The sequence below is a fragment of the Condylostylus longicornis genome, unplaced genomic scaffold (genome assembly GCF_029603195.1).
Source record: "Condylostylus longicornis isolate FDR11 unplaced genomic scaffold, ASM2960319v2 ptg000030l, whole genome shotgun sequence".
Taxonomy (NCBI): Eukaryota; Metazoa; Arthropoda; class Insecta; order Diptera; family Dolichopodidae; genus Condylostylus; species Condylostylus longicornis.
Genome location: NW_026577999.1, coordinates 8,596,622 through 8,740,800, shown reverse-complemented (window position 1 = coordinate 8,740,800; position 144,179 = coordinate 8,596,622). Strand labels below are relative to the sequence as shown.

General features: G+C 25.1%; 5 protein-coding genes and 1 non-coding gene across 9 annotated transcripts; 5 read left to right on the top strand and 1 right to left on the bottom strand.

Moving 5' to 3' along the window:
• The first annotated feature begins 40,060 nt into the window (after window positions 1-40,060).
• Window positions 40,061-92,769, top strand: LOC129607887 (probable serine/threonine-protein kinase clkA). Of its 2 annotated transcripts, none has more exons than XM_055519124.1 (3): window positions 40,061-40,211; window positions 76,248-76,412; window positions 90,762-92,769. In XM_055519124.1, the coding sequence occupies exons 2-3, from the start codon at window positions 76,280-76,282 to the stop codon at window positions 92,156-92,158; spliced, it is 1,530 nt and encodes a 509-aa protein (XP_055375099.1). In that variant the 5' UTR covers window positions 40,061-40,211; window positions 76,248-76,279; the 3' UTR covers window positions 92,159-92,769. The 2 variants fall into 2 exon arrangements, with proteins under 2 accessions (XP_055375099.1, XP_055375101.1); XM_055519126.1 differs by lacking the exon at window positions 40,061-40,211 and adding an exon at window positions 56,784-56,951.
• An 8,742-nt stretch (window positions 92,770-101,511) lies between these two features.
• Window positions 101,512-101,584, top strand: Trnas-aga (transfer RNA serine (anticodon AGA)). Its single transcript has one exon. It is a non-coding gene; the product is annotated as a tRNA-Ser (tRNA).
• A 1,349-nt stretch (window positions 101,585-102,933) lies between these two features.
• LOC129608137 (glucose dehydrogenase [FAD, quinone]-like) lies at window positions 102,934-104,892 on the top strand. The gene is made up of 4 exons (XM_055519464.1): window positions 102,934-104,056; window positions 104,121-104,254; window positions 104,321-104,473; window positions 104,542-104,892. The coding sequence occupies exons 1-4, from the start codon at window positions 102,934-102,936 to the stop codon at window positions 104,890-104,892; spliced, it is 1,761 nt and encodes a 586-aa protein (XP_055375439.1).
• Window positions 104,893-110,067: 5,175 nt separating this feature from the next.
• Window positions 110,068-116,260, top strand: LOC129607989 (glucose dehydrogenase [FAD, quinone]). The gene is made up of 5 exons (XM_055519281.1): window positions 110,068-110,149; window positions 113,797-115,097; window positions 115,165-115,298; window positions 115,364-115,516; window positions 115,583-116,260. Exons 2-5 carry the CDS (start codon window positions 113,873-113,875, stop codon window positions 115,931-115,933), a joined length of 1,863 nt encoding a protein of 620 aa, XP_055375256.1. The 5' UTR covers window positions 110,068-110,149; window positions 113,797-113,872; the 3' UTR covers window positions 115,934-116,260.
• On the top strand, window positions 110,087-136,455 carry LOC129607990 (uncharacterized). 3 transcript variants are annotated; one of them, XM_055519284.1, is made up of 4 exons: window positions 110,087-110,149; window positions 135,319-135,638; window positions 135,757-135,933; window positions 136,003-136,455. In XM_055519284.1, exons 2-4 carry the CDS (start codon window positions 135,563-135,565, stop codon window positions 136,260-136,262), a joined length of 513 nt encoding a protein of 170 aa, XP_055375259.1. In that variant the 5' UTR covers window positions 110,087-110,149; window positions 135,319-135,562; the 3' UTR covers window positions 136,263-136,455. The 3 variants fall into 3 exon arrangements, with proteins under 3 accessions (XP_055375259.1, XP_055375258.1, XP_055375257.1); XM_055519283.1 differs by lacking the exon at window positions 110,087-110,149 and adding an exon at window positions 116,382-117,852; XM_055519282.1 differs by lacking the exon at window positions 110,087-110,149 and adding an exon at window positions 116,382-117,856.
• Window positions 136,456-137,784: 1,329 nt separating this feature from the next.
• Window positions 137,785-140,526, bottom strand: LOC129607974 (protein HGH1 homolog). Its single transcript, XM_055519256.1, has 6 exons — window positions 140,362-140,526; window positions 140,051-140,238; window positions 139,903-139,984; window positions 139,408-139,829; window positions 139,136-139,353; window positions 137,785-139,066 (listed from the first exon to the last, which is right to left on the bottom strand). Exons 1-6 carry the CDS (start codon window positions 140,444-140,446, stop codon window positions 138,961-138,963), a joined length of 1,101 nt encoding a protein of 366 aa, XP_055375231.1. The 5' UTR covers window positions 140,447-140,526; the 3' UTR covers window positions 137,785-138,960.
• Between the last annotated feature and the right edge of the window lie 3,653 nt (window positions 140,527-144,179).

The window sequence follows — 144,179 nt, the reverse complement described above, 5'->3', positions numbered from 1 at the left end:
TAAATAGATATCTTTACATGGTACAACGGAATTCGGAAAAAATTTATATATTAAAGGTTTTTTTACCTTGCTACTTGGAGACCTGAAAAGAATTTTAATTATCATCGACTCTTGAAAATCTAACATTTTACAGATTAAATAAATTAAAAAAAAATAATAAAAAATTATACATTCCTCTGGATTATGTGATTTTTTGGGTAATAGTTTCCTGGTCCTGGTTCTGTTGAATCACGATAACATAATGTTACATCATTTATCATAAGTCTTGATGTTGGTTTTTGAGTTCGAGCATTAAAACCAAATTTATATTTAAATTCGTTACATTTTTTTCTATTATCAAATAATTCATAGAACCGATCTACAACCATTTTTTTATTGGTACCGAAATCTAGTTTTCTTTCAAGTTTTGAAATATAACCTCCTTTATTTTTTCTAGGTTTAATAAAATCTATTTGAGGATTATATTGATTAGGTGCTATGTTGTCAACAGGTAAATTTTTCTTGTTTCTTTTCAAAAATTGTTGGTGTTCTTTTGAAGTCATCTTATTATTAACATTTAAGTGTTTTTGAGTTTGCGGTTCTAATTTAGGTGCCCATACTTTTAAGATTGGGCTTTTCGCTATATTACGCTCAAATTTACTGTTTTTCAGCTTACATTCAAATTCTGCAATATATGTAAAATAATATTGTTATTGGAATTATTTTTTGAAATAGTATAACAATAAAAAATTATCACTTTTGGTTGGATATGGTGGTAAATTATATTTCGCGAGAATCGCATTCATCTTGCTCTTTAAAAATTTTTTTCATGCATGATCTTTAAGTAATATGTACATATATGTATGTATGTGTATAAATATTTTTTTAAATTTTAGTAAATTGAAAAATTATTTGACATATATTCGGATAAACATATTATGACATTACTAAGGAAGCAATATGACGTTACACAGGAAAAAAATTTAAATAAATTGAATCAAAATTTGGGGCTAAAAATTTTAATATTAAAATTTTTCTAATACATTTTAAGGACTTTTAAAATTTAAAGAACAAAAATGCTATTTTTCTACTAGGTACCTATATTGATACATATTTTATTGTACATGAACATTACTTGCGACTAGGAACTCTTGTACACTTGAAATCGAAATCGTTATAGGAGTATTTAGGACTTTCGAAGTAATTGTTGGAATATTTGTGTCCTTCCACCGCTTTATTGCTGAATTCTTCTGCAACTCAATATATTGAGAACTGTCCCGAATGGTATAAAAATTTTAAAATTCGCCAGGGTTACGTTTTTTATATTGGGTTTCTCCGAAAATAGAAATGTCAAAATTCAAATAACTATTGTGAAAAAAATTGCCAAATTTTGGTTAATTTTGTAGTTTAAATTCATTTTTTATTTAAATTTAAATAATGTGTTACATTCCTTATGAAATATCTTTTAAACTACAGAAATATAAAAGTGTGTGTTTTAGAAGACTGTCAAATGTCAGAAGAGTATGTCAACGGTTTAAAACTAAGCTTGCCAGTTGCGTTTATATTGCCTTATTTTATAACGCGTCTCATTATCGCGTTGTATCTGTAGGCAGAGTTTATTCAACTAAAATGCTCCAATACACAATAATTTTTTTTGACGTACTGAAAAATAATTTATTTTCAAACTTACATACCTACATTTCGCTTTCTAAAAATAATTCTTATATAAATACAAATACACATGTTCATACTTATATAACGATAAAAAATATAGGCTTTGTTTTTATTTCTATTATTTTGCTTTTAGCATGTTATTTTACTTAAATGTAAAGTAAAGTTAAAAAAAACGTCAAAATAACACATGCCATTTGAAAATAAATATGATGCTGTGTAAATTTCACAAAAGAAATAACAACAAAACAAAAATCAATTCAAAATAATTATTTTTTTTTTCGCTTATGATTGATAACATAAACGCTTTCATTAATATTCACTTTGATAACGTCATATACACTGGTAAAGATCGTCTCTTTAAATAAATATTATTGGGATTAGAAGTAAAAAAAAAAATTGTATGTATAGTAGTATTTACAAAAATTTCATTGTGTATTGTTTTTTTTTGTGTTTGTTCCTTTGAATATGAGCTATACAAATATTAGCTTTTTAGATTTTTAATTAAATATCATTTGCTTACTTTGACAATTCATATTAATTACGAACACGTGTGTAATTTATCAACAATATACCTATGTATAAGATGTTGATTTATTCATTTACATATTATATACATTAACATGTGTATGTTATTCCGATCTTCATATAATATACAGAATAATTGAATAATTTAAAAGTTAAAATATCATCAAGTGTAATGACTGTTAGCAAGACAAGGGGAGCCCAGAAAAGTGGAATACTTTAAAAATCATTCCAACTTTCCGAAAAGATTGAACTAACAAACGAGGTCGGAAGGCTTAAGTTTTTCCTTTGGGTCATTTGAGAGTCTACATTTGTACAGAAACAACGAAGAGATCTTATTAAATTATACAAAAAAAATACATTGTTTTTTATTTTACACAAATTTTAACGTTAATTTAATAATTTGTAAAGGATTCATTTTTATTTATTTTGCAAACTATAACAATATGCGATATTCGATATATGCCTGTTAAACAGCTTATTCCCTATTGTAGCAACTCTCTGGCGTACGTCTAAATTTATAGCGCAGTTTTGCTAAAATCAGTTATTTTTTTGTCTTAAACCTCTAAATACTAAGCCATTTGTGAAAGAAATCTATATTATGGAACAATTTTATTTCCTACTAACAATTTTTATTTCCTACTTATAACGAAGCCGATATAATTCAATTAACTATACTATCGCGTACACCCTGTAAACATACAGACGGCATTTTAATAGCTTTAGTACTTCAAAATATAATTGTGTACTTTAAAAGTCGAAGTTTTTCATATTTCAAAAAAGAACTTTAAAACCTCAAATATTTATACTCGGAATTCTAGATTATGTTTATTTAAAAAATGGGATTACATTTAATAATTTAATATTTAATCAAAAATTTTTATTTTCAAATATCGAATTTTTTTTTGTTTTTCGATAAAAATTTCGGTTTCTTATTAAAGGAGTTGATAAACTTGAATAAATATTTTGTTATTAAATAATATCTGTGCAATTTAAATGTTAAATATGAGTGGAATTTTTTTGATAGTTCTCATAAATAAATATTAATTTAATAAAAAATCTAAATGTGTATTAAGTGTGTATGTGAAATAATTCAAAGAATAATTTGTTCACTAAATTTTTCTATTTATTCTACCATATGGTTGAGTTGTAGCTCTAGATTTTCTTATTAGCATAATGACATATTTTTATATTCTAACAATTTTAAAAATATGGTATATAAAGAGTAATTATTTTCAAATTATTTTTATAGAGGTGTTTGTAAATTGTGTTGGATCATCGAATATATATGTGTACTAACTATTATTTAACCAATTTCCTATATATTCAATATTATTTACAAAAAAGTATTTTTTTGCATCGGATTAATAAGTTGTAGTCAATAACAAGAATAATAAGAATATCAATAAGAACACTTAAAATGCTTTAATGCTTACATATATATTTTGTAATATTTTATTAATATTATTTTTTAATTAATTATTCCACATATTACTTATAATTATTATTAAAAGAATCCCACAATATGCTCATGCATGATTACTTTCGTATATAAACTCATATTATGTTCGTATATACGAGTACATATACATATGTATGTAATTATAATTCATTAATCGTCGACTACGAGTCGACGATTAATCTACATATGCATGTATATTCGTGAAATATATACTGTAAAATAAAAATAATTAATAAGAGGCAAAGTAAATTGATTTCATAATTGAAATAACAACTAACTGTTTCGTTAAGTTCAGACAACTACAAACAATAACAAAATTTTCTTAAACATTTTAATATAGCCCCTTAATGTATGCAATTTTTTCGTATTGTGCTATATATAATTAATTTATTTTAATATTCCATCAAACTAAAGTTTAAACTTTTAAAGTTTATTAATAAGTTGAAATATATTTCTTTTCATAATATTGTTCTTCACCTAAACTACTCATATTAAGTATATTATACTTATATATTATACTTAATCTCTATTATTTATTTTACATTAATACAATTTAATACAAATTGTAATTGTATTCCAAATATTCAATCTAAAAGGGTTTGCAGCGATTTAAACAAAATGTTTAAAATTCTTTTCTTTTTAAATCACACTTGGTATTTAGGAAAAAAATACAAAGTTATTACAAACTTGAAAATTGAAAGTACAGTAGCAAAATATGTATATAAAAGTTTTGTTTTATTTTAAATTATACTGTAAAGAAAAAAGCAATTAAAATTCAGAGAAATTATATTTTCCTTTTTATTAATCGAAATGGGAATTACTTTGTATATAGCTATTTCAAATATAATTTTCTCTTATATTATTATTTGAGGTGCTGATTTCATTGCTTATACCATATAAAATGTCCATTTATAATTATGTATTTTAAAAGTGTTTCCAGTTTAGGTATGGTATTAGAATTTAACAGAACACACACACATTCAGTTATACATTAATATATGTAAATAAAGTGTGTACTAATTATATAACACTATACATGTAGATTTACATATATATATATATATATATATATATATATATATATATGTAACACATAAACATATGCGTATAAGAATTTTATTTCTATTATAACACTTTTAATTATTCACACGTGTCATTTAAATTTCAATAGAGAGGATAATTAATATTTTTTTTTTCTACATATATATACCAACATGTACGTATGTGTATAGAATTAATAAAAATGTAAATATCATTTATTTTTGTTAACAAATGTGGGTATGTGTGTGTAAGGGGTTTAAATTGCTTTTCTTGTAAATCATTGAATTTATTTTATTATACGTATAATAGAAAAGGATATTTTTATTTAATGTTGAAATTTTTTTTTAGAATAAAATTTTAATTAATTTTTCATTTATATATATCACTATTATTATATATACATATTTTAAATTTTAATTACTATTAGTTCTCTTAAAAATTATGAAGTATCTGGAATTTTTTTTTTTACATCATTTTCATCATAATTATTATACTTAAATTTATTTAAGTGTATAATATGTTAAAAAGAATGTATGTATGTACATTTATCTACAGTATATAAGACCAAATCACAGAGAGTGAACGTATAAAAGAAGAATAAAAATATATTTATACATGATAAACCATAAGAGAAACATGGGATTAAAAGCAATCTGGCTCAGAACAACTGCTGAACATCATTGTTATATCATGTAAAAAATAATTATCTTCGAAGCGTTATAAAAAACTTAACTGTTATACAATACTTAACTGTTATACAACATTTAACTGTTATACAATATTTAACTGTTATACAATATTTAACTGTTATACAATATTTTGATATTCTCTTTGTTAAAATATTATATTAAATATATTTGTCAAAAAAATATTTTAAACTCAAAAATGTTTTTTTTTCATTTGCTATTAAAAACTTTATTTGTTACTATTGTAAAACTCAATTTACTGCATTATACATGATTTTCTGCTAAATTAATTTTTTTAGTAAAATAATAAACAATTTGTTCTTTAGTAATGTTCAATCAAAAGTTTAATCTAAGCTCATAGTTTACAAATTTATAAGAGTCATAGTTATATCTGTATAATACCGATATATAGTTGTAAGATATGTTGGTATATTAAAATTCACATTAAAAAAATATTTTATTTAACTTTGAACTTATTCTATAAATTTATGATTTATCTTATGTACTTTTTTACACAATTTATTTAAAATTTTTTCATATTAGAAAAGTTTAAAATATTATACAACGAGAGGATTAAATAATTACACGCTTTTGTTTGTATATAAACAAATTATATAGATATAATAGATATTTATTATACAAAAAGTAAGTGTTACAATAATTTATTTAAAATAGAATTAAAATTTGGCCAATGTACATAGCATACTATATATGTATGTTATACGAGTATATGTATAATGGTAGTCTATATTATAAACAAAGTGTGCTTTCACGTAGATTTCTTTATTTCTCTATTATTGTAGTAATTTTAAAAAACAAGAAAAATAATCATATACCAATATTTTTATGTGTTTATAAAAGTATAATGGAACTCGTGGAAGGCCTATGGCACGTGTAAATAACAAAATGGTTGTAAAACCCATTTAAAAAGGATTTTTTTTGTATTCTTTATCCTTAAAAAAAGAAGAGGAAAGAAATTTTATTTTTTTTTTTTATATATATACATTTATTTAACAGTGCCTTTATTGTTTCTTGTATATTATTGTTATAATGGTATATGTTATATGCTTATATAAAATATTTATGAATTTCTGTTATACGCTTCATAAAAATATTTTTATACTATTATGCCTAAATATTTAGATAAAACATCTATATAAGTAATATGTATGTATATAGATATATATATATATAATACAGTAAATATACGCTATACGTAAAAAGATTTTCTATTTTCTTTTTCAAATTTTCATTATTATATTAGATATGGTTATAATAGAATTTTTAAGGAAGACGAATTAATTCTTTTTAAATAATTTATAAGGGCTAAAAATTTTTTTTAATATTTTTGTATACCTTGCATTTTTTTCATACATTCGAAATATACATATAGTATATGTATAATAAATAAGGAAGAAAATATTATTATTCTGATAAAAATTGTTATGAAAAAATTTTCCAAATAAAATTTTCCTTAAGATGCTGAAAATTTATCATCCGTAGATATATATATATATATATATATATATATATGGGTAAAAACATTTTAATGCTGATGATTTTCTTAGAAATCTTATTTATTCAGATTTCTTTGATTTTTTTTTATTTTTTGTCTTTGTTGAGGTTAGATACATTTTTGCAGGGGGGAAATCACTTCATTTGAAAAACCAAATATTATGAGAATTCAATATAACTACGTTATATATACTATGAGAAGCATATTTTGAAGGTTATTTGTTGATTTTTCTCTCCGGGAAATCAAATTAAAAGAAGAAGAAAGAAACTATATAAAGATATTTTTGGAAATATTAAAGATTTATGTCACGGTCAAGGTTATTTTTGCATATTTATTTTTATAAATTGTTCATTTCATGCCTGTGATATATTTTTCATCAATATATCATGTATATAAGAGATGTTCAAATTTCGAAGAAAATTAGAATCTGGAAGTAATTCTTTTTCTTGTTTCTCTTGTAAAACTTATAAATTCTATATTAAATTCTAAGAAAACCAATAAAAATTTCGTGAATTTTGCAAAAATATAAGACGTGTATAGGTGAGAATGATATAAGTCCATCTATGTTTTATGTTTAGAATTATTATACCGCATATATCTATATTATTGATAAAATTATGTTGAAGGATTATAATTAACACATCGCTCAATAAATTCGTAGGACGACATATAGATGGCGATACAATTACCGAATCTGTATGGTTTTTAGAAAGTACCAACCTTCAAACGATATCTGTCATCCACCATTCTCGCCTGGTTTAGCCCCAGCAATTATTGCCTATTCTCGGATTTCAAAAGAATACTCCAAGTTAAGATATTTGTATTAAATAAGGAGGTTATCGCCGAAACTGAAGCATATTTTGAAGGAAAAAATAAATCGTTCTACAAACATGGTATATTAAAAAGTTAGAGAAGCGCTGGAGTGACTGTATCGCCTTAAAAGGAAACTATATTGATGAATAAAATCAAATTATGTCAAAATAATATTGTTGTTTTTTTAGCCATCCTACCGACTTATTGAGTGATGCGTTAACTTATTGTGAAAAATATTATTTTTATTGAGGTGAGGTAAATTCTTTTCAACATGGAAAAGAAAATTTACCTGTGAATCATACATAATTCTGACTAATAAAATCTAGAATTGTTCCGGCTCATGAACTTTGAAAACAGTATATATTATATTGGATTTACTTGGAACATCTTCCAAGTTATCAGTAAAAATGTAAAATTTAAACAATTTTTAGAAATTCCAATTTCGAAACCTTATAATTGGAGGAAGAGAGTTCAAAATACCAGTCCAAAATAAAATATGTCAATAGGTCTTGGAAATAATTGTAGCTGTGATTTGCCAGTAGGATTAATTTTGGAAAAATCAAATAATTTATTAAAAATAAATTAATATCAACTCAATAAAAGTGTATTATAAGTGTATTTATAACGGTATATAAAGCAGTTAACAAATTTCTCAAATACAAATGAAATTTTTTTTTTTTAAAAAAGGTTTTTATTTTGTACATATTTAAATGAGATATTTTGAGTTCCTTATATTTATTAGATGGTTATCAAAAAATCTGTTCAAGATTTCAATGGAGCATTCGTAGCCCATCATTCTATTATTTTAAGTGTTTATATCCGTACGAACGTATGTTCGAAGGGTATACTAAATTTGTCTTACCGTTTATAACGCTGAGAAATAACGGTCTTAGATATAGACTCAAGTGTATGTTTTTGATCAGCGTCAAATTCTGAGTTGAATTAGCTTTGTCTGTCCGTCCGTCCGTCCCAACGATAACTCAAAAACTAATTGAGCTAAGCTCACCAAATTTTTCCAAATATTTATTGTAGTAAATGCCAGAACCTTTTTAAATTGGACATGATCGGGGTACCGGTTCGGGTAGCTGCCGTACAACTTCAAAATTTATTTGGCTATATCTCAGAAACTATAAAAGTTGTGGTATTAAAATATCACACAAACGAGTATACTAGTAGGGCCAATGTGTTTGATAAAATTCGATAAAATTTCTTGGCTCTTTCTGGTAGCTGCCATACAACTTAAATAGTAGTTTGGCACACACGGTATTTTGAAAAATACACAGTACTGAAATTTTGCATAAATTAATATGATAATACGGCAACTTAAAGTCATTTGGCTTTATGTAACATTTGGCTTTATGTTATGTCAAGTTATGGCATCTTTATTTGCACATAGGATAACAAATTCGTACGGGTATCACAGAGTTGACAAGGTCAACTCTATTTTTTTTTTGTAAATGAACTAAGAGAGGATACTTTTTATGAATAAATTTTATTAAAAAAAAAAAATAAACAGAAAACCTTTAATCTTATATACATTTTTGAAAATCCTTTTAAAGATTCACAATTCTCTTTATTTTTCCTTATTATTTTTATTTCTGGTATATCATTTTGTGCTTTTAATTTTATTGATTTTGATCTGTCAACCTTAATCACCATATTTGGTATCTAATCTTTTTTCTATAAAATGAAAAGGGTTACAAAATATTTTATTATATAAGAATTTTAACTAACACCTACAAAATATTTAATATATTATTTAGGTGTACTCGTAAATAAAAAAATATATATAAAAATTTTTTAGTAAATAAAAATTACAAGTGTATTTAAAAAACAATGAAATTAATATTGACTAAATTTAAAGTCAGTATGCTTCAAATCAATAAAACTTGTTCAGAGATATTTTGTAAGACTTGTACAAATAGCTTACTTCCTTTCCTGTGCAAGTAAATTTTTCCATAAAAGGATAAAAGGCTGGTATTTGTAAATTTTGAAATTTTAATTATAGTTTCGATAAATTGGATATTGAACAATTGTTCTTCTTGTAATTCAATAATGCGTTTTAACTGAATTAAATTTCAAGAATTCATCTGCAGAATTTTAATAAAAATATGTTGTCGGATAAAAAAGTTGTTCGTGATTTTAATATTATAATGCAGTAAAACAATTATAATAATATTAACATTAATAGGAACAATATCTCACGGTCATTCACTCCTCTCATGTACGCCACGCGAGGAGTTCACAATTATATTTCAAAATATTATAAATATTTAAAAATAAATGTATATAATCATTATTAGAATTTTCAATATAAATATTATATTATCATTATTTAGCAAGGTTACCATAATAACATGAAACTTAAAACTAATTAAAAACAAATTGGGTGAAACAAAGCAAGTGTGAAAAAATAGAAACGCAAGCCTTATGATAATCCAAAATAAGGTATTTGTGCATGATAATATAGATAATTAGTTTAGAAATCAACGGCATACATAATAGTTCAAAATTACCAATAAGTTAGAACGGATTTAAAAATATCAAAATTTACTAAAATCAATAAATTTTCAAGAGTATTGTTTCTTGTACAAAAGTCAAGTAGTTAATTCACAAAAGTACATAATAGGCATAATTGAAAATCACAAGTGTCTAGCCGCCGTGAAAAAAATATCACGCCAGCAGAAAGACTTGCTAATTCGCAAATTGAGTAGTGTTGCATTTAAGTTTTTTTGTGTGAAGCATATCTAGTCTAAAACATTATAAAACAAAATTAATATTTTCTTAATATTTGTAAAATGTATTTATAATGCCTTGTAATTGGTCTATGTAAATCACATTTTTTTGATCCAATTTTAAACCCTTAAAATATACTAATTATAGGCAATCATTCATTCCTTAATTTTTCAATTTATTATTTTTTTTCGTTAATTAATGATAATCTGAAGGCAAAAGAGCCATATTATCCGGGATCTTGTAATCAAATTTATTAATGTATTAAAATTTTTTGCTGTATTAAAATAATTGTTGCTTAATATGCTAATTAAGCAATAAAATATCAATTATTTATTTTTGGATTTTTGAGATAATTTAATTTTTTATAATTTTTTATAGAATTATAAAATTCTTTCTTGATAACTGAACTTATTAACAATAAAATAGTAAAATAATAAGAAATTCATAAATGACAAATAATTTTCTAAAATATGATCTCTCACAAAAATATTTGTGCTTCTTTTTTTTTTTCATAAATTCCATCTTCATATTACATTGAAAGCTTTTCTAATTTGTTTCATAAAAAAAGAAATTTACACAAGCGTAAATAAGTTTTAAGTTGTCATATCTTTGTTCTGTGGTCTATTTCTATTTACTATGTTATAGTTTACAGGGTGAATACTAAATTTTATAAATGAAAATTTGTCTGATATTGTATTACTATTGGGGTTTTTTTATACTAATTTTCAGTTATTGGCCTAATTGTCAGTTATAAGTCTAATATAAGTTATAAGGCTTGAAGAAGTTCTTCTCATTCTCGCGATTAATATTATTGTGTGTCAAAGTATTTTGAAGGGCGAAACTCTTAAATTTTTAATTTAATATAGTGTTATAAAAGTTGAATAGTCTTGTAACTTACAAGTATACATAAAATCTGTTCTTAGACTTTAATTTTTTTTGATTCTAAGAAATTTATAGTTATTAATAATTATACTTTCATATTTGTAAAAAAACTTCCTTTCGAATGGTACTGTTGACCTTACTCACAAAAATAAGTATTTTAATCAAAAATCTTAATTTTTTTACAGAATTTTACTGCAAAAATATTAAACATTAAAAATACCAAAATTCTATTCTAATAGTCCAAATTGTTTTGTAATATCAAATTTTTTTTCTCGCATTAAGTTATCTAAGACCCTTTCCTTATGAAAAATGAGAATTTATGAGAATTCTATTTTATGTGAAAATTTATTTTTTAGCATATTTTCAAAAAAAAATTAAAAGAAAATTAATATTTCTCTGTCTGTCTGTCATAACTGAGCCCTTGTTTATATTTTCGTCTGTTTAATTAAAGAATAAAGAGATATAGAAAACTAAATCCTTAACCTTTTGAGTGCACACTTATTTTTTAGGGACGTTGAGTGCACAAATGTTCCACTTATGTCTCTTGTCCTTAAATTTGTAAAAAAATAGAACTTAAATTTTTTATTTTTTAATATCTTTGTGTGATAAAAACCCCTTACAGCTTCTTATATTTTCAAATTTTTTGCATTCTTTATGTTGCAAGCAAACTTTTGAGAGTTGAAAGCAAACTAATTAGATAATTTACAAATGATCTCATTTTTAAAATACTGCTTGACAAAAGTGGAACATGTGTGCACTCATAGGGTTAAAAGTGACGATAATTTTAAGTAGATTTAAGAAGACGATAACTGCCTACTCGGTAGTTTGGATAAACCTTAAATGCTTGTTAATTACGATCATTAGTAAGTATTTTATATTACTAGAGTCAAAATTTCTTTACATACCTTCTTCTCTTCTTAAGTTATATTACAGCTAAAAATTTTGAATAATGTCGTAGAGTACACTATTCTAGTTCCTTGACATTATTAGACTCAATTAACACTGTTCGTGACCTTATCCATAAAGAAATTACTATTTTAAAAATATATTCCTCCTAAACATATGCAATAATACATGAAACACTAACAAGAAAACTATTTCATTAGAAAACCGTTTTTATTTGAATAAAATTAAATTCTTAAGAGGTTAAAAATGTGCTCCTTTAAAAGCCACTATTTGAATGATTGCATTTTTTAATAGTCCTTTTGAGTTGTGCTCAGATTATACAAAACTCATTTAAAGAATGAACCAAGTTTGAAAACATAAAAATAGTATTGTGGGTTTTTTTTTGTATTTTCATTTTAATTCTGAAACATTTTTTTTTTCTTCGTAAATAAGGATGATGTCAAGTGTTATATTCCATTGTTGTAATGAAAATTTGTATTGTTATAAAAGAAAAATTATAGAATAATAATAAAGAATTTACAAAAATTTTCCAAAGAATTTTTATTTGTTAAAAATAATTGAAAATTATTGAGAAAAGACCTTTGAAAAATTTCCCATTTTGAATTTTGAATCAGAAATTTTATTTCATTTAATTCTAAGTAAATAAACAAATCTAATTAAAAATTTATTACCAAAAAAATTCGTAGGTTCTTTTGTAGCACGTGTTTTAATTTTTCTTTTTTTTTCTTTGGTGATTTTATTATTTTGAGAAGTAGAGTATTAATTAATAATAAAAATAATTTATTTAAATTTTAAAAAATTTCTTTGGAATTTTTACAGTTTTTAATTTTAAAAATAAAATCATTGCTAATAAATATTATACATGTTTGTGTGTATCTAATTTTATATTTACGCTATAATAATTCTATAAGGATTTATTACATTAACAAATAACTTAACGAAAGGAGACATGCTGTGGCTGATTCGACAGATTCAGGCATCTAACTTTATTAATACACATCCTTACTTTTGTACTCGCATCCTATAAGTATGCAAAAATGACTACGTATTACAATATTAAAAGATAATGTGAAATTCATAAGTACATATTTGTAGTAGAAGGACCGGATGTTGGAAGGGTATAATAAATTCTCTAGTCAGTTTGTAATGCCGACGAATATCCGAGAAAAGAACTATAAGTTGGGCTCAGTCAAAGCAGTAGAATAGTGGCCGTCAGAACTCTGAAAATAAATTCGGCCATATTTCGGGAACGGTAAATCTGGCAGTGTTCAAAATTTCAGTGTTAAATTTAGTAATAGGGTAGCTATTCTTTTACCATTTGATTTCGGGAACGGCAGATCTAGCAGTGTTTAAAATTTCAACGTTAAATTTAGTAATAGGGTAACTATTCTTTTACAATTTGAATTTGCTTGTATAAGTTGTTGCAATAACTGCCACAGAACTTAATAAATAATTTGGTCATATCTTAGAATAAATTAAGCGTAAAAGAGATTTTTAATTATAAAAGCGTAATTTTATTATAAGCGGAAATCATAAGAGTGTGTGGATCAATATACGACTTCTGTGTTGCTACATATGAAATAATATTAACGATTACTATAATGATATGTGTTTGTATTGTACATTATATGTATGTAAATATAATAGCCTATAAAAAGTGTGAAAATATAACTGATATATTATTATTTATTTGAAATAAACCATATTGTTATACACACTTTTGTAATATTATTTAAGCACATGTAAAGAAAAATAAATAAAATTTCTTGTTTACTTTTGAATTGCATCAATTTAACAAAATGATTAATCGATTTCGATTTATTGGAAATTTTTATATAAAAAACTCAAAGTTTATTCATATGGTTTTTTTTTAATCTTTTATATAAAATTGTGCTGGTTGCTTAAAAAATATTTACTTTCCTTAAAATATATAGGTACAAAATTTTTCGATTTTTCAGTTAATTGGAATTGAAATTGAAATGAAATTCTTTTGGGATTAAGTAAATAAAAGAAACAGAGCATAGCTGCCTAAAGAAAAAGCACGAATATTTATTTAAAAAATGTGTTTATTTTAATTGTTTTTTTTTCGATATAATTTAAAAACACAAAAAGAAATAATTGATTAGAGTCAACAAATATAATATTATATATAATTAATTTATGTTAAACTCATGGATGCAAAGTAGCACATTTCCCAGGAACAAATGAAAAAAAAAATTTTTCTAAAAAAAAATCTTTGCCCAAAATTATTTTCACTAAAATACACTAATAATCTAACACACGCAAAACATACATTTCAGAATGAGACCACCACAGTAGCTGGCTATTTCGAGAGACAGTGACTAGGAAGAGAAGGGACATGATCAAATTACGAGAAAAAACCATCTCAGAAATTTTGAAAAAAAAAAATGGGTTTGCGATAACACATAATTTCAACAGCCATTTTGTGACTATGGTACTTGCCTGTATGGTTTTTTGGTGACAAAATAAGTCACGTTTTTTTGACGTTGGCGTAATTTGAAAATCAAAATTGAAATATTTATGTGTTTACAAATATGTTAGGAGCAATAAGTGTGAGAACGGACGGGGTAGATAAAACCTTTTTTATAAAAACAGTTTTCTATTTTTGTATTTCTATCTCGATAAAGTTTTAAAACTCTTATAAATAGGCGCTCTGCGGTATGAAAGGAACGGACAAATTTTAATTTTCTTTTGACCCTTTGCGCTCCCTGCATTTTTTGCGTTTTTTGGTAGTCATAATTACAAAATAAAATGTTGCCAGTAGAACTGGTAGTTGGAGTAGATTGTCATATGAGTATGAGATGTGTATAAACTATAATTCTATCTATTATCTATATGTATAATTTAATATTTTGAAGCTTTCAACTAAACAAAAGAAACACACTTCAAATTTCAACTTATAAATCAAAATCTCAACTTTAAACATGTCAGAAATTTAAATTAAAAATATTATATTAAATTGTAAAATTAAAAATTGATTGCAATACGTAATGAAACTTATATTTCCATATATACATACTTTATTTTATTGTTTTATATAGATTAGTCGTTTAATGTTTTTAAAAATTCTTTCGAATTTTGTGCACATGGCAGATAAGATAATTAATTCCCACACTTAAAGTGAACAGGTTTTGTCTGACTTTATACGGAACGAAAATATTTTAAAACAATCTCATAATTAATTTTTGAAATAGGTAATAAAACTAAAACAGGTAGCTAAATTTTAATTAAAACATTTTTTTGTATTTTATTTTAATTATTTTTTTTTTATATTAAAATTATAAATGATTATACTTGTATGTATAAATAATAAAAAGTAAAACTTTCAAGTCCAAATATATTATGGAATTTTTTTTAATTCTGCCTAATATATTCCACCTCCAATAGTAGGGGTTAAAAAACTGTTCAAGATTTATTTATTTGTAGTTTCTTTAACTTAATAGTGATTTGTTATTCTATGAAAAATTCAAAAAATTTTGTAAAAATATTAATTTTGTTTAAAGAGCTCAAAAGTGGGAAATTAATTTTAGAGTATTTAATTTTAGAGTATATTTAGGGTAGCATGCACAATATGCATATTAAATTACTACAGCAAGAACAAAATTGTTTCTCTTAAAAATTCGAAATTCGTTTTAGATGAACTCGTGACGGCAGTATACTATGCGCTTTCACAGAACTACATATTTTGTGAGTACAGACTTGGAGATTCTTGAATACTAGTCAATTAAACCTTATTAATATTAAACACTGTGGCTTGAATTGAAGCTAGTTTTATAAAAGATTACAATATTCTTTTTTGGTAATTTAATTCGGAAAACATATAGGTAGGAGAACTTGTTCAAAAAATTTATAAAAGAACTTAGAAGAAAGAAAGAGTAAATGAGAAAGAAAGTAAGTAAATGAGAAATTTTAAAAATTGTATTGATTTTTAAATTAAGTATACTTTTAATTTTATAAACTTTTTCAATATTATAAAATTCATAGCTTCCAAAAATATATTTAAGGCGGGAAAACACCATTTTAGTAATATTTATTTATATACACATACTATCATAACATGTTAATAGTTTGGATTCGTAATTTTTTGTAGAAGGCGTGGAGAGCAAATAAATATTGTTTTTTGAAAGACATCTTAGATTTCGTGTTGTGTTTGTAATGCTGAAATGTAACCCATTTTTGAAAAAGCCATACATATAATATGTATATTATTTTGAAAACGAAATGCAACCTGGCTAAACGAATATGGTGTCGAGGGTCGGACCCCCGACAATATATTCGTAATATATTCGAAAATATATAGGTGCCAGCCTACTGTGTGCATTTGGATGCTTAACTTTCTTTCAGTTTGCCGGATCATTGCACTGTCTTTCTGGCAGAGGTGATTGTAATTGGGAAGGTTTTGCTCTAATTTGGAAATAATGTGATGTCTGCGGGCAGTGTTAGCATTTTCACAGACAGCTAGGCCGCAATACGGGTGCTGAAGTGTGAGACCCCTGCGCACAGAATGATTCTTGATTGCTAGTTGTCTCTTAACGAGATAACGAGGCAGTTCGAATTAGATTTTCTTTAGTTTCCCGGACATAGCGGAGTTCTTGGAAGCTCTAAGACTGCTGAGTTTGTAAGACATGAAACAACCCTTTGCATGATTCCTTATAAATAGAACCCCAGCATGCCTCAAAGTACCCACGGATCTTGCTATCCACAGTAGAGCGAGCCAACTTCGAATGGGCAATTTAAACAACATGCAAGGATGTTGTTTCCAAAGCTAGACTTGTGTCGAACAAGTCATCTAATATGATTTCGAAAGGGAAATATCGGTGCGGTAATGGGAGTTCTAACAATTTTTGTTAGAAAACTGTCATGAAAATATGTTGCAAAATAAATTAAAAAGAAGACGGTACAAGAAATTTATAGTAAAGAACTATACAATCAATTTACTATTAAGAAAATAAATTTTCAAGCTGCATCTGTACCCCAAAAGTAAAGTAAACTAATTCAATATATCCGTTTCATTTATTTATTATTTTCTCAACAAATTATTGATTACTCACTAACTGTATGAGGCTCGTCTATTTCAAATTTGGCAAAAAAAAATACATTTTGTTTTTATTTCAACACCCAGAATTTGTACAAGAAATATGAAACGATATCATATGAAATAGGGTCAAATTAAAAAAAAATTTTACTACATTTTTGGGAAGATTCATAATGCGGCCGTACAAATTAAATATGGTCCTGATAATAATTTGTTAAAGTTCATAGTCTTAAATTTTTTTGTAAAAAAAAATAGAGAAAAAATGTGTAAAGCTTACAATTATTGTAGAAAGAAATTCTTCTTATAAATTGCAAATCATCAGTTCCTCGAGATTTTATGACTTTATGTAAGACTGCATACCTTAAGTGGAAAAAAATCATGAAAAGATCGCATGGAAATGACATCAATTTTATAGAAGGGAAAATTCTTGTGTTTCTTTCTTTCAGTCTCTTGCAAATGACCGTCTTATGTCTGTGTAATTAAACTGTTTAAGTTGAAAATTTCAATGTAAAAATAAAAAACAGATCCACTACCAAAAAATGGTTATTCAAATTGTATTTTTGACCCAAATCTTTGTTTCAATATTATGTTTACTGTCATCTTTTTTATATTATAAAACTTGATGCATTTTTTGCCAATAATGATCTATTAATCATCTCAGTTTTGCTTGATTTTTGTTTCCATTGGATTTTTTTAAAATACCCCCACCAATATTTGTATACATAAATACAACAATATTTTTCTTTTTTCTTTTAATCCGAAAAACGTGTCAGTCATAATAATGAATTCTTAAAAATTGAAGGTCAAGTTATTAATATGTTAAGTATGTACATACACGTTTTCATACATCTACATATTGTACATATGTAGATAATATTTATGTTATTTATGCGTTCGTTGTATTTTCCTTTAGAATTTTTGAATTTCTTTTTGTATAATTAATGGTATCTATGTTATCTTGAAAAATAAGTACATACATATATAAAAAAAAAATGTATTTATTTATGTATATTATGTTTGGAAGTTACAGACTATTACAATTAAAAATTAATCTAGAATCCTGGGTGAATTGTATACCGATATTTTTGTATAATTAAAATTTTAATAATCAATTTGCAATTTAATAATATTGTAATAATTTGGTAATTAGTAATTTTTAATATTTTGAATTATTAATAAACAATTTAATTTCAATATTTTAGCAAATATACGTGCATTATAATCAGCGGTTTGTAGAAAGGCAATTAATGTAAAATTCTTTTTTTTTCTAATAGAGGTTATGGAGAGACAAAGACAGACGGAATCCGATTAGTCATTAGAGGTCATGGAGAGACAAAGATAGGCGGATCCGTTCAGTCGTTAGATCTATCGCTATTGGAGAGAATTTTAACCCACCCTAAAACGCACGTGGATGGTTATAAGTTCCTAAAACTTTATAAAATTAATTAACTATCAGTTTTGCTTTATCTTGACTTAGTGCCGTCTCCTCGCACTTTAGTCTAATTCAAAAAACCTTGTTGGTTTCAGACTTTCTGTTCTAACTCTATCCTCTGTTAGTCAATCCAATGTAATTTGGAAGCTGTGTTTTTAGCACAATTCAAGTTTATTTAACTTTGCAATTTATTTTTTAGTAATTTCGTTATCTATACAAATGCCCAACTCTATACGTGAAAATAGAATGGTATGGCACCGGAGCAGTATGAAGTAGCTAATAAGACCCGTTTTAAATTGAATTACACAGGTGTATTGGAAAATTAAAGTTTTCCGATTGTTTTGAATTGAACCAATAAGTTTGAAATTAAATTTTATGAATGCATGTAATCTTTTCTGAAGACAAAATAAAAATTAAATGCGATAGAATTGATAGAACTAATCAAATCAAATTCTTTTTAAAAATCTAATGTAAATATTTTTTTCTTGATTAAAAATATTATTGAACCTTGACCTCCACGTTCTATAAAACAAAATTTTCTAATTTTGTATAACATAAATTTCCCACCAAAACGTTTATTTACGAGTATTTTGAAGGTAAAACGAAAAAGGGGTATTTTTGGAGAATGTTTTTGTTTATGTATTAATTTTTTTTTACTCCTATCTGTGTTGTATATAATAAATGCCATGAGTATTATTTTTATAGATGTGTGTATGTACATTTTTATGTTAATACATAGTATATCTTAATATATCGTACAAACATAATATATAAACTATTTAATATGTTTTTTTTTTTAGCGTAAGATAAATAAAAATTTATTTTACAGAAAAAATGAAGAAAAATTTTTTATAGTGCTTTTATTGCACGCAATAAAAAAATCAACATCTATGCAACACGTGCCACAATATATAAACTGATAAATTTAACCCCAAATTAAAGTAAAAGGTACAAAGAAATAGAAATTATAAGGTGAAAAAGAAAATAACAAAAAAAAAAGTCGTCGAAACAGAAAATTGGTAAAGGATATTATAAAATAAAACTAGTGTTGAATTTATTTGTTTAGTACTAGAATATTTGAGAGGTGTGAAACAATTAAAATTTCATTACATTTAAATTTTTAATATAGCAACTAATATTTATGTTAGATATTGAGTAATTAAACAGAATGAAAGGTTGAGCTTAGTACATTATTACTATTTATGCACTACCAGGTATAACAATCTTAATTGGTGCTACGAGCATATGTAAGTAATATACAGATTTAATCTAGCTATATCCGCATACGTACTAGATTGAACTCTATTTATTTTAAGTTGCTTCCGAACGCTTATGGCAAATGTAAAGTTGCGTAAAGCTTGGCTGTCGCCTTGTTGAAGAGGTATATAATTTTATTTTTCACAATCTTAGGCATTTAGTTTTGTTGGTGTTGATCTTAAAACCGCCTCCTGCAGTTTGTCTTTCTTGGATGTTTGTTTTGATCTGAATATCGGCAAATGTATGAACTAAGAGGCCTACATACTCAAGATCCTCCCGCCTGCTTGTCAACCTCTATTAGATATCCGTCGTATTAATTTTTTTAATTACCCCATCCAGCACCACTGTAAAGAGGAACGGTGGTAGCGGACTCCTCTGCCTGATACTCGAAGTTAAATGAATGAGCGCTCCTAATTGGCTATCGTATAAAGAAATAGAATTTATATTCTCATTCATGGTCTTAATGATGCTTACAATTTTTCTTGCTGAATGCTAGCGGGAAATCAACGAAAGTGCAGTATATTCCACCAACTAGATTGTTATATGATAATTCTGAGTGGTCTATACAGCACCTATTCTTACGAAATCCGGTCTGTTCTCCTTTAAGTACCTTGTCTATTTTTGGTTCGATTCCTTTCAGTGTCAACACTTTTTGTGTCGTATTGAGAAGATCGATACCCCTCCAATTTGTGCGTTCTTGAAGGTTGTTTTTTTCGGTAACTTTTCTTGCCAAATCTTTTTTATTATGGACCTAAGAAGTGTAGCTGCCAACAGTTAAATGTAAGTTAGAACATATAAGTGAGCTAAATACATAGATTCTAAGATTTACCACAAACATAGGCGCGATTCAAGCTATGCTTTGTAAATATACTTCAAATTAAAAATTTTTTCCAAATATTTGAAATATGGTTAAATTATGGTAACATTTGTTTCAATAGTTTTCGAAATCTTAAAATACAAATACAAATGTGCCTACTATTTGATTGTATTAAGATAATGTTTATTCGTCACTCCATAGAATATAAGAATAATAAAATTTTTGCTTAAAATCATCTTAATTATTTTGACTATGTTCCAAAACTTAAAAGATTTTAAATTAATCAAAATCACATTGGTTTCCAAAAATCTTAAATATTCATATAAAAATTTTTTATTGAATTTTCAGTTCATTCAAATCATAACGAATACTTCCGGTAAATTTGTCTTTGTATACCTAGTAGTAATAAAATATTTTTACCGGCCGCATTGCATACAATAAGGGCGGTTATGTGATGGTATAAAATTACACATGGGGTGTAGTCGGAGGAAATGTGTTTCTCCATACTAAAGAAGCGTAAAAAACTATTTTAAGAGAGATGCCTGTATTTCTGTCAGTCTGTTTGTGCGGATCAGTGTCTCAAATTCGTCTGAACCGATCTGATTTTTTATTGTGGATGAGGTGGTTTGATAAACTTGTGGGATATCTTAGAACTGGATTTTTACTACGTGTCGATTTTATTTTTTTGACTATATCTAAGAAAATAATCGGCGTGATTAAGTGATTAGAGTCCTTAAAATTTTAAAGAAATATTTAAAGGGTTCTTTGGTAATTTTCTGCAACACTTTCGCTATAAACTAGACAATACACATTGCAATCGATTAGGTATTGATCACATCAGATTTTTTTTTTGTATTCTTCGTAAAATGTAGATTAAAATTTTAAACTTAATTTTTTTTAATAGAAATTTATGCATAAATATTGTTGACAAAAGAGTAACCCATCTAACTCTTATACACAATTAATTTTTAAATAATGAGTTTTAAGCTTATTATGATATTTTAAACCAAATTTCATTGTTATATTAACAAATTCTGTATGTCTAAATTTTCTTGTGTTTATTGTGAATCATCTGCAATACATTCGTACATACATATATATGTATGTGTTTACATACATAATATTGTTTTTTTTTTGTAATTTTTTTTGTTTTTTACACGTGGAGTTTAATTTTATTTTTGTTTTCCTTTTTAGTAAACAATTTAGAATTTTCACGGTCACGCATTTGTTATTTCAATACCATACCAAAAAAAAAAAAAATAAAAAAAAAATGTAAGTATAATGTGTTAGCTATTATGATTTTGAATTTGTTATGCTTATTTGTAATGAGAATAACCTGCAAGCTTTCATTTCTAGGTATTTCAATCAATTTAATTCTTATGAAGGAAATAAAATTATAAATTTTAAACAATTCACGAGAAAGCTTCATTATCCAAAATAAAAGTGTGTTTACAAATTTGTAAAATTTCGAATGGAACAGGGCTTATAAAATTTTAATTGTAAACTAAATTCTTTGTAGGTTGTAACCGCATTCATCAATAAATAGTAAATTGTGAAAATATGTCTTCCATAGTTCTGCCATAAGAAACCAACTTGTCAATTTTCATAAATCGCAAAAGTTATTATGATTAAACCAAGTTTCACAAGCAGAGTTTCGAAAAGAAATGCGTTTCTACATTCTATTAAAACGTAAATGTGTGGATCGTAAATTTGATAGATGTCAGTCTGTTGGTTTACCGGTTTGTCTGTATTCACTTTTGAATCGTGTATTACAAATTTTCGCTGAACTGGGTCGATTGTTCAAATTTTGATCAAATTTTCGGCAAGATCTTGTATATGTCGCAAATTTTATTATTTTAGTTTGCTTTCAACAAAACAGCTGAAAAACTTTTCAAGGAAATTGAGTTCAAGAAACCGAACTAAATTACATACCGATTTGTTCAATTTTATATAGTTAAGAAAATGCTCAGGTAGGTTGGTTATGCACTGATCACATAAGTTTCTTTCTCTTTAAAATATATTATAAGAGAATGCAAACAAAAATTTTCTAATTTTTTAAGATTTCTCTAGACAGACTACCGAGTTTCTCTATACCTCATGTTCTCTTATAAAATATGTAAATAAAATTAATTTAACAGTTTTGTATGAAATCAAAATTCAAAAATATTCATAATTACATTCTTTCTCATTGTATTGCAATATTTCAGGTTATACATACGTTCATATACATAGAAAATTATTATAAAATTAACTTTTGATACATCCCACTGTTTTTGGAATATAATTGTGAAGATTTTACATTTTTCATTATCTGAAAATATATTTTATAATATGTTTATAATTTATTGTTTTGACAGCTTCTCTAAAGGTCAAGAAATATAATGGGAAAAAATGAGATAGTAAGGTATTTAATCTTAAAATATAAATTATAAGTACAATATACAAAAAATAACAAATGATTGTTAAAAATTAAAGTATTGTTTATGTAGAAATAATTGTCTAAAGGTGTGGAATGCTGATAAATACGTAAAGATTTCCTCAATTAAGTATATACAATTAAATGTACTAATATATGAACTATTCTATATAGTTGTGTACTTACTATATATTATATTTATTTATATACATATATTGATAGTTATTTTATTTATAAGTTTTTTTAAGTACATAATACCATATGTATACATATTATGTATATAATATTTAGCTTGTTGCCTATGGCAGTTAATTTCTATATTTACATGAAATTATTCAATTTGTTTGATGTATGTAACAAACTATTTAGAACAACATTGTATTTTTGAACCCACAAATTATTTACATATTTGCCCTCTATGAGTCCATTTTGCTGTCTCTCTGCAAGTTATTTAAACACTTATTTGAGCTTGAAAAGAACAGCGATCTAAAATTTTGCAATGAATTAGTATTTATTTAGCAAAATTGATGTTATGTATAAATTTAACAATTTTAATCTATGAAAAAACCCCGGTATACAAACGTTTATAAACGTCTCGGAAATATAATTAAAAATTGGCGATTATGACATTGCGATTAACCGTTAAAACTGTTCCCAGAAGCTTTAAATGTTTTTTCCTGGAGACGTTTTTGTTTGGTTGAATTCTTAAGTACCGGAAAAGTTCTTCATTTAAAAATGTTAAGTTCATATATGCTCAGACGATATTTTTTATTGTATTCAATGATTAATATAATTTTGGCAACAATTTATGTAAAGTTATGTATAACTCCATTACATACATATAATAATAAATCAACGAGATTGTTTAACGAAAGCATTTAGTGTTATGTCTAAAGAGCGTGTTACAATGTCTTAGAGGTGCCTGTTAGGTTTTCATCTGAAACTGATGATAATCTGATAAGTGACCGAAGTCTAATCATCAAATAAAATCAGATGAAAAAAAATAGAAACATATCAGATCACTATTACAGATTTTCTGTTTTATTTTCAGATTTTTAAAAATAACATGGCAGAAAATAAATTTTTTAAAAAAAAATTTGCTACTATCAGATTTGATCAGATTTTATCGTAATAAATCATAAATTTAATCTGATTTTAAACTGGCACCTAAAGATAACTGCTGATAACGGTAAAACATAGAGAATTTATTTTAAATTTTAAGATTTTAGATATTTTGTGGCATAAATATCAAATATTTTTAATATGTACTTACATACATAATATATACGTACATATTTATGTTTATTAAATTTTGAAAATAATTCAGGTTTATTTTTAACATTTTTCATCTTTACAAAATTTATATTTAAAATTTTTTTAATGAATGTATAAGATAACAATTGCACGTACTTAATATTTTAATATTGTAATATATACATACATACATACATACATATTAATTCATAATTGTGAAGAAATAGACCTACGTCTTATATAAATATACAATATAACTAAAACACAAGTATTCTCCCTGATTTCATTTATATTACTTGAACATGAAACGCATGCAAAAAAATATAAAAGAAAAAGTAGACATCCTGTTTATGTTTTTATGACTTTGCATAACAAATTAGCATAAAATTGGCTTTTTCCTTTGTTATTTCATTTTGAATTTTTGCGGAACATAAAACGAAATTTGAAAGGACATGAAAACTCTCGACACGAGTTTTCAATTTTATTTTTATTTTATTTGCTTTTATTTCTTTTTCTTTTTGTTTATCCTTCTATTGTTAAATCATTTTTTTTTGCTTTAACTTAGAGTCGACGCTTTTTATTATTTAAATTTTTTTTTCTTGTTATACGCGGATATCTTTTATGATTCGTAGAGTATAATTCGAATTTTAAATCTAGATTTATAATATTAAATAGAAATGAATGCAGAGTATGGGGGTATACAATGTATATTTCATTTTTCTGTCTAATTTTAATAATATTAGTTGATGTACGTAGGAAGTAAGGGAATTCTTACTTAAAATTTATAATTTTATAATGGTGCGTTTTATTTATTAAATCCGGATTAAGTATTGCTTCAGATACCATTTAGTATATGTCGAAATTTCAATGAGTGCACCTGAAATAGTAACATGATTCTATAAAATAGAAAATAATATTGAATACAATAAATTTTTATTGGATCCTATAGTTCGGTAAGACAACTAACAAAATTATTTTGTTCTATTTTATATTCACAAAAAATATAAAAAAATTCTTTTGAATAATTTATTTGCATAAAGGCAAGGTTTAAATTTTATTTTAAAACTTTGAAACTTTAGCAAAAAAAAAAAAATATTTATTTTAGTCCAATTATACGCTATGTGGGTTTATAAATACACACAATTCGCTTGTATATATTTTTTACATAAAATTTTAATTTTTGATAAATTTAACATGGAACAAGAACCTACACAACTTTAATGTCAACAAGTGAAATGCTTTAAAAAAGAAAATGACCTACTTTTTAACATTGAGGAAAAAAAACATGAAATATTTTCTAATGTCGATTTTGAATTTTAAACAAAAATCGATTATTATAAGTAGACATTCAAGAGTGCAAATGATTAGTCCTGAATTGATTAAAACAAAATTTTATAATTTAATCAGGTTATTGAATTAACAAGATTTAATAATTTTTAAATTTCATTTAAAAATTAATAAATCATTTCTTGTGCTTAATTGACCTTTTGTATGATCTCTTTTCGAATTATTTATGAAATTTATATTAAATATTCTATCATTGCCTCAAATTTGTGTTGGTATTGAAACACATTAAATTACAATGTGAGCTTTAGAATTTACGTTTATTTTACATGCATAAATAATTAAATTGGAATAATAAAAGGAAAATGAATTGAAAATTATAGTTTTAACATAATGTCACATTTTTCGTCTTATAAAGGAAAATAAAAGTTCATCGACACAAAATCACGTTTGATTCATCATGGATTTTCTAAATAGAAAATTTATTATATAAAATTCAAATTATTCAAGAGACAACCAAAAGTATGATGAAGATAAAATGTATACATATAAGAAATAATCAAATTATAAAGTAAAAGCGAAAAGCAAAAATTAAAATTTTTAAATATACCACGCGGTTGAACACGGATCATACAAATGGGTAGGAAAACAAACGATGGAAGCATAAGTGGTGATAAAAATAGTTAAAAGATTTAAAAGAAAATATGGTGAAAATGTTTTTTTTATACGTATGTACACGACTTGTTGAAGTTAAAAAATAGACACATAAATGAATGCAGTTCCTTATTAGAGTGATATTCCTCTTTCCATTATAAAGCATTGGGAGTTTACGCGTTCACTCTTTATGTTATGTCTATTTTGTGTCAATCAAATAGAACTATTACGGCGAATTTGTAATAATTGTTTTTAAATATGAGCAACAGATACCATGCAACATTTGTAATGATGTGTAAGAGCCGAGATATTCATAATATTCATTAATATTCATTCACATGTACATATTTACATTTAAGAACTCTTAGCTCTAATGAAATCACTTTGTGGCAAATACGTCAAGTAATTTAGTGAATATGAAATTTTGCTATTATGGCGAATTGAACAAACTTTTATGCTAATTTGAAAAAAAAAATCTGGTGATTGAAATGTAATGTGACAAGTTCGGAAATTTGTCAAGAGTATAAAACAATTTTGTTGTGGTTGTTTATTTTAATGTATTGTCAAACAAAATTTCATATCTAGTACAGAATAAATTCGCTATGCAGAGTACAAAATGTTAGCGAATTCGCCAACTCAGGAGAATTCAACAAGTTAGCAAATTCTATATATGTAACAAGCCTATATAAATTTTCAAAGTCTGCTTTCATCAAATATAAGAAATAAAGAAATTCGGATTAAAAGAATTAAAAATTGAAATTTATTCTGTATTATAAGAAAGCTCGTATATACTATAGTATGATCGTATAACACTTAAAATTAAAAAAATTGTAATTTTTAATTCCCTTTGCTTTCTTAAATTCTCTATGGGGATTGTAAAATGTCGCAACGTGATTCAATTTTATAGATACTGTTGATTAATACCAGTGTTTAAAAATGTGAGAAAATATTTTTCATATTATCTTTATTTTAAAATTGTTAAAAATTTCTTGTAAGTTCTTCTTTTATTTTATACGTTTTTTATTATTTTTTTCTTATACTTTAATTAATTAAATTGAATAATTGGATCTGATGCAAAACGTAATCAAATTCGTATAGTTAAATTAGTACAAGATTTTAAAGGTGAAAAACTAAAATATGGCGATGGTATTATTTAAAAATTTTCTTTTTATAGTAATCGCAATTTTAACTGAAAGTGATTATTAATTATTGAACTTTATTAATTAACAAAAGGTACAGTGAAAATATACAATTGTTCTATGGCCCAAACAGGCATTAGTATAGGAACAAATAAGTTAATGAAATGAGTAAAAACAAGTATAATGAAATGATGAAAATAATAATTGTACGCCATATCAAATATGTGATATTTGATTCCTAGCTTCTTTGGCGAAGTCGTGAAGATACTATATGTGTGCGGACACTTATGGTATGCAGTGCCATATTGCGCAGAACATGACCCTGCTCCATGTCAATCATGTGGCGGACATATACCATGGTGGTGGTACCCCTCCTTACATATAGAGCAGTAATATGGGAGAGGAATTTGGCTCTTAGAATGCCTAAGAAGAACCTGAAACTATTGCAGAGACTCGCGTGCATCTGCATCATGGGGGCTATTAGAACGTGCCCAACCCTAGCAATGGGGGTGATTTTGGGACTAACTCCCCTGCACCTTCTTGTTAGAATGGCAGCGAAGACCATATTCTGAGGTTGGGAAAAAATGGAGCTGATATGAGAGGGGCTGGGGAGCGCGATTGCCTTCTCAGAGAGATTCTGCTCCTGGCGCTGCCTAGGGACGACATGGTAAGAAGGTGCAGCGTCGAGAAAAGGTTTACCTCGTTGCTTGGTAAGAGGAGAAGTTGGAATCCCGAACCATCAGCTCGTACAATGACGGATCAAAGATCTGCATGCGGGCGGGAGCGCGAGTTTGAGAGGTGCACACCATTGAATTGTGCGTGCAATTCAGCTTTGAGAGGGGGTTTCGACGTAATGATTGTGTCGGATAGCCAGGCTGCCATCGGAGTGCTGAATTGGTTTTCAGTATCCTTCGCGGCAATATGGGCTGCCTTGAGAAACTGAATGAATTGGGTAGGCACATTTGGATCACATTGTGCTAAAAAACTCAAACAATATAAGCAACCTATGCTCCATATAAGATTTGACAACATCATCACTATCTCTCTATAAAACAGGCTAATATCTTCAGCAAACAAGAATGACCAAGAAGTCATAATTTATGTAATACATCATTGGAATCCTCCCGGACACCAACGTTCAACTCCATATTAGAACTCTTTATGTTATCAAGACTAACAAATTACGTTTTACCAGCCAAATAACTTTTTGTTAATCTTAGAGAATCATGAGCAAAGCCAGAGAACATACCAAAGAAAAAAAAGAAATAAAAGAAATAGGACCAAAGAGATGGAAATTCGCTAGCAAATGTCATACTTAAAATAATTTTTAAAAATTTTTCATTTAAATTTCAATGAAAACTACAATTCTATTTTTTTATTTTTTAAAATAGTGATGAATAAGCAGATAGCAACTTCGTACTTACTACACCATCAAAAAAAGAAAAAGTGAAAAATTAATTTATTACCTTTAAGCATTTTTTTTTTTTTGGAACAAAAAGTACATGTGGACTAATATTATATTGACACGAGTGTCTGCATGAAACCTTAAAATCTTCATAAAATAAATAGCATATACAATCATTTTTGGATGAACCTACGCATTTCAATAATTATTTTATGTATACGTGTGTGTACATAATTCCATTCTATTTTCGTTAATAAATTATGATAATTTTTTTATGCATTAATTTTGTTGGTCGCGTGAATTCCAATTTGAATAAAAATTCAAAATTCAATGTTGAAAAAATTGAATTTTTAACAAAATAGTAAACAAGCGTGGCAAGTATTAAAATAATTCAATAATTCAAAAACATAAATAAAAGGAATGTTTTCTTTTTGGTAGATTTGCACGAAAAAAATTTTTTTTTGAAAAAAAAATGCTTCTATTAGCTTAATTCTGTCTGTCCCTCGTTTTGTGTCTGCGTCTGCCAGCTAATACATTTTTCAGTCTGTTTGACTGAAAACTTGTTTTCCGCTTTAATTTTTGGAATAATTTTTTTACTACACGGCAACTCGGATTAGTCATAAATTATTCTGCAATTTATAAATATTTCACTGTACTTGGGAAAGTCCCTTGTAATGTGCTAATTTACCTGCCAAGGGTGTTAAATTAACTACATTTTTTTTCCTAATTTCGAATGCTATTAATAATTAAAATTTTTTTTCTTATTTTTCAATCGTGAATGTCTTTTGCCTTATTTATTTTTACGTTTTGTTATTCATTCAAAAATTAGTTTTGTATTATTCGTAATTTATATTTGATTTGTTTATTTTTCTTTTTATTCGCACATGTTTTAAATTTGATGTTCAATCATTATTTTAATCATTATTTTTTTTTTTTTTTTGGCACATACTGTTTAAAAAAATAAATAAAATACCAACTATGTATTTATATTTAAAGGTAAATCAACAATCGCCGGCCGAACTTGTTGTTACTAAGAATAACTTTGGTATTAGAGAGTGAAACTATAAATTATATTGACTTCTGATTTTGGAATTACTATTAAATGCACGAGAATCATATAGTCGTTAAATGTTGAATGATACAACTATTTAAACCAATTTTTCCAAAATTTTTATAATTAACATTAAATTTAGTACATTGCAGACTGCCAAGAAGCGGCAACAATGCACCGCGACCAGAAAAATTAAATTTAGTAACTATGTCGTGGGAATGTATGGTTAAGTAGTATCTCTTTCTTCATACCATTTAACTGTGGTGAAATTTTGTATCTACTTGTGTATGTATGTGCATATATACAATAATAAGAGAAAAATAGAGCAACAGAGATCAGATAGCTTTTGTATTTTACACAGAAATTGTAAATATTGAATAATATTTCAAACAACTATAAAAATATTTATTGCTGCCAAAATTCTTTTTCCTTTACAATATCCTTTCTATTATAAATTAAAATTTTAAATTTTAAATTCGTGTAGGTGAAGAATATGAATTGTGCGAAAATATAAACACCTTTCAGGAGAAAATTTACCAAAATACTTTTATTTTTATTGCAAAATATTAAATTGAAATTTTACTGCCATAGCAGTAAAATTATTATGTGAAAATATTAAATTATATGTAAGTATATATAAGAAAAACGAGCACGTCTTAAATTATCTTAATTGGGTGCGGGTTTTTAGCGTACAAAACATATTCACATATACATCATAATTTGCTTATGCGTTTGAATTTCCATAAATATATTAAAAAATTTAAATTGCTTTAAAAATTTTCATGAAAATTAGAGGGAAATGTGTATGCATTTCATATTTCTTTTATTTTCCATAAAATTACACATAAATTTAAGAAAAATTATTCAATAAAAAAAAGAAAACACAAAAGTAACTCGAAATGCAATTTTACTGAAAGGGTTATAAAAAGGACTACAAAAAATTTATTTAGTGAATGTGTTGTGTAAGGTTTTTTTTATAAAAACAATTAATATTCATCTTTTTATTTCCTTACGGCCATCATGAAAATTTATTTAATTTTTTTATTTTTTTTACTTTTTTTTTTATTATCAAACACGTGTAAGCTTTTTAATTAGCGAAATGAATTAAAAATAGAACATTTAATTTCTTTTTTAATACACATGCAATATCGTAATCTATAACGTAAAGTGAACAAAATAAGCGCGTTCTCAGAAATTATGTCCCATATGAAATGGAAATGAATACCATATGCATATTCTTATACGTATTTAACCTTTAAATATCCACATATCAACATGTGTTTATGTAGGTATGTAGGCTAAATTTTTATATAAACAATTGAAAAAATTTGAACATATTTTTAAATACATACATATATGTAGCTTTATATGTATGTATTAATTTATATCAGATTTATATTTTGTAATTTCACAACAAAACACGATTAAAGCTTTAAATTTCAACAATTCTGTATGTACATACATATATATACACATATTGTGTGTATATAATGATATTTACGTAAATATTATTATCTTTTATAATACGTAAGTGAATTTCATAATTACATATTTTATATATATGCAAGAAATAATATGCATATATTCATATAAATATATTCACTTATATAAAAATTATTATTATTACTGGAGATTTGATGGCATGGTTTTACATTTTTCTTAAAATACTATTAAATTTTCATGTGAACACACATATGTATGTATATAGGGAAAGTGGTGTTTCATACATTAAGTACTTAAATAGAATTTTCCATAATGATTTTTTTAAAAGCATAATGTATTTATATAAGTAGAGCATTTTTACGACTATAATAACGTAATAACGTAAAAAATTCTTTATGATCAACTATATGTGACATGTGGCATTTTCTATTGATTTTTGATGTTTGAATAATAATAAAAAAAATATAAACCATGTATAGCTATTCAAATCAAAATGGTTTATAAAGCTATTATACATTATTATGTAGCATAATGATTTAAATTTGAAATATTATATTAAAAAAAAAAGTATAGCACTCCCCTTTTAATTAAAAATATTATTGGAATATTTGCACATTAAATGCAGTATAACAGTATTATAAGGAAATAATATTATATTATGACTTAAATATCTTATATTATATAAATTGTAGTAGAATATTTTCAATTTAATTAATTCAATTACAATATATAAGAATCATACAATAAAATATGAAATTTAAATATTAAAATTTCCATTAGAATATGCCAGGGTTTTTGTTTATTAAATAAAATTTTAATACAATTTCAGTTTGAAAATAACAAAAAAACTTTACATATTTAATTTAAAACAACATATACAGTAAAATTACATACGACATGTATGTATATATAAATAAATAAATACGTATGATATATATATATCCACATATCGTATAACTTTTTCTGATCTAAATGACCCTGACGAGTGAGAAATTAATTTAAAAAGTAAAACACGTGTACATATGTTTGTATTAAATGAGGAAATCTCTATTTAATTGCTTATTCAATTTCATATTCATATATAGTTAATTCAATTTAATCAATTTATTATATAAAAATTTAGTTTTGTTTCTTAACAATTTCCATTCAACTTCAATATATGAAAATTGCGTTAAAATTTTAATATAAAATTTAAATTTTAAAATAAAATTTATTATAGCATGTGTAAATTATAAAAATGTAATTTTTCTCTATCCAAAAACCATGAAAAATTTCAAAAATTATAATTCAGTATAATTATACAAATATATATACATAATATGGTTGAAATTATTGCACTTATACTTTGTTATATCCCTTAATTAATTTCCCTTATTATTTTTAATGTTGTTTTCTCTTGTGTTTTGAATAAAAAAGAACAAAATAAACCAAAATATTAAGGGAATAAAAACACTAAAGGTGAAGTTCAATAAATTTGTAAAAGAATTCAGGTAATTTTCTTACATCAATCATGTTTCAAGAATATTGATGGCATGGTTTGTAAGTTGTAATACACATGCTATATATTATATATTTATATTTATTAAGAAATAAGGTTATGTATAAGAGTAAGTACATATTGCGTGTTGTACCAACTATATATATGCGTGTGTGTTCTGTTTTTTCTTTTTAGTATAAGAGATTGTAATAAATTATTCTGTGTATGTACTAAATATAGGGTCTTTTCTTTTTTTTCATAAACACTTGAATTAATTTTGATAGATTACAAAATATTGTTTTAAATTTTGATTTTATAATTAAGTTATTTTTGACTTAATATTCATTATTTTTGGAAATATCAAAAATATTTACTCGAAATTAATTAAATAAGAACTTAATTTCAAAAATTTTTTATTCAAAAAATAATTTTGTTGCTAATGGAAATATTGTATTATAAAACAGCTCTGCATATTGTCGATCAAAATTATAACTACTATATACAGCAGGAGCCATTGTGCTAAATTCCATGTTAAACAAATTGATATTGTCATGAATAGAAGATTAAAAACAATATATACCATCGATTCTAGGACGGGCACTGACAAATTATACATCAAAACGAGTGAACTAGATATAAATCAGCTCATATATTTCGAGAAGTGCAAATATGTTTTCAAAATAACAAACAAAAAGTTAAAATCATCGTTATGAAATCCAACAAGTGATGCAATAATTATAATACTAGGTAGGAGAGGAAATCTAATGCTATCTAAGGCAAGTACATTTACGAAATTGAAAGCCTTAAAGTGCAGTATAATAATGATATTTAGCACATTATCGGATGACATCCGAAATTGTAAAAAATTAAATAAATTCAAAAATAGTTTGAAAAATTTGTTTGTAAGATTAGTTTTAGTTTAAATTTCTTATATACAGAAATTTCTTATAAAGTAAATAGTAAATAGAATAAAAATTAATTTTAGAGAAAAAAATTTCTTCTATATATGTATATATATATTTCGACTCGATTTCTCATTTCATATTCTAATATTCATACTAAAAAAAACTTAATTATTTTGTTAGTTTTTCTTTTCACACATGTGTGATTATATCGATTAACATTAATTGTTCAACTTAATTTATCGATATATATTGATGCATTGTTGATATATTTAAATGTGTGTATTGAAAATTTATGTTGTAAAAAATTTTAAACACACCTTTAAGTTTATAATCCTAGTATATTGAATACAAAAATTTGTAACAAAATATTTAATAATAGAGAAGAATAGTTTAGACCCTATATATATACTTGTATTTTATTATCTTCTTGTTTTTGTGCATACATACATACGTATATACATATATTTTTATTAAACAAAAGAAAAGAAATTTTTTCTGTTTAATGAGCCACAAACAGAATTTATTTCTTTAAATCAAAAGTAATTCAGGTTAAATTTGAAGTATTATTATACTATATTATAAGTTTATAAGTACTGGGTATTAAAGATACATTTTTTTTTCGGTTTTTGATGAGAAAATGTTGCATATAAAAGATAACAGGCAAAAGAATATACATTTATATAATATGTATCTATATATGAACAGCATAACATTGTGAGCATATAAGTCCGTACTTAAATTTTTATATATATACATCTCATATATACAGGTACTCTTATATTTTGTAATATTAAATTTCTTTTATTTCACGTGCGAACATTTTTTTTTTTGAAGTTTAAATTCATGTGTTGTATACGTGTATTTGTATTTTTTTTATAAGTTTCTCTACTTACATTTTACTATAGGCATTATTATTATATTTAATATTTAAAATATGAATGTTTATGGCAATATTATTCTATAAAAACAAGTACAATTTAAAAACAAATAGCTTCAAGTTTAAAAAGAGTATAAAATAGGAAATTTAAAAAAAAAAAATTGTTGCATACTTTAAGGATTATGGAAAAAAATGTCATGTTTTAAGTTCATTTTGATTAGAAGAGAACGCGTTTTGAACAGTAATGAGAAATATTTAAAGCAATCAGTGCTAAACATGAGTAATTCAGTGGGCAGGCAGACATACAACTTTATTTATGAATTTTATTAATATAATTTGTTTATTAATGTTTGATTAAAGTTTGAAATTTAAATAAAAATATTTGTGATTTTTGTCCGGCGGATATGAATAATACACTATTAAAATGTCATTAAATAAAATCAATGAATATGTAATCATTTCTTAATACCTGTATATACAATACAGGGATTGTAACCAAGATGGTATGTTAACATAACTTTCCTTCATCTTATGCATTACATATTTTACTGTTATACACGTAAGCTCGTGGCATATTTTTTTTGCATATCCCTGTAATGAATTTGTAATTGTAACCAAGATGTTATGTCAACATAAGTTTCCTTCCTCTTATGCATTACATATTTTACTGTCATACATATAAGCTTGTGGTATATTTTTTGTGCATAAAAAAATATATGCATTATATTTTTTACTGTTATACACATAAGCTCGTGGTATATTTTTTTTACAAAATATCATGAGCTTACATATGCATAAAAACATTATACATACATTAAATTTAATGATTATCCTTGTCTTCGAATCCTTCAAGTTATAAATTATTATATGTATATGTTATAAAAAAAGTATTTTTCGCATACATGTGTGTATAAGAGCCTTAAGCACATGTATATAATGAATATTTAAGAGATTATTTTAAATTAATCATAATCGTGCGTTTTTCTGAATGAATGGAAAAAATTTTATAATTTTTTTTAAAGAAGACCAAGGTTTTATTTTACAAATTATTAAAAAACGTAAAGCTCATAAGTTAATTAATAAATTTTGAGTTTATTATAGAACGGGTAATGACCGTTCAGAAACCGTGTTATCATTTTAATTTCAATTTTGTTTTTGTTTTTTTAATTTTTCTAACCTTTTTCTACTTCTTCTCCATTGTATATGAATGTGTGTATATAATGCATGCATGTATGTATATATTGTGAGGTTAATATTCTTCCGAATTAAAATGTGATTTTTTGCTACACAAATGTGTATAAATTATATTCAGTTTTATATTAAAGAGTAATAATAAAACAAATTAAATATATTATGTAAATTTGTATAAAATACCAAATATAGGATAAATAATCAAAAAAAAACACAACACGTGCAAGTAAAATCAATTCACAATTTGGAATTCACAACTCTTTTATAACTAAATCTCACGATATTAATAAATTTATAAGTAAAATTATCACAAAAAAAAAATAGCTACAGCTAGATTTCTTTTTTGTTTTAGCTTTACTATTAAATAAAAATATATACCAAAAAAAAATCTATTTTGGTATATGGTGCACAAACATAATTACTCATATATACTCGTATATACAGATGATACTCGCATGTTTTATTCACATGTTAATAACAAAGTCACATATGAAACATAACAAAACAAAAAATTAAGTCGCATGCGCTTGAACTAATTTTCATTATTAAATAGTCAAATAGTATACAAAAAAAAGAAAGGTATTTTTATATGTATCTATATATAGAGTTGTTGATAAACATCCACAGAGTATTTCGTTTTAATTTTAATTATTCATCGAGTTTGTTAGTTCTATAATAATTGACAAAAAATATAGTTTTAATTGCTACCACTGGAATGGTGGAGTGGACGTGACTGTCATCGTTGCTAGAACAGTAGCTCTTGCGGCTCTCTGATTCTATTGGGTTGAATTAAAATTACGGTGTGCTTTAAGCGATGTCCAAGCTGATAGTTTGAGAATATAACAAGAAAATTAAGAGAAGAGACTACATTCTATCTAGATGGATACTCAAAGGGCATACCCATTATTAAGCTTACTTGCCTAAGTTTATAGAGAACTTTGAGTGTTGTGTGGCGACCTCGCCAGTAGCCTTTTTTTTTCTAACTAATATTGAGTTTAAAATTTTAATTTGATTGATTTCTTTGTATTAATTATTTCGAAAATATTTCTCGTCTTTGCCCAACACGTTGCCAAATTTTGAAAAAATGCTACCACATATGGTATACCTTGTATTTGAGTGCTTTAACTATTACTGTTATGTTTTTTGCCAATAGTATTTTGGTATAATAACATGAGTAACACAAAAGTAAATGAACAAAAAAAAAATAAAATTATGAGTAAACTCAATGTTTGGTTGTAGACAGATTTTACGTATAATTTAAAAAGAAAAAAAAATTTACCTAGTCATTCTTCGTATAACTACATTGTAGTAGGTAAAATAAAAAAAAACAAATGATTAAAAAGTGTTACAATAGAAATAATGTGTCGATGTGTGTTTGATTATAGCGCGTGTAGCAAGAAATGATTGTCGTTTTTGACTGACAATAATAATTTAGAAAGCTTTATGATATATGAGATACACCCCAGTTATATCCACTGTGTACCTTCATGAATGTTAATAAAATATATATTTAAACGTGTTGAATAATACTGTTAGTTTAGTTTGCAATATGGAAATGTATAAAAATATTAGGCTTTTGTAAAACAATAACCTGATATTTTAGTTTACAAAACATATATCAATCAGTTGAGTTTATGATTTGATCCTAATGTTGTCTATTAGGCCAATTAGTTGGGTAGATTTTCGAACTCACGATTAAAACAATCCTTATTGCTTTAATTTTCAAATTCTTCTCTGAATATTTTCATGGAATTGAATTTTTAAACTGTGTAATTTGTCGGAATCTCTCTAGCGGATGATTCTCGTTTAAAAAGAAACAGAAAGCTTTTCATTGATTGCAGTTTATCTTCTTAGGTTTGTTTTGTTTTATTTTTACTATAAAAACCAAAATACCAATTCCGTTCACATTTATATTATGGAGTGAATGCCTTCTAAGTTATTATAAAACTTTGTTTATTATAAACATTTAAATTCTACACAGTTACTAAAATTACATTATATTGAGAAAAATGTATATGGAGAGAGAATAGAATAAAATGAGCGTGTAAAAATTTTTTAAGTTTAGAGAAACAATGCTTTTCCTAAAAAAAAAAACAAAAAAAAATTAGGATTTAGAGTGTGTTGCCGTTTTAGATTCTTTGAAGGTTTAATTTTTTTTCTCTATTCTCCAATACTTAAAAGTAGCGTAATGAAATTATAAGATAGTCTACAACTTTTAAATGTGTTATTTAAATACCACAATTAAAGTAGATTATGCCAACTGTTAATTGTTAAATTTTATAAAATTTTCATATTTGGAAAAATTTAATTTTACATACTATAGTATAGAATAAAGAATATAGTAAGAAATTTTCATATGGTTTTCATATACTATAGTATAGAATAAAGAATATAATAAGAAATTTTCATATGGTTATTAGTTTCAAAATATTTTTCTATATACTACAATAAAATATAAGTTAAAACGGTGACACTAAATCGAGAAGGAAATGAGAAAAAAAATTGATAGAAGCTTTTTATTAATATTTTCTCATTCATTCTCTTTTAGAGAAATTACAAAAAAAAAATATAAAAAGAATTTTCATTGTAAAGCTTTTTCTGTTGATATTGTCTGTAAGTAAAAGTAATGAGACGCCTGTTGGTATAATTTCTCTTTTAAATTATTTTAAATACGTGCATATATATGAATGTATGTATTTATTTTTTAAATATCGTAATTTTCATATTGTTAAAAAATTAAGAAAAGGGGGTTCAAAAGAAAAAATGCTATTGTATTTGTTGTACATAAGCATAATATATAAAAAATTATTTATGTGTGCAATTTCATCGAACTCAATTTTTATTATAGTATATAAGAAAATGAAAAATTTTGAATGTGTGCATTTGTTACAAAAAAATGTGCACGCTAATTATGTACACACATATAGAATGTATACATTTTATATAAAGTAAATCGAAGTAACTTTTCAAAATTTAATAATAAGAAGAAAAGAAAAGAGGAAAATCTATTGTTATTTTGTTTTTTTTTTTTTACTCTTCATCTCGCTCTCTCGTGGTGTTGTTTTCTTTTTTTTTTTTTGTTTCTCATTTATTTTTCTTTCTTTCCTTCTATTTATATTTGTATCTATTAAGTATTTTAACTGTACCTCGTGTATCTTTCAGTGCAAGAATGCATATAGAAAAAGCTTGACATAAAATAATATGTGTTTATATTGTATGTATATATGTATTATAAATATAAATTTTACATAAACGCTTCTCTGTTGAATTAAAATTTAACAACAAAACAAAAAAAACGAAAGAAAAAGAAAACAACAAACTCTCAATCTAAAACGATAACAAGAAAAAAAAAATTTTTTTTTTGTTTTTTATAAAAAGGTTTTCGTAAAACGATTGAACCACAGTATTTATAGTGTATTCATAGCCGTCGTTTGAATATAGCTTGTACTTGATCTAATAAAAAATAAAATATTCATTTATTATTTGGCTGTTTGTTGCGTGTGTCAGTCGTTATATTTTTGTTTTATTTTTACGGGAAAAAATATTAAGTTTAAAATTGCAGTTAAAATAAAAATTAAAATTTTATTAAATAGTCATTTTTACAATATTTTTTGAATTGAATTAAAAAAGACTCTTTCTAAACTGTAAAAAATTTTTCTTTGCTTGAAAAATATTAATGTTAAAATTAAAATTACTGTAAAGTGAAAAAATTTAACATAGAAAAAATTTTAATTATCTTATGGAGATGCTTAGCAAAAACTGAAAATATTAAATTTACTATTGAATTAATATACTAAATGATTTACAGGATAACAATACAATTTTTGAAGAAAAAAAAGAGAAAAGGATTTACTATAGTAAAAAAATAACTGTATTTCAAAATTAATTCTTTTAAAAATTAAATAATTTTTTACAATCAAAAAGATGTGAAGTGCATTCTTTATTTAAAAATTTGTACCTATTTTTCATATAATTAAATTAATAGTTCAAGTAATAGATGCTTGTTGCTGATAATGATTAAAAACAATATTCATATTATATTTTTATATAATAAAAATAAATTGGTGATTATAAATAATTAAATTATTTTTTCAAAGGATTATTATTGGTATAAATTTAATCAAAATTATTGACACCAATTTTTGGAATTAAAAAAAAAATTTTAAATAATAAAAATACATATATTCTTGATTTATATTTCATTCTGGGACATTTTAGTATTTAAATAATAAAATTAAAATACACACATACAAGAATATTTAAAAATTTTCAAGTGAAATTTTGTGCTTCAATAAAAATTTTGGGATAATATTCCAAGAAATATTAAAAGGAAAAGGTAAGAAGAATTAAAATATTTGCATATATACATGATTTTATTCAGGTATACATATACATATATACAAATATTAATAAATTTAAAAAATATATTTAAAATCTTTTTCACCATTTGAATTTGAAAATCTCAATATTAACATAAATATAAATTGTAAGATTTTAGTTGTGTTTAGAAAAGAAGATTTATTATTCGATTATTTTAAAATTTTTAAATGTTATCATGTTTAATCTACACAACATCTTTAATATACATATATGTATATATATATATGTATACTATTAAATGTAAATAATATTATTCAAAAAATTGTATAGTTTAGATTTTTGTTAAACAATTTTACATTAATGTAATTAAATTTGCAATTATAGGTTTTTTTATTATGAAAGTGAATATTCGTACCTAGATAATGTGTGTTAGGAATTGGGATAGCTAATAATTCTAAATAAATAATAAAAACATTTTTAGATAATTTCAGATCTGAATATAAAATTAATAAATTAATTTATATAATTTTAATACGTTTATAAATATTATACAAATAATTTTCTTATATTCATAATTAATTCGATATTAAAAACTAAGAAAAATAAACAGTAAATATTAATAAACTTAAATGCACTAGGTAGCCTAGTCATCCACAAAGTTAAACCTCTATGAGTAAAAAGTAAAAACGCTAAGAAACTAGTGCATGATATCATGCACTAGCTCTATACTCTTCCTGAGAGTATACAAAGGAAAAAAAAATATATAATTAGATAATTGAGTTATTTTAAATAATTTTAAATAATTCTAAATAAGTAAGTAATTCATTGCAGTTTCAAAAAATTTAATTTGGTTTTTATTTTCAAATGTGTACATACAAAAAGACTGTGTTATTTTACTAATTCAATTCCAGTTGTAAATTAGGGTTCAGGTAAACATATATTTTTTAGTTTTGCAGCTCTTTGATCGCTTATTTACATTGCATAGGTTTATATTCAAGCGCGCACAAATGCAATTGAATTAACAGCGCATGTAATTTTTTACAAAATCTGATTAAAATTTTAATATAACGCATTCGATTTGAATTGACGCAAAAGTCAATTTAGTTGGTTTAGATGTGCACGCAATAATTTTACAATGACGTATTAATTGCAGAACTAAAAATTGCATGTCCTGTATGAGCCCTAAATAATATATCTTTAATATAAAAATTCGTTTAGAATAATTAAAATAGAAATTCCAATAAATGATATTTAAAATTTACCAATTATAAAACTGCATGTTTTCTAATTTAATATTAAATTTCTCGCTTTTATCTAAAAAAAAAATGATTTATGATTTCGTTTCTTGCATAATATTTTAAAGTCATAGAGTTTATAATTTAGCATTTATTTAATAATATCAGAAATAAAATGAATAAATCAATTTTCCTTTTTACCTTTAAGCACAATTTCGATCTTTTTATTTTTTTTTATTGCATAAATTTAATATTCAATTAAAATTCATTGCCTTTTCAACTATAATTTATTATTTGGTCGTACATAATATTCATAAGGTATAAATTTGAAATATATACATAATTTCTTAGAATTCTAAAATTCTTAGAATTTAATAAAACGATTCAAAGGAAATTTGGTTTTCATAGAACTAAAAAAACAGAAAACTTGAGAATGTTCAGTAGGTAATATGTATACAGTAGGTACAGGATTTATTAATATATGAGTATGTACATACATATATGTTAAGTGACAAATTAGCAATTACAATGTTCTTTAAGATAAAACTTACAAAAACATTAATTTCTTACTAATTTTATAAAAATAGTAACACTTTCATTCTAATTACATAATTATATTTGCTATAATTGCTCCCTTATATAAAAAGAAGCCTTTGTTTAATATATGTACATAATTCACTTAATAAAATTAAGGAATTCTTTAAATTAAAAAACATAATAGAATTCTTTAAATTATAAGTGTTATGATGAAATCCTTAAGAAATTTGAAGAATTTTTTTCTTCCTTACAAACAGTGTATTAGGCATGACTACAGTTTCATGACACATATTCCTTGTTTTCAATATATATAATTTCGAGATATAAAATAAGTTAAAATTTTACTATAAATTATTTACGTTTATGTATGATGTCATGTTATGTAAACTGTAAGGATAATATCGTGATAGTTATTACATATAAGTATATCTATATATTGCTGTCGTATTAAAATTCTTATTTAATATTATTGTGAATCACAAGTTTTTACATCAAATAATCTCAATTGAAAGCATTTAAATATTCAAATATAACATTCTCATTATGTAAAGTCTATACTGATATAGACTTATATATTAAAATAACTACATTTAAATATTCTTGGAAATTATTGTTTATTTTTCAATTGTATATGGATTTTTAAAAAATATTAAGATTTAACAGATTTGTATTACAAAACTTGTGTATTACAAAACTAAATTAGAAAGAGGGTGATTTTTTTTGTAATTTCTTTTTTTTTGTGCTCTATGTTGTGACTCGTTACAGTTTTTTCGAGAAACTGGCGCCCGAACAGAACCTCTAAATTGTTAATTTTTTTATTTTTCAAAAAAAATTTTTTTTTTTGTTAAAATATGCCCGTGAGATCATGCGATTGAATCCGTCAAGATTTTTTTTTTTCAAATGTATTGCATGTTTCAATCATTCGACATCGATCACAGCTTTAGGAAATAAAATTGTAATTGCCAATATTCCAGCCAAAAAAGGTAGGTTTAAAATGCTTAATATTGAATTGTTCGTATAAACCACCTCATATGTAGTTGTGGTCAATGTTTACATTAAATTATATTTTAAAAGTAAATTATAGTCTCCGATTACAAATACATACATCCAAAATTACATCCAAATTTTCCATCCTCCTATAACAGGTTTTTCTTTAAATTTAAGAACCAAATGCTAAAAAAATCACATGAATAAATGGAAATGTTTGCATTATTTACTTAAATACACACTTTATATAATAAAAAAATCATTATTATTTACATGCATATGGTATACGTTATGTTCTTTTATATTCTGAGTCAAAAGTATTATTTATACATTTAATTGAAATACACTAGTGTTTATTTTACAAAATAATTATTGCTTTTGATTTACTTAATATGAATTTTGAACTGAAAATATAAATAAGTTATTCGTTGTTGCATGTGAGGCTATAAATAATGAGGGATTTAAGTTGTTTAATTTGATTTGTCAATTATTGCTTTAATAATAATTTTATAATTAAAGGTGTTAAAAGTATTGAAAAATTTCTTGTTGAAAACTCTTGCCCAATTAAATATTTAAAAAGAAGAGTTATACTTCTTTGTAGACAGAACGAGTGCTGTAGGGCAGCGCCTCGCACTCAGGGGAGGGGGGCACAATAGATCCTTTACGTGGTCGCACTAGCATTGTTACCCCGCGTTACAATCTAATATCTATCCCCTTTAATTAAATTAATTGAAAATTCAGAAATTCTGGCTCAAATATTGAGCTTTTGAATACTCTCTCAAATTGTGTTTGCGATATATATCTCACCATATTCTCGAAAATTTCGGTTACGTGTTTGTAGTGTAAATTGTTACCAGTATAAGTATTAAATTTTTTTCCCTTTCCACTCCCTTTTTTTCTTTTTCTACTGATCTGCACCATGTTTCTTTGGGTCTGCCTACTCTCCTTTTACTCTGCGGATTTCATTCAAGGGCCCTTTGTGGAATGCTATTTACTGGCCTCCGAAATGTGTGGCCTATCCAGCCCCACTTCCTTCTTCTGATCTGGACGTGTACTGGTTCCTGCCCTGTTAGTTCCTAGAGATCTTTATTGCTTATAGTTCTCGGCCAGAATATTCCGCATATTATTTGTAGGTATCTATTTATGAAGGTCTGCACCTTATCTATATAGCTCTTCCTCACTAACCATGTTTCGCTGCCGTACAGGAGCACCGGTTTGACGGAGGGATCAGAAGAGGGATCGTTGTTCCTTCATTAATTCTTAGGCATTTTGTCTTGCTTGTGTATAAATGAAATAGAGTAATAAAATTAAGCAATTAAACAAACTGTAGCAGCTAATTGTTGCGAATTCTGTTAAAAATTTTAATTAGAACTGAATTGTAATTAAAATAGTGCCATTTAGAAATTTTTTCATATTTCGTGAATTCCAAATCAAAACACTCAGTGTTTTGATTTGGAATTCTTTTCAACTTAAATTCTTTTGCAATTACGAGTACTTATATTGCAAATTTGTATTACTAAAGTTATTTATTCATATCGTCATACAGATTACGTATTTGTGAATAAAGTTAATGTTCAACGTGAAATTTATCAAATGTAAATGAACGTGAGCGGAAATATTTAAATGAAGTGTTTAATATTAAAAATCCAATTTATTGAATTTAATTTTCTCTTTTAAGTTAAAATCATAATGCATAAACGAATTAATTTTTTAATATTTAATTTATGTATATACTTAATTCAAAATTATAATTTATATGATATACAACAACAATAATTTTCTTAAGCACACAAACTTAGTATGATTGATTGGATTTTCAGTGTTATTGTCATTATCGAATAGATTTTGTGTGATTGACTTGTATGATGGTGTGATTGATTTGTTAAGTATAATTTGATATTTATCATGTGGGTACATATAAAAATATTTTCTAAATAATAATGACTTATCTCATGGTGCCTCATTATACCTAAATTTTTAATGCAAGAGCAAATCATCTGATATATAAGAAATTAAATTGCGTGTAGATTTGCTTATTATGAATTTATTAGTGTGTGTGATAATGTAGTGTAGCTTGGTAAAGCCTACAATTAATTTTAAAGTACTGCAGTACAGAATTAGAATTTTTCTAATTTTTTGTTACATGCAGTTTATATATAATCGATTTAGGAATTTTATTTTTGAAATTTAATTAGGTAAGTGTAACTTATGTCCGTATTCAAATATGTGTAATCAAATAATTAAATAAACCTTACAATATTATTATTAATTTGTTTATTCAATATTTTATAATATGAATGCATAATGTACTAATGAATACATCATATAAGCACACATATGCTAATGAAAACATGGAAAATATCATAGCTTTAACAGATTTTATATAAGTACATAAATCTAAATTCTTTTTTAAAATTCTTTTAATTTTAAAATTTGCATTGCATTTTCAAGACTAGAATAGCATACGATAAAAAATAGGAAAAAAAAACGTTATACATATGTAAAGTTTACCAAATTGGTCATCGTGACTAAATCACATTGATCAGTCTGAATATTAGTGCAATTTGAAACTACAAAACATGAGTACATATGTACGTACACATGTAGGCATAAAATGTATATATATAGTGTGTTGTAACAGTAAGTATTGTATCTTATTTGCCGTTTTTTTCCTTTTGTTTATTTATTTGTTATTAAATCACGTGTACGTGCATTCTTTTCTTTACTGGTATCAAAAGAGTTAAAATTCTGAATGAAATTACACGCATGTAAAAGCACGTGCTTTACTAATATTGTAAATTTATTTGTTTTTAATGGTTTTTTGTTTTAAATGTTTAACACCTGCTTACTATACTTAATTTCTTTTAGAAATATTTGGAACGATATAAGAATGCAAACAAAGAAATTCATGAGTTAAAGAAAAAAAATTCGAAACGACTATAGGAAGATTATGAAATGGAAATGGAAAAGAAAAATGTCTCTAGTAATCGTTTTAAATGTTTAGTTTTAGGCCTGTAATATTTATAAAGAGCATATAACACTCACACTATTGTAAAATATATTCAGAAAATTATTGAATATGGTGGTTTCTTGCTGTATATTCGAAATTGTTTTTTATTGGCAGTTTCTTACATTTAAGACCCGGTTTCATAATTTTACTCATTTTACTAGGGACTGAAGGTAGAATAATGCATCTCATATATGTATCTCTCTAATATTTATTGAATAATTAATTAATAAATTACATTCGGCGAGGTAAATTACTTCATGTTTTCGTTTTCGTGCCCGTCTCCGCATATTATTTTCTTTGGCAGCACTTCAAAGTACATATTTATATATTATAATCATTCGGCATTGATTGAAATTTTTGAAAACTAAATTGGACGTATAATTGTTCGGTACTGTAGCCGGAATGTATAAATAAGCTGCACCCAATTATTAATTAATCAATTTTTCAAAAAATTAAAGCCTTATGGGAACGAAAGAAAATAAAATTATTTTTGAAAAATTATAAATCCTCTAATTTTCTTAACTAAAATGTTGAAATGTAATAAGTAAAATTTAAAACAACTGTTTAAATTTTTATTACTCATAGCTATATGCAAGAAAACTGTCAACAGCATGTCAAAATCATAAATCTTTATTTCATACAACGTAAACCCGATAAAAATTGTTTTTTAAATTGAAAAATGAGTTTTTTTCTTTTCTCGCGTCACAGGTGGTTGATTTCTTACAAATTGTGTTTCTGATACAAAATAGCTGAAAAACATCAACTTTATTCAGATATCTATAATAGCTATATTTTAAAATCTTTAGAAAAAGGAAAATATTTTTCGAATGAGTGCGTGTATGTTTACACTTATACCTAAGACTAAATCACGGAATATTTTTCAAGACATTTTATTAAATTATTTCTATAATTTTTTGATTTATGCTTGTGTATCGTATTTTCTACACCATATGATTTATTTTTTTTTTGAATATGAATGAATAATTTTTAAGATTAAAATGATATTGCTAAAGTACAAGGTAGCAAGCGGTTCATATTTTATGTCGAAAACATAAGAAAATAAAAAATTAACAATGAAATTAAAAGTGAAAAATTTTACCTTCATTAAAATTACGTTAAAATTTAAAGTGACAATAATATTTTAGAAATATTTCTGATCTCGAGAAACTATGTACATATATATTATATAAAATGACAGCATAATGTCATGTAAATTAATTTATAGAAGGTTTTTTTTGTTTATTAAAATGAGCATAAAATAAGAACATAAAATGAAATCGAAACCTTTTTTTTTTGTTCTGTACCGAAACAAAAATGACAAAAGAATATAAAAACAAAAAAAAATGTATAACACAATCATCTTTTATGGCCAATGACCATGAATTCTTTAATAAATAATTTTAATCGAAACAATTTGATTAACACGCGCGTTTGCCAAAATTTTATATTGTTTAAATTTTTTGTTTTAAGTGGAGTGTGGAAACAATATCAAAAGCAATAAAATCAAATATTAAATTTTTTTCAACTTTTAATTTATTTTCTATTTTAAATTGCCTCTAGAGAGAGTTGTGCATTCTACAAATTCAATATTTTCATTATGGAGACTGAAATGTAAAGTGCGATCGGGGGTTATTCGCAAATGACGAAAATAAGGTATTATACGTTTACGTATGTTTTTAGTCACATATTTGGTTAAAACCCCAAATGTTTAACGCAAAATTTATCTTATTTCATTAGAAATTCTTTTCCCATATCTCCACTTACATATTATTATATTTGCTGATTGTTTCTTTAAATTTATTCTATGATTGAAATTTAAAATTCAATTCAGTTAAGTATAGGAAATTTTTTTTATTTTAAATTTATTCATTAAAATTTTATTATACACGTGTAACGCATATAGCTCATTAAGTGTATTATGCTGCATTTGAAAATAGAAATAGAAAAATATTAAAATGACATTAATGATTTTATTATCAGTCTTTGAAAAAAATATTTTACAATTAATAATAAATTGCAAAGACGTTCAAATAATATTTTCGACGGAAGAAAGATTTGTGTCGTTTAAGACCAGTTGAAAATTCCAAAAATATTAAAGTCTCGTATGTTTTAATGTTATTTCTTTATATGTAAAATTAGAGAGTTAATTGTTTTATGAACTGGATTAGAAACATATATTTATTAAACCTGTGATTCTTGGGGTTTTATGTAAATTATTTGCAGAACATCTAATATGTTTAGACTCCGTAGTATGAATTATAAATTATAATAAGTACATGCTAATATATTTGAAATTTACTTTGATAATTATAATTTTTTTAAAATAAGCAATTTAATATTAATTAATTTAATAATTATTTAAAAACTAATATAAAGTTTTAGTTATTTTTCATCTACTATTTTAATGCAGTTGTAAAGAAATAATTTAATAAAATAAAAAACCTGTTATTCAATTATAAGATTCATACGTCATGAATTTTTAAAATTAATAAACACTCTAATTATATATGTAATGAAGTGTATACTTATGTTTTATTTTTAATAAATTTTAAATTAAATTCTGAAGCGTGTTAGCTATTAGTTGTTATCGGATGTCGAACTTTTTAAAATATTTTTAATTGATTTTAATTTACAACAAAATATCATTCAATATCTGATGTCGAACTTTCGAACAGGGTTTATGTAACGTACTTAAAAAAAAAAATTATAACAAATTATTAATTATTATAAGTACTTTTTGTTGGATTAGAAAAAAATCAGAAGTGGTCAGTTCATGATCGACCGTAAAGCGTATTTTCTAGTTTGGTGGAAGTGTTGGACAAGATTACAAAAATCTTTTTAAAAACTTCTTTCAAATTTTAAAAAGGCTAGTAAACACTCCGACGACATTCCGATTCCCGTAAAAAGTTTGTCAGTTTGTTAAGGCAGCAGACTAAACTCGAATGTTTAAATTTCAAGTTATTCCGGCAACGAGTCAACTCCTTTAATATGGTAAGAAATACGAAATTGTCCTCGAGTGAAAAAATTTTAGTAGTCCATTGTTTTTAAAACCCTGAATTAAAATGTCAAATATCGCGGAAATTGGTCAATTAATTTTTTCTGTTATACGAAAAACTTTAGATTCGGCTCGCAAATACAGCCTGACATACACCAAAAGTTGATTAATTTTGTTACATAGCAAATAAAAAGTACACTCAGATTTACATCGAAAGAAAGATACGCGGTGAATATGCACACCGACATCTTATTAAAAATCGTTTATTTTTTCTCGTACCATGGAGAAGTACATTTCCATAAAAACTCAGCATACCTCCCTTATTGTGTGCAATACAGTCGGTAAATAGTATTTGAACAGAAATCTTTATATACGATATGAAAATGAAAGTGTGTTGTTTACAGATCATTGATCTCAAAATAATTTGTTACACGTGAAATTTATTTATTTCACAAAGCATTGTGGGGAACAAATGTTTGCTTTAAATAAATTTAAAGCAATTTCGAATTAATTTAAAATGTATTTTGAAGTACAATATACTTTCTTTCAAAAAAAAAATTATTGATTATTAAAAATGAAAATAGGGTAAAGCTAATATGAACAAAGAAGCATTGCTTCTTAATGTAAGATTAAATTGTAGATTTTTAGATTTGTACAACAGGGGAAACAGTGCACAGCGACCACGTATAAGGATCTATTGTGCACCCCCCTCCGAATGCGGGGCATGCCCTACAACACACGCTCGAGACCTATACTCCTGATGAACTCAAGCAACTTGTGAGGACCGGTAGACCGTTACTCCGCCGCCGTTAGAGCAAAGCTCTCCAGCACCTCCCTCCTCCTATAAGCAAAAGCATTACACTCCTCCAAGAGATGCACCGAGGTTTCCCCATACTCCCCACAAAATCTGCAAGTATCCTCATTTTCCAGGCCCAGCCGACTGAGGTGTCCCCTAAGCCTGCAGTGACCCGTCAAAATGCCGGTGAGGACTCTCACCTGATTCTTGCGAATCCCTATAGGTTTCTTAAATCGCTTCTGGTCATAATCTCCCAAGGCTCCTTGGCTTGCCGCAGCCCCGGAAGACTTCTCCTTCCTTAATAATCAAAACGTATGAGGTTAAAAATGTTTTTTTTTGACTTAATTTTATAGAAATTTATTTTTAACTTAAAATTAACAAAATATTTTCGACCTTGATTTAAAAAAAAAAAATTGGATTTTTGAGATTTTTTCTTCAGAAAAAAAATTACGCGGCCATTTGTTGAATTTTTTTTTTAAATATTAATTGTGTTATGCATGTTATGATTTCCAATTTTATTTATAAGTTGAATAAGAAGTTTAATTGATTTGAAGTATACTTCTACATAGAAATTTATTTTGAAAGGGAAACTTTATTATATATGACTTTTTTTTAATTCATGATAGCAAAGAGAAACAACAAATGAAATGATCGCGCTGATTCGCGAGGAAATTTTATACAAAAAAAAACATGGAAAAAAGGTTCAAAATGATCAAAAAATGATTCATTACTTATTTGTCAGTGAGAGGCCGTCACCGCGTTCAACATGATAAAATTCAAGGTTAACTCAATAAATTGAAGAACGCGATGATTATGAAAAATTTTTAGTGCACGTGTTTCGCGAAATTAAATTGCTCCAAATTTAATATTAATATTTTAAGTTGATTTTTTTTATTTAAATTTAAAAATTAGGAAAATAGAAGATTTTATTGAATAATTTTTAGTAAAATGTTCAAATTGAAACTGAGAATTAATGTAAAAAATCCACTGAAAACTTGACATGCGAAATTGATGCCATCACATAACCTCCCACATTATATGCTATGCCGCCGGTAAATACAGGCAGGTGCAAAGTTGTATGGAGATTTTACGATATGTATTTATCTCGAACTTACTAAGATGTTTGATTAAAATTAATTTTACGGAACTACTTAAAATAGTTTTTGAAATATTTAAAATATTCTTTTTAAGTTGCAATCAACCACAGAATCCGTTATTCGAATCGGTTTAATTACTGGGGCAGTCACGTTTGGCAAAAAAAGAAGCAATTTGTGAAAGTTTTGTATTGTTAGCTTTTCACAAGCTCTATACGAAAGCTAATATATCCCGTCAACAAAGTTAAGGGTATAAAGAAGGGCGAAAAATTATCTAAATTAATTTTGAAATTAAAATATCGAAACTATTTTCGTTTTTTCGTTATAATTGATTTAACATAAGCTCATTAAATGTGTAGTACACGTAAGTATAAATTCAAATACGTAGCGTATAATAAGAGTTGTATTTTGCTTGTAGAACGCAATTGAAATTAAATTATTTGGGTTAGATACGGTTATCTTCAAAGTTATTAAAGCGTGTGTGTAAAATACGATTCCTTTTTTTTTGTCATAATAGTATGTATAAAATATACTTATGATAACATACGATGTGTGAACAATCAAATTATAATTGTTGCTTTTAGAAATTGTACGCATTTGTTTAACTACAATTATTTGTGTGCGAGAGAAATTTCACATAGTTTTAAGTGTGTAGTTTTTATTTTTAATTTCGCACATATTTTATGATTATTATGTTGCCATACACATAATATAACAGTAACATGTAAACATAATTGTGCAAATACGTATGAACTAATTATTTATTGGTACATTAACCCTACTGTTATACTGTATTATAATTTTCTTTTATTACTCTTTTATTTGAGTTTTTTCTTCAACTGAAATAAAATTGTTTTGCCTTATAACAGAAACTTATGCTTGAAACAATGAACGGTTTATGTAGCAAATTTAACAAAAAATAAAGTTGGGTCAAACCAGTGGTTTGTATTGTAGCACTTTTCCCTTCAGCAAGTGAAAATTCTGCTTTTAAATACAGTCTATGTATACCTATCACACGTTCTAAAAATTATTTTCATTCATATACAAAACTCTTTCTAGGATTGCATATATTTAGGTTAACTAAATATATGCAATCGTTAACATAATGCTCGATTTTAAGGTTTAATTATGTGAGTTAAGAAAAATAATTATATTTTTTAATGTCATGGAATTTACCGTTAGCTTTTTGTGTTTATAGAAATTTGAAAAAGCTCGCGGTTTCGGAAATATAAAGTGTCAAAAATTCAAATTTTACAAATTTCAAGAGGCAATTACTTGAGAGGGGAAGGAGATGGAAAAAAATTTTCTTCCAACGAAATGAACTATTTATTAATGTCTAAAAAGTCCATAGAATTTCAAGCATCTACAGGTTGGGGTCTAGAAAATAAACGACATCAAAAATTTGAAAAAAACGGACTTTAGATAACAGTAAATTTGACCAGCCATTTTTCTAAAGTTAACCTTTAGTATACCCCGCTAGGGGAAGCAAGCCACTCCTTTCTGCGTTTGCAAAATTTGAAAAATCCTTATGGTTTCATTGCACTAAATAGTTAAAGAATGGCATTTTTAGGGTTTTGGGGGGGTATAAATTCTAAAGGGGGGGGAGATAGATAAAAATTTTGTTCTACGAAAATAAGTTTCTAGTAAAAATCTATGTACGTACAAAATTTCAGCTTTCTATCTTCAAGGGTGTAGAAGTTTTGTAAACAGACACACGGACAGACGGACGGACGGACGGACGGACGGTCAGAGTGAAACTAATAAGCACTTTTTTTCAAAAGATTTTTTGGAAAAGTGCTAAAAAGGAAATTATAAGTAATAAAAAATTTAGTTTTAAACTTTTCTAATTATTTTTTTTATTGTAAGTAACATAAAAAAATTTCATTGTTTATTATATAACACTTTTTTTATTTTTGAAAATTTTTCCCAACAAAATTTAAGTTTATAAAATGGCCAAGAAAAACAAGTTTTCAATAAAAATTTATGAAATTTCAAAATTTATGTCACAACGTCTATTACCATAAATCATTTCTTTATTTTTAATTCAATTGGCAATTTGTCAATATTAGAAGAGAAAAGGCATAACAAATTTTTTTTTATTGGTATTGGCCAAAAAGTCTTAAAAGAAAAAACATTTTTGTATATGTAGATATTTTAATAATTCAATGTAATTTGAAGTGTTGATAAGATTGTAATATGAACGCGTGCCAGACAAATTGTTTGAGTTTCTCCTACTTCTACATGTACGAATATATTTATATTTTTGGTTTCATTGTCAAATATCTGTTATACATAAATATTGTGTCAGAAATAATAAAATATTTATATAATTAGATTTGTACATGATGCTATAATTTTGTGTACAAAATAAGTGATGTAGTTCACAACAAATTTTCAATAGTCGCCTTGTATATATAAGTTCGCTATTGATTACACAATATCGTACGTGTCGCTAATTTTCATACAAAATAAAATTAAGAAGCCTACAAAAAATACAGACTATAATATATTGTAGCATGAATAATTACAAGGTACACATTTATTTTTTGTAATGTTAATGTATTTCAAAATGATAAAAATAGAATGGGCATTTGGTTAGCAAACCGATTTGGGTGATTTAAGTGAAAGTGTCTACTCTCATATATTTTTTCCCTCCAATTAAATTAATTAAGGAAATTGAATACCGTAAAAAATTATTCAAATATAAATCGGTCTATTCAATAATTTACGGCAATTTATAAAACATTTTTTATATATTCATGGTTTATCATTGAAAGCCTTTTTTACTAAAAATAATTTCTATTTAAATAAATTAAAATTAAGTGCTTTTAATTTTAGAATTTCTAAAAATAAATTTAATTTTTACGTTTAGTTCAAAATAAGTCAGACATTTATTTAATCGATATTATTGATTAAATAAATGTTTCGTAGTTTTTGAGATTTTGAAGTTAGAAGAAACAAAATTTTACGAGCTTCATATGTCAAAAAGCTGTCAACTATTAAAAAATGTTGTCTAACACAATGACATTAATTGCTTTTATAATAACACGGCAATACTGACTAATTTTTCGAAAAACAGTTTTTAAGTCAGCGAATACTTACGATAATATTATAAGTCAGCGAATATTACGATATTAGATTATTAGCAAACAAATACAAAATTTGTAGGAAAGAACTTGCACAGTTGATACGAAATTTTTACTGCTAAAGGCGTCAACATAGAAATATTGAAAGTTGTGGAAAAAAATTGAAGTAGTCTCTTCATAATTACATTTAAAATTAAATAGCAAGCACTTATAACACCTACAGACATATGAATAAAGTATAAGTAATAAGAATAAACAATTACTTTGCTCTTTTTCAATAAAAAAAACCCGTGTTGACAAAAAAATACTTTAATTTTAAAATGTTTGTAGTGTCTAACAAATTATTTTAAAATAAACAATAGAATAAACACATTCTACAAACATTTAAAACAAAAAAAAAATTTATTTTATTTGTCAATATTTACAAAATCAATACGAAGAGTCAACATTAGAAATCAAATATTTATAGATAATTTTATTCATTCAAATAAAACCAGTTACTAAAAATAACTCGGTTTGTTATACAAATATGTACACATATGTACTTATTATACACACAATAATGCATATGACGTGTACATGCGCCTTTATTTAATTTTCAATAATTTTTTTCGAAATTTTTCTAACCCGAATGAAGTTTTCGTCAAAAATTTAAAGAAAATATAAATTTTAATGAAATCTATGTATATAGGAAACCGGTCTCAAAATAAACACAACAAAAACCAAGCTCATGAGAATTAATGGCACGAGTCAAGCCCTTATCTATATATGGGGTACCCCAATTGAAGAGGTATTCGAGTTTGAGTACCTGGGCAGCACAAAAACAACGGATGGGGGAACAAATAAGGACATAGAGCATAGAATTACTAAAGCAAGATGCGCATTCGGCAGGTTATGGGCAACCTGGAAGTCAACTCAAATAGCACGCGGAACCAAGAAAAGAATATTCAACGCGTGCGTTAAATTAGTGATGCTTTACAGAAGTGAGACATGGTTGATGTCCAAGCTAATATACAGAAGATAGAGGTCTTTGTAAACAAATGAGCTGTGGGTAATGACGAAACAAGAACCAATAGACATACAAATAAGAAGAAGGAAAAAGAAGTGGATTGGCCACATTCTAAGGTGCCCAATAACATCGATTGCGCGTCAGGCTCTTGAGTGGAGTCCCCAAGGAAGAAGAAATATGGGGAACCTGGAGAAGAAGTGTGAAGAAAGAGCTAGAACAATCAGGCAGAATGTGGGCAGAAATAAAGAGTCTGGCATAAAACAGAGAGAATTGGAGAGCCTATGTTGAAATCCTATGTTCCCAAGGTGAATAACAAGGAAAAAAAAAATATAGGAAAGATAAACCCTAAATATTTTTAAATTAATGAAATTTTATTTTTAATTGAGAGCTATATATGTAAAGTGGGTACGATTTCAACAGAATTATGCAATAAATATTTTATTTGAAGTACGCAATCATGTTACTTGGAACTCAAACGATGCAATATTTCATTTTTATTTGAAATGGAGTCGGGTCACTTTCAAAATAAACCATTCAAGCATTATTTAAAAAATGCAGCACATTGTAAATAAAGGAGTCATGTTTTAAACTTGTATTTAACAAATACTCGCTTAAGTACCACAAATTTCAAACTCTCATATTCTATAAAATGATCTTGGCATACAATTTTCATAGAAAATTACATAGTAAAATTTTTTATTTATTTTTAATAAGAAAAAAAAAAATTAAAATTAAAATTTCTCAGAAAATCCAATAACATGTGATTCTTTTTAATCAAAAATATACTAGAATGTTATACTACATGTGTTAAAAATAAAATTTAAATTATCTTATTTAATCCTGTATTATAGAAAACTCAATTTCAAAAAATAAATTGCAATTTTTATTTTCTCCTCCTCTACTACTTTATTCATTTAAATTCATCTAAAAATACTCATGTAAGTACATATATGTGTGTAATCTGACTTATATGTAGTGTATTTATCCTATATACACAAAAGAATATAAATAACCCTGTAGGAACTAAATAACTACTACGTAAACTTCAATTACTTTAAAAATATATTCGGGTTATACGAGCATATGCAACTAAAAATAATCTATCGTATACATACGATGAATAAAAAAATGTTATCCTTTAATAAAGAATATTTCTTGCAAAATATACAAAATGTAAATAACAGTATAGTTATGTAATTTATACAAATATAAACACACACACACACTCTTACACTATATATATTGTTAATGCATGAAATGCAATAATATTTTTTGTGCAATATGCAAAAAGTAAATGAGTAAAAATGAAAATGCAATATTCTTGAACTTTAAACTTGACCTTGAAATGAAATCGACTACAATTAACTTTTATATACGAAGAGTATTATATACTTATAGTTTATGTAAAATACGTAAATAATTATGAATGTACGTAAGTATATTTTCATAAATTCAGAAGAATAAAAAATAATATACAAAAAGAGAATAAAAAAAAAATTGCAGTTTTATTTTTGATTCAGAAAAAGCTTCAAAGTTAATTTGAATGCAGTAAATTTGAAAAAAAAAAAACATATGATGCAGTAATGGAAAATTGCAAAATACAAAAAAAAAACTTTATTGTAGCGCATATGCATATTGCATATTATATACTAATACCACATTTCACATACATATTTTTATATATATACTTAAGAATACATGCACATTTTTTTTTATATATAAATATTAATTTTTGCATTTACTTACAAGTGTGTATAGCTTTTATTACTTTCATAATATAAGAATGAATTTATTTCAATTTACTGTCATAACGCATTGTGGTTTCTTCTGCTGCGATAATAAAGGATGTGTGACTATTTTAAGTGTTGTGATTAAAAAAAAAAATTGTTAAAATTTTTCCAATTTCAATTGTATTAAATAATGCATGCCGTATCTCGGAGACTTGGTGTAAATATGAATAATTAAATGAGTTTTGTTTGTGTTATTGTATTTTTTTAACAAATTCATGTAAGTTTTTAAAGTTTTAAGTAAGAATTTTTGTTATATTTGATAATTATATTTGTGCACATAAAATTGAAATATTTGTATAATTAATGAATTTTATTTAATGAAATTAAATAAGTAATCCTAGCTCCAGAAATGTTGTATTGGGTTTTCAATTTCTAATTTAAAAAAATTCTTAAACATAAAATTCTTTTTATTGCAATTTAAATGTTAATTTTAATTAAAAATTTTATTTGGAATTGAATTATATGAAATTTAATTATAAATTTTGTAAATTTCAATACCTTATGTCGAATAAATTTCGGAAACAGAAATTAAATAATTAAATGGGAAAATGTGGGTGCTTTCATCCTTTAAATTTCGTTTTGTTAATTTGTTTTATAAATGTTCAAAATTATTTATTTTAATTAATTTGTTTTAGATAATTTAACATTTAACCTTTTATTTCTCTATTTTATATATGTATGTCATGTACAAGATATGTATGTACGCATGCATATAATAAATTAAAATATATGATGATATTTTTGTTCAAAATTATTAAGTGATTTTGAATAATAATATTATTGTTGAATAGAAATTTATTTTCTTTGTAATATTTTTATTGAATTTTATTTAAATTTAATTTCAAATTGTTATACAAATAATTATAAATGAAAAATAATAAGAATTTTAACATTTTTTAATTTAATTATTTATTGCTTTATCATTATTTATTTTAAATGTATGATTATTTGTCAAAATATTATTTGTATTTCTGTGGTTAGAAGGAAAACCTAAATAAATTAAGTTTGATTATTTTTGATTTTATACTAAATTAAAATTTATAGTTTATCAATTAATTTCAAAGTAATTCTTTAAGACGTGTGAAAGATATTTAAAAAATTTTCGAAAAATCACTTACTAATCCGAAATCGGAATTTGGTTTTGAACAAACTCTGTATTTAGTTTATTTAATAGCGAAGCAATAAGCACCTCAAAGCCCAATGTTCCAATTATTAGTTAGGAATTATTCAAATTATTACTAATTATTAGTTGTTCCAATTATCAATAATTTCAAATATCTAGATATTAAAAAAACCTGTAACAAATGCTGTAATAGTACCTTGTTTAGAGTTTTTTTGATCTACAGAAGCAAAAATATTAATACCTACTACATAAAATGAAAATTTTATTTATAAACATTTTTCTTTTAAAATAAAAAATTCTATTTTAATAACAACCACATACTATAATTACATATTTTAAGAGTTGCATTGTTAACAACAATTTTCTTTGATGTAAAAAATTTTCTTTTTTGTAAATGTCAAAATAATTCAACGGTACTTGTACTTTTAATCTAAAAATAAAATTATTATATGTTTTATAAAACAATTGGGGAAAACAAAAAAAAAAATTAATTTTTATCTATCAAGAAATTAAATGCGAATATGTAAACACATGTATGTACCTATACATATACATGTATGTAACCAAATTTCGAATTAATATTAGCGACAGGTGCTAGAAGACATTATAAGATTGTCTTGTAAATAAATATTTTCATTTTCACCCACCACCATCTTTTTTTTAATATTTTCATGTTTATATATTTTATATTAATATCTACATATATACATATATATCTATAAATGTATATATGTAAATGAAAATTTTCTATTTGAATTTTTTTATTTTTCAAAAAAATACAAAAAAAGAAAAAAATATTTTCGGCACGTGCCAAATCTAATAATATTAATGTATAAAGAATGAAAGAATAAGTAAGAGTATACAATGTAATATTTTTAGATAAAATTATAAATTTACTCTTGTTTGTACATTCATACATGTGTGATATATATATATATATATATGTGTAGATATATACTAATACATAATATTGTTAAGAATCATATATACAGCATGTTCATGTATGTATATGAAAACTTATGCGCAAACTTATAGCTATTAATTGAAATATTCTTAATATACTAAGAATTTTTTATATGTTTTAATTTTAAATACCCCTATACATAAGTTCATATGTAAAAATTTTATGAATTAAAATTTTGTTTTATTTTTAAATTATTTTTAATTTTTAGTTTATTTAGGGAAAATATTTGTTTAATATATTAATTTTAAATATAATATATACTTTATTAAAAAAATTTATTTACGCCATATTTAATTACGTTGATTAGAATCAATTGGATTTACGTCATTTTGACAAGCAAACGTGTCATAATTTTTGTGTGTATTAGTTGTAATGTTGTTTTTTTAAATAACAAAAAGATGGGCGGTTTGATTTGCGTTTTATTAAAATTTATGCGTTCCTAATTTGATTTCGAGATTAAAATAAGCATAAGAAAATTTTAATAATCAAATAAGGGTTGAATTTTGAACGGAGAAGGTCGAGTCCATTGACATTTTACGAAACCAAAAATTGTACCTTTATTAGCAATTTAGTCTATACTTCATAAGTTAATAATATTTTGAAATTTATTATTTTAAAAGTTATCCCCTAAATATATGCAAAATCATATTGTAATGGGAAAATTATTTTGATTGTTTTCATTATTTAGACTATTATATAAAGCATGCATATGAATAATGTAAAATGTACTGATTTACAAATCATTACAATTCCAAATCGAGTACAATTTCTTATTTTAGACACGAACCATTTCGTTTCGATTTGTTTTCCAAACGTCAATTTTTGATCAAAATTTGAATAATACAGATTTTTAAGAGCTGACTTTGTTGAACAAGAGTTGGCCATCTTTTTTAACTTTATATAATAATATAATATTGTTTATGGTTATGGAAAATTTCAAGAAATGGATTTGATAATGTTTACAATTTTAATGGACTAACTTGAATGTGCAAATTAAATAAATGTGTAATAATAAAGTGTGTTTACATATTTTACTAATATTTTAGTTGAACCAATATTATTGTTGGGTTGAGCACTATACTTTATTTAATGCCAATATTTATTTCATTAACATTTCTTGATCCATGCTATTATTGTACTAGGGTATTTTATATACTATTATATAAATAGTCGGTTTTACCGTTGTAATTTGCAAAAATATGGATAAATCCAGAATTTTATAGATTTATATACACAAGTCCCTATATACATTATGTATATACTTCAATATATGTACATTGGAATGTATATAAGAATTTTAATCCATATTTTTTTTCTTTGTAATATGCAGTAACCTACTACCATAATTTTTTAGTAATTTTTATCTCTTCTTTTTCTCTTTTAAACAGAAAACAAAAATAAAAATAAAAAAATTTTTTTTTATGTATATACTTATATAAGAAATAAATGAAATTCTATTTTATGCGATTCGTGTGATTGTATACAGAGGAAAAAGTGGCACGTGAACCAATATTCCATGGTGTTGGTAATTTTCAATTTATTTTTTTTTTTTGATTCTTTTATTTTTCTTCTATAATAATTTACTTTTTTCGTATTTTGTTTGTGTATAAGTTTTACATGTAAAGTTCAAAGTAAATATATAATGTAGATGGATGAAAAAGTAGGTCAAATATACTTGAACACTGCTGCGATGGGCTCTTTATTATTATTGTAAGCATATGCATGTAAATATTTTTTATACTTTACTAGTGTAGCTAGTATTTTATTCAATGTAAAATATAAAATTTTTTCTTTTATTATTTTGTAAAATTGAAGTAATTTTTTACATATATAGGGAAAAGCCATTTTGCAGTATGTAGTAATTTTCTTTTTTTTTTTGGTAATGTTGTAAAATTAAGGTAGAAAAAAAAGGGTTATGATGTAACTATTATGTAATTTTTTAACATAAGCAATAAAAATTTATGAAAATGTTTTTACTTTTCGTTTTTTTTATAAAGCATAAGGTCTTTTCTTGTTTTTATGCTCTTAGGTTGGGTTTTTTATTACGGAAATGAATGTTAAAACCTGGAAAAAAAAATTTGTAACACTATGCAAATTTTATGTATAGTAGAAAAAAAAATAATAAAACAAAATTCTTTTCATCTTAGCATTTTTTTTTTAGTTTTGGTTTGTTGGGATTTGATGATATTGTTGCGGAAGAATTTATGCTATGCTTAACATTTTATATAACATTTTTAGGTTATACCTAACTTCAATATCATGTTATAAAAGAAAAGAACAAGAAAATTCTTTTAAAACAAAAGTTTAAAATTTCAAAAGAAAATTATGCAATTACACCAAAAACATTTTCATATTCGAATTTTTTTTATATATACAAGGGTAATCCATTTAAAATATGAAGATCCTTTCGAAGAGATTTTAGGAATATTTTATAATATTCGTTTGTTGAAGGAACAAGGTTAATTATGAGGTTGACGGTAGTAATAGTCCGGATAAAATTTTAGATGCTGCACAAAAGGGAAACGTTACTTTAGTTATTTGTTGAGGAGTGTAGAAGGAGGGGTAATAGGGACAAATAGTCTGATTTTACATTGTATAATATAAATAAATCAATTCAAGGTATATACGTATATGAATTTCGGGAGTAGAGTTTGAAAATTTTTTATTTAGGTATATAGAGATTAAAAAATTTTTTCTAATTTCAGAAATTATTAACGAATTCAAATGAAAAATATTTATAATAAGAAAATTGAAATATTATGAGATTGAATAATTAATAGACTTCGTGAGTCTTCGAATATGTTAGCGTGTTAAAATAATGTTACAAAATATAATATACAATTTGAATATATTACATGTTGGAATGTATAAAAGATATATTTATATGTGATGTTCCTAATTATGTTCGCAAACTGCTCCCTATCTGATGCGGCATACACCAAATCACCAACTGTTCCAATTCCCGTCCAATTGAGGATGTTTCTAAGCCAAGACATTTGTTTTCTACCGACACTATGTCTCCTCTTAAATTTTCTCCTGAATAATTAGCTGCAAAAGTTCATACCTTTCACCTTTTCATTATGTGGCAAAAATAGGATATTTTGATAGGCGTTTTATAGTTCGAAGCAGTTCCAAATCTGTTTGCATTCGGTTTAAAACTCTTGAGTTGGTAATGTGATAATTATACTCAACATATTTTTAACATACACCTCTAGCAATACATCTATTCAGGGGTTTTGTCTTCACGGTCTAAACTTCTGCACCGTACAAGAGAACGGGCCGGGAATAACATGAAACGTAAGAGTAAACTCAAATGGAATTCCCTATTTTCTTGAATTTTATAAAGGCTGCCCTAGCCGACTCGATGCGACAATTAATATTCATGTCTGCATTCGATTTATCTTGCAATCAACATCTAAGACATTTGAATTTAAACACTCATTTTTTATTCAAAACAATTTTTGCTTTATACAAACACATTAAAATGACAAAAATTATCAAGAATGTGTCAACACTTAAAGAAATTACAATTCTGTTGCACTTAAAATTGTTGTGTCTATAACCTTAACGAATATTTAATGAAAATCTATTATTATTATTTAAATTTAGTGTAAATTTAAAAATCATTTTTAATTGTTGAACAAAATAAATTTATCACGCAAAATAAATATTTTTTAACAATTTGCGGTAAAAATCTTATGACTTTCATAAATTTTATTAAACACCCTCCCTTAATTCACTTTAATGTGTTTTTATTTTAGATACACGCGATCAAAAATAAAAAAAGAAAGAAAGAAAAATTTTTTATGTCATTTAGACACTATGCCTAAAGTTATAAAATGGTGTTAGAATAATCATAAATCAAATTTTTCTTCAAAAATAAAAAAAAAAAACCAAAAATACTTTAGTATAAAAAAACGGATCATAAAGAGATCATAGTGAAAAGAAGCCCCAATGTCATACTTTTTATTATTATTAAAATAGTTTTTTTCCTAAATATTTTATAGTATTTTCAAATATTCAAATTGAATTGTGTGTGTAATAAATGGCATGTGCCATTATGTGAGATTTTTATATAAATTTTTGCTTTTTTTTTTTTATATTTTAAAGATCTATATTTATAAAATAGAATTTTTGGGAAAGTTTTCGAGAGCGAGAGGAATGGGCCTAGAAAAACTAGACATGATTCGAATAATTAAATTGTGTGAGTAATATTAAAATTATGAGAAAATTTCTTGAAATTTGTATAAAGAAAATAGCGTTCATAGCGTTTTATAAAGAAAAATTTTAATTTTTAAATAGAGCCCTATCAATGAATATCAAAAATCAGAAATTTGTAAAATTCAAAAGAAAATTCATATAAGGGTGTTAAATTTAACACACTATACATAAAATTTTAATTAGATTTAATTAGATTTAATGAGAAATATAAGTGAATTTTAGTTTGAACTCATTATTTATAAATTTTAATTTTAAACCTTACAAATTCCTTTAACATTGCTCTGATATTTTTAAAGGAAAATTTTTATATATTTCATAATATTTTCATAATTCTCTAATATAATATGAGAATAGTGTGATCATTATGTACACTATTTAATAGTACAATAATAACTAAAATCAGTTCTTTAAGCCAAGGTAATTTAAAAATAGTCAAATATGAAATTTTTTTCACTAAAAATATTAAAATGTACTAATTGATGTTGGTGAAACCGTGTAAACTAAAAAAATTCCATGATTTCAAATTAAAATCAGCTATATGTATTATTCTTTGTAGTATAATATATGTATAGACGTTAAAAATTTAGATCGAGGTTACAACAAAAGGTAAAAAATATATAAAAAAACAACAACAAACATATCTAATTTCTGCTGTTTACATTGAAAATTACCTCGAAATGTGTAAATTTTCTTGGTAATGGAAAAATCAACAATAATAAAGGCAAATTTTTTTTTCCATGAAAATATTTTTTTTTTTTTCTTTATAATTATATTGTGTATTTATGCTGTGTAACACTGAACTATATTATATACTCGTAGTATATAAGTAAATATTTTTGTGTATATTGTGTACAACACAATAATTTTTTATTAAATATGAATGAATTTTCTGTTTTTGTGTTTTTTGTTTTTTCAATATGAAAATTTAATTAAAAATTAATTTTTCTATAAATATTTTTTTTTTTTTGCCTATGTCTCAATGGGAAAATAATTAAGTATAGAATTGAGTTAGAAAAAAAAAATAAGATTCTAAGTAATTGGAAATTTTTGATTGTAGAAAAAAAAAAAACACTCATTTATAGAGATATTGGAAATGAAATTAATTTTAAATTTAATTAAGTAAGAAAATTTCAATTCTTTTATTATGTTTCAAGAATAATTTGTATAATATTTTTTTAATGGTAGCATAATATGATTAATTTTTAAAATTGGTTTGAATTTTTTTTGTAAATTTCACTCAATTTTATTCTAATTTATTCATTTTATGAATAATAATAAAATCGAACTTGATAATTAAATAATTAACCATTAAGTTCCAAAACTGAATATAAAAGTCTAAATTAGAATATTGAAAATTGCATATTTTTAGGGGTATCACTATTTGTTTACTTTCTCTAACAGATGACAGTCAAAAATCTTTGGATAATTCATTGGATTTTATCTTAAAGAATTGATTTTTACAAAAAAGCAATTCATTAATAATTTTTTGTGTGTAAAACATTTGCTTATAGAGTAAAAACTACAAAATTACGATATAATCGCTCTTTAAATCTAAACATTTCCAAGAAGTTATGTAATACATTTAAAAGTTTTCATTTCATTTTATCTCTTAAGTAATATTTCTTGTTTTCAATATTATTTTATGAAGCATACACACCCTATATTACATTTTGTTACCTTTATTTACTTTCTTATTGTTCATTATTTAGATGTTAAGTATATGTAAAGTTTGAAAAACGTGCGCAATATACGGTATATTTTTGCATTTATAATTATATAAAGTTGGAATATACATATGTATGTATATAATATTTTCTAAGTTACATATTTTTCAATTAAATTTTACTTTGAAATTTAAAATTAAATGTTGAATTTAAATTTGACATTTATATACAATATTTATTTTGATATACGTAAGAAATTCCAAAATGATAGGAAGAAAAAATATTTAGAACGGATTTTTACCATATGACAAGTTCAAATTTTGACCACTTGTACCGTTTTCGTATGTGAGGAAATTAGATTTTTTAGGGGATTAACAAAAGATTATTGTACGGACCAAAGACGCTCGAAATTTTCAATTTATTAATTGAACGTCAAGTTTTGTTCAAATAGCGAAGGGTTACAAATTTCAAAATTCATTAAAAATTTGTTAAAGAATTTGTGATAAACAAAAATTTCTTGTAAAATCAAAAGATTATGGTAGACTGTTATTAGCTATACAAAATTATTTTTCGATTCGTTTAAATATTTTTGTCTTTCCCTAAATACGCCTTTGTCTATTTTTATATTAATAATCAAAGAACACATACATACATACATATTATTTACATTGAATCAGTTAATTAATGTTTTTATATTATCAACGTATCTAAATATATGTACATATATGTATATTAATATTGTATGTATTGATTTAAAAGGTGGGTGACACAATAAACGGAACAGATATACCTAAAAATAATATTTAGAGCTTAAAAGATGTGAGTTAATTTTTTTTTTTAATATTCGTTTTAATTTTAATGTCAACTTATTTCCTTGTTCATATATTTCGTAAATATGTATATGTTGTGTGTACATTTATGTACATTTATAAATAGAATATAATACAAAGTTAATTAATTGTATAGTTACTGTAACTTACATACATACATACATACATGTTACTTTTATTATTATTTTGATTCGAATCCAATCCGGAAATTCTTTAATGCATACAATATATTAATGCATATTATATACAATGTGTAAATATTCAAATATACACATAGATTTATATTTAAAATATCAAAAAACAAAAACATCATAAACGAAGAAGAAGATTACGAAAGCTTTTTAAAATTTTTTTTTTTAATTTTTCTGTTTTGTTTTACAAAAAGCTTCTCTCTCTCCCGCTTTTCGTTTCATTCTATTTATGTTTTTAACTTTTGAATTCTTATTTATATTAATGTATGTATGTACATACATATATGTATTTGTGCATATGATTGCATATGTGTATGTATTGATAATTTTAATTTTTTATTTTTTTGTTTTTGTTCAATAGATATGAATCTATCACTTGCATGTTTGACGACACGTGCCGTTGATTTTTATTTTTGTTTGCCTTTTTTTTTTTTTTTATTGACATTGTTTTTGAAATCAAACACATTGAAGGGAAATTATGAAAAAATAAAAACAGAAAAGAACAAAAATTAAAAAAAAAAGGGAACAAAAGCTGTTGTGGGCAGCGATATGGTGATTTTAAAATTATTAAAAAAAATTTAAAAATACTTTGTAAATTTATTAAGAAGTATTTATAATATTAAATAGTATAGTGTTGCCATATGTATTATATTTTGCCAGTTTTGTTTTTTTTGCTCTGAGAATCGTGCATTTAAATGGTTGAATACAAAGTGGTAAACTCATAATATATTAAAGAGTTAAACGAAAGTAACGGTTAACTTTTTTCGGAATGTAGACTACTTTTTTTGGAACAGAATAATTGTAGGGAAGTGTAGTGAAGGCAATACAAAATTCATATATAAAAAAAAAAGTTAACCACGCAAAACATGTGGCAAAAAATTTTCATTATGATTGCACACGCGTAATATATAATATGTTTATTACGTAACGATAATTAAAGTGAGACGTAAGTATAAAAACATACGTTTACAGTTGCAAAATTTTAATTATGCAACACTTGTGTATTTATATGTTTACACAACAAGTCTTGACGTTTAATATATTTACATAATTTTCAAAAAAAAAAAAAAAAAACTTGTTCTAAATTATAATTTCTTATTGAAATTTCAGAAAATTAAAATATGAGCTAATAATTTTGCATATTTTTTAATTAAAGCGGACATTTTAAAGTAGAAAATCCTCAATTTTTAGTTTTTGAACTGCAGTATCTAAATTGATCTTCTTCTTCTTCTTCCTACCCCTTTCCCTATCAGGGGTCAGCTTTCGTTGTAGATGAGTGCCACGAAATTCTGACTTAGGTTGTGTGCTCCTACACATCTAAATTGCGCATATCCTTAATTATTGTAGTTTTCCAGGCTTTCGGTGGTATACCTGGCCGTTTTCTTACTGGATCTTTAGACATAATACTTTTCACTATGTCATATTACCGGGCTTTCGCATGATATGACCATACAATTTTAATTTATTTTCTTGCATCTTTGCGTCTATAGGTGTTACTTTAAGGCTACCCCGTATAAATACGTTTTTAATTTTGTCCATTTCTGTAACACCTTTGGCGCACCATAACATTCCCACTTCAATTACATGCATTTTCGGTGCAGCACTCCAATCTTAATTGATGTAATTTTAAAATATTTCGGCGTCCGTTTAGCATTTACATATGCAAAATGAAATATGAAATTAAAAAATTCTTATTCAAAATGTAAATTAAATTATTTATTATAAATTTCTTTTATTTTATTTAGGAAAAACACTGCAATGTCACATAATTTATATCATGCAATGAGCTACATGTACTGCATGTAATTCACATGGCGGCGCCTCAAAAAGGCGGCGGATAACTCAATTTCATAAACAAATATTTAGAGTACCTATAGTGTAATAATATATTAATTTTTTTATAATTATTATTAATATACAATATGTATATAGATAATCGGTAATTTAATAATATATATATTATATAAATCATTTTGTAGTTATTAATTAATTGTGTTAAATTACATGAAAGAGTTAGTCATGAAAAATTATAAAATTTTAATCTTCATTATTATTATATTTCATATTTTTATTTTTTAATATACGTTGGAAACAAGAAATTTTATGAAATATTCATTTTTATGATAATTTAATTTGCACAAATAGAATGTGAACTAATTATATAAACTTAATCCAATAAATTTAATCCAATAAATTCAAAAAATAAAAATAAATATTCACAACGCTGACAAAATTCTTTATCAACCACATTATAAATATGTTAATTTATCTATATGTACAAGAAGAATAAAAAAAATAACCAATTGATAAGATTATGTTATATAAGTATAAAAGGTATGTCAGAATAAAATTAATTTTAAAATATTAAAATTAATTCACGTTTATTAATGTACAAATTCGCTTTTATGTTCTATAAATTTGATAAAAAAAAAATTTTATGATTTGAATTGATAAAATTCATAAAATTTAATAAATTTTTTCGTTTAATTAGCGAAAGTATACGCGAATTCTTGGTAATAAATTTTTTTAATTCCAGTTACGTGCGGAATTTCATTTACTTGACTTTTTTTTTTAAATTTTATTGATTATAATTTTTTCCATCTGTTCTTATAATATGTATATGACGTGTTGCCCTTTTATTAATATAAAAAGTATGAAAAATTGTTCAAAATTAAATATACTTAAAATTATGGTTAATTGAAGCGTAACACATAGCCTATACACTTAGCCTGTTTTGTAACTAATTTAAACTGCATGTTTTTCTACCCATTTTTTTGTTCAAAATTTGAACTATATCGAGGTTTCTTTAGGAATCTTACTTTTTATTCAAATATATCAAATTTTTCATAGATAAAGTATATGGTAACATTAATATGAATTATGAATATTGAGCCATTACAAATATTTTAGACAAAGTCATTATTGTTTCATAAAGAATCATTATATTTATGACGATTCAAATTTATTTATATATTATTAATAAAATAGACAAGGTATTTTTCGTTGTATGTGGACATAATATGTAATTTAAATATGTATTGTTTACATTGTTTGTATGGATACAAACATTAATGGATTATAAATTTTATGTTATTATTTAAGGTGGTTTGTTTAAATAATTTCTTTTTGAAATTACAAAATAATCATATAAAATTTATGAGCAATAATTCTTAATATTTATTTACCTTTTTATAAATTATTTTATTTTTGTGGTTTAATTTCATATGACGTGCTTGTATAACAAAATATATATAAGAATAGAAAATGTTTTCGTGTTGAAAATTGATTAAAAATTTGAAATTTTTTTTTTATATTTATAGTTTTAAAAGAATATACATAATATGATTGAAAATTTAAAATCATTTAATTCGAATTAAAAACTGTGGTATAAATTTATTATAACAGCTTTTGAATACTGTTATACAAACTGTTATACTGTTATAAAACTGTTATACATGTGTGTAATACGATACAAGTGGAATTTTATATAAAAATTAATTTAAAAGATGAAATATAATGTACATATATGAGTTTTTCATATGAAATCAATTAATATAACAGTTTAAATTTTTTCATTTCGTTATACACTTTAAATTTCCGCCAATTATTTTTCTCTTTAATTTGTGTTTTGTCGAACAATTTTCAATAGACAATATTGTAACCACAATTTTCAGCAACAATAATGTTATTTGATCAAATTTTAAATAAAAATTTTTAAATTTCCGACTTTTATAAAAAAATGTTCAATTTCTCATAAACACTGTTTTCTCTTTTTATATCTTTTCTGTCTACTTATAATAATTTTCAAAAATAAATATTGATAGTATAACAGAGTTATAATTGCCTACTTATAGGCTTCACAATTCCATCAAAACAAAAACGCATGCATATATGACACATAATTTATATTATAAAACATTTTCTATTCAATCGGCATATATGTATAGCTATAAATTATAAATAATTACTCATTATTAAGAGTTCATACACTCTACATAATAATAATGTTATAATCTAATAAATGGAAAAATACTATAAAAAAAAAAAACTATTTTATAGGCAAGTGTGTTTATAAAATAATTCATCATACACGCTTGCATATAAAAAAACAAAAGTAGAGTAGCAGCATGAGCGTGTCATATATTTTAATTTTGTGATATAATTATTGTTACCAGACTAAATTTAATTACTTGTTATCATTTTTATCTTTATGGTTTCTAATTTTTATTAACTTTTTTAATTTGATTCTGTGTAAAATACGGTTTTCATTTTTTATACTTATTATAACATTAATGAGCAAGCAAACGCATGTTAGTCATAAAAATTATAAATTTAATTATATATACAAACATATTTTAATTTGATCAAACAAAAAAAGAAAAACTAAAAGTAATAAATTCGGGAATTTCAATTAATTATAATCTACATACACACTTATTTCGATTGGTATGTAGGTTTGTACAAATGCTTGCAAATATATTATATATATATATACATATGTGTGTATATAACAATTTGATATTATTGGATTAATTTTCGAAGACGCCACAAATATTTTATAGATTTTAATATATGCAATAAAATTCATAGGTACATACATTGAAAAATTTTTGATGGGCTCAGCATATACCCGACGGCTGTATAAAACGGTGTTTACCAATTCCAAATTTATTCTCCATTTAATTTCTTATATGGTGCTTTTGTATTCGAAGAACAGTAATAAGCTCTTAGATCTGGCTTAACTGAATTAAACATGGTCCTGAAATTTATAATCCACATTTAAGTATGAAACGATGATGCTGTCCTTTGTAAATTCTCTTTTCCTAGGAATGGATTTAACGGAAAAGCTTATGAGCGGCCGTAGTATTTCACTAAATAACGTTCGTTTAGGGTTCTCTATGATGAGAAGAAATATATGCCTATTTGTTAAAAATTCATGTTATAAAATTTGATATTATAGCAAGACCACTCTTATTGTATGCGATGCGGTTGCTAGGAAGAATGAAATAATTTTTGGCATTAAAGGGGAGCGGAAGTCTATTCATTGTTTTGACATAAACGGCATGCTTAAAATTTGACATTTTTATGATTTTATAAATTAAATTTAATTAATGAGAACACAATAAAAAAAAACAAACTGGTAGAAATTTTAGAATTTTAATTTACTTCTTGAACCAATTAAAAAACCAAATTTTTTTCTTTTATATTAAGAATTTATTTATAGTTTTTGTTTGATTTTTTTTAGTATAATTAATGATTTTGTATACAAAAACTTAAATTTAAATGATTTGATTATTGTGTCAGAAATATTTGCTACATGTATGTGTATCAGAAATTTTAAGGCAAGTTGTTTAACAAAGGAGTGTGAAAGAATTTAGTGTTCAGTTTAGGGTGTGACAAATTTTTAGACAGTGTTCATTAATTATGTATCGACATAAGAAAGAAAGTCCTGTTAATTTTTTTGATTGGTTGAGAATAATTAACAAAATTTGAAAAACCAACAAAATGAAATTGTAAGTGTGTGTAAAAAAATTTTTTGATCTTGTTGAATTTTATTTGATTTTACTGATTATTCTTATCAAGTATGATTAAAATGATTGATTGTTAATGAATAAAATGGAGTTATAAAATATTGTGATAGCGCATTACGGGGGCTTGTTCTTATTCCTGTACGAACGTTTCAAAGGTATTATAAATTTGCCACTGCGTTTGAAGCGCTAAGAAATAGAAGTTTAAGATATAGAAACAAGTCTATAATTCTGATCATGGTTATTACCGCAAAAACACTATTTAATTTGGGTTCAATCAAAGCTGTGATTCGATTAGCTGCCGTACAACTATATTTTGTTATATTTCGGGAACAATAAAGTGGACACAATTAAAATTTTGCTTAAATATTTAGTATTTAATTGTAATTGTACAAGTTCTTGCAATAGTTGCAATGCAATTCTATAAATACAATGATCATATCTCGGAAACTATAAAGCTTGTAATATTCAAATTTCGTATAATTACCGCACACAGCTCTAAAAATAATTTAGTCATATCTTGCAAAATTATAAAGCACTTTCCTTAACTCTGCATATTCTATTCAATTTATTAGTGGCTGCATAAAATCTTATAGAGACCGGGTAATGTTATCTCTATTAAATTTAAATTAATAATAATTAAGGAAACTAAATATATCTATAAATTTTAATAGTTTTACAGGCACAAGTAATTACAGGACTTATAAGTATGTGTGTATATTTATGCATGTATCCTTAATTATAAATTATTCGTCCTTTATAATACATGATAAAAGAAGTATATTTATATTTAAAAACGAGAAAAAAAATAGAGTTGACCTTGTCAACTCTGTGATACCCGTACGAATTTGTTATCCTATGTGCAAATAACTAATGTGCCATAACTAACTATGGGGCAGACTATGACTTTAAGTTGCCATATTACCATATTAATTTATGCAAAATTTCAGTACTATGTGTTATTCAAAATACTGGTTGTGCCAAACTACTATTGATGTTGTATGGCAGCTACCAGAGAGAGCCAAGAAATTTTAGCGAATTTTATCAAGCACATCGGCCCTACTAATATACTCACTTGTGTGAAATCTCAATATCACAGCTTTTATAGTTTCTAAGATATAGTCAAATAACTTTTGAAGTTGTATGGCAGGTACCAGAAGGAGCCAAGTAATTTCAACGACTTTTCTGAGACACATTGGCCCTACTAATATATTCGTTTGTGTGAAATTTCAATACCATAGCTTTAATAGTTTCTGAAATATAGTCAAATAACTTTTGAAGTTGTATGGCAGGTACCAGAAGGAGCCAAGTGATTTCAACGACTTTTACCAGACATATCGGCCCTACTAACATATTCACTTGTGTGAAATCTCAATATCGCAGCTTTTATAGTTTCTGAGATATAGCCAAATAACTTTTGAAGTTGTATGGCAGGTACCAGAAGGAGCCAAGTAATTTCAACGACTTTTATGGGACATATTGGCCCTACTAATATATTTGTTTGTGTGAAATTTCAATATCATAACTTTTATAGTTTCTGAGATATAGCCAAATAAATTTTAAAGTTGTATGGCAGCTACCCGAACCGGTACCCCCGATCACCGGGGGGTAGCTGCCATACCGGTCCAATTTAAATAGGGTTCTGGCACTTACTACAATAAATCATTTGTGAAAATTTGGTGAACTTAGCTCAATTAGTTTTTGAGTTATCGTTCGGACGGACGGACGGACGGACGGACGGACGGACGGACAGACAAAGCTAAATCAACTCAGAATTTGACGCTGATCAAAAACATACACTTGAGTCTATATCTAACACCGTTATTTCTTAGCGTTACAAACGGTAAGGCAAATTTAGTATACCCTTCGAACATACGTTCGTACGGGTATAATTAATAGTAGATCTGAAATGGAAAAGCTTAATTCCAAAATAAAAAATTTCTATGTAATCATTTATCGTCATTCATTTACAAAAAACGTCTATAATATAAGGGTATAGAAAAACCCTCATCAAAATATAGGTTAGGCAGTAGAGGTTCCCGAATACAAAAAAATAAAAACAACAGTGTAATATAAACGAATTTTGTTTTATCATTTTTATTTCATTATATTTGAAAAGATTTCCGTTTTTTAAGTGATTCAGATGAAAAGCTCATTTCATTTTAGTTATTTCCTTCTTCTTCTTATTACGAGTATTATTGTTACTGTTTTTTTTTTATTATATGTTTGTAAATAAACGATGTTTTAACAATGATATCATCATTTTTCAAGATTATTATTATAATACCTACATATTAACACTACATCTATTTATTTTATAATATTAAATACACATGTGTTAACTTGATGATTATATATATGTATATATATATAATATTATATATTTCAATAAATAGATATATATGTATATATACATAAGTTCATAGTATAATAATAAATCTTGTGTTGAATGACAATAGATATCTCTCTTCTGTTTCGCGTATGTACATATACTATTAAAAATACACATTTTTTTATATAGTCACGATAGGAAGTTGAGAATAAGAACGCACTATTTCAAAAATTTATAATTTTAAGTAAATTTAAAATTTCGATTTTTCTCTTTAACATGAGAGTATGTCGTATTTTTGAATAAGAGCAAATATTTCTGTTTTGCTCAGTTTAGCAGCAGTTAACTCAGCTCAGTTTCTGTTTAGATTTACTAATACTATAAGATATTGATTAATTGCTGCATTATAGATAAGCACTAATCCGTATTATTAGAAAATATTCAAACTTTGACATCTTTCAAAAAAATTTTTCTCTATTTGACGCGTTCCGAATTTTTTAAAATATGTTTTCGAAACGTAAAGAAAAACAAATCATGATTTCAAAGAATTCTTGATGCTTTTTGTAAAATCTTAGCAATAAGTATGTTATTAGTATGCGTTATTTAATATTAATTTTAATTGAAATAACTCTAATTTTTTTAATATTTTCGTTGAATTTCGGAACATTATTTCGGATTATTTTTAATATAGAAAATAAAATTAAGATTCAAAAAATTTCCTCAAATAAATTACAATATTGTATAAAAAAAGGGCGAAATTGAGAACGCGCCTGCAAAAAAAAATTCTTTAAAAATTTGATAATTTTTGAGATATTTCAAATCTGATTAGATCAAAATAAAGAGAATAAATTTGCGCTTTTAATGGAACACATAACTGAAAAATTAATTTTTTTTGACTTGTTGCACTATTGCACTAGATATACGGCATTTAGTGTATTATGTTTATTAGGTTCTATAATGTTGTAAAAAAATATATTGTATATCTTGTCTCTTTGTTATAAACAAACTTGCAGATACAAAATTTTATAAAGAATAAAAACATAAAAATGAAAACAGTAGAGGAAAGAAAAAAAGAAAAAAAAAAAACAACAATTTCTTTGCCTTGACGTTTTTTTTTTTTTAATTTTTGTTTTGATTATTTTATTGTTATGTCTTTTTCTTTGTTAAAAAAAAAAACAAAAACAAAAATTTTAGTAAAAGACACGTGCTACAACTTTAATTTATTTTAATAATAAACAATTTAAATAAATTTTTATGTATGCACATGTGTATATCCACATGTGTATACAGTATAAAATGTATTAAAAAAAATATTAACAATGAATATTGGGTTAAATACATAACATGTGTATTTTGTATATAAAATGTGGGTACACAGTATATGCCCCCTTATACAATGGTTTGACCATGATTTTAACAATACATACATACATACATCAATGTATTTTAATATTACTATGATAAATTGTTTAAAAAATTTAACTTTAGAGAAGTTAAGAATTTAAGAAATGGAAGCAAAAATCTGAATATGTCTGTACACATACGCACATATACATTTTATGCAGACAAAAACAGACAATAAGATTTTAATTTAATATTAATATAAAAATTATATATTTATGTACATATGTATGTATATATGTATACTATCTCTGGAAGATTATGAAATTGAGAACAAAAGGAGGAAGGAAAAGAAAAACAATAAAAAAAAATTTCTTTTGTCTTTAAATTTGTTAAATTTAATTTAAATTTTCTTTATTAATTTGTATTTTCATTTATAAAATTTCAAAATGTAAAATTTAGGATCCAAAAATTTTATTTTCAATTTATTATGCAAAATCATACATACCCACATTTCTATTTTCCTTATGTTAAAATTCCACTCCTCCATGTGTTTCTGATCTTCAGAAGAAGAGAAAATTCTCTGAACTTAACACGTGCTGGACTGCCTTACGAAGGGATTTTATGAAAATTTTTTTTTTTTGCCAGACATACTATAAATGTGGTTTTGGTGTATAAATATATGTAGGTATTTTGTTAACAAAAGAACAAAATACAGTGGTAATTCTGCAACATAATTTAATACATACAATGTGTACAAATTGTGACCTGTTGTAACGAAATTTGCGGTTAAAATTTGATTTTTCGTAGCAGTTTATAAGTATTAATAAAAGCCTTCGTAGAAGGATGAAAAATTATTCAGAAGATTGAATTGTAACAGTCTTGCTTGTATAGGTGTTATATAAAAATCAATGCCTCTTAAAATATTAATATTATATTAAGGTCAATGAAATAGAAAATTCAAAAAAGATTTTTCACCTTTTTATTAAAGAACCGTGTCAATTTAATTTATTTAAGGTATTTTTATCTAAAATTCTCCATAAATTGAGTTTTAAACCAATGGACCCTATTTAATATTTTTGTTTCAAAATTTACAATGATTTGTTAGTGTAGTTTTAATGCATTTAGTTTTATCTTTCTCTGACAATTATTATAAGTGAGCATTTAGAAGCTGATTTGTTTTAAATATTCAATTTGAAACAAATGATTTTAACAACTTATCAAAATATGAAATTTTTCGTACAAAATCTGACATATTTCTGTTTTTAAAATAAATTAAAAAAAAATCTAATATAATTTTTAAATTTTATTTTTGCTTTTAGAACCAAATCAGATTATAAAAATTATAATAGAGATGGCTCCAACAATATGCAGTGATGAAGATTTACATATATGTAAAAGAGTTCGAGATACAAGAAAACATGGTGAAAATTATATGACAAGAGAAAATAATTCGACTGCTTCAACTTCTAACTCTAATGCTAATGGTAAGTTTTTATTATTTTGAATATTCTTATACTTCTTAGCTCTTCCAAATCAATTTCATTCAAAATAATCAATATCAAACCAAATCAATTTTATTCAACAAACCTAGAAGTCTATAGAAGAATAAATTTATTAAAAAATTTCATTCAATTTACGTATAAATTGCAAAATTTCAGTATTCATTATTCTATACTTTTATACAAAATCTACTTTACTCGTACTTATGTTTATTCTATTTAAGATCCTATCTCTTCTATTTTAAATATTTATGATGATGATGATGATTATTGGTTAACAATTTACCGCTTTTAAAATAAAATACAAAAAAAATTGTTTTTTTTTTTTTTTTCAATTTAAATATTTGAATATCATTTTTTTTTTGATTTTCCTGTTAAAAGTCCCAAATATAATGAAAGAGGACACTTTTTTAAAAATCCAAATGTCCAAAAACGTTTTGAAAAATGCGCAGAATATTTTATCATAATTTGGATATTTTATTACTTATTAATTTGATTTTAAGTATTGGACAATTTCCAATAAGGTGACCTAATGTACTTGTACTCGTATTTGTATAACAATTCGTGTATATGTAAGAAAATCATTAATTTTATTTGAGTAATATTTCACCGTTACTCGTATTAATGAATTTAGTTCACATTTTGATAAGCTTTAATTTATTTTTTTCGGAAATTATTTACTCCAGTATCGACGCCGAATTTACCATATATGAAAAGTAAGCGTACTCGCAATGAGCGTCGAAAAACAAGACCGGTACAATGTGCAATCTTTATTGCATACTGTTCATTGCTTGTTTTGTAAGGGGCTGAGGCAATTTTTATAAAACGTCTAAGACACAAGTCAGCCTATTTAACCCAACGTTATCCCAACATTTAACATTTTTATTTCATAAATTTTGTTAACTAATTTCAGTTTTTTGCCCCAATAATTAAAACTAGGTCGAATTTCATTTTTAAATAGGCATTTTTCGTAGTAAATTTATAAAATTTATATTGTACCGTTTTTCGGTTTATAAATAATGTCAACCTCAATTTTTTGTTTTCTTTTTTTGTCAATTTTTAAATACTGAGCTACTCATATTTCTAATTGTTGCATATGTTTATATTTATGTATACTTGTTAAATATTGTGTTTGCATAAATAAACAATGATAATTTAAAAAAAATTAATTTACATACATATATACATGCCTTTGTGAAATTTAACTCCAAATTGGGGCTGCACCTCAATATTTCAGTTTTTTATACTTTTCTAATAATTTTGATTTATTTTACAATGTAAGTATATGTGCATACTTATATTTCTTGACATATATATGTACATAAGTAGTTCTTGATTTAACAATGCTTTTCTAAATTTTTTTTGCTGTATAGTCAAAATTGCAATAATGATTTAGTGAGCTTTTTTTTCTCATATTATTTGAAGAATGTGAGACTTTTTTTTTTATGTCAGCAAATTTAACATTTTCGTTATTTATCTTTTAACTATGTACATATGTACATACATACATTGTAATATTATGTTTGTAGATATTTTACAATTAGTTATGTATATTTATAGGTATGTATGTATGTATAGGAAATGAGGAATATAGATGAGAAATTTTAAATATTTGTTTGTTATGAATAATATTATTTTCGAAGAAAAAATTAAATTCCTACTTATAATCAGAAACTATAGTTGATCCCGCAACATTCAGATATAATTATACTGTTTTATCATACGGTATATTTTTGTGTTTACGTAAATATTACATTTGTCATAATTTAAATAAAATATACATATTTGTATGCATTTTAATATTAGTTTCGCATTGTTTTTAAAATTTATAGTGCAAATGCAACTTTTTAGCACTTTTTCAAAAAAATTTTGAAAAAAAGTGCTTATTAGTTTCACTCTGTCCGTCCGTCCGTCCGTCCGTCCGTGTATCCGTGTGTCTGTTTACAAAATTTCTACACCCTTGAAGATAGAAAGCTGAAATTTTGTACGTACATAGATGTTTAAAAGAAACTTATTTCTGTAGAACAAAATTTTTACCTATTTCCCCTCCTCTAATAGTTATACCCCTCCAAAACCCTAAAAATGACCTTTTTTAACTATTTGTTGCAATGAAACCATAAGCATTTTTGAAATTTTGCAAACGCATAAAGGCAGCAGCTTGCTTCCCCTATCGAGGTATACTATAGTTGAACTTTAGAAAAACAAAATGGCCGTACAAATTTACCGTTATCTAAAGTCTTTTTTTTTCAAATTTTTGATGTCGTTTTTCTTCTAGACCCCAGCCTATAGAAGCTTGAAATTTTAAGGGCTTTTAGACATTAACAAATAGTTTATTTCCTTAGAATAAAATTTATTTCCATCTCCAACCCCTCTCAAGTTATCGTCTCTTGAAATTTGTAAAATTTGAATTTTTGACACCTTATATTTCCGAAACCGCAAGCTTTTTCAAACTTCTATAAACACAAAAAGCTAACGCTAAATTCCATGACATTAAAAAATATAATTATTTTTCTTAACTCGCACAATTAACTCTTAAAATCGAGCATTATGTTAACCCCTCTTTATATTAATTTTTGCTTTATTTCAAAGACTGCATATATGCATCATCCTAAATATATGCAATCCTAGAAATAGGTTTGTATATGAATGAAAATAATTTTAATAGTGTGGTAGATATACATAGACTGTATTTTAAAGCAGAATTTTTACTTGTTGAAAAGAAAAGTGCTACAATACAAACCGTTGGTTTGACCTAACTTTATTACTTTGATATTTGATTATAGACCTGTACTTTAGTTTTAATCCGATGTTCGGTATTTAAAGAGAAAAAGTTTATGTTGAATTTAAGATTTTCTTATTGGCGAAAAATTTTAATAGTTTTAAATAATTTTCAGTTTTTGCTTGAGATTTAATAATAATTTGGCTTTGTTAAAAGCTCCTTTCTCCGCAATTAATATCGTCTATGCACATAATTGTGTGTTCTCAAATTTCTTCAGTTTTTCCTACTCTACTTACATATATACATATTGTTAAGATGTTAAGGATGATTTTGGGGTCCCGATAGATCTTCTCAAATTGTCAAATTATGAAATTTGTGTATTAGTTCGCCTATTTTTCTACACACATGTGTATGTATTGTTCATATGTGATAATTTTCCTGAATTCTATAAAGTTTGGTTGCAATAAAAGAATTTCACAAAATTTCAAACTCAGTTATTATATAATTTCAACAAAAATTGTAATAAAATAAATTTTTCTATTATATAAAAATTATTCAAAGAAAATAAGTTTTGATTATAAACGTAAATTCTTGTTTATTATAAAATTTTATTATATACATTTGAATAATTTTTGTTTGCATAGTCTTTCTATATTTGTTAGTATGTATGTATGGGAGACGGAAATAAATGAAAATTAATCACGTTTGACATACACGAGTAAATTACGGAGTTCTTCTTCTTGATGACTAATTGTTTATATTAATCTAAAACGTGTTTAACTCAAACAACACTATGAAAATATTATTTTATATATATACATACATAATATACATAGTTTGAAATATATATAAATGGTAAATGGAACTAGTTATAGATTTGTATTCATGTAAATAAATTTGTATATAAAAAAAATATTTCTGAATTCATTTTTTGTTAATGTAAACATGGATGTGTCATATTCCAATGAAATTTATAAAAATATACTATACATACATAGAAACATTTGTATGAATGTTAAACACATCTACATACATTGAGGATAAGAATGTTATAAATTATAATTTGAAATGCTATTTAATATTTTTGGTTAATTGAATTTTAATTTTAATTAAAGAAAAAAATTATTCAAAATTTATTAATAGTTTCACAATGATTTCTGAACTAATTAAAAAAAAAATTGTTGATTTTTTTTCAAATTTTTTTTTTATCTGGAAAATTTTTCATTAATGAAAATTAGAAATGTAATGGTGCAGAAATTATGTAAGTGTTTAAATGTATTTGAGTTTAAGTAGCAGATAATGTAGGTGTACTTTTTTACATACCTAGTACTTTTGTACATTATTGTTGACATTCAATAATATTTTATGAAAGTAAAAATTAATTAATTTTTTACAAAATCTCATATTTGTTTTATTAATGAAGGGATGTATGAGTCAAGTGGCAACAATTTATTTGAACTAAAGTATTTTTGTGTATTTAAGAATATTTCTTGCATAATTAAGTAAAATTTTCATTTTAAATTAATTCAGTCATTGAGAGTTATCTTATATATATTACAAATACATAAGATTTATAAATAATAACCGGTTATCAAAGCAAACATTCTGAACCTCTTAAATGATTTAGGATATGATTTTTCTTAGAATTCGGCCATTTAACATAATATACACATAAATATTTTTGCATAATTATATTTTTTACTTTATATGCCGAAATATGCCGAAAACGAGTTGATGAAAATTAAAATAACTCCTATGAATCCTTATGGAAATATTTCTTAGTTTTATAAAACTTTAATGATTGGTTCATGTGATGTCCATACAATTTCTAAATTTCAGATACATGTTTGCATAAGTATATATGTATATGTATGTTTGACAAATTATTGTATATACATATAAGTACAGACACACTTTTTTAATTTTATGCAATATTCCTATATTCGTTTAGGCTAACAAATTCTCTGGATAATGAAAGTCTGTAACACGTGTTTTAAATTTATGCCTATTTTTTAATTTATCTAAATTTCATGAAAATCTTAATTCCGATAAGTCTTGAGAAAATTTTGTGAATTCTTTTGGAAGTACTATATTGAGCAAAAATAAATCTTAATTCCATGAAAGTTGAAAAAATTTTGTTTGAAAAATTTTTTGTATCTATTTATGCTCTCAGTTGAATTAAAATTCATAACATCTTTTTTGCACTTTATATAAACATAAGTAAATAAATTTAAGAAATTTATTTACCGTAAAGAAATTTGGTATAATAAACAAAAACCAAAAAAAAAAAATATTGTGACAGTTTTTCCTAGAATTGTAATTCATCATTTTCCATTTTGTGCTTCTATATACATGATCTAGGTTTCAAATTTATTTTGTACATTTTGTTTGGGTAAAAAATTAATATAAAACGTTGATATATGTTATTTTATGAAGGCGAAATAGAGTCCGTCCATTCAGTGAAATTCAGTTATGATATCTTTTAATATACTATTTTAAATAATACGGATTGAATTTTACAGTTATTTTTTAGATTTAAAAGAAAATTTGAGCTGAAAGGAAGAACAAGTCTTCAGGTTCTGTTGCGAGTCGAAGAACTCGTCATATGTTCTACTAGCAAATTTTATTTAGCTTTCATCTAAGTAGGCTCTCGAACGCTATACAATACGAGTATCATTATAATGTATAGGAGATTTAGATAATCAATTCTCACTTCTATTCTATAGGTTCTTATACAAAATTTTAGAGTATATCAAGTACATGCATAATAAAATTTGAATTAAAATAGTTTTGATTGTAATTAGTAATAATAAAAAATTTTAATGTAATAAAATCACATTTCTTAATCACCAGTAAAAAAATGTCATTAATTCCAAATAAGTACTAAACGGTAAAAAGCACATTGAATGCACATATGTTTTGTTTTTTTTTTTATTTTAAATTTTGTTACCCTAGGTTCACTCTAAATTCAAAATTAAAGCACAAAGCACATGTTACCGTGTACAAGTCACACATAATTTCTGTTTTTAAGTTAGCAAGTAGAGCAAAAACAAAAAAAAAAAAAACAAAAATTAATTAATTAAACATTAAAAGTTTATATGTAATAAAAACAAAATACTTATGATAAGAATTGTGAGATAGGTATGAAAACATGTGTTCCCGAGACGTGAATTACAAATATAATTAAATTGCATTTTAAAATTTATAATAAAATGTAAAAATGTAAAGCGAAAACAAGTAAATATAAAAAAAGCAGTGTGATAGTGTTGTTATCTGAAATCATGTTTTTTTTTGTTTTGTTTTAATAAATGCATTTTTTTTACACACATGCTTTTAGTCACGCTTTTCAAATTATAAAATAAAAATCTTGTTTTGTGCTCTTATTTTATTTTGATTGCTCGTTATAAATATGTCGTGTACGAAAGAGCATAAAAACAATCTGATGTGGTCAGCACATAACCGACCGCAATGTATCTAGCACATAACCAACCGACTATCTACTTTAGTGAAAGTGTTATAGAAGATTATTAGAATGCGTTTTAAACATTTCTTTACAATCTAAACGACATTAAGAAGCATTTAGTTAACATACTTTGAAAAATGTGAATTTGGCTCTTCGCTTTGTTGTGTGAGTTTCGCTTTGTGCTACCCGAATTCCCTGAAATGCTCGCCAGTAACAACCAGAATTAAAATATTAAGTTTCATTCCATCAATTAATTTCGCAGATATAGAAAAAATTTCAAAATCGGCCCCTGGTTCAATTTCCAACCCTGATTTTTTAAAAAAAAATATACGTTTCTTGTTTTAACACCCCGAATTTAAATATTAAATTTTAAGGAAATTGCTTGATTATTTCTCTTTATATATGCAAAAATGTAAAATCGACCCGTAAAAAAGTTTAGTTTCCGATGTCAGACAAATTCCAGAAGTTGATCAATCTGTGACGTAGATAAGATAAGCTCACTAACAAAATTTCATCAAAGTCGTTTTAGCCGAACTTCAGATTCGCGCGTGAATACAAAGACCAACAAACAGGCAGACCTACAGACCAACATATAGACAGACAGACCAAAAGACAGAAAGACCGAAAGATAGCCAGATCGACATCTCTCTAATAATAGTTTATTTGCGCTTCTCTAATATGAAGAAGTGCGTTCCCACCAAAAACTCTACATCCCTAATTTGGTGTCATCACATTACCTCCCTTATTGTATGCAATTCGGTTGGTAAAAATTGTATTTTATTATAATAAATAATAAATTTGAATTTCAATATTAAATTCATAAATAAATATATTTGCATATTTTTTGTATATAAGTAAATCGGTTTATCTTTATTTGCATATGTGCACAAAGTTTAATAAACTATAAATAAAAATATTTGAAAGTAAAAAAAAACAAATTGAACTTTTGAAAAGTTGCTATAAATTTGCTATAAATTCATTTTTATGGAAATTTTTATATTACAACGTTAAATATTAGTTTACTAACTTTCATCAAAAATGATTTAATAGATTGTTATTATAGAAATATGACCAATTACATTTAATATAGTCTGTCACTGTAATTCGTGACTGTGGATTTAAATTTGAATAAAATATTGGAATATCAATATCGTATGTATAACGTAAAAACCATAATTTAATTAAAAATATTTCTTAGTTACTCATAATCTCAATACTGGATTTCCGGTGTAGCAATTGTTTTGACAGGGTTCAGCATTTGTGGAAATGCCGTCCAACTCCCTTGGAGGTATCTCCAGCTTTATACTTGGGACGGAGGTATTACAGATGGGAGCATGGGGAGGCTACAATAAGTCAGAAATAGCTCGGCTCCCTTAAAAATCTGCAATCGGCAAATCTAATCATAATCTTGTAATTTTTGTAGATATGCTTTTGGTAAGAATATAATTATAGAATAACTCCTAATTTGAAAAGTTTTTATTTTTGACAGTTCACGCTGTGATTCGTTCCAACTGTCAATGTCAAAAAGACTCGGTTCTACTACGCCACTAGAACTTTCGATGAATAATTCTTAAAATTAAAATTTTTTTTGTTTGCTTTTTGAAACTTAAAATTTTATGGTAACAATGAGTAATAAATAACACAGAACAACACAATTATGTATAAAGAACGACAAAATTAAACACAATTAAATTATATAAGCATATAAAATTAAGTATTTTTTTCTAAAATAAAAATTATTCAAATGCAGAGCAATAACGATTTCATGATAAAATTCCTTACGTTTTTTAATGCGGCAAAATTAACAATACAAAAATATTCTATAGAAAAATTTATAAAAGCAAAATTACAAAAATATTGCAACAAAATTGCAAAATTATGAAGTGCAATATTTTTTATCATTTACAAAAAAAAAAAACACACACAAATTTTGTTTTCAATTTCTTCTTCTTCTTTTTGTTTTTTTGTCAACAATAATTAAAATTTGTGTAAAGCTATTTTAAAAAGTAATTTGGTTACGTGTTGCCGCTATACAATTTTAGTTATGAACGTCATATAATATAAATTGAGTTTACATATACATATTATGTATGTATATACGGTGGCCATTTGTACATATTTTTTCGGGGGCCGGTATACTTTATATTTTCATGTGAAGTCGTGATGTCGAAAAAACTCATCGAAAATGTCGAAAATTGGAGATGAAATCCTATTGTGTACCACAGGTTTAATTAAATCTTGGTTTAAAAGCAAATTTTTTCAAGAGAATTAATTATTACATTAGTTAAAATAATAACCGTTATATGTCTGTAAATAACTTTGGTCTGTAAATAACTTTGGTTAAATTCATGTTTCCGGCCCTTATAAACTCAGGTATTACGAGTATGTGCTGAGAATTAGGTACAGTCATAAAAAGTCATATTGCCAATAATACTACCTATTTGTAACGAATATCAAAACTAAAAGCAAACAGGCCAAATATTTTCAAAATAAAAATAAACAAATGGCCACCGCAACATAAAAAAAAAACAAACAGCAAAACATATTAATGTTGTGCTGCAAATTCTACGGCAGAATTTTTGTATAACTACAATATGAATTAAAACGAACTGCTTTGCGCAGTAATTCAAAACTGCAAACATGAGTTCTTAATTTTCTCTTCAAATTCAAATAAAGTGAGAAATCATTTGAATTATAACGCTTTGTATTATAACGGTTTTAAATTATTTGGTAAACAATTTAGTTCTTAAATTCTATTTTGGAACATAGGAACAATTACTTTAAAACGATTATGTTATTGTGTTCGCTGCCTCATCAAAAAAAAAAAAACTGTCCTTTATTTTGTTTTTCCAAAATATGGTCACCATACATTACACGCTTAGATCATTATATAAATATACATTTGTTAATTTTATATACTTATACTTATATGTATGCAAGTATGTAGGTACTTAGATATTGTATTATTAATAAATAGAAAATATTTTTTTTTTTTTTTTGTGTATAATGACACATGTATTTATAATTTGTATAATGGGCGAAATTTTGTAGCAGGCAAAAGCAAAAAATTTATAACAATGTAACGCGATCTAAATCTTTTATTAAATATGAAACAAAGTATTTACATAAATTGTAAATATTTTGTATATACATATGTACATAATGTAGTTAAGCATGTGTGAGAAGATTTTTGCTTTCTTTAAAAAATAAATAATTTTCTCTTTTATTATGTACATATATAATTTATTTATTTAAATAGAAAATAATTTCCACTTATTTAGTTTTATATTTAATTTACATTTTATAATATACGATATATAGTGTTAGTTAACACAAGCATATAATATGCCTACATATAATTATATATTTAGAGTATAAATGTAAATATTATGCAGTGAGGTTCATCAATTAAAATATTCTCATTATTATAACTTTTATTAAAGATTACGTCATACCGTAATTACATATTATATTGTCATTTCAAATGAACTTTTCATTTGAATAACGTTTACACGTGGAGAGAAATCGAGAATTTATATATATATTATATACAAATGTACATAGTTACATAATGTACATATCTATTAATGTTAAAGTGAAATTATTTAAATTTTTTTTTTTGTTAATAAGTACTGTTTTCCCGTCTTATAAATTTTGTTTATAATTCAATTAAAGCAAGAATTAATATAGGATGATTAAAAATTTAAAATGATATTTTGATATAATTATAACCTATAAGTATATATGTATATACGTTTATATATTTATATATAAATATATAATATATTTTGTTGCCTAATAAATGATTCAGTCATTACGTTAATAATTGTTGTCAGGTAGGTGTTAGAGGGAAACAGAGTAGATTTAGGTATTGACAATGTTATGAAATATGCAATTTTTCTGATATTTTAACTTTAATGTATTACTGCAATGAAGATTATATATTTAGAAGTTTTGTTACATACAATATGAGAGTTTATACAATGGCACCAAATTCCATGTTGCCAAGTTTTTGACGGAAATACGTCTCCCAATGCTAACGAAATGTAAATAAACCATTTTTAGAGAGATGCATATCCGAAGTTTTTCTCCGAACTCCTGCCTCTCAACCATAGTAAATTTTTCGGTAATATCATAGGCTCGAGAACTGAACCTTTAATATTTGGTTTTCTCTAATGAAATAATTAACTAAATTGTTTAAAATTTAATATTTGACGTATAATTCTGATTGTCAAGAAAATTGTAAAATTTTGCAAGAAAAATGAATTTTCGATAATGAGTCTGTGCTAAGAATCAAATTTATATTTTGTTACATACATCTCCTAAAGGTTACTTTCTATTGCTTTCATATATAACTTGAAGTTTTGCGTTTAAAAGAAATTTTCAATATGTATTGTACATGTGTACGTATATTTTATTTTGAATTTATAATAATAAATCTAATATTTTAATTCGTTAATACGTTCACTGATTTATTATAATAAGCAAGATATTTTCACATAATATGTATAGTTGAATACATAATTATGTAGTATAGTTAAAAATACTCTATAAAAACGATATTTTCTTAAAAATTAAAAATTAAATTCATAGGTGTACATACACACACAAACATATGAGATAAAAAGTGTAAAACTATTCATGTAATTTAAAATTTAACACTCCATTAATGAAACATGGTTATAAATTTTCTTACATAAATTTTAAGAATATTTAAATTTTATTTCCCTACTGTATACGTAGTACGTACACGCTTATCATATTCAAGAATAAATCAACAAATACTTACATAAAACGTCGTATCAAGCATATACCAACATAGTACATACCATATTTACATATTTAAATTTCTCTTGGTTTATATACTTAATTTCTTTTAAAAAATTAGACACCAAGTTGAATTTTTTAAAATTTTTTATGTTTGAATGTATGTATGTATGTAAATTTAATATAAAATTGGATGAAAAATTTATTAACGTAAAATAAAATCGTCTGAGCTTTTAACCTCATTTTAAATTAAGCACGTGTACATGTTATGAAGAAAAAAAAACGAAATGAGAAATAGAAATAAAAGAAATAAATTTAAGCTGATAAAAGAGCTAAATAAATAATATCAAAAAGGAAAACTAACAAAAAATAAAATCTATATTGAAAAAAAAGGGAGGAGAAGATCAAAATAAACCTTTTCCGCCCTTATATACACAAACATATTTATTTTATACTTATAACGGAACATTAAACTTTGTGAAACTTTTTTTGTTTTTTTTTTTTTAAATACATACAGACTTGTTATAAACTTTATTATATAACATAAATATGGGAGCATATACATACATATGTATATTAGGAAGGTATATAACCTCGTAGTACAGCTATCAATCGCTGGAGCAAAAGTATTTTTCAAGTTAAAAAAAAATTTTTTATAGTTGAAGGAAAAAACTCCAATGCTAAAGTAAAAATTTAATCAAAAACATAATATTTATGTACATATATATATGTATAACACAAAAAAATTAAACTGTTATACAGCACAGAGTAACTGCGAATTACTAGCCTGTGGGATTCAAGAAATACAATAAACCCAAACAAGATCTCTAAATTAAGAAAGCAAATGAAAAACAAAATTTGTAATTTAGGAGTAGTCCGAAATAAGTTGAATTTCATAATATAACAGTTAACTGATTGTCATTTATGTTAAATATGCTGGTAACTCAAACTTTTAAAGTTTTATTTAAAAATATGTAAATATTTACATGAATGAACTTGTCAATAATTATATAGAAATATATATATATATATATATTATTTTATGAATATATGTACATATGTATAATTAATAAATATGAATGTCAAAGTTAATATTTTGTTATGGTTGGAGGAATAAATTTAAATTCCTAATAATATTGAATCATAAATAAGTTGGAAAAATTATTTTTAAGGTATAAAATTCGTGGGTGTTTGCATATACATATGTACGTAAATGCTTGAGTGTGTAAATAAAAAATCAGTCTTATTAAGAATATACAAATACTGTTATACAGATACATATCTTTTATATATGCATTATATATTAGCATTATTTTGCTAGGTAATTTAAAAAAAAGACGCTAAACAAAATTTTTCCATAGAATAAATTATTAAATTTTAATAGAATTAAGCATTAAACGTAAAGGTTGTCGTGTTATATAATTTAATCTAATGAAAATCAGAGTTATCAAAGTGTATTGCTTTTCTTTTGGCTTCCCAATTTTCACACCGGTATAAGTGTTAGAATCTATACTGAGTTAAGTAGTAATGAAGTTTAATAAGATTAAGTAATCAAAATCTTTTATTGCAGATTCTTTGTAATTCTCTCTGCCTTTCCTGTCGTGCATTTCGAAAGAAAAGACTTCGAACCTTAAACCGTGCAGTTTCTTTATATTATACTCTTTATTATCTCAAATTATTTAAATTTTCCAATAAGAAAATTTTCAATTTAAGAAAATTACAAAAAAACTTTTTAGGCCACAAACTTTAAAATTTTTGACTAGCAAATTTTAACATTTTTTAAACAGAAATTAATATTTTTACAAATTTTTAAATTAGCTCTTCAAAAAAACCAATTGAATTTTTTATGTGATTTGTTTTGATTTCTTATGAAAGTTCAAGATTATTTGTTTATACTCGTGATGGTAAAAATATAGTAGTAAACGAAAACGACAATAAAATACACGTGCAAACCAATACACTCAAATTTTGAATTTTTTTGTTAAAAACTTTGTATTATAAAAATACTGGCATGGACATTATAAGAGAGTGAGAGAGGAACTTTCTTATAGTAGTCATCAAAATTATCGGGAAATGGCAAATTTTTCCTAGAAAAATAAAATAAAATTCAGTATTTTTTTAAAAATTTTATTTTGTAAAGAGGAAAAATTCATTGCGCAGTTAAAATGAGATTTTTATAACATTTTTCAAATTGATTTATGTAATGTTCTTATATAGCATCTGTCAATGACTATAAAGAATCATTGAGAATAGAAAACAATGTCCAAGCTTTAATTTTTATTATACATAATATGACATTTTCAATTCTAAAAAAATAAACAGTTAAAGAAATTGAAAAAGAAAAAATAAGTGAATAATATCCTATAGACATTAAATGGCGCCTTTAATCGCTATCGTTGCCAATAATAATAATTATTACTGTTCGTTTATTTGGATGCTTGTGCAACTCTATAAATACTTATTAGTACCATATATACATTATGTTATAAATGGGCGTAAACACGAGGCAAATCTGTGTTTATATGTGTGTATATTAAAATACCCAAATTAAGTAGATACATACACACACATACTGTATTTTTATTTATGATTTCTATTTAATAAATTATATTCTTTTTTTGGTTATCGCTTTTGTTTTTAATTCTCTTCGCGATCCTTCTTTGATTTTATTTTTGAATTTTGTACAGGAAATATTAAAATAATGGATGAGTGAGCAAAAAAATATTAATATACGCAGACATAAAATATGAATAAAAGATGTATAGGAGTAAATACTGTAAATAGAGGCTAAATTTATTATTATTTTTTTTTATATGAAATTTGAAATTTTTGTATTATTTTTAGTCGTTCATTTTTCTAAATAATATATAAACATTGAAAACATTTGAGTTATTACAATAGAGAACGTGGATGCATTCCCAAAAATTTAATATACGTACAATTAGTTTAGTATAGGTACAAAAAAATCTCTTATTAATAAAAATATATACGGCAAGAAACCAGAAATTCAATAATGAAAATTTTCTGCTAACAAATCTATGTTTTAGTAGCTAAGTTGTAGAGGTTAAAAATATTAATATTGTATCGTCTTTTCAAATTAGCAAAATTTCAAAATTCGGAATCTTATTTCTTCGAAACTGCAAGTTTTGCAAAATTTCTATTCAGGCATTTTCACCATGTTTCTGCATAGTGATTTTTGCATTGTAATTTTGTTCTGCAGTCAAATATTTTTAAAAGAAAATTTCGACATACCATTTGTACGAGTATTATTTGTTATATGTCAAAAATATTTTTATTGTAAATGTCAGATTAAATTAATATTAATATTTTATAAATATTTTATTCTTTTTATTCATAATTGAATATTTTTATTTTTTATTTACAGATACTACTAATAAAATTATAAATAGACGTGATAATCATAATGGAACTGTTAGAAATTTTATGTCAATCAATGTTAATGATAATAATCATAGAAAAGATGATAGTACAAGAGTTAATAACGATGATAATTGTAATGAATCACTAAATAATGATCTATATAGCAATAACAACAATAATAATGGTCACAATCATAATAACAATAATGAAATTAACACATATTTCGATAGTAATAGTATTGATTTATTAACAGATACCACACGAAGAGAACTAATATCAAATTATTCAAATGACATAAATGGAAATGATAATTCAAATCAAAGTTTTAATTCATTTATATTATCTGATGCATCTTCAAATACATTTTGTGAACGTTTAATATTATTACCTACAACAATATCATCGTCTTCATCATCATCATCACCAGTATCAATAGCAGTATCACCATCAAGTATATCATCAGAACGTTTTGAAAATTCTTTAAGTCCATTTCAGGGTAGCAGTTGTGATTCTTTTAAATTGAATAATCATAATAGTAATAATAGTGAACAAAAATCAAAACGTAATCATCCATATTTTATTGAAAATAGATCTAGAAAAATTTATTACAATTCTCAACAACATAATCAACAATATTCACAATCACATAAAATTTATAATTCACATAATAAAAAATATAAATATGATAGAGATGAAAGAGAAAATTATAACTATAATGAAAAATTTCAATTAAAATCAATTAATGAACATTTTAATAACAATAATAATATACCATCATTTGTAACATCTACAACATCATCACAAACATCAAGTTCAACATCATTCTCTGATGATGATTTCGATGTCAATGAATCTAAAATACGTTCAATATTACAACAAAAATTACATTTACATGAAAAATCTGGTAAACATGATAAAAATTTTTATCGTACTAAAGGACTTGTTGAAATCGCTATTAAAACAATTAAATTAATTAGACGTAATCAAATGTTACAAATGAAATTACAACAATTACAAATGGAAACAAAAGAATTTGTACAATCAGTAATGTCAAATCAAGAGAATCGTGCTATTTATTCAAAACATAAAACTAATAATAACTATAATAGTAACAGTAATAATGATAGTAATTATGATAATAATAGAAATACAAATGTAAATAATCGAAATTCAATAAGCTCTAACAGTAATTGTTATAATATAAATAGTACAGCTAATAATATTCATACTGATGATATTAATGAAAACAACAGTAATAGCTGTCACGAAAGTAACAATAATAATAGAGGAAATCAGATAAAAGAATGCATTAATGATAATAATAATAGCAATAATAAAATATGTAATTTAAATAAATCAAATAATGTTAGTAATGTTAATAGTTCATTTAAAATTCATTAAAAAAAATAAAGAAAACAGTTTTATTCAATATTAAAATTAAAATTATATAATATACTATGTTTACATATACAATCATATATGTGATAACTTGAATGTATAACATTTGATTATGTAAATAAAAATTGGAAGGTAAAAAATTTAAGAGAAATTTACAATTATTACTATATGTTTTACAAATAATTTTGAGAATTGAATTAATTTTTTAAATTATTTTAATTAATTTATTAGAAGAGCTTTATATAATATCAAAATATTTATTTAAAACATAATATGTTATACGTACTGAGTTAGGCAGAATGTAACAAAATTTCTTAATATTCACAAACCACTGTATAAATTAATAATTTTTAGCTTTGATATTCTTACATTATAATATTTATTTTCTATTACAGTCTGTTAATGTTAATGTTAATGTAAATGTTATATACATGATTGTTAATAATTTTGTTTATTATTTTCTTTCTAAAGCACCATCTATTGACTTAAAATATTAAAAATTAAATTGAAAACTATAATTTTTTTTTTACAAAATGTAAAAAATTTTATTAAAAATAAAATTTAAAGAAAATATTTCAAGTTATCACATTATTTAATGTTAAGTTTAATTTAGAAATGCCTATAATATACATTTTATATAAATATATATCTACATAATGTAAAAAATTTATCTTCAATATTTTATAATGTATTCTTTAATTTAATATAATTAAAATAAATAATTATATTATTATACATAAAACATTTACTTTTTGTATCCATTATTAGTATTATTGAAAATTTTATAAAAAAAAAAATTTTTAATTTTTTTTTTTGTAATAAACACACCAATTTTTTATAATATATTATTAAGAACTAATATTATTGTGCTATTTATATTTAATTTTAATTCAAAAAGTAGGAGAAAAGAATGTCAAATTATTTAATAGTGGCAACATTAAAATTTATAAATTTTCTCCCTCAATCTTGAATTTTTCTTTTCCATGTCATTCCTTCATAATACCATTGGAGATCATAAGTGCATATTGAAAATTTTAAATTTGAATAAAATTTCTTTTTTTAATTTATTATTTATATTCCAACTTATATCACTTATGGGTTCCACTCCAATACCTGCCTTGCAATTGTTTCGGGTGGTCGTCGTAATGTATACAGTCTATTTATCCCCATTTTTCTCATTACTCTTGCAATAGACCCTTGGTGTGTTCAATTCCAGAAATCTTTGTTACTTATTCGTCGGGGCCGTAATACTCGTCTGGGCAGATAATTCTTAGGCTTCTATTTATGAATACATATCTGTATTTTTATTTGTGTACTCATTTTTCGTTAGCCATATGTTTCGGAGCCATAGTCAACAGGACTGATTTCATACATGTATTGAATATTTTAAATTTTTTATTGTTGCATAAGTGTTAGGATTTCTGGAATTAAAAGATTGTGAAATTTTAAGAATTTTCTTGAGAATTTATATATAATTTGTTAATGTTGCCAACTTTATGTAAAAAAAAGAATATTTCAGTTGAAAACAAAGTTACTATACATTTTAATTTTTCTAGACTATGATTACTTTTTAATATTCTAAGTAAAAAATCAATTTCTTATATATCTTTATATATTATAACATTAAATGTAAATATAATTTTCAAAAATTATATAATTAAATCATTTTCTATATAATAATATTTCTAATATAATAATAAAAAGAATTTTTTTTTTCAAGTATAATAGATTTAAAACAGAACAAAAATGTTGAGATAAGATTAATATTAGATTTTATTTTTAAAAATAAATTATATATAAAATATTTAATAATTGAATTACATAATATACATTATAAAAATGATTAAGGCTTAAAGTTATTATAATATTAAAAAATCAAATAATTGCATGTATTTTTTTTTTAAAAATAAAATTATTATTTTCATTAAAAATTTTTTAAGTTTTTATATTATTGATTTGAAATTCACATTATTTAGCTCTTATATAATTTGTAAAATATGAAATTTTTGTTTTTTATTCAAAAATAATTAATTCTCCAGCTAATTCTGCAATTTTAACATTAGAATTTGTAATTGTAATATATTATACCGTATATGATCCGATACTCTTATATAATTTGAAAAAAAGTTATTTTTTGATTCAGTTTTACTTCAGTTTCACTAGCATTTTATCATATTACATAATATACACTTAAGAGTTCGACAGAGTAAAAAAATATATAAGTATAGGTAATTTTTAAATCTGATTTGTATCTCTTGTTTTTTTTATTAAATTATTGATAAAAATGTGCTTAATTAGCAATTTGATAATTGGCTGGCCAGATCATTTTGAACTTCTAAATCATCCCCTACATACTGCAGCTAAATCACCCACCACATACTGCTTAAAAAGCAATGCGTAATTGATAATATTTTGGCCAAAATGTATAGAAAATTGATTAAAAATATGATCCTTTTGAATAAAAGATGATTTAGATGAAATTATGTATTATGATTGTGTATATACTTATATAGTTTATATTGTTATACAGAAGACAATTTTTGTAATTACACAAATCACTATTTTTTTGACTGATGCTAATGAGTAAGGGGAGTTTTTTAATTTAAAACAGCGTTACTCAAAAATAGAATTTTTATTGTATAATTACGAAAATTGCCTTCCGTATAGCATTAAAAACTATATATACACAAAATATTATTATATATTTTGAGAGTAAATGGCATCGACAATGAAAATCATCAATTTAAATAAAAATTAAATGCAAATTAACAACTTGTCTGGTCATTTTTTTTTTAATTAAAAGGCAAGTAATTAAAAACTCCTTCAGTATAATTTTTTTTTTGTTTTAATATTAACTTTCTTCAAAGTTTTCAATCGCCAGCAAACATTATTATTGCCGTATTACATAAAAAACAAACAAACAACCAGATAAGAACGTAAAAATTTACAAAAAAAAAAAAAAATTGCAGGCTTACAGGCGAACTTTTTTATATTATTCTCTTTGAAAAATAAAAAGTAATAGCATTTTAATTTGGTTTATGCGTCTACTTTCAAATAAGTTTTAGATTATTTTTACATAGCCAGTTATAGGCGATTGGTTTATAAAAGAATAAGACACAAGATTTAAAAAAAATGAATAAAATGAATTAAAGGAATTTTTTTATTTCAAATTTTTAATTTTTCACATAAAAGTGTGATTTTAATCAAATTTAAATTATTAGAAAATGTACTTATTCAAAACAAAGTGGATATGGTCACAATACAAATTTTTAACAATTTATTTTGAACTTTTTGTATAATTTATTTTTTTTGCAATTTTCAATTTTTCATTGCATATATTTTGGCTAAATTTTAAAAATTAATTTTTTTTATAAAAAAATTTTAAGATATTTGATTTTTTTTTTTATTTTTAATTTCTGAAATAACTACCTTATGCAATTGAAGCTATACAACTATATATACGTAAAAATAAACTTCAGAAGAAAGAAAAAATTATAACAAAAAATATACATACATATAAAAGGTAACATAACTATATTAACAATAAAAAAAAAAGTATTATCAAAATATTATTCAATCATTTATTATTCTAGTTAAAGAGAAATTCAAAGACAATTTTTTAATAAAATAAAAAAAAAAATTTAAAAATTTAAAAAAAAATAATTTAAAAGCAATTGTATTTAATACATACACTTTCATATACATATATACACATATATATATACCTTTCACATATAAAACAATAGCAATAGATCCCTTACATATTTACATTATTAAATTTGAAATTTAAAATCAGCTTTTAGAAGAGAAAAAATGTTATATAATATACACACACACATATATACAATATAAAAATTAGTAAATCAGAAAATATGAAAAACAAAAATAAAAACAAAATTGTATTTGCAAAATTTATAAAAAAAAAATTTATTTTTACATACATTATGTACGTATATAATATTATATAAATTAAAAAAAAAAAAAATACCAAAATCTATTGTAGAATTTCCACAATTCTACAAAATATGTTTTTAAAATTTTTTCCATTTGGTACAAAATACTAGTATACATATATATAAATCGCATTCTACGAGTATATGGTTAGTTGGACTGAAAAAATTAAAATAATTTAAATTTGAATCTTTCAGGTTCAGCTTCCTCATGTGAGCCCTGAGTTAGCTGTGTCCCATTTGGAGATCCCTGAGCAGTCTCACCTGATTCCTGTACATTTACAGAATTGCAGTGAAATATATTATGAATTAAAAATGGTTTGGAATCGATTGATTACGGAAGACTATGCCACCGTTTATCTTCCATTCGCGCAGTTTCTGATTCGCCATATGTTATTCTTGATTTTGTGGGCAAATAAATTTTTTTTACAACGCGTTGCTCCTTCATATATTTTTTTTCGGTAATTTCAAAAAGACATTTCAAAATATATAAAAACGTAAATATAGAAGAGCTACTCGGATGAATTTATGGAGAACTACAAAAAATTTCTTGAAAGAGTCGCATGTTTCGTGCTGTTCCGCAACCCGTGATATAAATTATACGTTTTCTGGCAAGTGATAAAATAAAATTATTATTGGTTTATTAAAAAATGGCGTTTCGGTATAGATTAATTAAATATAACCAGTTATAGTCCGGTAAATGTTAAAGTATTTGTAGTTCAGGTATATAAAATGAATACTTTATAAATTAGGTTTTTAAGTGGATTCTCTTGTTCTAGCAGATAATTTTTTTAGGAAATCAAATTATAATCGACGCTAAAAATGGAAAAATTTCGGTCCCATTTCTAATAACCCATAAATAAATTATATTCTCCTCTTGAGTCATCACTCTACATATACATATCTACAATAAAATTGCATATTTTTTATCAGCACTTTATAAATTTGTGAGATACGTTATGGTCTCACGACAAGGAGAACATGTGTAACTACCTATTCTATGCTTAAGTTGAAATCATATTATAGAATGATGTCTATAGAATGCGATAGAAATTTTTTTTTCGTAAAAACATTTGCTATAACATTGTCAGAGATTTATATACATACATATACGTAATTAAACAAAAATAAAAAAAATTTCGAGAAATGTTATCAAAAATATTTTGCAAACATATAAAAAAAAATTATAATATATTTAAACTTATATAAAATTCATTTATATTATTAATTAAAATTAAAATGTTGTTTTATTTCTTACGTCCTTATTTCTTATAAATTGTCCTTGATTCAATCCCGGATGTTAATAAATATAAATTTGTATTAAATTTTAAGCTCTCTTATTCTTCACAGCAGTCTCTTATGGGATCTTTTGCTGGGTGAACCGTACTGCTGATATCTTCATTAGGCAGACAATGACTCATGAGAACAGCTATACGGTGCCTTTATACGACGTAAATTTAGCTTTGGCAGTAATTTCTTTGTCACATTACTTGTTGTTTCATCGACCCATCTGAGGCGGATTTTCTTCATTGCTGAATTACCCAGCAACAGCTTGTATTTAGAGAAATTTTTTTTGTTTTTTTCTCCTTAGGAAAAATCCCTTAGGAAAAAAAAAAACCGAGGCCCTTAGGCCCCCCTCCCGTTGACCCATAGGATCTTTAGCGATTCCCATCCCCCCTAAATTAGCTCCATTCCTAAGCCCCTGACAAACCGCAGTATGGCAGCAACATCAAGCTGCGAGACCCTCCCCGGGGTCACAAAGCCCCCCCGAAGCATCTCAGTGGTAGGTGAGCAACCGCCTCGCACTCACGCGGTATGCGCTCCATGATTTCGTCCTCCTCCAGGTATAAACGGCAAACCTCATCCGCCACCCTGCCCATCTTTTTCAGGTGGACCCTCGAGAGGCAATGACCAGTGAGAACCCCCACTATTGTCCTCAAATTTGGACGACTGAGCATGGTCAGACCCTGTCCCCCAGTCCCAGGGCCCAGGCCGCTATCCCAGTGTTCAACTCTAGCCCGCTCCTCGCATTCACTGAGGGCACGCAAGACCGTTGTCTTGGGCACCCCAAAGCATGGTTCCGACCTAATGAAGGGAGCCGCCGCTCCCTCCCTGCAAGACCGTCAGCTCTCTCGTTCCCATCCATTCCGTTGTGTCCCGGCACCCACATAAAGGTTACTTTGTTGTGCCTGGCCAGGATGCCAAGGGTGTCAATTCTTTCTTTCAGCAGCCTGGATCCCACTACATCAGACAAGAGGGTCCCAAGAACAGCCCTACTCTCCGACATATAATAAAAATCCTGCTCCTTCTAATGTTCCTCCTGATACATTCCTGAGCACACAACTCTACGTACACACCCACGCCCACCCCTTCATTTGTTTTGGATCCATCCGTATAGAAGACCACGGCCCCAGGACCAAGTTGTAGTTTATTAGAGAAATACTAAGGTATTTCTTATCTAAAAGATATATTACAAAGGTATTTTTTTATCAGGATGTTTCGATAGTAATTTTAGACCTATTTCTCGAGATTTGACAAAAATGTTTTGTTTTTTGAGCATATGCTTTTGAGAGATTTACAATGAGTTTCTGCATGTTCATTCAACGTTCAATGTAACATAGATCAATATTGACTATTTACTGTATTTTAGCAACGTTATCCTTTGCAAAAACTACCGCTAAATTACCCGCTTTTCCTAAAGCTCATTCTACACAGTATAAAGCTCGTACAGCATAGAGCTATACAGCGAATATAGTAACTATATCAAGCGCTTACCTTTCAAGTAATCAATTATTCTTGCTTTTTATTCTTATAATTATTTAGATCCGAATTCAATTTTCGAATACATGCTCGTAGAACACATTTTAACATACAAAAATGTTATAAACACATGGTTATACGTACTTATTTATGTATTTTCAACTTATAATTATGATAAAAACGTGCTCATTTAAAATGGCAGAACATTGCAATGCAATTGAAACAAAAGTTAATAAAAATCTCTGATAAAAATCGTCCATGTATAAAAAATTATAAAAATAAAAAATTTTCTTTACAATTTCGAACCTGTTCTCATTGACTTAAAATTTTTCAATGGACAAAAGGTTGTAAAAAAATTTAATAACGTTTTTTTTTCAACATAAAATAAAGTGAATTTATTTTTGAATGCAATTTCTTAATGTGTTGTAATTTATGTGAATCTTATTTTATAATATGAAGTAGATCAAGTTCAAGTGCAATTAATTAGAATATATGCTTACATAAAAAGTGAGTAATTTGTGACAATGTGAAACAATTCTTCCAGGTTATGACTGCTGATTTCATTTCGCAATTAAAATATCAATGAAATTTTATGAAAAAATTTATTTGAATGAAATTGTATTGTGAATTGATTTGGCTATAGGTTTACAATACATAAACCACCTGCTAGAGAAAAATGAATAAGTGATAAAGTGTTAATGCTCTTCCCTATTCCTATGTCAACTCTGAGTTCTCATTCAAACCAAAATTTATCGAACTCCTAACAAAATAATTTTGTTTCATTAAAGATTTTAAATATTACGATATCAAAGATTTTGAAATTTTTGAGAGATGAAAAAATATTGAAAGATCCAAGAACTCATGTATGGTGCATTCTTAAATTTTACATTTATCGTGTGCACCCGTAAACTTCTTCACTCACCCGTAATTGAAAAAGAAAACAGTAGCACTAACTTTTTTTTATTTCTGATAATAAAAGTGCAAGTGTTTTTTATTACACAATCCAATAATTTTTTGGTGCTAAAATATAAAGTAAATATTAAGTAAAAGTAGAAAAACAAAATTCCCTCCATAACTTTCTTTATTCTTTAAGTAAATTGAAAGTTTAAAGAAAAAAATCCGTATGGAATCATGTAAAGTTTTTCGGTAAACCATGGATTGGCATGTTATACAGATTTTCATGATGAGCTTTAAAATAGTGTTTTACCATATTAATGGGTGTGAATTAATATTCTCCAAATTTTAGAGAAATGAAGAAGACTGCATTAAACTGCGAATGATTGCATTGTAGATTGTAGATTTCAAGGGAACCGAGTGGGACAGGAGTAACCCTCCAAGCCACCGCAGCCATTCTTGACTTATTGTAGCCTCCCCACGCTCCCGCCTATAATATACCCGTCCCAACCACAAAGCCGGAGATATCCCTAAGGGAGTTGGACAACAGTTCCCAAACACTTAGGGGCCCATGTGCGGCGCCGAACAGCCAGTGCCGGACAGTCGCAGAGAATGTGCACGGCGGTCTCATCGCCACCCCCACAAAATCTGCACAGGGGGAGCCCGACTTCCCCAGCCTATGCAGGTGGTACTTCACTGGGCAGTGCCCCGTGAAGAAATTCGCAATATTGCGAACACGGCTCCTGCTCATCCCCAGCAACTCTGCGATGAATCCGTTGGAGCACGCCAAAAGAAACATCTTCGCATGACGGCACCCTTTCGTGTCCCGCCAGTGACGGCCGCATTCCGCCGCGAGCAGGCAGGCAAGCCTGGCCCCCACGGCGGAAGAAGGCAGACCGCAGAAAGGCAGCGGCTGCACAAAGTCAGCCCCAGATCCCCTCCGCGCCAGCTCATCGGTAATTTCGTTGTCCGAATGGCCACTATGGCCCGGCACCCAAATGAGCGCGACTTTGTTCTCCGATGCCAATTCCATAAGTGCAGCAAGGCAGCCCCAGACCAGCTTGGATATAACCTGAGCTGAACGAAGCGCTAGCAGTGCAGCCCTGCTGTCCGAGAACACATAGATGGTGCGGTTTCTATACCCCCTTTCTAAATTGATTCTCAGACAGATCTCTATTGCATGTATTTCGGCCTGGAACACCGTGGAATACGTCAAGGGTTGCATATACATGCGTGTCCGGGCGGACACCGTATACACCCGAACCCACACCCGACTTCGTTTTGGACCCGTTCGCATACCACACGCTCGAACCCGACTCAAGTAGCGGGCCACCCCGATCCCACGTCTATCAATCGGGAAACAGAATCCTGTCCGAGGAGAAAAATTTTTTTTAATTAATTAATTTTTCTGCTAATTAATTAATTAATTAATTTTTTTTTTTTTTATTTCTTTCGTTCCTTTGATTACGTCATCCATCTGTTCTGCAGTTGCATGAAGAAATTTCCATTAAGTTAAATTAGTAGTGTAATAAGCACATTCTTATTAATTCGCAACTATGATGTTGTATTAGTATAATTCATAATTTAATTAGTGCAATAGGCACAATCCTATAAATATATATATGTTCTTGTTATTGTGTGTTTCAATAGTAGATTGTATGTAGCAATCAATGTAAACAAAACAAATACTTAGTAATCATGTGAATTACAGTATAAGCAATGTAGAGAACATTTCGTCGGCAATTTCTTCATGCCTCTGTAGCTCAGTTGGTAGAGCGTCCGCCTAGAAAGCGGTAGGTCACTGGTTCGAGTCCAGTCCGAGGAGAAAAATTTTTTTAATTAATTTTTCTGCCTTTAACTCGTTCCTTTGATTACGTCATCTATCTGTTCTGCAGTTGCATGAAGAAATTTCCATTAAGTTAAAAAAGAATCCCGTACTTGTGGTCGAAGTTGTGCCGCGGCAGACAGGTATCTGACATGGTTATTCTTAGAAGCGGATCGCTCTCAATGAAGTCTCTGTGAGTCCTATTCGTCAACTTTAGCCCTGCCCTGTCCTCGCCAGAGAGAAGTCGGTAAGTCACTAGCCGAGCTTCTTTCAATATATGGAGGTGCAGTGGCGGCAACCCGATCATCACCTTCAATGCAGCGGTAGGAGCCGTCCGCATTGTCCCGATCACTCACAGACAGGCCAGCCTCTGTAGCTTTTTCCAGCTTGGCCTGCACATCTGCCTGCTGAGCCTTACGGCACCATACGATCGAGGCATAGGTGACGATGGGCCTAGCAAGGGCCGTATAGCTACAGTGCTATCCTGGGACTGATTCCCCAGGTCCCCCCGATGAAGCTCCTACACGTCCACAAGGCCGCCGTAAACCTCTCGGCAATAAGCGGCTTGCCGTTATGAAGTGAATCGGTTTCACAGCGCTAATTGTGAAAACACAATAAAAATTCAGCAAAAAACAAAGTATAAGCAAGCAATCGTTCCTTACGTCAAAACTAATTTCCAGCTTTTCAAGTTTCAAAGTTTCTTTTCCATATAGAATAAAGTATACTGTTTATAACTGTGGCTCTGTACAGCAGTGTATTCAATAGACAATGTTTTACATTTTGAAGTCAATACTATGAGGTGACATCTCATTAAAAAGAATGATTTGTTTGAATCTCAAACTTAATCCACTTTTTGACGCCATTAAAGACGACTTTTTGTCATATTGACAGTCGAATTTTCAAACCGCTTCCTTATCAGTATAAGAAGGAGTTATTGATTAAGTTTTAATTACCGACTATTTTTCGAAAATTTGAACTGAATTTTCCTAGAAGAGAATCATATTTGAGGATTGCATATTGCTTTGTTTCGTACACATAGTTACGTCAGTTATGTCAACCGTTATAAATATAAAAATGAATAACATTGTAATAAAATGGCAAGATATTGTGTAAATTTCAAGTTTACCAAAAAAAAAAAATTTTTTTGACCACCAAAATTAAACTTGTTTTGGATGATTATGAATTTTTGGTGCAACTTGAACATAATAATCAGTAGTAATCATTGAACCATATTGACAACAAGTACATTTTTTACTTTTTTTTTTTAGTTTATTATTTTTAAGATTATTTTGAAGATGATTGCTACTAAATTGTTGTTAATATTATTTGTTTTGATAGCATCAGAGATAATGTTGACACAACAACAAATTTTATCTTCAGAAATACCAGATGTTGGTGATAATTTTCGTAAGGAATATGATTTTATTGTAATTGGTTCTGGTTCTGGTGGAAGTGTAATGGCAAACAGATTAACTGAAATATCTAAAATCTCAGTTTTATTAATTGAAGCTGGAGGGCAAGAATCTCTTGTTAATCAAATACCATTAACGGCAGCATTTACATCAATTACACATTATAACTGGGGATATAAAACTGAACCGGAAAAGAATGCTTGTCATGGTCATACTGGTGGTGTTTGTAGTTGGCCTAAAGGTAAAGGTATTGGTGGTACAAGTCTTGTTAATTTCATGGTTTATAATCGTGGTCATCGAAAAGATTTTGATTTATGGTCTAAATTAGGAAATTATGGTTGGGATTACGATAATATTTTACCATATTTTAAGAAATCAGAAATTATAAGAATTCCAGAACTTAATAATTCATTATATCATGGCCATAATGGATATATGGATGTAACTTATCCACCATATAAATCGCAATTAGTAAATGCATTTTTAAAAACCGGTTATGATTTAGGCTATAATATATCGGATCCAAATGGTAAAAATATACTTGGTTTTAGTAGAATTCAGGCTAATATAAGAGATGGCAGACGTTGTAGTGCTGGTAAAGCTTTTATTGAACCAATAACAAATCGAAAAAATTTAGATATCTCAATGAATTCGATGGTAGTGAAATTATTAATAAATAATAAAACTAAGATTGTAGAAGGTGTTGCTTTAATAAAAGATAAGAAATTGTATGTGGTAAGAGCTAAAAAAGAAGTTATTTTAGCAGCTGGAGTTGTCGGGTCACCACAATTGTTAATGTTATCTGGTATTGGACCAAAAGAACATTTGAACGAATTAAATATTTCACTGATTGAAGATTTAAAAGTTGGTTATAATTTACAAGATCACATATCTTTACCTGGATTAACTTTTTTAGTTAATAGTGATGTTACGATTGTTACAAGTAAAATAATGAGACCTAGTGCAATATTTCAATATTTATTTAGGGGAGAAGGAATATACACATTACCTGGTGGTGCAGAAGCTTATTGTTTTGTTAGAACTGAAAATTCTACTGTTGGTAATTTTTTGTCTTGTTTTATAGTATTTATAAATCACCAAAATGGTTCCCTTCTCTATTACAGATGAAGACTATTCAGATTTGGAAATTGTTCTTGGTAATGGAGGTCTTAATAATGATAGAGTCGGAGCTTTAAGAAATTTATTAGGATTAACAAAAAAATTTGTTCAAAATACTTATAGCGATATTTATGGAGAGGTTTGAACACAATACTTTCGAAATGAACCAGAAATTTTTATATTTAAAATTTCAAATTTTCTACAGCATGCATTCGGATTGGTTCCAGTACTTTTAAATACTAAAAGTCGAGGTCGAATAACACTAAAGAATAAAAATCCTTTTAGTTCACCGAAATTAGTCGCAAATTATTTTCAATATCCAGAAGAAATTGAAACTTTAACTAAAGGAATCAGATTAGTAATAAAATTTTATATGAAATTTGAATTTAAAAAAAAATTTTTTTTTGAAATGTTTTTGTTTTGCAGGCAATTAAAATTTCGGAATCAAAACATTTTAAAAAATTTGGTACCAGATTCCATAGAAAGCCATATTATGGATGTGAAAATGAAAAATTTGATTCAGATTCTTATTGGAAATGTTGTATAAGACGTCATGCAATAAGCTTACAACATCAAGTTGGAACATGTAAAATGGGACCAAAGACTGATCGAGAAGCTGTTGTTGATTCAGAATTAAAAGTTTATGGTATAAAAAATTTACGTGTTGTTGATGCTTCAATAATACCAGTATTACCAGCTGCTCATACTAATTCGATAGCATTAATGATTGGTGAAAAAGGAGCTGATATGGTTAAAAAGTCATGGAATTTATTGTAAAAATTATTTTTCTTCATTTTCGTAGAAAATAATTTTTTTATTGAAATTTTTGAATTTGAATATTTTCAAAGTTTTCAGAACCCGCACATACTAGCTACGTTGTATTAATTTTAAAAATTTTATATAGGTTAAGTTGCTTGCATTGAATTTCAGTTAATTTTTTTTTAATGAATTGTATTTGCCAAGTATTTGCTCCATCTAGTCAATTTGTTTTTATTATAATTAGGCTATTAAGCTTTACATTATATGTATACATATATATATTTATATTAAACAAAATTATTTTAAATAAAACTAGCCACGTTTTTTTTATGTTAATTGTGATGTGATTACTTGAATTCTTAATTTTTCTAATAAAGTTACCGGTATGTACTTGATCTACAGCTTATTGACCATAATTTATGAACTTAAACCATGAATTTATTTTTAATTAAAAAAATTTTAAAAATTTCAAATATTTTAGGTGTATGTCATCTTGAATACTCGTACATTATTTTTATACCCGTAGGAACGTATGTTCGAAGGGTGTACTAAATTTGCCTTACCGTTTGTAATGCTAAGAAATAATAGTCTTAGACCATTGAATGTTTTTGATCAGTGTCGAATTCTGTTCGTTCGTTCCAACAATAACTCAAAAATTAATTGAGCTAAGTTCACCAAATTTTTACAAATGATTTATTATAGTAAACGGCAGAACCTTATTCAAAGTGGTTATGATCGGGGTAATGGTTCGGGTACTTGCCGTACAACTTTAAGATTAATTTGACTATATCTCAAAAACTATAAAAGCTGTGATATTGAAATTTCATACACAAGCGAATATAGTTGTTGAGCCGATATGTTTGATAAAATTCGTTGAAATTGCTTGGATCTTTCTGGTAGCTGACATCCAACTTCAATAGTAGTTTGGCCATATCTTAGAAAATATTGAAAACATAAATGTACGGAAATTTTGTATAAATCAATATGGTAACTCAAAGTTATAGTCTGTTCCATAGTCAGCTATGACATATTAATTCGCACATAGAATAGCAAATTCGTACGGGTATCATAGATTTGACACGGTCAACTCTATTTTCAATTCATTTTGAATTTTGCTTAATATTATAAAATAACATTATGTAAAAAAAAAAAATACTGAGCACTCTTAGTTACTGCACTCTTTATTTTTGATTTATGTATGAACATGTATGGTAAAATTATACGAGGATTATGAGTTCTGGAAGGCCATCACATAATATTATACAAAAATATTTTTTAAGGGCTATTAAATGCGTTATGGTCTAATTATATCAGAACGTATGTAATTGTTAAATTTATACAATAAAAAATTTATTTTTCGCATAAATGCACAATATTACAGCATAGGCCTATATATGAAGTTTATTTATTCGAAATTAAATATATAGAAAAATATTACAAGTTTTTTATTATGTAAAATTATATTATGTTTTTTTAATGCATTTTAAAAAATTTTAAATATTTTATTAGTATAGCTACTTTTTTAAAAAATTTAATAAATAAAACTTGTCTTACAAGTAAAATTATTACCATAATTTACATATTATTACATTTTCCCTTCGAGTATAATATTACACAAAATTATCTGTATAACAGTTATGCATTCGAAATATTATTAAAATATGAGGTATTTCAAGTAAATTTAACATAACATTTAGTTAGTATTGAATAATGAGAGTTACTACAATTATAATAATAAAATCATGTAGTAATTTTAAAATAAAAACTCACTCCTCTCTTTATTTTGAATTAATTGTACTTCTCTTCTAAATATGAAAACATGTTATTGTTTATTAATTTTGAATACACAAACATTGTGGTGTAATAAAGAAGTAAACATGATCATAATTTTTTAAAGTTTATTATGTTAGTAACAGTGACCTTGAACTTGAGTATTTCTTCAAGTAAACGACGCTCTTCTCTCTTTATAACTTTATTTAATATTGTTTTTTTTATTTCTTTTATTTTAATCACTCGTTTACCAACTACTACCACTCTTTATTTAAATGCATTTAGTGTGGCTTTTACGATACTTATTAAAATACAATGTGTATGTACGTTATGTATATCACAACAACAATAAGAGTGGCAACTGATAACTGACAAGGTTGAATATAATAATAAATTGCATTCAAGATTGAAGAAAGAGCATGTGGTTTTTTGTATATTAAAGACATAAAGTTCGCTTTGGAATGAAAGAGATAATAGCGAAATGAATGAATATAGAGAGTAAAGTTATACGCCTATACCTTATAATTTTTTATTCTTAATATTTACATTATTGTTAGATAATAGTTTTTTTTATAAACTGAATAAATTGAAAATACGAGTACAACAGTGCCGTACGCTTACACATTTGTGAGGAAACCAAATACTCCTTAAACTTTTATAACTTTATAGTTTTACTATATAATAAATGTGTACATTTGAGGGCTATAATATAAATGTATAAAACATTAAATGTATAACACTCTGTGAATCTATATAAACAACGTGGTTATTAAGAGCCGTACAGCTATGTTTGCACTTTTAATGTGGCAGATGGCTTCACATTCTAAAAATGAAACAAAATATCCACAAACAGCAAGTCTTCAGTATGTTGATTAGATTTTGCAGCTATATAATAAAATTTTCATACGCAAACTGGGCATTATTTACGAACTGCTCTTAACTACTCTAACAAATATAACATTTCAAATTCAAACTTTTCCTAGAGTAGTTCCATAATATTACTGTTCCTTGCATGTAAAAGCAATACGTATAATTGATGTGATATATTTCATTTCGAATTAAATTAATTTGTTATATATATTCTGAATTAAACGAGCTAGTTAAAGAGTTAGTAAATGAATAAAAAAAGCTCTTGTTTCTATTATAATTTATAATTTGATATATATTGAAATTTCAATACTACTGATATACTGTACGAAATACATTATACCAGTATATATGTATATAGGAAAATATTTTATTTACAAGATGTATAATTAAGAGAAAACTTTCATATTATATGTGTTAATCAAACTGACATTAATAATTAAAGACATTTCATGTAAATAAAGTTATTTTACTTTAATTGTTGCTTACAGTTGTTATAATTATTATGTAAATATGTTATACTAGATGTAAAATAAATACTTTAATAAAATTTTGTTGATATGGTACGAGTAATTAACGAGTCTCTGTACGATGCAGCCCAATTGTACTATAAAGTAATTTTAAAGTTAAATAAATAAAAATATTTAATTATTTTCAAAATTCTTACCCTACTTTTTAGTTTTAAATGACGTGCAAATTTTTAATGGAAATAATAATTTTAAAAATCATCACTTCATATTACAATATTTAAATTTAAAATTTCATTCAAAATTTACATATTTTCCGTCTTCCGTCAAATCTTAAATTCCCTTAATCCTGCACTGTTTTAATATTGTCAAAATTTGAATAGAAAAAGAAGAAGAATAATAGTAGTAGAGTACAAGTTCATGATATTTTTGCAAAAAAGTAAAAAAACCGTTAATATGAAATGAAAATTAAGTATTTACTATTTTATTTAAGTAGTAAGAGTAGTATATAAATATTTTGCTAGTTTCCGCTAATTCAAAAAGGTGTGAAAATTATAACCATTCAAATTTTATTAAAGAAAATTTCATTATTTTTTAAAAATATTTATTAAAAAATAATATGAATTATTATTATTAAATTTAATTTTTTTTATATTGTTATATTGTGAATGATTCTATTGTATAATTTAATTCTTCCTCTTTAAAAAATTTATTAATAAATTCGGAATTTTCTTAAACACTTAAAAGTTATACAAATATAATTTTTATCAAATCATTAATTGTAATTTTATTTAATAACATTTGCTTGCGAAAAAGTCTTGAAAATCATTAAAAGACAAAGATGGGCGAAACAAAGTAGAATTGTCATTCGATTTGCTCATAGTGGGCGATTTTAAACAAACCTAACACGCACCTGGGTGATCATAAATTCTTAAAATTAAAATAACTAACTAACCATTAGTTTTACTCTATCGTGTTTTTGTGTCTAGATTCCATGACGGAAGACACAGAAATTTCAGTGTTTCTATCCGAAACCCCTCCTTCATAAGTCGAGCTCAAAATGCGTCCTATTTATATGCAGCTCAAAATGCATCCTATCTTTCACGACACAGTTTCTTATTTCATAACTTACTTCAGAGACACCTAAATCCAACAAATATTTAGTGAGAATATCACTATTACGCAAATATAAGGGAGCGCCCACCATATTATGAAGAACTTTGCCTGGGAAATTTGTATTTGTTACGCATATTAACGTTTGCTTCGCACAAATTCATAGATATTCATTCCATCTGTGTTTGACATGTAGAGTCATTCCTAAGTATTTTTTTGTCAGATATTCTAACACTATTCATTTCTTTACTTAGTCATCAATAGCCTATATGTATGCAAAATGTTTCTTATTACTCGTACTTCTAAATTGATAATATTGAAAAAATTGAACACCCACATTTGACTTGAATATTTTTTTTTTGAAACAGAACCTAATTTTAATATTTTCGCGAAAAAATATATTTTGTATACTAGTTTTAAAAAATTTTTTTTAGAATTTTATAATTTAAAATAAAAACTCAATCCTAAAATTAGTATTAACTAAGAATACAAAATGAATATTGCTATTGTTGGAAGAAGAAATCAGTAGAATAAATAAAAAATTATAAAATAAAAAAAAATAAAAATGTGTGTTATGAAGAATGTTTACGTATATACAATATAACAGTTTAATGTAAATTATTGTTAATAATACGTAATGCAAGTTCAATTAAATGTGATTTTTAAGTGGGGTTGAAAATAATCAAAAAAATATTTTTTGATCAAAACAGAAAGCTTCGTTTTGTGTTTATTGTTGTTGTAGATTTTTTCTTTTAAAATACTGTTATCAATTTCGTTCAGTTCTTAACTAATCTTTTAAGAAACTGTTTGTAAATTTCGGGTAAAAAAAATTATAAAATTTTTATATTGTTTATAATAAGGCAATTACCGGATGTAATTTTTTATTTTATTCGCATTATTTTTGTACAGAAAAATTATTAAGAATTTTTATATTTTATTAATGAAAAAAATTTATGAAAATTATAAACATTTTATAGAAGTTTTCATATACCGTCGTGGATAATATTGAAAATCAAAATTTTATATGAATAAATTTTAATAAATTTATTTTTTGCTATGTAAGTAAGTTTATAAAATTAAAAAAATTAGTGCTAAATTAAATAGTTTAAAGCTTAGTAAATTTTGCAAAATCACAAGTCAAATCGGAACGGAATATGGTGATTATTTAAAAATATCCACCATATTTAAGCGGCAATCCAAAAAAAATTTTTAAGAATTCGAATTTTACCAATACTGTTCTACGCAAATTTTATCAATATAATTTATACTGTTCTAAACTTATGGACAGAAAAGAACTGTTAAATTGTAAGGTATAAAATTCTGACTGCGAGATATCTTATTAATTAAAATATCACTGCAATAGAACTATTAAAGCGTAGAGCTGATAACGAAAGCTATATCATGTCAAAAGCTTGATTTATATTTTTTGCTAATTTATTTCTATTTTAATTGAGGTTATGAATATAAAAGCAGAAAAAAATTTTATACTGTCGATTTGACAGAAGATCTTTTGCACTTCTATAACAAAAACGGAATGCTTTTTGCAGCAAAATATAAAAATGTGCTGTCATTGCAGATCTTTGTTAGAACTGCAAATGCGATTTTAACATTTGTCTGATCATAAGATTCGTGAAATTAATTTTAATAAATGGGAATCTGTTGGAAGCGTTCCGACTTCCTTACTACTACCCAATTTGTATAATTAGCTCACATTTACATTGAAATAATTCCTTTATGTATAGTCCACAAAATTACAAAAGAATGCAAGTAATATATTAATTGAAAACAGAAGAGAGTCGAATTTTTATATTTTACATAAGAAATAATTATTTATGATTATTTCTCATATAAATTTATTATTGAAGCCTCTCAATAATGATATGAACTCAAAAAACATACAATCATAATTCGTGTATAATCAAAAAATCAGATCAAAATAATTTTACAAAAATATTTTTCCAATATTTCTCTGAGCCTCTGAAATAATCATTTTTTATTGAAAGTTGATAATTATTTTAATATTGCAATAATTAAATAAGTAAATTGGTTTATATTTATGTGTGATTGTGCAACGACCTCTCATTATTGATTATTATTGAAATATAATTAGTTATGACCAATCTTACTCACAAAAATATTTTTTATAAGAAATCAATTCTCGTGCTAAAAATTTAATGTAAAAAATTTTTGATTCCTTATAGTTAAAGCAAAATATTGAAATTAATTGAAAAAACTTGTAAATCCAATTTTCAGTTGATTTATACGCAAATACCTTGAATATCTTTCTAAAATATTTCAGGGAATATCCTTGATCAATGACATTTAAATATTATTTTTTAAATAAATCGTTTTTTTTTTTTTCATTTACAATTACCTCCATAACCAATGTCATATGTCTACACAAAGTCCTACGATCAAATATTCGTTTCGATTACCAATTTTTAATGTTATACGCTGCTCCATAAATTTTTGTTTGTAAACAAAAATAATTTCCGTATGGTAAGCAATGGTTGTACATATTGGACTTGACCTAATTTTTTCACCACATTCCTTTTTAATTTATATTTTTCTTTAAACTTTTACTCTTTTTTCATTGAAAACAAATCTGTTGAATATTTTACTATCTACGTACTTACATATTTCAATGACGTTGAAAAAACAAACAAAACAAACAAACAAGGAAAAAAAATGTCCATTACAAATTTAATAAAATCGTTACCTTTTCGATCCCCACGTGAAATTAGTCAAAAGAATTTGTTTTGTATGCACTTTTATATTTTCATTTAGTGGAGTTTTGCAGAGTATATTTTAAATTTATGTTTTCATTAACAAGAGGTACAGGTACGCATTAAGGTTCAAATTTTATATGTCTTTTCAATTCAATGGTATATGTTATTGATTATTGTGTTATTTTATTTACAAGTATTGTAGATTGAACAAACACTGTGACCGAAATAAAGAAACCACTCACTAGGTGTGGGATACGCCTTACCAACACCCCCTCGGCATCCACTCTGTAATGAGTATGTAGTTCCCCAGAATTTCTCCTATAGTCTCTGGTCGTTATATCGCGGAAGACATCTCCAATAATGCAGATGCATGCAAGTGTCTACAAACGTTCCATTTCCCTTCTAAAAGTTTCAAATGCATTTTTTTTCACTGGCAACCGTACCATATATTAGGAGTTGTACCGAGATCATGATAAACATATATCTATCTCACTATAGACGGAGAGAATTACAACGTCCTACCTGAGACGGCCCTGCACACCATGAGCGTCCTGGTAGCCTTTGGCCTTGCCACTTCCTTGTGTCTTCGCCAAAAAAGCTTGTTATCAAATACAACGCCTAAGTATATTTCATCTCTGTTTTCCTTTCTACTGTCTTACCGTAAAATTAAATTGTACGCAGACCCTCCAGTTTTGTGTAGTGCACCGGTTCATTCGCATAAGTATAAAATACAACTAAAATAATTAAAAATTAAATGTCATATTTTACTCTCCTTTTTTACCGTATGAATACGACATTATACAGGTTGTCGGAGACTCGACCGTACTAGCGAAGCAGGGTTTCAAAACTGGTATTTCGGAAAACCATCAAATTCTTACATTTTTGTTTATAACTGGGGAATAGGCAAGGCTAATCTAATTTAATTGTTTTACAACTAGTCTAGACGCATTTAATCACTCTGCTTCAGGAATACGACCTAGGCTCGAACACCCTGTATATACATTTGCAATTTAATTTTCTTGTATTATTTAATAAAATATTTTAAAATTGCATTAGCTTTTTCAATTAATATTCAAGTATTGTTAAAAGCTTATTGTTATACAAATTATTATCATGCTAGTGTTAATTAGAGACTTTAACAAAAAATAATTATTTGCAAAGGGGATGCAGAATAATATTTAATTGTTTCTTCACCCTTCTAATTCTTTCAACAAATTAAAAAAAAATTAACAAAATGAAGTCATTGAGCATGCTAATTTATTTAATAAGTTTGAATTCGTTCTTAAAATATTAAACAACCAAATGATATCATTATTGTAATTATGTGGTGGTTGACAAACTTAAACTCAACTCAACAATTTTGTTCAATTTAAAGCTTATTTATATATAAGACTCATTATAGTGCAATGTGCTAGAACTCACGTATATTAAAAATCCAATTAAATTATTCAGTAAAATTGAGTTTGATGTTTATCTCGTATGCAAATGGTGTTAAGAATTTCATGATATCACAACATAAATTAAATGATTTTATTGGTAGGGAAGAGCCGAAAGAGATTCTTTTTATAAGCAATGCTACGGCTGGGTATATTTCAAATAGAAATAAATTTTGGTAAAGTTGAGCTGCCCGTAAATTTTGTGATATGAATTCTGTGAGCATCAGCAACCTTAAGGGTCGTGGTTCTACAGTTAACAAATTGGTTTTCTGATTACAGCACATACTTTAGGGTAAAAAGTGCAGCCAAGGTTCTAAGAAATTTATATTGTTTAAGGAATTCGTTAAGATATCATTTGTTAGAACTTCTTTGAGGTAAGAGAAACATAAGAATGTTGTAACGTAACTTGATGCGTACTTGATTATTCTATAATAGTCAAGGAGTCATTTTTTATCGTGAGAATATGCTTAAAGAAAAAATTTTTGAATTCTTTTAAAAAAATCAATTCTGGACAATAAAAATTTCTGTTTTGAATTTCAGATTTTGATAATCAATACTACAATGAATTTCTTGTATATAAAAAATTGTCATTAATAGAATGGTAACCAAATAAAATATGAATCAATTTAAAAATTTATTTATTTTGATTACCACAATAATAACTTTTAGTTTATTAACAAAAATTCCGTTAGGATCATGTCAGATTCTAGTAGATATTTTACGTGATATTGAAACTACAATACTTCATACAAAATTACCCGATACAAATGTATTTTATCCAGAATATGATTTTGTAATAGTTGGAGGTGGTAGTGCCGGGGCAGTATTAGCAAATAGATTAAGTGAAATTTCCAATATAACTGTTCTTCTTTTGGAAGCTGGTGATCAAGAAACATTTTTAAGTGATGTACCATTAACTGCTGCATTAACAAGTATTACACGTTATAATTGGGGTTATAGATCAGAGCCAACTCCTAATGCATGTAATGCTTTAGAATATGGTGTTTGTTTTTGGCCCAAAGGTAAAGGTATTGGTGGAACAAGTCTTATTAATTATATGCTATATAATAGGGGACACAAAAAAGATTATGATAATTGGTCAAAAATTGGTAATAACGGTTGGAGTTATGATGAAGTCTTACCATATTTTAAAAAATCTGAAAATATTAAAATTCCTGATTTACAATATTCAAAATATCATGGAATCAATGGACCGCTTGATGTTATGTTTCCACCATATAGAACTAAATTAGTCGGTGCTTTCTTGAAAGCTGGAATTGATATGGGATACAATATTACTGATCCGAATGGGGAACAAATTATGGGTTTTAGTCCAGTACAAGCAAATTTAAGAGGTGGCCGTCGATGTAGTACAAGTAAAGCATTCATAAGACCAATAAAAAATCGAAAAAACCTATTTTTGTCAATGAAAACATTTGTTACAAAAATTGAAATTAATCCTGTTACAAGGGCGACTGAAGGTGTAAAATTTATAAAAAATAATCAAAAATTTTTTATACGAGCTAGAAAAGAAGTTATTTTATCAGCTGGTTCGATAGTATCTCCACAGCTTTTAATGCTTTCTGGAGTTGGCCCTAAAGATCATTTGGCTGAATTTAATATAAGTGTAATTCAAGATTCAATGGTTGGTTACAATCTTCAAGATCACACCACTTTACCCGGGTTAACATTTTTAGTTAACCAATCTATTACAATTTTGGAATCAGAAGTTCGTAATCCCATTGATGTTTTTCAATATATTATGTTGGGTAAAGGAAAATTCACAGTTCCAGGTGGGGCAGAAGCCTATGCTTTTATTAGAACTCCAAATGCAAAAGTTGGTAATTATAGAGTATTTGAAGTTGATATTCTTCTTTTTAATTAGTTTTCTTAATATTATTTGTCCAGATTTTGATTATACCAATATGGAAATAGTTCTTGGAGCTGGCAGCGTAAACAATGATTTATCTGGTAGTATGCGGTATGTTTTGGGTATAACTAAAGAATTTTTTGACAAAGTTTACGGTGACATTGTGGGGAAGGTAAGAAAATTTCAAATTCATGGGTTATTTCCAGATTATTTTAAATTTTGACAATTCGGATAAAGCACGCGTTTAGTATGGTTCCTGTATTATTAAATCCAAAGAGTCGCGGTAGAGTTTTATTGAGAAGCAAAAGCCCTTTCCGGTGGCCAAAAATGTTACCAAATTATTTTATGAATGAAGAAGATATGCAAGCAATGATTGATGGTATTAAATTTGTTAGTATTTTTACAGCAATTTTAGGCCAAAATATTTTGCAAAACCAAAAAATTTTTCATTTTTAGATTTTAAAACTTTCTAATTCAAAGCATTTTAAAAAGTACGGAACAGAATTTCATCAAGTGCCATATGCTGGATGCGAAAATGAAATATTTGCAAGTGATGATTATTGGAAATGTTGTATACGTCAGATTGGAACAAGTCTCCAGCATCAAGTAGGTACATGTAAAATGGGTCCAAAAGACGATTCTGATGCTGTTGTAAATCCAGATCTACAAGTTTATGGAATACATAATTTAAGAGTTGTAGATGCTTCTATAATTCCAGTAATACCAGCAGGACATACTAATGCAATTGTGATAATGATAGCTGAAAAAGCGGCCGATATAATTAAAACCTATTGGAATTTAAATTAAAATTTAAGTTATTGTTTCTAGTTCATAAAATTACCAAAAAATGCCAGATTAGATTAGCTTATAATAATTATATGCTGTACTTAATTCTAGATGTTAAGGCAATGATAATTCTAATAACTAGAAATTCAATTTAATTTTAGTATTTAAGTTACTAACTGCCATTACATCCTACTTTTATAAGAGTTTTTGTGATATTTTTGTTTGAAATTCAGAATTGCAAAACTTAATTAAAACAAGATGAAAAGTACAAAAAAAAAAAAGAAAAATTTTTCGAAAAAATCCAACATTTTGCTCTTATTTTTTTTCGGATACAATTGAGAAACACATGTAAATCTGAATTATGCAGAATTCTCAAACTTTTGACGGAATACTCGTAGAAATAGTATATAGTTATATTTGAAAAGTTAAATTTTATATTGATCTAACGACTATGTCATCAGACAAAAAATTTAAAGTTCTCCAAGCGTTTTTAATTGGTACTATATATAAATTATATTTGGCTACATTCGTTGTGATAAAAAGCATTCCGGATCCGAATTGTTTCGATAGTAAAATTCATTTATTTATTGAGTTATATGGAAAAAATTTTATTCCAGGAGTTTAGTTTTTGAGTTATTTGCATGTTTTGTTAGGTATTCATAATCAGGACTACAACAGGACTATAAACTGTTAATTTTAAATAAAAATTTAAGACTGCATTTGTGTTTCTTGACGAATAAGAATTTTTAACATTTGAAAAATTAATCTATTTCTCTTGGGTAATAAATTTAGTAACTAAACTACATATTTCAATTTACAAAAACATATTATATTCATGTTTTTATCTGCTAGAATCCAAGATACCCATATGTCATCTTTGATTAGGTAATTTTACCTATGCCATCCATCTGTTCTACTCTTCTGCGAAATAAATTATATTTCTTTGTTTAAAACTATGTTAATAACATTATTTTTGTTTTATATTATATTTTATATTATTATTAAAAAAAATTAACTGTTAAATTAGAAAAAATATTTGGAAAAATTCCCAATAGATGTCACCATATTATTAGTTTAAAAAGCCATATAATAGTCCATATCAATTATTTTGCTGCGTTCAAAATAAAAGAAAACTCACGATAAGCTCTAAAAAGAAAATGGGTTTTGTAATATTTTACCGTTTATTCCAATTTTTCCCAAAAAAATTTCCGAAATTTTCCTTTAATAAATTTTCCTTTTTACATCAAAAGCGATTTTGAAATACAACACATAGGAAAGCTTTTCAAGAAAATTTTCAATTTAGCTTTTCTCTATAATTATGAAAATAATGAGAATATTTCCCTCCAAATTATTATGAATGGGAAATTTATCAAATAACATAATGTTTGATTAAATCAAATGTCAGTTTAGTGTCGTCATTCGAAAGGAAAGTGCATAATATGTTTAATGTGTTATTGCTGTAGTAAGATTTGTAGAGAGTTGAAAAAAAAAAATACTAAACTAAAAATTATAAATTAAAAAAAAAAAAGAAAAAGCGGTCGGGTGATAAAAAAAAAATTCTTTGTTTTTTTTTTTTAATATAAAATTTGTTAGTGTAGCTTTTTAATTCCCTTTTTTGTTTTTTTTTATATATTTACGAATTTTCCAAGAAAAAAATAAACAAGCAACTCGTTTTTAAACAAAGTTATATGTAAATTTTGAAAAAAATTAAAAAAAAAAATAAAAAAAGAATAACAATTTCAGAAAAAAAATAAAATTACCATTTTTGGTTTTGTTTTTTTTTTTCTTTGTAAAAATTTTTTTTCGCCTTTTCCTTTCTTATTGTTTTCCCTTTTAATGTAAAATATTTCTGCTAACAAGTCAATTAATTGTGGTTTAGGATTAAAAAGGAATAAAAGGAAAATTTAAAGTTTTCACTTTTAAAAGCCGATAAAATTAAAGTAGGTGGGTGAATAATATGAAAATTTTTTAATTCTTCTTTATAAAATACATGTACCTATATATATATATATATACATTTTATGTACATATACATATTTCTACATACATACACATTAAAGTTTATGCAAATATTTTTTTTTAAATTTTTTAAACCAAACAAAATATTTTCTAAAGGTACTTTTTTTAAATACAAGATTATTTTTTTAATTTAATTCCAAAATATATGAAAATATGTAAAAATATGTATGTATATACGTATGTATATAAAAAAGGATTAAATTCTTAAAAAGGATATTATGTATGAATACCCTTTTATTGTGACGCAAAATTCTATTAAAATTATTATTATTAAAAAACAAAAAACAAGTGAAAAAAATCGAATTTTTCAAAGGTAATTTATATACATACATACGTACATAAATGGCTATTATATGCAACTATATTTCATATGGTAATATATAATAAATATATATATATATTTATCTATACATAATAATATAATTTATATACATGAATTATGTGTGATATTTTGCTTATATTTTAATAAAATTTATACATAAATATAGAATTATAACAAAAGCAAAAAAACAAAAATTAATAAATAAAATATAGTTTAATCCCAACATAATGAATACACGAATATACATACATTAATATATTTCTTATGTATCTATAAAAATATAGGATATAATATAAATTCAGGGATGTTGTTGATTTGCAATGAAAATTTAATTGTACTTTGTTTTTGCTTTTTTTTTTTGTTTTTATTTTCAATAGAAAAAATTCATTAAAATTTTATTAGAAAAATTGCTATGGTAATGAAGTCAATATAGAGATTTATTATACATAGGCTTAAAATTAACTTGAATTTATGTATAAAAAATGATATTAAAATGAGTCTATGAAGATTGTACCAAAGAAAAACAAAAATATCAGAGACAAATTAAATATTGAACTGTGTCTATAGTACTTTCTAGCCTAACTATAGTAGTATTTTTCAACGTTTCGTATTAGCATACTTTAAAATTAAATATCCAAGCTGTACCCAAAACTGTTAGTGCAAATAAGCGGAAATGCAAAATTTTGGATTTATACACGAATTTGGATTGCGGCAGTCTTACTATATGTATAAGAGAAAATTCGAAAAAATATGAGGAAATTTATAATTCAAATTTAAAATTTAAATTTTAAAAATAATAAAATGCTAAAATTATTAATAAACACATGCACATCTTAAGTATAACATTGTATATAATATAATTTAAATGTGTTGATCTGAATGTATTACAGTTTAAATTATACATGTTATAAAATTTGTTTTGAAAGCCACTAAAATCTTAAAATATAATTATTTGTCTTACCTTTTAATTTAATACTGGAACATTTGTGCTATTATTAGTGCATTTCTATACTCAATTTGTAAATATTTTAATTTGACTCAAAAAATAAGCTCATTATTGAGGGGCTCAAAATTATAGTTGTCTAATATTTATTCCCAAATTTTTTTGCCAGAATATTTGAGTTAGACCAGTTTTGCCCTGAAGAAAATTAAATTTTTGGTTTAGTTCAAAATAATAGCGGAATATCGGTAATATTTGACTTATTTTGTCGATAAAATTAAATTCGAGACTTAATTTTATCTAAATTTCTAAAGTTAGGGTAAAGGCACTATGCTGCTGAGCTCATTATTTGTTATTAGAAAATTTTGATTTTGTTTTCTACTAAATAATCTAAGATTGAGAAAATAATCGATTATTGAGACCTCTTCAACATAAAAATTTCCACAATAAATGACCATATTCTATAGGTGTGTCCCCTAAGATGATATTCTTCAAATATTTTGTATTCTTCTGAATAAAATAAATTTAGAAATTTACAAATTTCAGAATTTTATACAAAAAGAAAAAACCTTAATTCTTTTCAATTATTATCCTCAAGTCGCCTCAATTGATTCCTTCTAATATTCTGATTTTAGTACAATTGTATTCAATATTTCATCTCTGAAACTGCCAACTTTTATATATGTATACATTTATACACATATGCACATAAATACAAGAATTGGGTCATAGTAAAAAAACAAAAAAACAAAACAAAAATTGAAATTTTAGTGCAATTGAAATTTCTTCGTGTTTTTTTTTTCTATCACTCAAAAAAAAATTAAATTAACAACGATTTTATATCGTACATTGAAATACCAATTAGATTATGAAATCTTGATAAAAAAAATTCTCTTCAATATCCTTGCTAAAGCAAGGAATTCAAAAAAATAATTTGATAAAAAGGATGTATAATAATTTTTTTTTTTTTATGTAAAGAATAATGATGGCACCGTGCTTATAAAGAAAAAAAAAATTATTCGCATTCTGAATTCCAAATTGATAAAATAGCTATGTATGTACGAATGTTTGTTACAATTTATTTAAAAAACATATCAAGTTTGTGAGTGATGAAAGTTTATGTCTGAATATAATCACATTTTCAGAATTAGTTTTCATTCATATTAATGATGGCGGCATTTTAATAATTTTATATTAAGTTTAATATTTATATGTTTATATGTACATGTGTATGTGAAAATAGTTTTTCTATATTATGGTCCCGGAAAATACAAATAAAAAAAAATTTTTTCTTTAAAAAATTTCATAGTTTTTTCTTTTGCTTTGAATAATAACACATTTTTATGTGGCATAGAGTAGAGAAGAGGTTACGAATGGAGTCCAAGAATAAATAAATAAAATTTCGTATATAAATATAGTTGAATAGTTTATTTTGAAGGTGCTCTAAGTGTATTTTTATTGCAATTAAGATATTTTGTAGGGTTTGCATTTTTTTGAATTAATTTAGAAATCTGGATAATTGGTAATAATAATCTATATTTTGTATGTTTGTGCATAATTTGTACTAAGTAACTTTATAATTGTTAATTTTAACTACATTAACATTATAATTATTGGGACTGTAGAATATTTTTGAGATTGTACTCGAATTTGGACATGGGTCATTTTCAAAATAAATTATTAAGTTACATATAGGAGGGGCTCAGATGCAGAGTGGCGTAAGGCACAATGTGGGTTATGCAACCTTGCTTTTAAAAAATCAGAAAATTTTTACAAAAGCAAAAGTACTTTTGTGAAAAATTAAAATAAAAAAAACTATTTCGAAACTGGAAACTAATATCACTGATTCTAGAAGATGCACATAACCGATTGCAGCAAAAAAAAAATTTTTTTTATTTGTGGCTTACGCCACTCTGTTTGTGAGACCCTTATATAATCTCGTATAAATCTCGTATAAATCTCATATATTAAATTTAGTAGTTGGTCGTTTATAATCATTAAAAATCGTGCCCTTTCATTTTTATCGTTCTTTACTTGTCTAAATCCAGACATTCCTATAGTTACATTTATATAGCATAAGCAGAGTTAAGCTATCGGAGATCTATATTTTTAGTGCTACAATGTTACTGTTTAAAAGATATCTGAATCATTTGGTTTAAGGGAATTTCTAAATATATTTGGATTAGAATAATGTTTTAGGAAATACTCTTTGACAGTCTTTTATAAATTTGATTTGGGATAATTATAAACATAGATAAAGAACAGCCCAAAGAATACACTTGACTATATACGCTTTGAATGCAGCACACATGAACTTGAATGTCTTTATATAATTTATTTTTTTTTAAACAAAATTTTCTTTTCTAACTAAAACATATCAATTGAAATTTTCAAATGGATTATTTGATAATACGCGGCCTACGCAGACTGTAGTCGAATTTTGTTTTACCGAATTGTGATTTGGTTTGTGTCATTGATTTTAGGCGGAAAATCCTAATTATATCAATCCGAATTTTGTCAAATAGTGTAATAATAATGTTAATAAATAAATGAATTGAAAATGCATGTTGAATTTTCAACAATGTAAACATCAATGGCGTATACTTATACTCTATAACCATTGTTGAAGATTTTTTTAGAATTCTAGTATTACGAATTACTAAGTATAGCACCATTTCTAAAACTACTATAATGTTATTGTGTTAAAGCAAAAAATTTTGTATTCAAATAATCAGAAAAATTTCCACGATAAATTTATACTCAGGTGTGTATTTATAATATACTTATACGTTTGTACAGAGATATTTTGTAATTCTGAGAGGTACGAGAATTTTGTTTGAATTATTTGCCATTTATACTGTTTAGAAAAATATTAATGAAATCGAAAATAATTCAATTTATTTTATTTATAAACAAAAATCTTTATTTTTAAGTAGTAAACAAAATTACTTTTATACATGTTTGTATAACAGTATATTGAATCGTTTTCAAACTCTTTGAAGAGAAACGGAAAAAAAAAAAATTACAAATTTTGGTAATTAATTGTAAATAAATTTTTTTTTTTTTAAATTTTTATTTTTTGCTTCCAATTAATGAAGTAAAGAAATTAATTCAGGAATAGACAGCTAGAACTACATATATGATTCATCTTTTAATCGAATGAACGGAAAATTTAATCATTTGGCCCAATTTTTATTTATTTATTTAAATTACATGTGTAGGTGAAAAAAAAATTTATTTGTAATTATACACAAAAATTGTAATACAAGCAAAAAATTTTTAAGCATGTATGTAATTGTAAAGAATTATATAAAATTGTGTAATTGTGAGATTGTAATTGAAAATTTGTTTATTTTTTCAAAATTATTAAAAATTGTTAATGTTTTTCATATTTACATTTAAATAAATTAAAAATAATTTCAATTTTGAAATTTACTACAAAATTAATTAAAAATATTAAAAGATAAATGAAATAGTAAAATTATTTGAGCAGCCCCCAATGGTATGCAATTTTAATATTAAATTATTCAAAATGATAAAATGGCAAAGTTTTTTCAAAATCTATTGGTTAATGAGCTTATTACAAATGAAATTGAAAAAACGGACTGTCTATTGAAAATTCAATATGAAAATGTAAGAACTATAGTAGAAATACTAAATCCCATTTCATATACAGGTATCCCTTGTATAACGCGATAGTTACGTTCCAGGGAAATTCCGCGTTATGTGATTCGCGTTATATAAGACTTAGTTTTCATATAAATTTGGGGGTTATGTTCCAATAAGTTTTTTTGCAAAATAAAATACATATTTAATAAGAAATAACATATATTTCAACTCAAAACTAAAATTCAGATTTTGTTTTAAAATTAAAACCATAAAATAAAAATTATAACAATTCAAAAAACAAAATAAAACAGATTCATACATATAATTAAATTTAAAAAAAACTAAAACAAACTTCATTATAATTAATCTGTTTCGCTGTCTTCAAACATCCTATTTCGAGAAAGTTGTGAGCGTTATAGGAGGAGCGTCTCGAAGGCAAAAATGGGAAATTCCCGGTTTATATTGAAAACAAATATGAATACACATCCCAATGGCCAAAATGATTGTGAAAACAATGATAAAGATATTTTTATCGGATATTGGGATTTTCAACTTCGCGGTATAAAAGTCCGAATTTCGTGTTGTACTGAAACCGAATTTTTTTCCAAATCGCGTTATATCGAAAACGCGTTGTATAAGTACCGCGTTATACAAGGGATACCTGTATATACAAATTAAATCCAGTAAGAAGTGGTAAAAAATTCTATAAAATGAAAAATCATTAAACGTATAGACCTTGAAAGATATAATAAACACATAAATGCTGAAAGGAGTGGAATATTTTTAAATTAATAAATGATTAGACAGCAAAACTTTTTATTTATATTTTTTTTTATTAAAGGAAGAAGAAAATCTTTAATTGTAGGCGATTCAACATATCTTCCCTCATATTATTATCGTGTTGATCTGCTCATGGTATTTTAATGGAATGCTTACATATATAAAATTTATTGAATTTCATTGAATCTAATCGAACACAATAATGATAAAACAATATTAAATGAATACTAGTTTTAGTAAATTTTAAAAGGGACATTAATTTTCTATATGATTTGAAAATATTTGCTCGGTCATCATCATACATTATCACGCATTTTTCTTCTTTTGTTTGTGTATATTTGTACAGGAAAAATTTTGAAAAAAAAAAGTTGAAAAAAAAAATATTCTTATTAGTTACCTTCGATCCATGTGTCCGTCCATCCATTTTTCAGTGTATTTGGAAAACTTTTAAACCAGTTGAGATAAAACATTGAGACCAGACCACAACTACATCTTTGTAAGAAGAAAATTTGTATAAGTATGAATCTCTGCTTCAACTTTTAATTCAACAAATTTGTGAAAATGCAAGGTTTTGATCAGCTTCGTAACATAAACGTGGAAATTATAATTTACCCGTCATACTGATCGTTATTTGGAACTCTTCCCTAGCTAATTCGAATTTTTAAAGTTACTTTTCGCTTATAAACGGTGACCCGGATAAAGAGGTTACGAGTATTAAAGAGAAATGTGCTATTCCACAAACAATGGGTTTGGTTGAAAATATTTTTTCTGCCTGTTTATAGAAGTGCGTAGTTTAGTTTACTTAAAAATTTTAAGAAAGCTAGAAAACTTTTCGTATTATATTTAAGAAAATGTAAATTTGCTTCTTAATAAAGGTTCATTTTCTGTGACACGGTTCACAAACAGTTCATTAACTAGTTTTACTGACTAATACAACTCGTATATTAAGTTTCAAATAATTTCGTTATAATTATCTCGACATGGTAAAAATTATTATATCAGCCCTTAGTGATATCAACCCTGATATTTGAGAAATTTTTATATTTATAAAGTTTCAAAAAATCGCGTGATTGTTATCTCTCTATAGGTGAAAATGACAATCTATTCAATATTTTCATAAAATGTATTAAAAATATAGAATCGGGAAGCGAAAATTTATTTCCTGAAACCTGACATACTCCAAAGGTTTATCAATCCGCCACATGCGAAAAGTAAACTCAAAAACTTATAAATTTTTAAGTCTATTTACTAGGAGAGACGAACATCCCTCCAAAAGGATCCATCTCCCGTTAAAATATCAACATGTAAAATTTAGTGACATCACATATCCTACCTTATCGTATGCAATGCGGTCGATAGAAAGGCATTCCTTTATTTGTTTTGTTTAAAGTAACAAAGCAAGGAGAGGGGGTGGGAGTAAAAGTAATATTTACTAAAATAATTTGTTTTTTTTTTCGATATAGAGTAGCTCACATATCATATGCGTAACATTATTATGAAAGTTCAAATAATTTTTCGATAACATTAGAAAAAATGCGATAACTTGAATTCTAAGAAAAATAGGGTGTGTATACAAACAAGAAATGGTTGAAAGATAAAGATAAAGATAAGTAATTTATGATGAAAATAAATTTAACCTTAAGCTATAAGTAATTAGAAAAATCATTGGATAATACAAAAGAAATTCGTAAGCATACTAAAAAACTTACTTAAAATAACCAAATTTTATCCTTGAAGGATAAAAATATATAGTAATATGAGTGTTATAAGAATATACGAAGTTCATTTATTCCCAGTTGTTCATTAAAAAGTCATTCTTGAAAGAAATTTCTAAAAAATACATTGGAGTAAGTACAGTTGGCTGTCTTAACCCCGTATGAATAAAGAATTTTGAATTAGTGGTTTTATGTATTTAGCAGAATATAACATAGTTTTGTTCACAATTTTCCACACGATTTTGATAATGGACTTTAACTACTGCTTCCATAGTTTGTGAGCGTTATTTCCTTCTTCTTATCTGCAGCAGTGCGGGCTCTTCAACTGCGAGCTGCCACTGCTTATCCTCCGATATTCTTCTTGGCCTGATGATTCCGCATATATTTCTGAGGCACTTATTTATGAACACCTGTACACTATTCTGGCCTGATTTGCGTGCCAGCTTTTACTCCCATACAACAGTATCATTTTTATGCAAATCCCGAATAGCCTTAATTTGGTTTTTCTGTTCAGCCCGGGCGTTGTCCACGCAGCCCTAGCCAGCCCGATTATATTCAAGACGATTTTATTTTAAATTGGCTGCTGTTTCGGCTTTTTATTACTATTATTCGGAGTCCTTGTTTAACTCCGGTGCCCATGTTGAATAGCTCGCGTAGTGCACCACCATGTAATATTCTTGTTACATTTTTTTCGTATAGTGTTTTCATTATGTTGATTACTTTTTGCGGGATTCTTTCTCTTCTTAGAGCTTTGAATATGCTTTCGCGATATATTGCAGCGAATATCACAATAAAATTGTATAGATGTGTCAAAATATTTATGCTCGCCTGCTTATTCCTCAATACAATAGTTATTATAACTGTACTATCTTTTCATATAATATAACATTATAAAAATACAAATACTATATTTTATTATACCCACATACACTTATATTACAATGAAAATAATAAAAAAATTGAGTAGAAATTTACTATTGTGAATTATACTTTCCAAAACCACCGTCTAAATAAAAATTAGAATATATACAAGTATAACATACAATTGTACATATATGTAAATATTATGAAATATTCTATTTATAGCATTACCAACCACTAAGACCGGGGGGGTGAAAAATATAAAAAATCGAAGTTAAATAATAAAAAAAAACAAAACGCAAACACAAAAGGACTACACACTACTTATATAGAAAAATATGTGTACATTCAAAAGGCAGAACTAAAATAAAAAATTAAAATAAAACCGCTTCAAAGGACACAATATGTATATATATATATGTATATATAAATAATAGAATATTATTTTTTTATATTTTCAAGTAACAAGGATAATAACCATTGTTTTGTCCATTTTTTATGTTATTATTTTAGTATGCATAAGCTTCTAATATTCTACATATATTTTTATACGAGTACCTTTGTACACAAAAGTTTATACTCTTAGGAGGATGTTGTTCCTTATGTTAGTTATAGGTATATAAACATGTTGACTTCATCTCTATCTTAAAAAACAAAACAAAAGTAAAAAAAGCGATTCAATTTTTTACAAGATGAAAAGTGTAAAAAATTTTTTCATAGTCAATTTTATATAATCACAATTTACACAGCTGCGTGTATCTATATACTTTGTTATAATATAACAAAAAAAAAACACATTCTCTCTATTCCATTATAAATAATACCTTTAATGGATATTATACATAAAGATTAAGGATAATAAACGAAAATATGACTGTATATACCACGACTATACGCCTTCATATACAAAGGAATAAAAGATAGAAGAGAAAGCAGTAATAATGCCATGACAATAAATATAACAATAACAAAAATTGTGTAATACTCGTAAAAATATAAAAAATGAATGAATGGTATAAAAAATGTAAGGTTATGTTCAACATTTTTTTTTTCTTTTTTAAATAATAGAATCGAAAGAATTATCATATTAATTGGATTATTTAATTTCGAAAAAAAAAAAAAAATTTTAAGGAATCATACTTGGAAGACGTACGCGATAAAAATACAATATCAAAAGAATTCTTAAAAGTGTGGCATGACAATTTCAGTTGCGTTCTAATATTATAAGAAAAGATAAGCTCATATAGCTAGGATTATTTATTAGGTCATCTAAAATCCTTGTCAGCTATAAAAAAAAAATTCAAATTCTTCGAAATCATTTTTCGTTTTTTTTTGTCATAGTTTTTCCTTTTTTATTTGGAAAATTGCCACAATATATGAAAATTTTTTGAATTTAAAGAGAACTATATATGGTAAAGGACTGCAGGATTAACTTTTCACAGAAAAAAAAAAACAATAATGGCTTATTTTTTTAAAATTCTATTAGATTTAGGTAGATAATAAGAATATTTTATTTTGAAATTATGTGCACGTCTGTATATACGATTATTTTATGACACAATATAAAATTGGTAAGCCTATACAACACAAGCCCAGAATAGGATCAATAATTCCGTTTCTTATACCAAAATGAATTTATAGAAAAGCGATCTACTCTAATTGAAGAGTAGATCTTTTCCAAATAAATAAAAATTAATTATTTTTGGGTGTTATTGAGCTTTACTTACGCAATTGTAAATTCTAGTTTTTCTTTTCAATTTGAACTGTGAATAAAAATATTACAAAATCAAGGTGTATGTATTTTTTGCTATATGAAAACCAAATGATATTAACAAGCTTAAGCATAAAAGACTTAAATTACTATCAGCACCACCCAAATGACATACACAGTAATTAATGTTAATTTTCAATTCTTAGCATTAACATTATTATGAGTTTTCGTTTGTTCATTCTAATGAAAGAATAAAAATGAGAGAAAATGAGAGAAAAACTTAATGAGTGCTGAACGCAATATTCTCAAAGTGAGTCAAAATAAGTGAACACAATCGCAGAAAGAAAAGGAGATAAAAATTCCAAAATTTCTTAGCTATAAGACGAAAAAGCATGAGGTAGGTTTAAAACTGAAAAATCGCGAAATAAAATATTATTTTAAATGAAAATAAAGAAATATTTGAAAAAATTGCATACTTTTAGGATAACGTATTTTAGGATTATTTATTCAAAATTATTCAAATTTAAGAATTTGTGAAAAGATTTTTTCGAAAAATTTTTTTCAGGTTTTTTCTTTTTAATTTGTAAATTATTAGAATTCATAATTTTCGTTTAAAACATTTTATTTTTCACTGTTACCATAGAGTATTAATATAACGTAAGAGATTAGAACCGTTCACAAAAGTTATTTGTACCATAAACGAAAAAATAACAAGGAAAGCTGTTTAAAGAAAAAGATTAATTTTTCTCAAATTCTCGTAATTTCATTTGCCCGTCCTCTTTTATTTTCTCTATGGTTCTAAATTTTTAGAAAGAATACTGAAGATCAACTATATCTTCCCAAATACGAAATCATATTAATTCTATTTATAAAAACGTGACAATATCTATGAAATTTGTAAAACTTAATCAATATTAAAAATTGAATAATTGTTTTACTTAAGATTTTTTGGATGTAGGCCATAAGTTTTCCATCTTATGTGACAAATAACTTCATTCAATGCATTATTCATGAAATAAAATAAAGAAATCTCATATTTACTAGGTATTATGTATATTAAAATAATTTTATATAGTTAATTTAGAATGTATATATATATATATATATATATATATGTAAGTGCATATAGATAGAGAGTTAAAGCCATTTAAATATCTTTGGTTAATTATGTATGTATATACTTCTAATAAGCCTAAATCTCAATCTAAACAACAACAAGAACATTACAATTTCAGTCAAATTTTAATATTAAACGGATATTTTAAATAGAAATACTATATAGGATACGATGATTTTAAAAATTAGGTTAAGATTATAGAAAATATGAATCTGAATAATATAAATCTTAATTACATAATTCTCTTGACATTAATGTAAAACTATCATTTAAAATTTTGTATTTAATTTATTAAAATATATATATGTATACAAGGATACAAGGATATTTTTACTTCTGAGATTTAAAATTTTTAATAAATACATAACTAATTGCTTACTAGTCCAGATACATGCATAACTCTATGAAATTGATTGTGGTATTCATAAAATTTAAAAATCCTTGAAATTTAATATATTAATTTTTGAACAATTAGAAATTTTTTGAATTATTCAAATTTCTATTTGAATTTTATAATCATTTAGTGTATAGACAATATGCTTTCAATAAAAAATTAATAAATTTTTAAGATTATAAGATATTGTAAAGAATTCTGTAAAAATCATTTCATAAAATAATATTAATTGTGGTAGTTTTTAAAGATATTCCCTTGCCAACTTGTTATTCAGCTATTTAATTTCGAAAAATATTGAAAAACAAGTTGAAGAATTCAATATTTTGTGGGAAAAATTAATAAAAAATGATCTACTTGAGTAAGCATAATGATGATTTCAAATGAATTTTAAATAGGTGAAGGAATGTAATAATGGATACACAGTAAATTGATTATATTGTATAATAGAAATTATGAATAATAAGGATGAAAATTATTATATATTTTGATGTTGATCAGTCACTCTCTTACCAGTATTAAATTGTATGCCAAATATTAATGGTTTGTGCACAATTAAACAATTTCATAATCTTTTTCTTGGAAAAGATAACCCAAATTTATTAAATTTTTTATCATCGAATTTTAAATTATACGAGTAATATCTAATAATTTTATGAATTTAAAATTAGTTTGGTTGCATATATGAGAACTTTTACTTCCTTACAATAAGCACAAAATAACATTACAATTAATCGTCTTTGGGCTTTACTTATGGTTTTTATATGCAAAAAATTTTTTTGGATTTCATCAAATTACAAAATGTTTTACTTTTCAAATTTTTTATTAAAAATTCAATATGAAAATATTTTTATTTTTAATATTCCCCCTTTAAAAATTTGAAACTTGTAACATGAGAAATCAACTGGAATATGAATTTAATTTTGGATCTATATAAAAACGGGAACACAATATGAATCCCAAGAGCCCACGTATTATTGTAAAAATTCGCCCACTTTTTTTTAATAAAATATAAATTTTAATAAAAAGAAAATTTTTTTTTTTTAAAAACACAAACGCAAAAGTAGGTTGAAATCTTAAAAAGTCCTTTAACAGCGATTTGATTTTTTTTCTTCCTCAGTGTTAGCACATCCAAATTCATAACAAAAAAAAAAAGAGAAGTACAACAAAAATCTCTAGTTTTTGTTGTTTTTTCCAGCATTTTCATTCCCATTAGACCTGCTTTTGCAATATAATCTACCAGTTTTCAATCACATATCGTGCGTAAAGTCGTTGAGTATGAAAAAAGCAAATATGTTCGTGTGTATGTTTTTTACTGGCTTTGTATGTTTAAAACTCCTTTTTTTTCTCGTTTCTTATTTGAAGGCTTGAATTTTTAATATTAAAAATAGGATAAAGAGAAAAAGCAAATAAATTCGATTCTTTTTTTTTTAATATTTCTGTTTTTGAATTTTTCATTTTTTCATCACATTTTATTCGACACAAAAGAAACCACATTGAAAGATTGGGTTTTCTTTTTTATAAAATTTTTTTTTTTTTTCAAAAAGGTATTTTTCACCACAATTTTTTTGTTATATAGAAAAAGAAATATTTTTTAAAACCGCATTTTTTTAAATTGTTTCTGTTGTCAATCTTTTTGTCAGGCACTATTTGGTCTATATATAGGTTAAAAACACATAATATTCTTTTGGGTAAAGTTTGTTGCCATTACAATCTAGTTGAAGAGCTGTCAAATTTACGTCAAATCGGTTTTATACTGTCATAAGTTTTTTTTTTTTTTAATATAATTTTATATAAAATATGCGGTGATTTTGATATTCGTTTGCTCATTTTTTATTGTTACTGTACTGGTAACTGTAGTTCTATTGCAGTTTTAAGGCTACTGTAGTTCTATTGGTTCTATTTGTGCCATTATATATATTTTTCAATTCTTTTTGGTACTTTTTGAATATTATTTTAATGCCACTTGCATTCCCTTTCAAATATAAAACTCCAATAACACGCCGGACTATAGTTGGGGGAAGTTTGGAAAATGCGGAATCCTTACTTTGCATCGAAATTCTAAGATTTAACTTCTTAACTCAAATATTGAAGATTTTCCATTTAATTTCCATAAAAAAATATGTAGTCATCTAATGGAATAAATTTGTATAACAAATATTTTTTTTGAAGGTTGGTATAGTTTCGAATGTTATACATATGCATGCATATATATGTATAACAGTTGAGTATACCGCGTAACTGTTATACATTCAATCTGTTACCAAAAATATACCCAAAAATGAAATGTTAAAATTGTTTTTAAACGGTATAAAAGCTTTTATATGAATATGCGCTTTCAAATATTCCTTAAATTTATTTCTTCCTTGTATTATTTATTTCCAATCAATAACTCTATAAAATGTATTTTATATAAGGTAAAACAAAATATTTATTATACGCACGTTTTAACTCTTTTCGATCGAACGTTTTATGCTTTTGTGTATAATTTTTTCTAAAAAAATAATCTTCTAAAATTTCATATGTTAAAATTCTTAATGTAAATGTAAGTAAGTGAGTAGTATTAAAGTAAAGATGATTTAAAATAGATATTTAGAAGATTTCTTTTAAGGCATGGTACACACGAGTTAATAATTTTGAAAAGAAATGGAATACAGGTGTGGAGAGTGTTGCATGAGTTCCCTATCTTTTTCATTCTTCATTTACTACTATTATAACTAGGATATATGTACTCGTAATTTCATCAAACCTATAATAATATTAAGATTTTTAACAAAATTCCAGTTGTGATTTTAAGGTCTATGATCTTGTAAAAAAATTTTTTAAATCGGTTGAATTTTTTTATTGGAAATATGAAATATGTCAGAATTTACTTTCGTATATTGAGTGACAAATTCAATATAAAATAAATGACGGTTTGATTTTGTGACAGCCCCTGAATCATTTTCTCTTAATGGTAATTTCTAATTCATATTCAAATTTGACTTTTATTTTTCAATTTTATTTAAAATTAATATTATGCAACTTATACGAGTATATTTATTGGTTTGGTTTGAATTGGTAAAAGCATTTTCATGTTCTCTTTCCAATACGTGATTTTGAATAAAAGATGAAGTTTTCTCTCTTTTGTTATTACTTTTACTTATTTCATATATTATGTATATATGTGTGTATTTAATTTTACTTTCTATTCATGAAATCTGTAAAGGATAAATTTTTTGTTTTGTTTTTTTTTGATAAATTCCTCCTGTTTTGAATTCATTTCATTTTGCGTGATATTTTAATTTATTCTATATATGTATACTCTTTCAAATATTAAAATTAGGTTATTTGTAGAATTTTAATGAATGTATCCATTATATACGAATGTATGTATAGGTGTATTTTTAGGCAGTAATCATTTCTCTTGTTTACGATTATGTTTATTTATAAGAAGAAAGTATAAATATATTTTGCTGTACATTCGCCGACTTTAGGTACTTGAAGAATATTGCGCTTAGTCTTTCACATACATATCTTGCCAATTTATATGAAAAAACGGAACTAGACTACACTTATCGATAGTCATAAATAAATTTTCAAAAAGCCGCAGTATAGTCATCCCTGTTATATGCAATTAATTATGTATGTTTATTTTATTTAATATTTCTGATCATTTTCTGACTGATTGTGAATTATATTGTTTTCTGCTTATTTTTTTCCACGTGTACTCGCTACCATTATAACTACAAGTAATATTAATGTCGTTATGAATTTAGAATAAAAATAAATCATGAGTCATCAAATAATCTTTAATTGATTTTATTTCAAAAAAAAAAATTATGATAAATAATTATTATAAGTTTTTTTTTCTCTTAGGGAGTAGTGGAAGTTTAATATGTGCTTCAATACTGTAATAAAAAATATTTGTAATTGAGTGAATTAAGACAATAAAATAATTTTGATAAAAAAGATTTCAGTTTGATTTTATTAGTTGTTTATGGATCCAATATAATTTAAAAGTATAAATATTAAAAATTAATTTTTAATCAAATATTTACAAATACTGATTTAGTCTATTTCATCGTTTACTTCAACTACATATGTATGTGTGCTTAACATGATAGACATATATGCTAATAAATTTAAGCTTTGATAAAATAATATAATAAACCCTTATTTGGTGAGAGGATTTAAATTATAATTAGGAAGCAAATAATATATGTTTGTGAAAAGTATTACTCTCATAGAAAGTTGCAAAAAATAATAGGAAACTTCTCTCCTTATAAGTTTTCACAGCATAAAACTTAAAGTCAAAGGAAAATTAAGGACATATCACTTAAAGTGGATTAATTGGTAAAATCATTTAAGGTGGTTTAAACCCCCCGGGCGTTTACCACCCTAATAATTAAACAAATTGTGAATTCCTCATTAATTTTATAACAATATAAAAGTCTTCATTTACCAAACTAAATTTAATTATTTATATTGTGATTACATTCCTTTTCAAAGATTACAAAGAATAATATTAATATTGTAAAATATATTTAATCCGAATGCTTAGCAACATGACAGAATTATTTTTGATTATCTTTCTTTTTCAATAATAAAAAAATCTTCTTTAATTCAATTTAGTTAATAAAAATATGACAATATTTGTATATGAACATGTAAGTAGGTATGTAAGCAAAATTTATTTATATAGAAAATCTTTTTATAATTTTGCAATTTTCATTTCACATCTTTTTGCGTGTACTTGGATTAGTCTTCATTTTCATTTAAAAATTTTCATAATAAACGAATTTTTATGTATTAAAATAAAAAAAACATTCCGTATACGTATCCGTCCGTCTATTCACAATAATTTGAATTTATGATTTTTTATGAGCAGAAGAGATTTCGCATCAAAAAGGCATCATTAAAAAATTGGATTATAAGAAAATTAATTAAATATTGAAAATTCAAAAAAAGTGACTAAAATAAAATGAATTAAATTTGAAAAATTATGAAAATGCATCGTTATTCGGAGCTTTCTTCCAAAACGGTCCCATATCATCCTTTCAATTGAATTTCATCCAAAAATTTAAAAAGCCTTATATATTGTTAATGTATTGTGATAACTTTGTATGACTGTTTTCCATATGGGTTAGCATTTCTTTTCTCATAACCTTATTTTGGTAAGGTTTTTTTATTATATAAATTATCTTCTTCATATTTTCAATTTATTTATGATTCTGTAGTTTCATTATCGACCATGAAATGTACTTAAACAAATTCCAATTTTCAATAAAACTTTTTTTGTAAGATTTTTTTTTTTTTCTGAACTGCACACAATATGTATCAGATGTAAAGTAATGCGGTATAAAGGATTTTCTGAAAATTGAATTTTTTTTTAAAAGAAAAAAAAAACAGCATGAAAATGAGAGTATCTACCCACAGAATATAAAAAAATATTTTTATATTCTTTAATCTTAAAAGTCTTAAATCAATGGATTTGTTGAATTTTCTTTTATATTCTTATTCCCTTATTTAGAATATTCAAATGTAATGTAGAAAAATTATAATGCTGTGTGGATTTAGTAAGTTGACCTTCCCGAATCTTACAAAAGAAAATTTTCTTTGAGTTCATCTTAATTCTTATATAGTATAGATGAAATATATGCTGATATTCAGTTTAAAGAATGTGGAAAATGTACTTGTTACTGCAACTTATTCTATTGTAACTGCAACTTATTCTTAAAATTAATTAGAAAATCTATCTTCCTGGTACAATTTCCATTACGGTATTTTGCATTAATTTCACCCATTCAATTCAATATTTTAGGTTATTGAGCCTAAAAGAGAGAAAATTTTAGTAATTCAAAGTTGTGTTTAACATGTTACTTATATTTTATTTTAATTTTATCTCAAATATTTAAAATTTAATTAAAAATTATTAATATCTGTTAACGATTTGTTTCAGTTATCGAAAAATCAAAAGGAATCTTTGAACTTTAAGTGGGATTATGGTATTAATTCATATAAGCAATGGATAATGCAGAAACAATAACTAATATAAATAAATAATTATTTTAATAATTATACAAAAAAAAAATTGTGGTTTAAAAACTATCTTAATTAATATTTAATATAAAATTAATTACATTTTATTGAATATTTAAATAAATAATTAAAAAGAAAATCAAAAAAAAAAAAAACATTTGAAAATGTTTCAATACTGGGAAAATTTTATCCGCAAAGTGAGCCTTATAGCAGTGTTAATCGTTTTTTCAATACATTACGGTAAATTTACAAGATAATTTCAAAATTCATTCATATTTAATTTATTTATAGAATCAATTAAAAAATATTTAATTTCGATAGTAAATGTAAAAATAATAATTATTTTTTGTTATTTCAGTTTATTCTATAGACTGTTTTAAATGCGTATCATTTAATAGAAGTAATAAAGCATGTGACGATCCATTCCATAATAATTATTCAACAGCAATTCTTGAATCTCCATGTATGGGTGGACGTAAGGGTAGAGATGGTCTATTTCCAGCTACAGCTTGTATTAAAATTGCTGGCTATTATGGTAAAAAAATTTTTCTCTGTTAAATAATAATTAAATTTGAATTGCTAATGAAAACCAATACTTTTTAAGATGATACTGGTGAAACAATAACAGTACGTGGATGTGCTCTAGATAGCGGAACATTAACAACCGATACAGAATTAATTCGTATGTCCCATTGTGGTAGATTTTTCTATGATAATCGTTATGTTCATGGTTGTCTACAAAGTTGTAGTGATGCTGATGCATGTAATGGTGCTGATAACATTAAAATTAATAATATAAATCCATTACGAATTTTCATAATTGCATTTTTCTTATTCGCTATAATAAATTTTAAATTAAGATAACAAAATTTTGTAAAATTTTAAAAATAAAACCAGTACAGCATATCAAATTTTCAAAATAATAAAACAAAAAAAAAACAAACCATAAACATTAAATGGTATCATTTTTTTATATTTATAAAAAAAAAAATATGTAATTAATTTTCTTCAAATTACTATACATATGGATGTATGTATGTATAGACGCATAATTCTTTTTTAAGTAAAAAAATTTTTCAAAAACGAAACATAATGTTTAAAATACAGAAATTTTTTTAATGGTAATACAAAAAAATATAATTCAAGAAAAATTAATTAAAAAAAAAACAAAAAAAAATTTTTTTTGTAAACGTTAAAGTGAGTTTATTGTTGAAAAAAAAAACTAAATAATAATAATTAAACTTGTTAAAAAAATTAACTGAGAAAATTGTTACAAATTAAAACAAGTAAATTAAATAAATATTAAACATTAAATTCAATAATAATTCAAGCAACAAGAGCTAATATAGCAAAATGCTAACAAGAGATTGAATGTACGATAAATTCATTATTCAAGATTTCCTCTAAGGAAAAAATCTTTGTTTTCCTATACAGCCTTCTTTTTTTTTACACAGAATTCGAAGTTTTTTAATTGAATAATAATTTATAAAAATTTGTGTAGTTTCTAATTTCAGTTATTTACCATTTGTACCCTTTCAGGAAGTAAAATTTTCCTCAGTAAGATAATTTTTTAAAAGTATGATTTAAACCCATGGAAAAAATAGAATGCTTATCATACAGTCATTATCAAATGCTTATACTTAATACTTCTTGAACGTTTTACAATATGCAACATTCTATATTTGAATATAAGTTAAATTTATTATATACAAATAATATAAATGTAACAAACCAATAATATGAATTAACAATTATAGTACATATATTCAAAATAACATGTATGTATATAGTTAAATAATGGTATAAATTTGTATAAAATATAAAATAATATCGTAAAATTTCAAATCTATTCATAATTATTCATTTATTTCAAGTCAAATATTATTTAGATTATTTAGATTTTAATTCTTTTCCATTTTTTAATAATTTTAATATAGAATTATTTAGTATTAAAAAAGAGAATTTAAAGATAGTTAATATTTAAAATCATCAAATATTATTCATGACTCATAAATTATATAAATTTTCTGCAAAAATCCTAATTATAAACAGATTCTCGTTTGTATTTGTTTTCTATTTATTTCTTTTACACTTTTCTATTTTAATTTTCTTGTAATTTAAGATTTTCTAAAAAAATTAGTAAAATTGAATTAGAATTTGTTATTAATGATACAAAATAGTTAATTTCATTTCAGCTTTTATATTTAAACTAAAAGTATTTTATTTGAATAGATAAAATTCTATATATTCATAACTAAGTTTAAACTCTTGTCAGAAACATAATTACTTTACGGGAACTTTACGAGAAGAGTCATAAAGATATAACTGTGGAAATGTCCATTTACTGTTTCGTGATGACTTACAAAAATTTTTTTTTTACATATTTTAATTTAAGTTTAAAAAACTTTGAATTTGTTTTCAATTGAAATTTAATAGAGTATTGTTGATGCATTTTAAAAATCAAATATAAAAAATACTTATTGATCACATAGAAATACGTAGTTACTTTATGATAATATATAAAAAAAAGGAAACTGCTTTTAAAATAATGAATAATAGCATTAAAAAATTGGATAGATTATTTAAAAAGTAAACAAAATATCAAGATGATATCAATTATCTACTCTGTGTTAACATTTAATCGAATATTAATGAATTTATACATTTATAAGAATATATCTAAAAATTTACGCATTTTACACTGATATTATTATTTATTTTCATTATTATGTATCATAATAGTCTAATTTCATCATAAATTGAAAAAAAAAACAAAATAAAAATTAAGCTTAATATATTACAATATTAAAATTGCACTATTAAACCATAAAATTTACTGTTGGAATGTTATTTTAAATAACAAGAATTTCAATAAAAAATATAAAAGTAAAAAAAAAATAAAACACGCTTTGTGCTTAACGAAAAACATTCTTTAATTGTTATTGCAATTCTAGCAGAAATACAATTAAGAAATAATAAACTTTATAAAATTTCAGTGATCACATCGTATAACTTACATAAAATTTTTTTGTCAATCTAGTTTTTACTTTTTATTTTAAATATAGTTATATAAAAATTCACTTACGAAACAACTGATTTATTACAATTTATTTTAACTTGACACTGAACAATTTCAAAAAAACCTACTTTTTATTCTAAAAATGATATGACCAATTTTAATAGTTCTGTAATTTTAGAAGTAATATTAAAAATGTTAGATATAAAAATTTCAATTACGTTTACAAAATAATTACGTAAAACTATGTTTTTTACTTGTAGTAATTTCTTTTGGTGTGATCAATATATTAAATTAACAAAAATATTTAGTATTATATTAGTATATATTATATAATATATACATAATTTAGTTAAACCAAAGCATTTAATAAAAAAAAAGGTCTTTTAGGCCGAAGTTAAATCAGAAAATATATCACTTATGTTAGTTTTTTTTTTAGAAGAATTTATAAATCAGTAGGAAAATTTTCATAACTAAACATTAAAATAAAATAAAGTTAATGAAAAATTTAAATAACATTGTTTCTTTTTTTATCCTAATTTCAAATTATTCTTCATTTAAGTATTTTTCATCATCTTCAGTGAATTTTTTAGATATATCCTCTGGTACAACAATTTCTTTGTAATTATCCAATCCTATCTCTTCTTCTTTCCTACAAAATTTAAGATAAATTTAATTAAATATGCTTATAAAATCATAATATGTACATTATGTTATTTACTTTATTAATATATCAACAACATTTTCGCATAATAGTAAAGCTTTTTTGTCTTTACCGACATTCAATTCCCATTTATGATATTCTCTGAGAATTTCATATGTTCCTTTAGATCTCAAAAATTCTCTATGTTTTTTTGTTGCACAGAGTTGTAGTAGACATTCCAAAAGCATTACCCTTAAATCGGGATCTTCTTCACGACATTTTGTTTCAGGCATATACTAAATTAGTATGTGTATATTTAATTTTGTACATGTTATATTTAAGGAGTTTACCTGTAATTCGATTGGAAATTTTTCATTTTCTTCATCAGTATATTCTTCTGGTCCTATCAATGGATATAGTAAACAATGTAAAATGTCATCTTTATCGTTTAATACGAAGTCATGATATACTGGATCAAAGCAAATATTTTTTAGTATGCCAATTGTACCACCTCTACGTATCGTATTTTCATTATACGATGTAAAAGGAATTATTTTTTCCATTAAATTATATTTAGAATTACAAATTAATTCACGACCTTTTGTTGTTTGGGTTAAATTACAAAAAATTGGTCCCAGATAATGTAATTTTGCTTTTGCTATATTATAATCTATTTGAGTAAAAGCTTTTACCAGATCAAGAATAATTTTTTCTTCACTTTGTAAATTTTCTAATATTTCAGGAACTAAAGTTTCAACCCTTGTCAAATTACCTAAAATATTTGGAAAACGTTTATAAGTAATGTAATATTTTATTATTCAGTTATTAAAATAAAAGGTGCATACTTATAACCATAGTCCATGGATCCGCAAGCTCTGAGTTTTTGTTTGTTATTGATTCTATAGCTTTAAATACTAATGGAAATTTCTAAAAATTAAAAAAGGAAAACTGTTTATAAGCACTTAATTTAAAACGCAATATTAAGTAAATTACTGGTTCAATATTTTTGCTCGTTTCAAATATTTTTATTGCATCAGTGGTATTTGCTGTCAAATTAATTAAGGATAGGATTGCATCTTTAGCTACAGAAGTATTTGAATCTTGAGTTAAATAAAATATTGATTCAACTATATCTCTTAGTTGAAAAATGCAATCTCTTCCCTCTTTTGAGCCAGTCAAACCTAAAATTAGAACGTTGCCGTGGTAAATTTTATGACCTCGCCTAATTAACATTCAATAGTTTGACAAATCCACTTTTTGTCATTTTTGTATACATATCTTGTTCATGTGTATGAAATACGTACCTAAAATATGCGTTAAAGAAACTGCTTTCAAATCTAATCTTTGATATGGCTTCAAAAATTGCGATAATTCTTTTAAACTTTCCATTAAATATAATTTTTGTCTTAATTTTTATTTATAAGTCAATATTTTTGTTTTATTTGCAAAATATTCACGAACACTTTATGACTTTGTTGTCATTTGTGTATAAAAATGAACAAAAACAAATTTGGCACATGTTGAAACGTCATTTTCCAACCGGTTAAGTTAAAATTAAAATTTTACCGCAACTTTCCGAAAACAAAAGAAAATCTCTCGTAGTCGCTATCTGGTGAGTAAATTAGTGACTATATATTGCTGAGCTTAATTGTGTATGTACATAATTTTTTGATTTTACTTGACAGATTGTTTCAAATATGTACATATGTATTTGTTTACATATTAGGTTTTTAGCTCAAGGGACAAACATTAAAACTTAACTTGATAACTAAAATATTTTTCTCCAAAACGCCAAAGTCTCTGCCGATATTGTTGTACTATACATGTTATCATAGCGCTGTTTTAACTTGAATTTCAACTCAGCTTACAACTAATATTGATATTGGTTTATGTCTTCGCTAGCGTAATACATACATTTAATTCTTTCTGTTCATTCAGTTTTTCGAAAGTTAATTACAGATGGCAGCAAAATCGTTTTATGGTCCTTTTATGAAAGGACATTTGTTCAAATTTAAATTAATGACATATAAATAAAAATTAATATTGACAGTAATCGGTTATTTAATTTACTTTATATATTTTCAATTAATTTATTAAAAAAAAGCAAAAAATGATTGGTGCAATAAAAGCTTGATACTAAGTACATAGTTTCAAATCAGTTAAGCTAGATTTCTTATTAAAAGTAAATTAGCACGCAGTTAACGGTTTTGTCTAATTATAGTATACATAGTATATAAATATATACAAATTGTAACAAATCATTTAATATTATATATTTTTATTGCTTAGGTGCTGGACACTGAAAATGGTCGAAAGTCGTTGATCTAGAGAAATATTTTTAAAATTTCTGCTGTAACAAATGAGAAGCAAATCGAAAAAACCAATTTAGCGATTTCCAGGGACTTTCTTTCTTAGGTTTTTTTTTACACAAAGTCTGAGATAAGCGACTAATATCGATCGATAAGAGCAACACTAACAAAATTTCTAGCTATAATTATCTAGCGACTTTTTTCTGCAACGTCAACACTAGTACGTGTATTTAAAAAAAATAATCATGTACTCGTAATTTTAGTAACATTTTAAAATGTGAAAATTCGTGGTTTTAAATGTGAAAAAGTGAAAATAATAGTGTGATTAAATGTGAAATTAAATTTTTATTAAATATAAAAAGTCCTAAATTTGAAATTGAATGCTACATTCTTTTCATTTTGGAACATGTTTAAAAGAACAGCAACCGGAATTAATCCAAAAGTTGCTATTTTGAGAAAACCTTTTTTTTTTTAGAATTGCGGTAACAATTAATAAATTTTCATATCAATTTCATTTTAAAATTGCATACATATGTACATAGTTTTATAAAATAATTCAAAGTACATATTATTTAAATATGTATGTATTTCATTTTTATTAAATTACTACACTAGTTCCAAGCAAAAATAAATTTCACATCTTTTCAAGTTAATGAGGAAAAACGCAGAATCAAGGTATGAAATTAATCGTTATTATTAATTAGCTCAATGTCATGACTTTTGTTTTATTTATTAAGTAGGTTACTTTATTCATTTGTTAACTTTTTAAATTTATTAAGAATTTTCATAAAATAATCCTTTTGTTATTTGCAGGTTTTATTCTTATTAACTGACCTACTTTTAAAATTGGGTACAGAAAGATAATAAATTATTAAAATGATATACTTATGTATAACTAGTGCATGTACGCATATACAACTTTATATATTTTGTGTCCTCGTTAAACATTAAAAATGAATTTCCGTGGACAAAAATGGTTATCGGAAAGTAAAACTTGAAAATTCATAATTTATTAAATTTCACTTTTTTCATTTTAGAAAATAATTCTTTCAAGAATGTTATTTATGTACTTTCTTTGTTAAGAGTAAAGAACGAAATCAAAGCAGAATATGTAAAATTGGTATAAATCTCTTTTACACTGTTTCTCACAAGTATTAGTCATTGTGATAAGCCATTACTTAAAATTTTTATAATATGTAAATTGAATATACTACTTATATAATATAATGATTCTGGAAAGCAGCACTTTTCATCAAAATAAGACTTGACATCAAAAATAAGACTTGATATACAATCAGATATTAAATGCAATTAATTTCCAGATGCAAGATACTGTGCAAATTTTTTAACTCATCGACATACTTATCGTTTAAGAATTGTGTAGAAGCAAGATTAATTTACCCGCATAAAAATAGAAACATATTAAAAGCATAGTAAATCGATGAAAAAGCGATAATTTTGAAAGTTTATAAAATTATTGAACTCTTATATTTTTGTTTAGAAAAACAAAATTTCACGTTTTCATAAGAAAATTAAAGAATTATTTTATGAATGAAAATTGTACACTAACTGAAGCACGTATACATTATATTAATTAATTAATTCGCGTAAATGCGCAAACTATAGATTTATTTAAATACATAATGTTTATTTTATTTAAGTATTCGTAAGTCACGTTCTCGTATTTTCAATTATTCAAAAATTTTCATATTATAGAGTGACCGACCGCCTTTTATTCTTCAAAATGTTTCAGTAATTTAAATGTGAGAATGAAATTTGAATGAAAATTATAACAAATATTTGAATTTTAATTTACAATGTATTTACTTAAAATATTTATTATATAAAATATTTTTTCAAAACTTTAAATTTAATCTCGAATCTAAGCCTAATTCGTCCAAATTTATGTGTCTACTTAAATAACTTCATTTAAGTAACTTCATTTAAAGAACTTTTGTATAGTAATTTTGTTGGTTTTCCGTTTATTGTGGAAACACAAACAAATTTTTGTGAAATCGTTTATTTTTCAATTATTTTTACTTTTAAAAATGCATTTGAAAATTCTTAATAAACATAATTTTGATTAAGGAAATTCGTTTCGAAAATGATTCGGATATGACGTAAATTCAGTAGAAAATATGTAGTATAAGCACCTGTGGATTTAGTAAAGAATATTGCCAAATGTGTTTGGTGTCTGGGTTTCTTTGTTTAATTAAATATTTTTGGCCAAAATATAAAAGTCATAAGTAATTCATTTTTATTATATTTAATACAATGTTAATTTAGAGTAATGGTATTCTGGCTATAAAAAATAGAGAACAATTTAGCTATAATTGAATTTAATTCATTTTGTATAACATACGTACGTATGTATGTGAATTATACTGCAAAGAGGCATTAATATTCAAAAGCCCCAATAACACACACACAGTTTAATTATTTTTTAAAATAAAATATATACACATGTACTAAAATATAAGGTGTAAATAATTATTTTAATAAAATTCTAGGATTTTAGGATCTCAAACGGTCTGCTTTATAATTGCTTTATTTAAATATCTTATAATATGATAATGGAAAATTAGTGTTTTTCAAGTTTATTGTAGCAGATAAGAAAATTTTCGGTCAATAAATTATTCAGCACGTTTTTCTATTAAAGATAACTTTAATAGAAACGAAAGCACATCCAGGCATCCAGAGAAAAACAAAAACATCTAAACTAAAGAGGTGGACAGAAAAAAAAAATTTTTTTAACAGATTTTTAAATTTATAATTTTCCTTTTATGAAATAAATTTTAGACTTTGGAATTTTT

Coding starts and splice junctions, on each gene's coding strand:
- LOC129607887 (XM_055519124.1), top strand. CDS start 76,280: ATGGCTCCAACAATATGCAGTGATGAAGATTTACATATATGTAAAAGA. Junction 76,413..90,761: donor TTCTAACTCTAATGCTAATG/GTAAGTTTTTAT, acceptor TTTTATTTACAG/ATACTACTAATAAAATTATA.
- LOC129608137 (XM_055519464.1), top strand. CDS start 102,934: ATGTTGACACAACAACAAATTTTATCTTCAGAAATACCAGATGTTGGT. Junction 104,255..104,320: donor ATAGCGATATTTATGGAGAG/GTTTGAACACAA, acceptor AATTTTCTACAG/CATGCATTCGGATTGGTTCC. Junction 104,474..104,541: donor TAACTAAAGGAATCAGATTA/GTAATAAAATTT, acceptor TTTGTTTTGCAG/GCAATTAAAATTTCGGAATC.
- LOC129607990 (XM_055519284.1), top strand. CDS start 135,563: ATGTTTCAATACTGGGAAAATTTTATCCGCAAAGTGAGCCTTATAGCA. Junction 135,639..135,756: donor CGTTTTTTCAATACATTACG/GTAAATTTACAA, acceptor TTGTTATTTCAG/TTTATTCTATAGACTGTTTT. Junction 135,934..136,002: donor TAAAATTGCTGGCTATTATG/GTAAAAAAATTT, acceptor ATACTTTTTAAG/ATGATACTGGTGAAACAATA.
- LOC129607974 (XM_055519256.1), bottom strand. CDS start 140,446: ATGGAAAGTTTAAAAGAATTATCGCAATTTTTGAAGCCATATCAAAGA. Junction 139,830..139,902: donor TCCATGGACTATGGTTATAA/GTATGCACCTTT, acceptor CAAATATTTTAG/GTAATTTGACAAGGGTTGAA. Junction 139,067..139,135: donor GTTGTTGATATATTAATAAA/GTAAATAACATA, acceptor TAAATTTTGTAG/GAAAGAAGAAGAGATAGGAT.
- LOC129607989 (XM_055519281.1), top strand. CDS start 113,873: ATGAATCAATTTAAAAATTTATTTATTTTGATTACCACAATAATAACT. Junction 115,098..115,164: donor AACTCCAAATGCAAAAGTTG/GTAATTATAGAG, acceptor TTATTTGTCCAG/ATTTTGATTATACCAATATG. Junction 115,299..115,363: donor ACGGTGACATTGTGGGGAAG/GTAAGAAAATTT, acceptor ATTCGGATAAAG/CACGCGTTTAGTATGGTTCC.